The following is a 110,000-nucleotide window of genomic DNA, read 5'->3' as shown; positions in this document are numbered from 1 at the left end:
GTTTTTAATACGCTTTAAGACAAAGCATGTGTAAATTCATAAGTCGACAGCATTGCTGAGTATTTCCTCCTTAAATCTGCAGTGAACCAAAGACAGTCTCAAACACACGCTTTGAAATCGCTGGTGTTTCTGACGTCACAAACTACCTTGTAACCAATCAGATCAACGTGTGATCGTCAACCAGTGGATCTCTGAGCTGAGTGAGTGAGTGGAGGCGGGGCTCATTTGCATATTCATAGAACCGCGCATACTAAATGAGGCAAGGGTGTCGAGTTACACTCAAGATATTTTGAGGCATGAAGACATTTTTTTTCAAAGGAAAAACATTTAAAGATGTAATTTAGGTGATCAAAGATGAGTTTTAAGGGATAGAATGATTGACTAAAGCACAGAAGCAGCTCTGCAACTCCAAACCACTTGAGCTCGTGTCCCGAGTTTTAATATTTAGTTTTAGGGGTTTGTTCAACTCAGTCATGTGTGACGTCTTGCTTTCTTGTTCTGTCTAGTTTACAGGATCTGGAGTAGAAGTGCAATCTCTCCAATCAGACTAAAACACGGAGGCAAGGACAGTCATATGATGCGAGTCTAAACCCAGGCGATTCGAGACCACTAACGCACAATACGCTCGACTGTGTCTGAGTTTCTGCATTCTTCACATTCTGCGTGTTACTGGTGGCAGATCTGCGTCAGCGGGACCCGAAGGAACTCAGAGTCGTCCCGCAGAAGAATGTTAAACATTCCTCCAGCATCTTCATCCCTCATACACCCACACATCACACATCAGAGGACAGATAGGCCAGTCTAGCGTTCGCATGAGGTCTAGGCCTCAGTTTCACGTGCTATATATGTCGTATGTCCCTCAATAGTGTACTTTTTAAAGTTGAAAGTGAAGGAAATGTGCAAAGAATCCTCATGAAGCTCAAAAACAAGAGTTTTCATTTGTGTCTCATCATTTCCAATACTTTCATTTGTGTGATTTTATAGCTTAAGTTTAGGGATGCGCGATATTGGTATCGGCCGATATATGTTCGTTTATAATGTTATCGTTATCGGCCCTATTAGAAAATCTGGCCGATATATTAAAGTTGATAAATAATGTATTATTTCCTTCAGCTGAGACACATCAGATGTTCAACATGATGGTTTTAAATTGCTTGAAATATGATTGGAATCACTTCAAAAAAGGAAAATACAGTTCAGTGCAACATGTGCAGTGCAAGTCCGTCATATCGGCTACATGAAATTATAATGAGAATATTATAATTGTGTGTTTGTGTCATTACTTGTTTTTGTAATCAGGCTCTCAAAAATGATGTACAAATTTGGATTAAGGTTTATCGGCCAATATATCGGTTATCGTCTTTCAAATATAACAAATTATTGGTTATTGGTATCGGCCAAAATTTTCATATCGGTGCATCCCTACTTAAGTTACTTCACTATAATTCTAAAATGTGAAAAGCATGAAGAAAGTAGAATGAGTAATACGAGTGGTATTTAATAACCTATCATCATCATAAACAATCCAGAATCAAAGACTAAACAAGCCTGAAGTAAACCAGACCCATGTTGATTAGATGGAGTCACAAATCAGTGTTTACAGTGAATGATCCACTCATTTCCGTGACAACAGCTTCTGCTTGAGTTAGTCACGTGACTTTTTGACAGTCCATCGAACAACTTCAGACAGATATACTTCAATGAGAATATACATGTTGATACCCCCTGTACTGTGGCGGTACTTTGATTACTATATATTAAATGGCAGACGATTTCATCACATTCTTCCATTGTACATTTACATATCAAAAACAATATGATACGTGTTTGTTACTGTAAACACTGTACGAGCTCTTACAGACACAAACTCAATCACCTGAGATTACACTGATAAATTATTAACAGGAAGACAGAGACAGAGACACAGACACACAGTCTGTTCAGCACATGTCGCCTGTAAACACAGCAGGACTGTCACGTAGAGACATTGGAATTTATGGAGAATAAAGAGAAACATAGTAACATTCGAATTTTAGTAACATTCGAATTTTTTTGAAACATTGTAACATTGTAACGGCTGGGCCTGGGCGTGCACGCGCTTAAAGTGACACAAAGTAACAACTGACAGATGAATAATGAAGGCATTAACGAATAAAAACTAGAGGTTACAATTTTAACCAGCAGCTAAACCAGTACTTTCATTCACCCCGCGTGGAGTCGTTTATTTTTAGAGTTAAAGTGTTTTATTTTAGGCCTCTGAAGAGAGAAATAACCGCATCCTATTCAGATCTTCACTGTCCGATAAAAACTCACATCGTTAAAGTGAATGAGAGAGACTTTACCGAGAGTGATCTCACTGAGAGCTCCGGCGCATCGCTCGCTGCTTCGGCTGATACTTTAATCCCACAGAAAACAGGTAAAAGTGTTTAGATGAGCACGAGCGTGTCCTCTCCTCCTCCTCCCCACAGCGCGAGACTCCAGAGAGACTTCCCCGAGAGCCACGCGCTGGGTCCTAGAGCCCGCCGACTCCACATAACACCACTGCACTACAACATCACAACACTACACCACTGCACTACAACATTACACCACAACACTACACTACACTACACCACAGCATTACAATACTACACCACTGCACTACAACATCACACTACAACACAACACTACAACAATACACTACAACACTACACTACAACACTACACTACACTACACCACAACACTACAACACTACACCACAACACTACACTACAACACTACACTACAACACTACACTACACCACAACACTACAACACTGCACCTCAACACTACAACACTACACCACAACACTACAACATTACACTACAACACAACACTACAACAATACACTACAACACTACACTACAACACTACACTACACTACACCACAACACTACAACACTACACCACAACACTACAACACTACACTACAACACTACACTACACCACAACACTACACTACAACACTACACTACAACACATCATTACACCACAACACTACACTACACCACAACATTACAATACTACACCACTGCACTACAACATTACACCACAACACTACACTACACCACAACACTACAACGCTGCACCTCAGCACTACAACACTACACCACAACACTACAACATTACACTACAACACAACACTACAACAATACACTACAACACTACACTACACCACAACACCACAACACTGCACCTCAACACTACAACACTACAACACTACACCACAACACTACAACATTACACTACAACACAACACTACAACAATACACTACAACACTACACTACACCACAACACTACACTACAACACTACACTACAACACTACACTACACCACAACAACACTACACTGCAACACAAACAACACTACACTACACTACAACACAACATTACACTACACGACTACACTACACCACACCACAACACTACACCACAAAACTACACTACAACACTACACTACAACACAACATTACACTACAACACGACAACACTACACTGCAACACAAACAACACTACACTACACTACAACACTATACTACACTACTACACTACACTACACCACTACAACATTACACTACACTACAACACGACAACACTACACTGCAACACAAACAACACTACACTACACTACAACACTATACTACACTACTACACTACACTACAACACTACAACACAACATTACACTACAACACGACAACACTACACTGCAACACAAACAACACTACACTACACTACAACACTACACTACACTATACTACACTACTACACTACACTACAACACTACAACATTACACTACACTACAACACGACAACACTACACTGCAACACAAATAACACTACACTACTACACTACACCACTACACTACAACATTACAATACACACCACTACACTACACTACAACACTACAACACCTCAAAACTACAACACTACACCACTACACTACAACACGACAACACTATACTGCAACACAAACAACACTACACTACACTACACTACACTACAGCACTACACTACACCACTACACTACAACACTACACCACTACACTACAACACTACACTGCAACACTAACAACACTACACTGCAACACTACAACACTACACTACACCACAACACTACACCACTACAACACTACACTACACTGCAACACTACAACACTACACTACACTACACTACACCACAACACTACACCACTACAACACTACACTACACTACACTACACCACAACCCTACACCACTACAACACTAACAACACTACACTGCAACACTACACTACACTACTACACCACAACACTACACCACTACAACACTACACTACACTACACTACAACACCTTAAAACTACAACACTACAACACCACAACACTACACCATTACAACACCCACCACAACACTACACTACACCACTACACTACAACACCTCAAAACTACAACACTACAACAACACTAAACCACAAAACTACACCATTACAACACCCACCACAACACTACACTACACCACTACACTACAACACCTCAAAACTACAACACTACAACAACACTAAACCACAAAACTACACCACTACACCACACTACAACACTACACCACAACACTACAACAGCACAACACTACACTACAACACCTCAAAACTACAACACTACAGCACTACAACACTACACCACTACACTACAACACTACACTGCAACACTAACAACACTACACTGCAACACTACAACACTACACTACACTACACTACACCACAACACTACACCACTACAACACTACACTACACTGCAACACTACAACACTACACTACACTACACCACAACACTACACCACTACACCACACTACAACACTACACTACAACACTACAACACCTCAAAACTACAACACTACAACACTACACCACAACAACACTACACTACAACACCACACCACAACACTACACTACAACACCTCAAAACTACAACACTACACTACACTACTACACTACACCACAACACTACACTACAACACCTCAAAACTACAACACTACACTACACTACTACACCACACCACAACACTACACTACAACAACACCACAACAACACTACACTACAACACCTCAAAACTACAACACTACACTACACTACTACACTACACCACAACACTACAAAACTACAACACTACACCTCAACACTACAACACTACACTACAACACTACACCACCTCAAAACTACAACACTACAACACTACACCACTACACCACACTACAACACTACAACACCTCAAAACTACAACACTACACCACAACAACACTACACTACAACACCACAACACTACAACAACAACACCACAACAACACTACACTACAACACCTCAAAACTACAACACTACACCACCTCAAAACTACAACACTACACATCAACACTACAACACTACACTACAACACTACACCACCTCAAAACTACAACACTACACCTCAACACTACACTACAACACTACAACACCTCAAAACTACAACACTACACTACACCACAACACTACACTACAACACTACAACACCTCAAAACTACAACACTACACCTCAACACTACAACACTACACTACAACACTACACCACCTCAAAACTACAACACTACAACACTACACCACTACACCACACTACAACACTACACTACAACACCTCAAAACTACAACACTACACCACAACAACACTACACTACAACACCACAACACTACAACAACAACACCACAACAACACTACACTACAACACTACAACACCTCAAAACTACAACACTACACCTCACCACTACAACACTACACTACAACACTACACCACCTCAAAACTACAACACACTACACATCAACACTACAACACTACACTACAACACTACACCACCTCAAAACTACAACACTACACTTCAACACTACAACACTACACCACCTCAAAACTACAACACTACACCACAACACTACACTACAACACTACACCACCTCAAAACTACAACACTACACCTCAACACTACAACACTACACCACCTCAAAACTACAACACTACACCTCAACACTACAACACTACACCTCAACACTACAACACTACACAAAAAATGACATGTACATTTTTATTAGTGTTGGGCAACGATTAATCGCATCCAAAATAAAAGTTTTTGTTTACATAATATATGTGTGTGTACTGTGTATAATTATTTTGTTATATAAATACACACATGCAGGTATATATTTAAGAAAATTTGTTATTTATGTATAAAATATTTATATTTATGTATAATACAAATTATGCATATGGGTGTGTTTATATATACAAAATAATTATACACAGAACACACACATATATTATGTAAACACAAACTTTTATTTTGGATGCGATTAATCGCGATTAATCATTGCCAAGCACTAATTTTTATATTTAATAAATAAATAAAATACACGTTTATCAAGACATTATGAATAATATATTTATATATATTTTTTAATATATATTGATATGTGTAAGTATGTACAGTATATGTGTGTTGGCGTGTGTGTGTGTGTGTATATATATATATATGTGTGTGTGTGTGTGTGTGTGTGTGTGTGTGTGTGTGTGTGTGTGTGTGTGTGTGTGTGTGTGTGTGTGTGTGTGTGTGTGTGTGTTTATATATATTTTTCTTATAAAGTTATAGACAAACTATACTGTTTTTATTGAATTCCATTTTTTATTTTTAATATTGAAGTATTTTGTCTTCATAATTTCATAACGTTTTTTATTCATTACTTTATTGTAATACATTTTTAATGTTATTTGTTGTTATATTGTATATTTCTCATATAAGAATTATATATACATATATTATATTTTATTTCATAAATATATAAAATAGACATTTATCAAGACATTATGAATAATCTTTTATGAATAATAATTAATGTTTGTGTATGTATGTATAAATATATATATAGAGAGAGAGAGAGAGAGAGAGAGAGAGACAGAGAGAGAGAGAGAGAGAGAGAGAGAGAGAGAGACTTTTTTCTCATAGTAATTGACTAACTATAATGTGTTTTTAATTCCATTTTTTTTCTTACAGTATTTTTGTCTCAATAATGTCTTGATATTTCTTTTTCTTTTTATTCATTACTTTTCAACTTATTGTAATACATTCTTGTTGTTATTTATTTTTCTTGTCATTAGTTGTTTTTGTGAATAAAGCTTTCGCAATATTGAAAACACAATCATAGCAATAAAGTGTTTTAAATGTAATATTCTGTGTGTGTGTGTGTGTGTGTGTGTGTGTGTGTGTGTGTGTGTGTGTGTGTGTGTGTGTGTGTGTGTGTGTGTGTGTGTGTGTGTGTGTGTGTGTGTGTGTGTGTGTGTGTGTGTGTGTGTGTGTGTGTGTGTGTGTGAGACAGTGGACAGCAGAGGAATGTGATCTTTTGTCTGTCACAGAGGCTCGGGTCGGAATGCCATTGATGAGACGGACAGAAAGAAACGAGGAAAGTTTCTCTCTCTCTCTCTCTCTCTCTCTCTCTCTCTCTCTCTCTCTCTCTCTCTCTCTCTCTCTCTCTCTCTGTCCTGTGAGAAACTGTGACGCTCTCAGACGCTGGATCTCATGCTGCACAAACACTCATTGTCTCACCCGTAAACACTGCGTTCACAAACTACAGCAGCGCATGAATGAAACTCAGGGGCCCGACAGAAACAGCTTCTGTCTCCAGATAAACATCATGGGCCAGACAGTCAGAGCCGCTCCAGTCTCTGTGGACTCCGTTCTCAACTTGGTCTTAGGTTTTTTTTATATATAAAAATACTTTAAATTTTAAAATGTTTTTTTATTTTTATTAATATTTTATTTATATATTGTTTTAAGTTTAAATTAGAAAATATAATCCCAGATTTTCAACTTGGTTTTACTTTTTCTTTTCTTTTTTACATTTTTACATTATTCATTTATTAATATACTATTTTTAAGTTTAAAAGGGAAAAATAACAGATTTTCAACTTGGTCTCAGATGAATTATTTATATATTATTTATATATTGTTTTCGAGATTAAAAAAAAAAATCCCAGATTTTCAACTTGGTTTTACTTCTTTTTTCTTTTCTTTTTAAATTATTTATTTATTAATATATTATTTTTAAGTTTAAATGGGATTTTTAAATATTTCTTTTAATCTATTTTTAAATGAATTATTAATATATTATTTCCCAGTTTAAATGGGGGAAAATCACTTGATATTAGATTTTTCTTTAATTAAATTTTTTTTTTTTTTTATGATTTATTAATATGTAATTTAAATATTATTACCAAGTTTATTTCCAGCGCAAGTACAAAAGCTCTGATTAAACAAAATCATTTAGACACATCGTCCCGGAACAGAAATGTATTCAGAGGATATTTTATACAGAGGAATATAAATTTGGAATATTAATTCCAACATTTACTACGTTATTAAAATCAAATGTTGTATTTGTCAACATTAGTTAATGCACTGTGAACTAACGTGAACAAACAATGAACAGCTGGATTTTTATTAACTAACATTAACAAAGATCAATAAATACTGTAACAAATGTGTTGCTCATTGTTAGTTCATGTTGGTTAAAACATTAATGTTAACTAATGAACTTTATTGTAAAGTGTCACCAATATAGTTAATGCACAAACATAACATTAACAAAGAAAAATACATTCTTTAGCTAATGCATTAACCAATGTGACCTATTGTTACCAAAATATGTTTAATTAGATCAAACTATAGTCTCAGTGTGAGATCTACACATAACTAGAGGAAGAGAATAAAGAAAATAAGATTATAAAGTCACCTGTGATGTTTTTTGCCTCAATTTCTTTTATTGTGTTTGCTTATTTATTTAATAATTTTATGTATTATCTGTTTAAATGTCAATCAATACTGTGGCTCGTACAAACTCAGTTCTACTCATTGTTAATTTCAAATGTCAGTATAGGATTTATATTAATGGAATGAATGTTAATTGTTGTAACTTGCAAAATGTTAATAAAAATCAAATTAAAATAAAAACTCAATTGTTCTACTCATTTTAATTCAAGTCATTTCAATTAAATTATATTAAGTTGCTTAACGTAAATTTTTTTAGTAAACCCATTGCCTTAAAATTATGAAGTAAATAAACTTAATGCTTAATTGAAACAATTAAGTTATGTGAACTTGACAATTCCACATGATTAAGCATGAAGTTTATTTACTTAATAATTTTAAGGCAACGGGTTTACAAAAATGTTTAAGTAAGGGAACTGATCACTTTTTACAGTGTTGTTCATTTCAAATGTCAGTATAGCAAAATGTTGCAAAATATTTTTATTGTTCTGTCCACCCCCGACCCCCTTCATGAGATGGTCTGTAAACACCCCCCCCCCCCCCCCCCCCTTCAGAGGAGCTGGAGATGGACTGTAAAGCCCCCCCCCCCCCCCCCCCCTTCAGAGGAGCTGGAGATGGACTGTAAAGCCCCCCCCCCCCCCCCCCCCCTTCAGAGGAGCTGGAGATGGTCTGTAACCCCCCCCCTTCAGAGGAGCTGGAGATGGACTGTAAAGTGTCCGACAGCTGTTTGAGCAAAAGGTTGAACAGTTGCAGAGGCCAGAAGCTCAACAGCTGCAGATCTCAGTGTTCTGCAACTACACCTTCATATACCAGACCTACAAATAGCCCTGAACTATGTGTTCTTTTGCATCTATGTGTGAATGAGCAATTGCATTTGCATGTATTCTTTTAGCAGATGCTTTAAATTCAATTCATTTCATGCTGTGAAACAAAGGTTACAGGCTGGAGATGGACAGGAGAGTTTGTCGTCTTTTGCATTGTTCCAAACAAATACAACGTCGTTTTCCATTACAAATGATGTGATCAGCTGTAGTTAAACGAGCATTGAGAATGTCTCAGTGACATAAGCTAAACCTGATGATGATGAAGATGATGAAGATGGTGCTCTCCAAAGAACATCTTGAGCTTCAGTGGAAGAAAGAAGATCTGACCGTCTGAACAAAGAGGCGAGTGATTAATGACACTCGTTTACATTTCATTAGTCACAGAGATTTAAAGAATACAAAATAGGAGGCTTTATTCATTTATAAATAATTTTTTTAACTATTATTATATTATTTATATATTGTTTTTATACCAGATTTTCAACTTGGTCTTAGAATTTTTTTCAAAAATTTTTCACATTTTAATTTTTGTATTATTTATTAATAAATTATTTACATATTGTTTACAAAAAAAAAAAAAAAGATTTTCAACTTGGTCTTAGATTTTTAATAATACATTTTCATTTATTTTTTAAATTATTTATTAATATATTATTTGTACATTTTTCTGAGTTTAAATAGGGAAAAAAACTGATTTTCAACTTGGTCTAATAGATTTTTATTTTATTTTACATTTCATTTCTTGATAATTTCTTAATATATTATTAATATATTATTAATATATTATTTACCGGTTTAATCATTATTATTTTTTTTTAAATCCCAGAATTTCAACTTGGTTTAAAAAAAAAAAAAAATCATTTTACATTTATTTTTTTATGATTTATTAATATATTATTTCCAATTTGGAAAAAAATCCCATATTTTCAACTTGGTCTTAGACTTTTGGACCCCACTGTATATGCGTGACTTATTAGTGGAACAATATAACGTACTGATAGGAAAGCAGTGAGTTCAGAAAGCACTCTTGTCCTGTATTTACTGTAGTTTAGATGAAAGCTCAGAGTAACTTCAGGGAGACTCGAGGGCGAGTCGGTGCCAAGACATTCCAGCTCGGAGCAGGATTATCTTCGATTAGATCCCAGAAACTCTCTCTCAGCACACAACAAACCTGTGAGAGCAACAATGAGCAGCTTCTAATTATACACTTACATGTTGCAAATGTCTCTTATTCTCAGCTTGTGTTCTAACATAAGAAATCAGTTCTGAAAAAAAAAAAAAAAAATGCACCTGCTGTGAGTCATATTTAAAAGTTTGAAAAAAATATATATAATCTCAACATTAAATTTGAATTATATTAAAGTTGAAAATTTTGGATTTTTCCATTTAAACTTGGGAATAATATATAAGTAATATATTCATAAATAAAAAATGTAACAAAAAAAGTAAAAAAGCTAAGCCAAGTTGAAAATCTGGAATATGTTTTCATTTAAACTTTTTCATTTAAACTCGAAAACAATATATAAATAATATATTAATAATTCATAAAAAAATATTCAAACTTTTTTCTTAAATAAAACTTAAGAACAAGTAGAAAATCTGGGATTTTTTAATGTAAACTTGAAATCAATATATAAATAACATATTAATAAATAACTAAAAAATAATAACAAGTTGAACATTTCGTTTTTTGTTTTTTTACTTGACAACAATATATAAATAATACATTAATAAATAATTTTAAAAATAATTAAAAATTAACATTAATAATTCACACACACACACACACACACACACACACACACACACACACACACACACACACACACACACACACACACACACACACACACACACACACACACACACACACACACACATATATATGACGTGCCTTATGTCAAAAACATACACAAATGATCTTTTATAAATGTAGACTGAGTGGCACAGCTGTCTTTTAAGTGATCAATGCTACTTACTGCCCCAGTGTGAGTTTGTCCTGAAGTACAGTACACTGGTGTTATCGCGAGACTGGACCATTAACAACCTGCCTGACACACACACACACACACACACACGCGCGCGCAGCGCAGAGTGTTTCATGCGCACCAGAGAGACTCGAGGAATAGACCCAGAGACTCCAACATCTGGACTCACACCATGAGCGCGCGCGGGTCCTTCTGATGACGCGACAGTGAGTATACATATATGTTTATGAATGTTAATATGCATTCAGTGTGAAACATTGTATCTGCGCGCGCGCGTTTGATCCGCCAGTTCCGCTGCCGCGCTTCACATCGGACGCTCGGTGAGTGTTTAGTGAACGATCTGCGTATAAAGTGTGAATTAAACGATTAAAGAGGGAGAAAAGACGCGTAAAAGTTCCTCTGTCGTTTCTCTAATGCGCAACGCTCTTGTTCTAACGCTCGTTTTAAACAAAAGTGTCCCGTCATGAGCTTGTGCGTGCGTCAGAAACTTTAATATCAGCGCGACGCGTCTGTCTGTGGATATATCATGTTAATATCACAACGCGTTAAAGAGCGTAAAGTCAGAGAAGTTTGCGGTTTCTCAGATGAACATATGGCATAAAGACACAGCTGGAGATTTGAGGCTGATGTCAGAGCAGCTGACTCTACCAGATCACACACACACACACACACACACACACACACACACACGCGCTTTCTCTCGATCGTCTGCGTTCAGTCTTCTGCTGCTCTGAACTCTTCTGTTCTCTTACTGAATGGCGTGTTTTAGAGGTTGATCCGTGTTTTCCTGGTGTTTGGAGATGTGAGCTGCTGTTTGCGCATGTCTGGATGATTATTCTCATTCTCGGTTTGATGGAAAGCTCAACCTGAAGATCAACTGTGTGAGATCTGATATAGAAGAGGGTGAGCTGATGCTGTTTGTTGTAGTTTAACAACAGGTTGTGTTAGTTAGACTGTATTTGACAGCTGATATGCTGGAAGCACAACTTGCTTTTAATGTGTTCAGTGGGTTTTCTTTCACTGTTCGTCTGACATGCGTTTAAAACGCAGCTTGTGAATGTGAACACAACTTGTTTTAAACGCGGAATAATTCGACTTTTTATGTGTTGCATTTGAAGTGATTTTTTTGTAGCCTGAAAAGGGTTGGTTTGCTGCAGGTTGGCTCCACTTTTTGTTTGTCTCAACTTGTTTTTAATGCATCATGGCTGAATATTTCGAATTTTTATGTGTTGCATTAGAAGTGATTTTCTTTGTAGACTGTTCATCTGACATGCATTAAAAACAGCTTGTTTTTAATTCATTTTTAATGCATTATGGCATTACTTCTGTCTGGCATCAGTGGCGCGTGTGTGTGTGAGAGAGAGAGAGAGAGGAAGAGTGTGTGTTGCATTTGAAGTGATTTTCTGTGCTTCAGATAAAAAGTTTTTTGTAGACTGAAAATGTTTTGTTTGTTTCAACTTGTTTTTAATGCATTATGGCATTACTGTCTGTCATGAGTGTGTGTGTGTGTGCGGTCTGTGTGAGAGTGTGTGTGTGTGTGTGTGTGTGTGTGTGTGTTGCATTAGAAGTGGTTTGTTAAATCATCTGGCTCAACTAACTGGTCTCCAACTGATCCTTAGTGTGTGTGTGTGTCTGTGTCTGTGTGTGAGTGTGTGTGTGTGTGTGTGTGTGTGTGTGTGTGTGTGTGTGTGTGTGTGTGTGAGTGTGTCTGTGTCTGTGTGTGTGTGTGTGTGTGTGTGTGTGTGTGTGTGTGTGTGTGTGTGTGTGTGTGTGTGAGTGTGTCTGTGTCTGTGTCTGTGTGTGAGTGTGTGTTGCATTAGAAGTGATTTTCAGCGCTTGAGATAAAGTTTTCTGTCGACTGAAAATGCGTGTGTCCACTTTTGTTTGTCTCCAGCGGCCCGTCGTTAAGTCTGCACGTTATGAATGGCTGCCCAGCGTTTATTTAACATCCAGTTTTTCCTGTTTTCCGGCAGGTTCCCGGCATAAGAATGGAGTTCCCAGAGCATAGCCGGCAGTTGCTTGCGTGCCTGAGTCAGCAGAGACAGCAAGGGTTCCTCTGCGACTGCACCGTTCTGGTGGGACCGGCCCGGTTTAAAGCGCACAGGTCCGTTCTGGCCTCGTGCAGCATGTTCTTCCACCTCTTCTACCGGGATCAGCCGGAAAAATGGGACCTCGTGCACTTAAACAGCGACATCGTGACGGCGCCGGCTTTCGGTTTGCTTCTTGAGTTCATGTATGAAGGAAAGCTTGCGTTGGGAAATCTTCCCGTCGAGGACGTCCTAGCCGCCGCCAGCTATCTACACATGTACGACATCGTGAAGGTGTGTAAGGGAAAACTGAAGGATAAGGAGATGTGCGACGGGATCGGGCAGAAGGCGAACGGTCACCCGGATCTTGTAAGTGTCAATTATGTGTCAGCAGAGGCCGAGGTTTGTGTCCGAACAGCTGGAAAGACAAAAGCGGATGTCAGGAGTTCCCAAAGGTCGGATGACACGGACTGCGCGCTGGATTTGTCTTTCAAGCCTCTCCGAGACGACGCGTGTGTTTCGGGACAGCTGGCCCTCGACAGCCAGCAGCAGGACACCGAGACACTTGTTAAAGATGAACATGACTTGCTGTCAGAGCAGGAGGACGGTGATCCGGAGAGCCCGGAGAGCCAGCGCTTTGGGAATAATGCCAGGAGTTCAGTGGTGACAGGGTTCGCTGAACTCTTCCCGGGAAACAAGTCCGGTTTGCTCCCTGCGGACGACGAGCTGATGGACGAGGGATTGCGTGTGCGTTCGGAGCGCCAACTCGGAGACAGCGAAGGCGAAGATGAGGACGATCTCGCGTCTTCGGATATCTCCACGTCCAGCGGGATTCTTCTCCCGACGGGAGGCCAGCAAGTGTGTGTGTGTCCGTTGTGCAGTAAGGTTTTCCCGAGCCCACACGTGCTTCAGATGCACCTCAGCGCTCACTTCCGGGAGAAGGACGGCGTTCGCTCCAAACTCTCTCCCGACGGATCCGTTCCCACGTGCGGTCAGTGCGGGAAGACCTTCTCCTGCATGTACACACTCAAACGACACGAGCGCACACACTCCGGGGAGAAGCCGTACACATGCGGACAGTGTGGGAAGAGTTTCCAGTACTCGCACAACCTGAGTCGGCACGCCGTGGTTCACACTCGTGAGAAACCGCACGCGTGCAAGTGGTGTGAGAGACGCTTCACCCAGTCTGGAGATCTGTACCGGCACATACGCAAGTTCCACTGCGGACTCGTCAAAACACTGGCCATCGGATGAATGAAGCTCGCTTGTGAAGCAAGCTATGATAATAATATAATAATAATATAAAATCCGGTGTTTTGCAATCGGCAGAAATTTGTTTATTGACACAATTGTGTCTCCGGCAATCAACCATTTGATGCACTTGGGACTTTGACACTCACCATATATAAATACACATGCATATGCATGTGTGTGTGTGTGTGTGTGTGTGTGAACATGCAACGCACTGATAAAATGGTTATGCAGCTCTGTCCAGAAGATTTGATTTCATATCTGCTGTAATTTATCACACATTACTTGACCATTATTGAGTTTTGAAGATGTACTGTATGGTTGATTTCATTCATTTGTGCGTAATCACACACACACACACACACACACACACACACACACACGCACACACGCACGCACACTCACACACACACACACACACACATGCACACACGCACGCACACGCACTCCCTCCCTCCCACGCGCACTCATTCACACCCTTACACAAACACAAATAAACAAACAGACACACTCTCACACTCACACACACACACACTCACACACAAACACAAAAAACCAAACACACACACTCTCACTCACACACTCTCACTCACACACACACACACACATACGCACTCTCTCTCACACACACTCACTCTCAAACACACACGCACACGCGTACACACACTCTCTCTCACACACACTCACACACGTACGCACTCTCTCACACACACACGCGCGCGTACACTCTCTCACACACTCTCTCACACACACACACACACACACACACACACACACACACACACAATAACTGAAGTACAGGCAGATTTATTTCTATAAGCGGTTCGAGTTGTTCTGTCTCCTGAAGGGCTTCGTTACTGAAAGTTCTGCACTTGCCAACATTTAAAGAGACATTTCTTTGCCTTTTAAAGCTACTGTCGTCATATCTCTGATAACTGCACACATTCAGCTGTGTGTTCATAGAGAAGACGTGCACATCTGAACCGACCCTCATCAGATCCCAGTGTCTCGATGGCGGCCGGAGTTTATACTAATATCTGAAGAACATTGATTCTCTGTTTCACTAACATCTACTTTTCTTTGTTTTATATGTTATATCTCTCTCTATCTCTCTGCAAACAGACATATGATGTTGAACCACTGCTGACCGCCCGTGTTTTCCTGACTTTGAACGGTTCAACAGGACAGAATGTTTATAACAATAACTAGCACTAAAAAAAAAAAAATCCACGTTCTGCTGTCGGTCCTGATAAACTTGATTAGTTATTATTTATTAGTGTGTTTTTGGTTCAGGGTTTTTGCTCTAGACTTGACATTTAAAGCGTAGAAACGTGATTGTGCTGATATTTTGCTCTCTAAATATCGGGATAATCGATCATCGATCGGAACCTGACTCGTCATCGCAAACGAAGCTTATCGAATGAAGTCTGACTATCAAGCACTTCTGTGATAGACACAACACTCATATACTGTAGGCTGCTATTTCTAACTGTATATTTATTGTAAATATGTATTTTATTTATCACATTTGGCTTAGAGTGTAGAATGACTGAGCTCTCGGCAAGGACAGTCTTCCAGTTGTGGCCGAGATTAAAATCGCTGTCGTTTCTGTTGGTTCACAAGCACAAACATCCGCAAGTCCTGAAGACTAATATTAATAATCTACCTGAAAAACACACATTAATGAGGCCGTCCCGCGTATGAAGCACACCTGTGTCTCATTCTGTCGACGGACGCGCTTCATTTCTTCATCTCTTAGCATTTAACTGCACAAATCTATTTCTGTTTGTTTGTGTTTTCAGTTGTGCAAAAATAATATCATGTAAAATCAAGTTTGTGGGCAAGTAAAGCTGGTTATTTATAGTTGATTTGTGGATTTCAGTGAAAATCTTTTCTTTATTTGATGTATTTACATGATCACAACTATGTTTCTAATGTTCAAAGCAACATTCAGCCAATATATGGATGCAATAATGAACTGGTCATCACGGACCGGAAGAAGAGAGAAGGATTTCCGCATGACTTTACTGTCAGATATGCCGGCTGTATATGTACATTAAAACTGGATTATTGTCTTCTAAGGTTCAGACTGTGAAATTGTATAATCATAAGTAATATTTATTGGTTTGTTTCTTGTGCAAAATGTTACTGTATCTGAGAATTTTGACTTGTAAAATGAAAGATGATACTAAGTTGAGACTTTTTAATAGACTTTGTAGAAGTGCCATTAGATGTAATATAATTTTTTGATAAACAAAAAAACATATTTTATAGGAAACAAAAGCTTGATTGTAAGTCTTTTAGTGAATGTAGATGACAATCTGTTGGATTTGATTTTGCTTGGAATTCTTTGGTAATTTATTTTGATTCTTTGTTTGTTTGTGTGCGCTTGCTATTTTTCCCTTTTTTTCTTTCTTTCTTTCTTTCTTTTTTTCATTGTTTCTTTCTTTCTTTGTTTCTTCTTCAGACACATTTGACTTTTCTGCCCGTTTGTTTGTGCTGTGAAAATGTGACAATCTTTATCTAGATCCTTATTTAGATTAAGCGTAGATTAAACATCATTTTCTGTGGAATTATTGTGTTGGTCTTTTTTTTTTTTTTTTTGTAAATGATGCTCAAGCGATATTGAATTACTGAAGAACCAGGAGAACAATGATTAACCAATAAAAAAAGATTTTCTTTAAAAACACTTAAAAAAAGAGATGGAAAATTACTAAAATCTAGGAAATTTCTATAATTAATATAAATTCACAGCTTCTGCTCAGCTCAATTATTTCATTGCTTTTTTTAGTGTAATCTTTATAAAAAACATGTAAAAAATGTAAATAAAAAAATCCCAGGTCACTCTTAGAAAAAAATATTAAATGTTGTTTTATAGTAGTTCTTAAATGATTCTATAATACTTTCACTTTTAATGCTTTTCAAATTTTTTCTAGTGAAAAAAGTATGTTTATAAGCTGTTTAATAAAAATAAAAAAAGATGTATAAATCCATAAAGTGATGGGAGCTACTATGCTAATACAGTTAGCAATATTAGGTAGCTCTAATAATAGAGCTAATATAGTTATATAGCTAATATGAAGCGCCTGACGGAACCTTTAAGGTTCCATGTAGAACATGTTTAAAGTTCCATGGAGAACCTCTACTTGAAAAGTGTGGAAACCCATTGGTCACATGCATGGGAATCAGGGATGAATGAATGACCTCAAATATATTTCCAAGGAGTTTCACGTCAGTCGTCTGTCGGTGTGGATGTGTGTACAGAAAACACTGCGGCTTCTCCTGAATACCGATGATGTGGAAGGGGAGGGAATAACACACACACACACACACACACACACACACTACCAGATATGAAGCAGGTGCAGTGCAAAGTTAACCTGCAACTTTACTCAGTTTTTCCTGTTTGACTTCCTCGTTCAGCGTTTCCTAAACGAAAGAACGCCTCTTTCACTGGACGCTCATTTGCATTCCGAGCAAACAAACAATTCACGCAGGAGCAGGAAAAGAAATGCGTGGCTAATTCGGAATCTCAAAAGCCAATTCACTGGTCATTTTCTTAGCGAGTGAGACCCTAATTATTCTCCGAGCGCACATGTAAAGACATCCAGCTGCTCTGCGGTGTGATTCCCATGGCCTCCCCCATCGAGACCACACGCTCCGGGGGAACGACCCCCATCAAACCCCGGATCTTTTGTCTGTGGTTTGTAGTTCAGTGTGTCTATTGTCCGGTTCCAGCTCTCGAGTTCTGGCCTGAAGCTCAGCGAACCGCTGTATACCCGGTTAAAGGGAATGGCGTGTAAATAAGGGTGTGTGTGTGTGTGTGTGGCGGCGCGTCTGGAAATCTAGGATTTAAACTGGAGGCCTGGAGGATTGCGGTTTAATCTAGCCTACTAACATTTCACCTGGAGATCAGTCTTACCATTAGGAAAGCGGTGGTGGTTTCTGATGGGGTCGGACAGCAATGAAAAAACGACAGTAAATGGCAATAATAAAATATGTTGTCTTCTTTCTCGTTACCATTCTAACATGAACACAAATCAGGATAATCCCGTGCTCACTTTTTTTTCCATAAATGAGCTTCTGTAAAAAATCTTAACAACACCCAAGCAACAACTCAGCAACACCTCACCAATCAAGTCAGAACAACTATGAAATGCATTATTGTATTAACAAGCTAATAATGCTCACGAAACAAAGGCCCAACTAGCAAAACCTTAGCAAACACTCTAAACACCCTAGCAACCCCCAGCAACCACTCTAAACACCTTAGCAACCACCCAGCAATGACTTAACAATCACTCGGAACAGCTAGAAAAGGCATTCTTATATCAACAAGCTAATAATGCTCACAACACATGGGCAACCACCTAGCAACACCTTAGCAACCACTCAGAACACCCTAACAACCCCCAGCAACACCTTAGCAATCACTCAGAACAGCTATGAAATGCCTTCTTGTATCAACAGGCTAATAATGCTCACAACACATGAGCAACCACCTAGCAACACCTTAGCAACCTCTCAGAATACCTTAGTAACAACTTAGAACACCCTAGAAAAACCCCTCAACCACTCAGTACAGCATGAAAATGCATTCTTGATTCAACAAGCTAAAAATACCCACAAAACTTGAGCAACCACCTGGCAACACCTTTTCAGCCACTCAGAACTCCCTAGCAACCTCCTAACAACACCTTAGCAATCACTCAGAACAGCTATGAAATGCATTCTCGTATCAACAGGCTAATAATGAACACAACACAAGTTGCCACCTGGCAACACCTTAGCAACCACTCAGAACACCTTAGCAACCACTTAGAACACCATATAAACCCCCTAGCCTAGCAACACCCTAGCAATCACTCTGAACAGCTAAGAAATGCATTCTTGTATCAACAAGCTAATAATGCTCACAACACCTGGGCAACCACCTAGCAACACCTTAGCAACCACTCAGAACACCCTAGCAACCCCCAGCAACTCAAATCTGGCTAGAATATGTTTCCAGTCAAATTCTGAAAAACTCAATAAATATTTTATATTTTGCCGAATTGCAAATCCGATCTAGATGATATTAAATATCGGTTTACTTGTGAGTTTGTGTGGGGAAATATATAAAATGAATGAATGTTCTAAAAATAAAATATTTAGTATGTCACATCATTTTGCACATTGTTTTAATTTCTATTGATTATAAGGACATTTAATTTTCTGCCATAAATGATTGTGGTGTCCATTTAAAATCTGCATCCTTGAGCATGAAACAGCTGAAGGACTGGACCAGACAGCTAGCAAATGAGAAACAAGCACGCCATGACTAGTTGTACTCTTTGATGAGCGCGCTGTCGTCTCTTTGACTTAATTAGATGTGTGTTTTGCCCTCGCTTATCAAAAAGCTTCATGTAATTTCCATTTCACCACAGCTAGCACATTTGCATGTATTCCCCAGACGACAGGAAGTCTTTGTAGGAGAAGTGAAGTTGAAAACTTGGATGTCTTCACCTCGCAAGGCCAGCGGTGGGAGACCTTGACCTCTGAACGCACGGCCAGGGACATCTGGTGCCTGGCCATGTTTATTTATTTATTTACCTCATAACAAAAGACAGGTGGTCACACTTGAAAAGGAGCGATGCAGCCTCACACACACACACACACACACACACATGCACAGAAAACAGGAATTCGAGCAACGCTCTGTCAGAGACGAGACCTTTGTGTCTTATATAATTAACTTCAAGTCGATATATCCTCAATGTCACCTTATTAGCACTGTGAGGTCATACAGTGACGGTATGAGATGCTCATACTATGATACTTTGATAAATAGGCTACCATGGTATTGTATTCATGCACTAATGCATTTCCAAGGTATTTTACAAAATAGCACTATCAAAACATGATACAAAAATCATGATAATACCATACATATCAGTATGGTGCTTCTATGTGCTGAATGAGCCACTGTAAATAAAACAACTTATTAACCAATTAGAACACCCTAGCAACACCATAACAACCACTCAGAACAGCTATAAAACACGTTTATTATATTCATGCAACATTGTACATGTTATATTTCAAAGAACAGCATGTAGTCCATACTTAAAAATCATGTTAATACCAATGTACCAACCATTTATGTTGTGTCAAAAAGCTAAAAAGGCTCACAACACCTTAGCAACCACTCAGAACACCCTAGCAACACCCTAGCAACCACCTAGCAACCGCCCAGAACAGCTAGAAAACACATCTGATTATTAAATTCATGCACAATCATACAAAATATTTCAAAGAACAGTGTGTAGACCTAACATGGTACCATGCCTAAAAATGATGTTAATACCACTGTACCTTTTGGTACTTTTTTGTTTGTATATGTTGGGGGGGGGCGCAATGGATAAGACACATGCCTTTGGTGTGAGAGACCCGGGTTCGAATCCACTGTGAGACACCAATGTGTCCCTGAGCAAGACACTTAACCCCTAGTTGCTCCAGAGGCGTGCGACCTCTGACATATATAGCAATTGTAAGTCGCTTCGGATATAAGCGTCAGCTAAATGAATAAATGTAAATGTAAATGTATATCCTCCGTATCCAACAAAAACACCTTAACCCACAATCACACTGGCAACCACTCAGAACAGCTAGATAATACATTCTTGTATCAACAATCTAATAATGCTCACAACACATGAACAACCACCTAGCAACACCTTAGCAACTACTCCGAACACCTTAGGAATGAACCAGCCACGCCTTAACAACCACTCAGAACACCTTAGCAACCACCCAGCAATGACTTAAGAATCACTCAGAACAGCTGGAAAATGCATTCTTGCATCAACAAGCTAATAATGCTCACGACACATGAACAGAAACCTAGCAACACCTTAGCAACCACTCAGAACACCCAAGTAACCACTCAGAACACCATAACAACCACCCAGCAACACCTTAACAATCACTCAGAATGCATTCTTGTATCAAAAAGTTAATAATGCTCAGAACACATCACATGAAAAGCAACCTATCAACACCTTAGCAACCTCTCAGAACACCTTAGCAACCACCCAGCAATGACTTAACAATCATTCAGAACAGCTGGAAAATGCATTCTTGTATCAACAAGCTAATACTGCTCTGAACACATGAACAGCAACCTAGCAACACCTTAGCAACCACTCAGAGCACCCTACAATCCCTCAGAACACCTTAGCAACCATTCAGAACCGAAAGAAAACACATTCTTATATCAACCAGCACACTTTTTTTTTAGCAACTAACCAGAACACCTTTGAATCATAGTGGATAATTACACATGGCAAACTTTGACTATTAAGACTCGTGAAAATGGTAGAGTTTTCAAAACTTGCACCGTGGAAACTATTACAAAGTTTGTGTTCTCGAGCCACCAAACACCGTTGTCGTGCAAATGAACGGCCAGAACGCATTAAAGGTTTTCTGTTAGAACGGTGTCGTGTAAGCGGCCCCTAAGTTAATAACTAATGATCTTTGCAATGGAAGTGAATCAATCAAAAACGAACTTTATCTGGACAATAACTTTATTCTAGATCTGCTGTAAAGCCTGAAGCTACTGTAATTTCCTATTATCACTGTAAAGCTGCTTTGAAACAATCTATATTGTTAAAAGTGCAGTATAAATGAAGGTGACTTGACTAGAGCGTAAGACGATGGAGGAGCAGCCGAACACAGCTGTCACCCCTTCACCACACACACACACACACACACACACACACACACACACACACACACACACACACACACACACACACACACAGGCGTATTTATAGCGAGGCATCAGCGAGGCAGGCCTGTGTCTCACTGTCTCTCTGAGCACAGCTGTTCCCGGACTCAGAGCCACACGTCTGGACTTAAGCCGGTCCAGGAGTCAGCAGGGCCCGTCAGGCTTTCGGGTCCCTGGCATGTGGCGCAGAGAAAGAGGAGCCGCCTCGGAAGCCACGGCCCTGACCTTTTACAGTAAAACACTCCTGATGAAAGTCTGGACAGCTGCAGACAAAAGAACATGTAGAGGAACATCTGACTGCTCTCTCCACAGCAGGACCTCCATATCATGATCTGTGTTAGAAGATCATGCCATCATTTACTCACCTTCATGTCTAAATAAGTTCCGTAGAATTTACAGGCAAAAAATTACAGTATAATACTGTAAAGCAAATTACAGTTAATTGTTGTATGTGAAATACAGTAATTTGTAGTTTTTTTTACATTAAATTTGAAATAAGCTTGTAGTTTATTTTACAACAATATTTTGTAATTTCACTAAAGAAGGTTCAGTAAAACGCTCCCGATGAAAGTCTGGACACTTGCAGAGAAGGAACAGACAAAAGAACAAGTACTGTAGAAGTACTGTAGAATTTAAAGGAATTCACTGGCAAAAAAGTTGCCAATAAAGTCCTGTATAAATGTTGTTACTTGCTGTAAAATGTATTACAGTATAATACTGTAAAGCAATTTAGAGTTAATTGTTGTATGTGAAATATAGTAATTTGTAGTTTTACAGTAACTTTGAAATCAAGCTTGTAGTTTATTTTACAGCAATATTTAGTCATTTCAGTAAGTACAGTATTTACCTGGCAAAAAAATGTAAGGACACTGAAGCAGATGCTAGGAAGACTCTTCCATACAATTATGAAGTTTTCAAGCTTCAAAAAGGATGTAAAAGTATCATAAGAGCAGTCCATACAACTAGTAATCTGTATTTCAGGTCTTCTGATGTCAAGTTATACTTTCTGCAAGAAACAGACCCATGTTTGGATCATTATTCGGGGATCTGTCTTGTGTATTACAGACAGGTGTGTTTGATTTGGGTCAGTCACTGATAGAGAGACTTCATATACAGTATTAATTTGTATATATTAAATAGTTTTTGGAAAGAAATTCAGCAATGATGCATTAAATCGATCAAAAGTGACAGTAAAGACATTTATAATGTTACAAGATACCATTTCAAACAATTGCTGTTCTTTAGGATCTATTCAAAGAATCCTGAAAAATAAAATGACAAACATGAATCAGCAAAACTGTTTTCAACATTGATAATCAAAAGTTTGATCATCAAATCATCATATTAGAATGATTTGTTAATGATAATGTGACACTGAAGACTGGAGTAATGATGCTGAAAAATTTGATCACAGGAATAAATTACACTTTACTATATATTCACATTGAAAACAGCTGATTTAAAGTTGGTATCTCACAATATTACTATATTTTTAATCATATATATATATATATAAAAAGACTTGGTGAGAAGAGACTTTTCAAAATCTTTCTTAAACCAGATCACAAATGTCTCCAAGTTGCTTCAGCTCAAAATGACTATGAACAAAATGAAAGTATTCTTGAGGGTTCAGGGTCCGATTGAGCTTAAAGTTTCAAATTCTTTAAAGTTTCCAAAGGCAAATTAATTGTTACACTTTAAACAATGTTTAAAGATTCCAGTTTCATTCTGAAAGAAAAAGCATCACAATTAAAGCAGATTTAATGAAGTTGTGCTGGAGAATATTCAGAATCACTAGTGAATTATATTGAGCTGCTGCCCTCTAGTGACCGACACGTGACAGCACTACTAATGTTCATAATGATGCACTCATAATACATTTCACTGCATATCAGAAAACATTGTTTTGTTAAAAATAATTTAAACTCCACACAACAATTATGAAAGCATCAACACCAAGTATTTATTTCAATAAGTATGTACACAAGGGAAAGAGCAAGAAACAATGCAAGCATATATAAAATAGTAATCTCATTTACATTTAATTGATAATGCATTAAAAATAATCTCAGCATTCGTCCATCAGTTGAGCTTCTCCATCAGGAGGAACATCCACAGCAGAGGATCCGCTCATAGCGCTCGCTGTAACTGCGGAGAGAGAGAGAGAGAGAGAGAGACATCAGACCCGGATCATTCAGGACACCAGAATCAGGAGTGTGTTTCCCGTACAGCGCCGTACCTCGCCGCTTCACCACTGCAGGATATAGACCGGAGTCATGGAGTTTTAACCGTTAAATACTTTACATTGACTATATATTGACTGTAAGATGGCACAACTAAACGGTCTTAGTGTGATAACTACTTATCAATGCAACATGATCCAGAAGGGTGGGAACGAAGCACATGATCCAGAAGGGTGGGAACGAAGCACAAGAGAATTAACTGACAAATATACATAAAAGATTAAACCAAATTTAATTGGAAAATGGCATTTAACACTAATACTTTTTAATGGCCTTAATTGGTTTTATGCACAGCTGCACTATCCTGAACTTCAGCCAGCTCCTTTGTTTCCTGTCTGCCATTATTGGACAAACTGATTAATCCAGGTGTGTCTGATTGTTGTTGCTGTGACTACTGAGGTCAGGCACACCTGGATTAATCAGTTTGTCCAATAATGGCAGACAGGAAACAAAGGAGCTGGCTGAAGTTCAGGAAGTAGTGCAGCTGTGCATAAAACCAATTTTCTAAATTGATTTATCAAGTTTTACACTAAGACCCCGCGGACACCCTGTACTATAGTACATGGTTGAATACTCTAGTCACGACTGTTTCCTGAAACCGTACTGTCGCAAATTGGTCGTTCAACCACGTTGGTTAAAGTCCGCGTGAAGCTAGAGCAGTGTTCGTGAGCTGTGAGCGGCTGAAGCTAGAGCGGTGTTCCTGCGCTGTGAGCGGCTGAAGCTAGAGCAGTGTTCCTGCGCTGTGAGCGGCTGAAGCTAGAGCAGTGTTCGTGCGCTGTGAGCGGCTGAAGCTGGAGCAGTGTTCCTGCGCTGTGAGCGGCTGAAGCTAGAGCAGTGTTCCTGCGCTGTGAGCGGCTGAAGCTGGAGCGGTGTTCCTGCGCTGTGAGCGGCTGAAGCTAGAGCAGTGTTCCTGCGCTGTGAGCGGCTGAAGCTAGAGCAGTGTTCCCGCGCTGTGAGCGGCTGAAGCTAGAGCAGTGTTCCCGCGCTGTGAGCGGCTGAAGCTAGAGCAGTGTTCGTGCGCTGTGAGCGGCTGAAGCTAGAGCAGTGTTCCTGCGCTGTGAGCGGCTGAAGCTGGAGCGGTGTTCCTGCGCTGTGAGCGGCTGAAGCTGGAGCGGTGTTCCTGCGCTGTGAGCGGCTGAAGCTGGAGCGGTGTTCCTGCGCTGTGAGCGGCTGAAGCTAGAGCAGTGTTCCTGCGCTGAGAGCGGCTGAAGCTGGAGCGGTGTTCCTGCGCTGAGAGCGGCTGAAGCTAGAGCAGTGTTCCTGCGCTGAGAGCGGCTGAAGCTGGAGCAGTGTTCCTGCGCTGAGAGCGGCTGAAGCTGGAGCGGTGTTCCTGCGCTGTGAGCGGCTGAAGCTGGAGCGGTGTTCCTGCGCTGTGAGCGGCTGAAGCTGGAGCGGTGTTCCTGCGCTGTGAGCGGCTGAAGCTAGAGCGGTGTTCCTGCGCTGTGAGCGGCTGAAGCTAGAGCAGTGTTCCTGCGCTGTGAGCGGCTGAAGCTAGAGCAGTGTTCCTGCGCTGTGAGCGGCTGAAGCTAGAGCAGTGTTAGTGCGCTGTGAGCGGCTGAAGCTGGAGCGGTGTTCCTGCGCTGTGAGCGGCTGAAGCTAGAGCAGTGTTAGTGCGCTGTGAGCGGCTGAAGCTAGAGCAGTGTTCCTGCGCTGTGAGCGGCTGAAGCTAGAGCAGTGTTCCTGCGCTGTGAGCGGCTGAAGCTAGAGCAGTGTTCCTGCGCTGAGCGGCTGAAGCTAGAGCAGTGTTAGTGCGCTGTGAGCGGCTGAAGCTAGAGCAGTGTTCCCGCGCTGTGAGCGGCTGAAGCTAGAGCAGTGTTCCCGCGCTGAGAGCGGCTGAAGCTAGAGCAGTGTTCCCGCGCTGTGAGCGGCTGAAGCTAGAGCGGTGTTCCTGCGCTGAGAGCGGCTGAAGCTAGAGCGGTGTTCCTGCGCTGAGAGCGGCTGAAGCTAGAGCGGTGTTCGTGCGCTGTGAGCGGCTGAAGCTAGAGCGGTGTTCGTGCGCTGTGAGCGGCTGAAGCTAGAGCGGTGTTCGTGCGCCGTGAGCGGCTGAAGCTAGAGCGGTGTTCGTGCGCCGTGAGCGGCTGAAGCTAGAGCGGTGTTCCTGCGCCGTGAGCGGCTGAAGCTAGAGCGGTGTTCCTGCGCCGTGAGCGGCTGAAGCTAGAGCAGTGTTAGTGCGCTGTGAGCGGCTGAAGCTAGAGCAGTGTTAGTGCGCTGAGAGCGGCTGAAGCTAGAGCGGTGTTCGTGCGCTGAGAGCGGCTGAAGCTAGAGCGGTGTTCGTGCGCTGTGAGCGGCTGAAGCTAGAGCGGTGTTCCTGCGCCGTGAGCGGCTGAAGCTAGAGCAGTGTTCCTGCGCCGAGAGCGGCTGAAGCTAGAGCAGTGTTCCTGCGCCGAGAGCGGCTGAAGCTGGAGCGGTGTTCGTGCGCTGTGAGCGGCTGAAGCTGGAGCGGTGTTCGTGCGCTGTGAGCGGCTGAAGCTGGAGCAGTGTTCGCGCGCCGTGAGCGGCTGAAGCTAGAGCAGTGTTCCTGCGCCGTGAGCGGCTGAAGCTAGAGCAGTGTTCCTGCGCCGTGAGCGGCTGAAGCTAGAGCAGTGTTCCTGCGCCGTGAGCGGCTGAAGCTAGAGCAGTGTTCCTGCGCTGAGAGCGGCTGAAGCTGGAGCAGTGTTCCTGCGCTGTGAGCGGCTGAAGCTAGAGCAGTGTTCCTGCGCTGTGAGCGGCTGAAGCTAGAGCAGTGTTCGCGCGCTGTGAGCGGCTGAAGCTGGAGCAGTGTTCCTGCGCTGTGAGCGGCTGAAGCTGGAGCAGTGTTCCTGCGCTGTGAGCGGCTGAAGCTAGAGCAGTGTTCCCGCGCTGTGAGCGGCTGAAGCTAGAGCAGTGTTCCCGCGCTGTGAGCGGCTGAAGCTAGAGCAGTGTTAGTGCGCTGTGAGCGGCTGAAGCTAGAGCAGTGTTCCTGCGCCGTGAGCGGCTGAAGCTAGAGCAGTGTTAGTGCGCTGTGAGCGGCTGAAGCTAGAGCAGTGTTCCTGCGCTGAGAGCGGCTGAAGCTGGAGCAGTGTTCCTGCGCTGTGAGCGGCTGAAGCTGGAGCAGTGTTCCTGCGCTGTGAGCGGCTGAAGCTAGAGCAGTGTTCCTGCGCTGTGAGCGGCTGAAGCTAGAGCAGTGTTCCTGCGCTGTGAGCGGCTGAAGCTAGAGCAGTGTTCGCGCGCTGTGAGCGGCTGAAGCTGGAGCAGTGTTCCTGCGCTGTGAGCGGCTGAAGCTGGAGCAGTGTTCCTGCGCTGTGAGCGGCTGAAGCTAGAGCAGTGTTCCCGCGCTGTGAGCGGCTGAAGCTAGAGCAGTGTTCCCGCGCTGTGAGCGGCTGAAGCTAGAGCAGTGTTAGTGCGCTGTGAGCGGCTGAAGCTAGAGCAGTGTTCCTGCGCCGTGAGCGGCTGAAGCTAGAGCAGTGTTAGTGCGCTGTGAGCGGCTGAAGCTAGAGCAGTGTTAGTGCGCTGTGAGCGGCTGAAGCTAGAGCAGTGTTCCTGCGCCGTGAGCGGCTGAAGCTAGAGCAGTGTTAGTGCGCTGTGAGCGGCTGAAGCTAGAGCAGTGTTCCTGCGCCGTGAGCGGCTGAAGCTAGAGCAGTGTTCCCGCGCTGTGAGCGGCTGAAGCTAGAGCAGTGTTAGTGCGCTGTGAGCGGCTGAAGCTAGAGCAGTGTTCCTGCGCCGTGAGCGGCTGAAGCTAGAGCAGTGTTAGTGCGCTGTGAGCGGCTGAAGCTAGAGCAGTGTTCCTGCGCCGTGAGCGGCTGAAGCTGGAGCAGTGTTCCTGCGCTGTGAGCGGCTGAAGCTAGAGCAGTGTTCCCGCGCTGTGAGCGGCTGAAGCTAGAGCAGTGTTAGTGCGCTGTGAGCGGCTGAAGCTAGAGCAGTGTTCCTGCGCTGTGAGCGGCTGAAGCTAGAGCAGTGTTCCTGCGCTGTGAGCGGCTGAAGCTGGAGCAGTGTTCCCGCGCTGTGAGCGGCTGAAGCTAGAGCAGTGTTCCCGCGCTGTGAGCGGCTGAAGCTAGAGCAGTGTTCCTGCGCCGTGAGCGGCTGAAGCTAGAGCAGTGTTCCCGCGCTGTGAGCGGCTGAAGCTAGAGCAGTGTTCCTGCGCTGTGAGCGGCTGAAGCTAGAGCAGTGTTCCCGCGCTGTGAGCGGCTGAAGCTAGAGCAGTGTTCCTGCGCTGTGAGCGGCTGAAGCTAGAGCAGTGTTCCCGCGCTGTGAGCGGCTGAAGCTAGAGCAGTGTTCGCGCGCCGTGAGCGGCTGAAGCTGGAGCAGTGTTCCTGCGCTGTGAGCGGCTGAAGCTAGAGCAGTGTTCCTGCGCTGTGAGCGGCTGAAGCTAGAGCAGTGTTTGTGTGCTGTAACTCACTCAGTGACGGAGCACAAGGAGCAGGAGCGCTCGGAGCAGACGCTGCACTGCTGAACACACACGGGACACGCCGGACGCTCACACTGAGAACACGGCCTCCTCGAACCCGAGACCCGCTGACACACACAGCACGCTGACGGAGCCGCTGCACAACCTGAACACACACACACAACATCAGGTTAGCGGTGACGATAAGAGCACGACACTCACCAGTGATGAATACAGGCCTGGAACAAACCACAATCATTTAGACATGAGATTTTGTGAATGTATTATATTCTGAAGAATCTTTTCTTGCATGCATGTCCCACAGGAGTCTCACTTACACACACTGCATAAAAAAAAAGAAAAAAAAAAGGAAAAGACAACATTTGCTTCAAGTACACCAGGGATGGGCATTGACACAAATGTCACAATTTGATTCGATATTGATTAACTTGGGTCCTGTCAGGTACAGTACATGGCAAATTGTTATGAGATTTTAAATAAATGTTTGAATATACAAATAAGAAAAAAATGCAATACTTAAAACATGAAACTAAACCACCAGTAGGTGGCGGCAGGTGACCGTCTTAATCAGTGAGTCATTCATACAAAAGATTCGTTCAAAACGCTGAATCATTCAGTAATAAAAACATTTTCATTGGTGAAATAGAACAAAAAGAGTTCATATTGTTTGTGTCTAAAATGTAAGTAGGCTAACTTAATATTAACTGGGCTACTTGTTTATTGAACTATAAATTCAATGTAACATTTTCAATCGTGATAATATTCAGCAAAACATCTCCCTTAGTTGTGTCATGTTAAACTAAATCATATGTTATAAATAAAAAAACTACTTTAATGTTTACCTCAGTACATTTCTTCTGTGAGTTTCTACATGTGCTGTTACACTCATTTATTTTGATTTCTTCACGAACGCAAAGATCCTCAACGTGACTGTTTCCAGAAATACACAGGCGACCCATTATCAAGCGCGGTTTACATTGAATGTAATAAAAATCACAATCATTATTGCGTTTCCATGCTTCCCTGGTTATTTTTTTGTCACTGAAGTGAAGCTAGTTGTCCGGTCAGGCAAGCACAATTCTCTTTCCCCTTTAAAAAAAAAAAAAAAATCCTCTTGTTCTGAAAATTTAAGATATGAATATAAAGAGATATTTTTTATAACAATTAACCACTCACAAAAAAAGGGAGCCGTTTTTACCAATATAATCATGATCGCAATTTAATGAACACGTTATTTTTAACATTATTTCTGTGCCACAGCAGCGCACACATATTTCATTTGACTGGTAACAGCTCTATATAGAGTCTTATTCTAATTGTTTTTATTGATTACATCAAGACATTCAGTCAGTAAATGTGGATCTATCAGATGAACTTAAGCAGTGCTGGTCTGGTCTTTATACTGACAGGATTTACCTCATATTGGGACATCCGCAAAAGCTAATTTTGAGATCCTTACACCGTCTGACCAAAAGCACTACTTTTAAAAGGAAATAAATAAAAAGCCAAATTTGATATTGTGGCTTTATATGTGATCATATACTTCCATGTTTCATATTAACACTTTACCAAGATCAAGCTCAAATGGAGTTAGGAAGTGTTCATCCAGTGATTGTCATGTTTTTCAACATTAGAACGGCTTCATTCACGATAGAGGTGGGCGGAGCTATGAGGTTTGACTGACAGTTTGAGGATCCAATGGAACTATGAGGTTTAGTCACAAGCTCTAATAATTCTCATTGGTTAAATATTTGCAAAACCCACAGAGAGATGTAAAGAGTGACCAATAATAACGATTTGTGTTAAAAAGACGATATTTTTAAGTTGAATTAATTTATAAAGTAATAGTCTTGCATAGCTTTAGCATTAAAGTGAATAACGTCTCCTCATTGTAATGGGTCCGGCGTGGATGAGTGATTATAGGCACCGGCCCAGAATGCCTGCGCATAAACCCCGGCCCTGAACACGAGATCATCAGCCGATGACTTCAGTCTCACACAGAACCTCACCTGGACCAGCGTCTGCTTTCTTCAGTCTCCCGTCGAGCCCGATGAGGGTCTGTCCCCTGAGGAGCGTCTGAGGTCCCGGAACCGGCTCCGGATCCGAACGCTTCTCCTCCCCGTCCGCCTTCCAGATGCGACCCATCACGGCTTGGGTCCCGTTGAACAGCAGGCTTTTGGTCTTTTCTAATTAACAATACAAAGTTGATAGACAAATCAGGAAAACTTTCATAAAGATTAGGGACGCACAGATTGAAAGCCGATAACCGTCATACTGGCCAATAAATCTTAATCCAAATTCGTATATAATTTTAAGAGCCTGATTACAAAAACAAGTCTCACCATTAAAATCCACGTCCCAAACACACAATTATGATGTTCTCATTATAATGTTTGGTAGCCGATATGACAGACTTGTTGCATTTTACTGTATTTTCCTTTTTTGAAGTGATTTCAAATCATACTTCAAGCAATTCAAACCCATCATGTTGAACAGTGGCATCTGAAGCGTCTCAGCTGAAGGAAATACATTATTTATCAACTTTAATATATCGGCCACATTTTCTGATTGGGCCGATAACAGTAACATTAAATATGTACATATCAGCCCATACAAATTTGGTGGCCAATATATTGTGCATCCCTAATAAAGACACTTAAAGTTTAGCACCAATGTTGAATCATGACTCATTTGATATGGTTTAGCAATATTCATAAATAATATTTGACTATAAATCCTGTTGTTAGACCTTTAAGAATCTGATTACCTCACCAGCGATATATCATGTTTAAAAAGCAACTTTAATTACACGCAATTAAAGTATTAAAATCTGACCAATAATAAATCATCATTGTTTAAAAGGACATTAAACACCACCTGGTTATAATTATCATTATTAATTAGCATCAATCACTAACGTTACAAGTAATAGTTTTGATTATACCGCTTATAAAACATTCCAGTGACGTACATCGTTGACACTGTATTATGTTTCACTGTAATGCTGTTATAAGTGTGATACAGATGTTCATATCTCACCGTAAATCTCTTGTTTGTATTTGAGTCCAAAAACGCCAGAGTTATTGATCTCCTTCAGGCCGACATGAACTTTATACTGCGAGGAGAAGCTCTCGCTGAAGGGATAGGATCGCTTAGGCATTTTAAAAACGATAGGTTATAAAACACACCGATTAAAGAGGAGGAAAAGAAATAAACAAACTAAACAACAGAACTAACGTTAATCACCAGCGCGAGCGTGAAGGAAAACAACACGCGTTCGCGCTTTAAGGATTCTGGTTCTTCTTCTTCGCGCGCTTCAGTGGCGCACAGACGCGGGCACGCGCTTAGCGCCCCCTGCCGGGGTTTAATATGTTGTTGTCAGTGTGACCTCAATCGTTACTTTAGAGGGAGATTATATATAAAAAAAATATATACATTTTTTCAATAAAACAAATGATATATCATTTGTTTCGTTTACTTCTCATCTATACGTTTGTGCTGTGTTTTGGGGGATATTAAGTACTTTTTAACCTGTTTACGGCAAAATTCCTCAACTACACCATTAGCATACACATGAAATATTATATTCAAGAATCAACATCAGCTTGGCTTTAGGAGATGGAGAACTGAGGGATTTGACATGTTGTAAAAGCGACAGAGATGATGGTGTTTTTATCATTTCTCTAACAGAGTTCACTGTAAAGCAGGATCTATTGTGAAGATCATATTCATCCGCTGAGCCGAAGCACAACCACAACAATATTCTTCCGCTAAATGCAGCAGTTCGGCGTTTGACCTCTAGAGGGCGAAAGGTAAATAGAGCACACACACACACCGCTGATTATATGACTCACCCTTTCCCTTATTCCTTTAGTGTTTGTTGTCCCGATTGGGATCTTGACTGAAAACATTTCCACAGAGTTGTCCTGGGATTGTAAGGCACTACAGTTCGTCTGAGATCAGATCATCTTGGCATAGATGAGAAGAACAGTTTGTTTTCCACCCGATCTATTTCTGCCGCAGCTTATGTTCAGCCTAACCTAATTATATCTGACATCAGACAAAACGCTGGGAATGTTTCATACGCCAGAAGCCTATGAATAAATCTGCTAAATCAATTTGCCACATCTGTTTTAATGGAAAGATTTTTTTTTTTTTTAAAGAACTGCTTCATTTTATTCAGCATAAAATCAAATGACCCGCAATTTAATAAAGTAACACATATTAAACAGAGACTTCATATTTAATGGTATTACACACATAAACACACTCACAGACACGCGCACACACTCTCTCTCACACACACACTCACAGACACGCGCACACACACACACACACACACACACACACACACACACACACACACACACACACACACACACACACACACACACACACACACACACACACACGCACGCACACACACCCACACTCAGACACACACCATTCACACACAGCATACACACCATACACACACACACACACACACACACACACACACACACACACACACACACACACACACACACACACACACACACACACCATTCACACACAGCATACACACACACACACACACTTACACATAGCCTACCCACCCACGCACACTCACACACACTGACACTCACACACACTCAGTGCAGAAAATCAAATGCTTGGATCAATATACAACAAAAATGAGAAAAACAACAACAACAACAACAAAGCTCTTTGCACATTTTCAATTTATATGTCTCACATGGGAACTCAGGAAACAATACAGTGCAATTCTACAACACAACGAAATGCCACTTTGACAAACAGGGTCAATTTAATCCCCAAAAACTCAAAACTGCATTAGAGCCACTATCAAAGAAGGGTGTAAACGTGTGGTTATGACCAATAATCAGCCTGAGACCGACAGAAGATCATTATAATGCCAGGAACATATAAAACACCATCTTTCTGAATAAATGAATGAGTGTGCTGATCGTCTTCAGGAGAATCTTCACGTCTAGAACATCTGGATCATACATTCTCTGGACTTCCCGACACCAACCCACTTAACTGTGTTGAAGAGATTCAGACGTGAGTTCACAGAATGATGAGGTGATGAGGTTATACGGTGTGGGATTAATGACTTACTAGGAACACCGATGTGATTCTCCACGAAGCGGATGTAGTTCTGAGCTTTAGGAGGAAGATCGTTCCACTTCCGGGCCGCTGAAGTATCCGATTTCCATCCGGGAAAAGTCTCATATTCAACCTCCACCTTCTGCAGAACCTCCAAGTTAGCTAAAAGAGGACGAGAGAGAGAGAGAGAGAGAGAGAGCGAGAGCGAGCGAGAGAGACACACACACACACACACACACACACAAACCAATTTCTGAACCAGTTCAATTACACAAACCATCTGAACAGCCAATGGACTTTAATGGCTAAAAGTGGTAAAGTTACGGCTGAACTGTGACTAGTTTTAGTTTCTTACTTCCCAACAGCGCTCGTAACACATCTACGGGATATCTAGTTAATTTTACCTGGGAAATGTGGGATTCTTTTGCCGTTGATCTTATAAGCCACGCCCACTTTAATTTCATCCAAAACATCAAGGATGTCCAGTTTAGTCAGAGCGATGCTGAAGGAAGGCAGAAAACAAACATTCAATGAAGTTCTTTACATGACATTTTTTGTTGTTGCACATTTTATGCAAAATCCCTGTATTTATTTCTGGATCTCTCACTGGTCTACACAAGGTCAGGTGACACAAGGTCATGTGACAACAAAGTGTCATGCTACTGTTTCTTGTTACACCACAGACTGTAAAAAAAGATGGACGACGCCCCTTCACTCTCTTCCATTGGTGAAAAGTGAAGCCACCAAAATCCTAATATGGCGCTGACATCTTGCGCAGATTTGGGACCCGAATCTCTTACTCACACTCACACACACACACACACACACACACACACACACACACACACACACACACACACACACACACACACACACACACACTATCTCTCTCACACACACACACACACACACTATCTCTCTCACACACACACACACACACACACACACACACACACTCACACTATCTCTCTCACACACACACACACACACACACTCACACTCACACTATCTCTCTCACACACACACACCCGCAGAAACCATAGTACAGTTTACTGCAGAACTGAAAACATCTTTGGAAAAAATGTATTTGAAGTTTAATTTGATTGTTTAGTTTCCATTGCGTCCCATTAGACTTCATGGAGAGGGCAGGGGTATGAGCTATACTGGGACCAGCCACCGGGGTGCGATCGAGACTCTGGGTTTATGGGATATACTGGGACCAGCCACCGGGGGGCGATCGAGACTCTAGGTTTATGAGATATACTGGGACCAGCCACCGGGGGGCGATCGAGACTCTGGGTTTATGAGATATACTGGGACCAGCCACCGGGGGGCGATCGAGACTCTGGGTTTATGGGATATACTGGGACCAGCCACCGGGGGGCGATCGAGACTCTGGGTTTATGAGATATACTGGGACCAGCCACCGGGGGGCGATCGAGACTCTGGGTTTATGAGATATACTGGGACCAGCCACCGGGGGGCGATCGAGACTCTGGGTTTATGAGATATACTGGGACCAGCCACCGGGGGGCGATCGAGATGCTGGGTTTATGAGCTATACTGGGACCAGCCACCGGGGGGCGATCGAGACTCTGGGTTAATGAGCTATACTGGGACCAGCCACCGGGGGGCGATCGAGACTCTGGGTTTATGAGATATACTGGGACCAGCCACCGGGGGGCGATCGAGACTCTGGGTTTATGAGCTATACTGAGACCAGCCACCGGGGGGCGATCGAGACTCTGGGTTTATGAGATATACTGGGACCAGCCACCGGGGGGCGATCCAGATGCTGGGTTTATGAGCTATACTGGGACCAGCCACCGGGGTGCGATCAAGACTCTGGGTTTATGAGATATACTGGGACCAGCCACCGGGGGGAGATCGAGACGCTGGGTTTATGAGATATACTGGGAGCAGCCACCGGGGGGCGATCGAGATGCTTTGGCTTCACTTTTCAGCACTTTATGCGGCACCCTTGTGTTACACACTATATCACATAACATTAAAAATAGTATTCAGTATTAGTTCAGTATGTTACCGAACACACTCATACACAGACTGAGAGACTCACCCAGTGAATCCGTTGATCATATGAGCGTATTTGAGAATAACCAAGTCTAGCCAACCACAGCGTCTCTTTCTGCCTGTGGTCACGCCCACCTCGTGACCTCGGGTCTGCAGAAGCTCACCTATGGCCTGACACAAACACAGGTCAGAGGTCATGCAGAGGTCATCACTAATCAGATCTCAGGTGTTGCTGAAGTCAGATGTTAATACAGGAGAAACATTCGAGACAACGTTGATACTAAAAGTCACAATGAAATCAAAACAGACAATATATTTTTTATAGATTATTGCAGTATTAAATTCATGTTCCTCATTATCTTGAATCAGAATAACTTCCTCTTGCAGCATCTCTTCTCTTCTCTTCTCTGATGATGTGGGCGGGGCAACCTGTCACTCACATGAGATCAGCCAATAGCAAACCACAACCATCCAATCAATAGAGGGAATGCATTGACGTCACTGAGTGGCAGAAGGATCATGTGACACTGAAGACTGGCATAATGATGCTGAAAATACAGCTTTGATCACAGGAATAAATTACACTTTACTATATATTCACATAGAAAACTGATTATTTACATTATAATAATATTTCACTATTTTTACTGTATTTTTGATCAAATAAACGCAGCCTTGGTGAGCAGAAGAGACTCTTTCAGGAACATTTAAAACATCATAATTATTTTATACTTGTTTTTCAGTCCAGAGAGAGAGACTCGTTACGGTTATGAACATGTTCTCTCAGCTTTGGGAAATATGACCTCTGGACCTGAAAGACACACAAAGCCTGTGTGTGTGTTTGACTCTAAGCTTTAGTCCACATGTCCATATCAACACAGTGTTTATGAACTAATATTTTATTATCTCCGATCTGATTCTGGAAGCAGTTTTGGCTGATATCATCACCGATACCGGCATAATAATATTCTCACCACTGATATATATAGAGAACATCATTATACAGATCAGTGTATCTTACCAACAACAGTGTATTTTAAGTAGGCCTATAAAAATTATCATGAATTATCAACTCTTAATAGAGGGAATGCATCGACGTCGACCGAGTGACTGGATTTAACAGGAGAAACTGCGAAAACACCAGTAAAACAAACGATTATCAGTTTAAACTAAAGCTTGGACTCGATATAGTGTTCGTTACAGCTTACCAAAGATCCAGTGATCATGGATATTGACATGCAGTCAGTAATCGTGTTTCCAGACATTTATATGAGCCTGATTTCAACGTCTGGGAAATACATAAAGCAAATTTGCATGTGAACGCTTTATATAAATACAATATAGGTCTAAATCTGTGTGATCACTTATATCAAATGTTATATATATCATCATATCATCCAGCCCTAAAATTTGTGTAATTTTATGTCAGTGTTTATTTAAAAACGTCCAATTATGCAGAATATACGATGGTATATATTTAATTGATGAGTTGTCAATAAATAACAATACATTATATATGGTGTGATTTTACCACTAACTTCAGCATATTGACACCAAATAATAACTGCAAATCCAGCTTTCTCTGCCAGGATCCAGTTGTTTCTGTGAATCAACGATCCATTTGCTTCTCTGTTCTGTATGTTTCGGCAGTCTGTGAAAATACACCTCAGATTTCTTGTCAAATTTATACAGTCAATCTCAAAGCTCTTTCCTGTTTTAGATGCGTTTTGTGTGTTTTACGCAGCATTCACGCTGAAAACCAATCCTGCCACTCAGTGTGTGAGTTCTGCCACTCAGTGTTTCTGCCACTCAGTGTGTGAGTTCTGCCACTCAGTGTTTCTGCCACTCAGTGTGTGAGTTCTGCCACTCAGTGTTTTTGCCACTCAGTGTGAGTTCTGCCACTCAGTGTTTCTGCCACTCAGTGTGTGAGTTCTGCCACTCAGTGTTTCTGCCACTCAGTGTGTGAGTTCTGCCACTCAGTGTGTGAGTTCTGCCACTCAGTGTTTCTGCCACTCAGTGTGTGAGTTCTGCCACTCAGTGTGTGAGTTCTGCCACTCAGTGATCGACGGTGACGTCATGCGCATACACACTATGTAAGGGTTAATGCCCGACGAGGTGTCCATTGTCAGGACGGTTGCCTCCGCTGAAGTCCATTAATACCTGACAATGGACACCTGGAAGGGCATTAACCCGCTTATACCATGGTCACTTGCCAAATAACACATTTTTAAAACATTAGTTTATATTTTAATTAGTTTTACAATCGAAATCTAAAGTTTTTACAAACAATAACTTGGTTTCCCTGGTTACGCCTGACGGAGATATTTATAATCCGCTCAGCTCGTAGAAGCCTTTAGTTTACTGCCTGTTGCTATGGTTACTCACAGCTGATGTAGCCAGCGCATTTATTTATTCATTTCGAACGGTAAACAGTTTCACCAGAACTCCTTTACTAGGTGTCCTCTATCACTTTATAATGGACACCCTGCAGCCAATCAGAATCGAGTATTCACCCAATAATATTGTATCGTGAGTTCAGTATCGTGACGTATCAAATCGTGACATAAAGGTATCATTACACCCCTAGAAATTAATCAAATGTAAAACAACACTGCATAGTCTTCACTGTATAAATTAAATATAGATTAATCTAATAAATCTAATAAACAGCAGTGAGTGATTTTCTCTTTGTCTTTTGTTGTTTGATTATCATTAAAGGGATATTTCACCGCTGGAAAGATGTATTTGTATTTAAATTGGGTCATTTATGTAGAAGAAATGTGAAATTATTTTAGAAGTTGGAGCCTTCTAGACTGAGAAAAGCCAGAAGATTTATTTTTGGCTCATGTGGATGAAAGACAACAACTCCCAGAATGCACTTGCCTCGCTGCCCTACGAGGACACGCCCAAGCCACGCCTCCCGGTTACAGAGGGCAGTATCGTGAGAAATGATACAGCACAGCTAGGCTACTAGTCGACTCGAAACTGAAAAGACAGTGTTTTATGGTGAGATCCCCCTATGGGCGGGTTGAACACATGCGGGACGAGCTCCTCCTACTGGCTGGAGTCTCTCGCCTCTGGACAAAAGAGCCTCTGATGATGCTAAATGACGATTTTAACGTCATCTGAGGTTTTTTTCCAGACACACAATACAGAAATCTCTGGTCTCAGGGGGACATGAGGGAGGGAAGCACGGTCACTCGACAATACTACCGGGTTTCTACTGATACAAAGCTTAATGCTAATCAGTGAAGTATCCCTTTAATGACACAGACGGCGGCAGGTTTATTAGGCTGCTGTCACTTTAAGACCGAATGCACGGATCTAATATACTGATACACACGCAACTTATCTCCCAATTGTTTATGTTTACTTAAGACATAACCAATGTTGTTTAAGCGAATACTCACCAAGCCGGGCATTTTGACATATCGTGAGTCCGAAGCTCACGGACAAAATCAAGCCCCGCCCTACATTTGTTAACTATAATAACAAGTTTCCCGTTTCAGTCCGACTCTTACATTGAGTTGTTCTGTGGGAAAGGCTCCTATCCCGACTCTAGTGGTGTAGGCCTTTGATACTCCATACACATCTCCGATGTTTGCGGGCGGAATGCCGAGGCCGGTGCACACGCCACCCACGGTGCAGTTGGACGATGTCACGAATGGGTACGTTCCTGGAAGGAAGGCAAACAACTGTTTAAAGAGGACCTATTTTGCTTTTTTAGTGTGTAATGTTGCAGTTTGAGCATGAAAAAGCTCCAGTTGTTCTCTATATCAGTGTCAGTGTTTCTGAACTCCCTGAAACGCCTCCATTGTAGTCTTGAGTTTCTTCCGGGAACGAACACATCACAATATTCCTCATTTACATAATTCATATGCAGAATAAAGGGGCGGGGCCTGGTTGAGTTAGTTAGTAGTAGTTAGTAGTAGGGGACTAGTCTGCACTTTAATGACGCTTTAAGCTTGACGGCGACTAGTTGCTGATCATGGCCTATAGAGGGCGTAAAGGGATAAGAAATCTTTGAAGTCCACTTCTGATTATACCATCTGGATGCTCAAAATATATTGTGAAAATGCACGTTATACACAGCTTATTGTACACGTGATTGAATCGCCATTCTAAACGCACACACATTGCACACGCAGATCGCGCACATTGCGCAGAAATGTATTGTCAACACTGTTCTGAGACTAATCAATAAAATAGCTTAGAAACTGAAAAGCTATATCATATATTTCTTAGTAACTAAAATCCATAGCTTTAATAGGCTATAATTAGAGAGACGCTGCCAGGTAGAATTAGTTCACATGCAATTGTTCGCTCTCACACTAACGCAGTCATATGTTTTTCTACTTTATCTGTATCTGATTAAGAACGAGTTCAAATCTGTGAGAAATATAACGATCCAAAGACAAAAGAACAAGGCGACCCGCGTTCAGTCTCAGCTCGAAGTTCAGGCTTATTTGTTATTTGTTGACTCATTAATGACGTCATCAGCGACTTCACTTAAATCACATAAATGTCGACTTTAAAAAATCTGAAGTCGTTCAACCCCTAGTTAGTAGTGTGTTGAAACTGGCGGTTATGGTAAGGGGCGGGACATTTCCCAAAACACACTCGAAGCAATTGACCAATCACAACACACTGATCCAGCCGACCAATCAGAGCACAGTGTGCTTTTCAGAAGGAGGGGCTTCATAGAGACAGGAAGTAAACAGAGCGTTACTGACAGACTGGGAAGAGAGGAGCCGCAACAATGGAGAATATGAGGAAAATAATCAAACATTCAAGCAGGAAAACCTGTTCTGGTAGAGAATAAAATCATATTAAATGTGACATCTTCCCAAGTCCCAAACACAAAGCGGCGCATGTTCTTACCAAAGTCAATGTCAAGGAGAGCAGCGTTCGCCCCCTCCACCAGGATTTTCTTCGGGGGTCCGTGAATTGCATCATACATGAAATAGACCCCGTCTCTGACCAGAGGTCGGATCCTCTCGGCGAAGTCCTGCAAGAGAGAGAGAGCGGATCAGAGACGCCGGCGTAACACACACCGCGAGCGTCTCCGGTTTAACTGACCTTTAGCTTCTTCAGCTCGCTCTCGACGTCCACTTTAAGGGTGGGATACATGGACTGGTACTGCAGCACGAGGTTCTTCACCCTTCAGGAGAACAGAACAGCTCAGATGATCGCTGATCACTGATATCACCTGCATTAGAAAGATAATTTACCTCGTAGAGAACTCGCTGAAGTCTGCCATCAGGTCACAGATGCGAAGCCCGGTGCGAGATGCTTTACAGGCGTACGTGGGTCCGATGCCTTTCTTAGTCGTTCCTATGCTGTGAACAAACATAAACTCGGTTACAATCAGCAGAAACACTATAAAACAACAACAACTATTAAAAACGATGTTTTTAGAGGTCAGAATGTTGATCATCAACCTCAAACCAACTTTTTTGAGTTTTTTTGCATTTATTTATTGATGTTTGTTGCACTTAGTATAAGAAAGCTTCACTATAAATCCAATGTATTATCATTACTATTATTAATTCAATACATTTGGAATATTTGCAACCCTGTTACCAAACTACAGTACTGAATACGGTGTGAAACCCTGATTTGTGCGATTTCGTTTTCTTCAAAAAATTAACAATAACTAAAGAAATTAAGTTAATCTAGAAAGTAAATTTCGTTGTAACAAACTTTTATGTTGGCTTAACAAAGACCAAGAAGTTTAAAGTTTTATAAACTTACCTAGCATGTTTTATCATGACTTTAGCATGTCTTAGTATGTGTCTAGCATTATTTTACATTTATTAGCATATTTGTAGCATTTTATTTTGGCTTGACAAAGACTTGAAAGTTTTATAAACTTCCCCAGCATGTTTTAGCATGTCGTTAGCATGTCTTAGTATGTGTCTAGCATTATTTTACATTTATTAGCATATTTGTAGCATGTTGCTAGTACGTTCAACACATTGTAAACATTAATTAGCATGCTGCCATCTTGTTTTAGTACATAGCTAGCATTAATTAACATGTTAATTGGCATGCTAAATAATGCTAGTAATGTGATAAAAACATGTTAGCAATGTTCTAATTCATGCTAGCATGTGTTCAAACATCTTAGCAAAATTGTAAATCATGCTATCTATGTACTAAAACATGCTAGCAGCATGCTAATTCATGCAAGCAACGTTAAAAATGCCAGCAAAATGCTTAATCATGCTAACAACATGTTAAAACATGCTAGCAACATGATAAAATATGCTAACAACATGCCAATTCATGCTAGTGATAGATACTTGGTGGATGAAGCTTTACTCTCTATTAGAGTTATTGTATAAAAGTTTTGAAGCCCTCGATGAAAGTCTATGGGATTTAGGCCTAACGTAGTTTTGATTTTCTAGCCTAGTCAACAAAATAATAAAATGTACATGAAGTTATTAAAGCATATGTTTGATCAAGAAGCTGAGGTGAGACGGGCCAAAATCACCATTTTAAGGGAGGATTCGGACATTTGATTGATCTAAAATGACCTACTTTTGATACTAGGTTAATTTTATGATGGATAATAGTTTATTTTATATCACTACAAAAAAGTATATTTATGGAAAGTGCCTTGAACAGAATGGTTGTTGGTCCACCAGCGAGTTCAGCACCAAACCAGCACAAAACCATCAGCACAACTTACTTTTTTCCTTCCTGAGCTTGTCTCTGAACCTCCTGAAGTCCGTCCACGGCCTGATGAAAGTCAAATACTGACAGAAATACATGGAATCAGACGATCCTTTTCCATTATATGTATTTTCCACCATCACAGTATTCAATATATCTAAAAAAAACACTATTATTTATAGTTATAAATGATATTACCAATGTGAGCCCGATCTGAGATGACCAGTCTTTTTTCCCATCCTTTCAGCCCTTATCATGTAAGAAAAAAACTAATTATTCCTGTGTGTGAATAGAATAAAGCCATGAATAATGATTGGAACTGATCTAGTAAACATTGTGTAAGTCTGGTCTGTTAACAGGTTAACTTTCATTGTCTTGTAGCATGTTGTTAACATGAATTAGCATACATCGCTAGCATGTTTTTACACATTGCTAGTATTATTTAACATTTTGCTAGCATGAATTAGCATGTTGCTAACATGTTGTTACACATTGCTAGCATGAATTAACATGTTGCTAGCATGTTTTAGTAACGGGACACTTTTTTATTGCCATTTTTCCCTGATCACAGTTTTTAGCAATCATAATAAATTAGGTCATTCGAAAGATCAAACACTCAAAATTCAGCTTTGAAATTGGACATTGCATTTCCATGGAAACGGTACTTTAAAATCTTTTTGGTGATATCGACTTCAAATTTGGAACATAACTTGGTCAGACAAATAGCTTTGATTTTTTAGCAATTTTAAAGTCTATTTTTTTAATCAAATAAAAAATGTAGTACTGTCAAAGCGATTAATCGCAATTAATCGTATCTAACATAAAGTTTACAATATATGTGTGTATATTTACAGTAGTCAACATTTGAAGTGGATCAAAAAAGTTCAAGAACGGCGATTGTTCAAAATTCATGTATAACTTTTGATGAAAGGTTTTGATCCACTTCAAATGTTCACTATTGTATATACACACACACACACACACACACACACACACACACACACACACGCACAAACTTCTATAACTTGAAGCTGCTTTCACTTCTGCAATAATCTGTGTCTCTCTTTTCTTTACCTTTCTTCTCATTCTTGTCAATCTCTTCGAATAATCCTGGAAGATGAATGACCACGCCATTCCCTGCGGATGAACACACACCTTTACCTTTACAGAAACTACACAGCTTACACTTCATCATCTCTGAAGATATCAGATTCCATCTTATATGAGACCCTGGACCACAAAACCAGTCACAAAGGTCAGTTTTTTTCAATTGAGAGTTATGCATCATATAACGCTGAATAAATAATCTGTCCAGTGATGTATGGTCTGTTAGGATAGGACAATATTTGGCCGAGATACAACTATTGCAAATCTGGAATCTGAGACATTGAGAAAATCTCCTTTAAAGTTGTTAATTTATGTTCACGATTGTGCTGCATTCACTCACACAAATACATGTTTTATATATTTACGGTAGGAAATTTACAAAATATCTTCATGGAACATGATCTTTACTTAATATCCTAATGATTTTTGGCATAAAAGAAAAATCCATAATTTTGACCCATACAATGTGTTGTTGGCTATTGCCACAAATAAACCCGTGCGACTCGTGACTGGTTTTATGATCCAGGGTCACATATATGTCATGAGTAACACGATATTCTCGTTCTCACCGATGAATGATATACATTTGGTGCTGATTATTCCACTGGGGAGAAGATGGAAATCATATTCTTTCTCATCCACGACCACTGTGTGACCAGCGTTATTCCCTCCCTGTCAGGAAAACAGGAAAACCGTGCTGGGATTAAAGTCTGCTGTGAATCTTTTAACACATAAACTGAACACCAGCATCATCACACAGAGCGAAAGAAGTGATCAGAGTTATTCAGCTTTTACACAAGATGAGAGAAATATATAGAAGGTGCACGAAAAAAACATTCACAATTCTCTATTCCAATGTCGATACAACAGCTAAAACTACTAGCCTAGCCTAACTACGGTATAATACTAGCCTAACTACGGTATAATACTAGCCTAACTACGGTATAATACTAGCCTAACTACGGTATAATACTAGCCTAACTACGGTATAATACTAGCCTAACTACGGTATAATACTAGCCTAACTACGGTAACATTACTAAAGACAAGTAAACAGTCAGTAATAAAATAAGTACAAATAATCCAATTGCGAGCAAAAGCACATATAAATACAATATAACAAAAATACAAATTAAATACATTTATTTACAAAAATAAATAAATTTTATTTATTTTATTAAATGAAGTGCTTTTCAGGAAGATCTAATAGTAGTCTTCAGGTACAGACATTTAATAAAGTAAGCAAATGTAAAATAACACTGCTTCTACCATGGTCTGGGTGAATACTCGATTCTGATTGGCTGCAGGGTGTCCATTATAAAGTGCTAGAGGACACCTAGTAAAGGAGTTCTGGTGAAACTGTTTACCGTTCGAAATGAATAAATAAATGCGCTGTCTACATCAGCTGTGAGTAACCATAGCAACAGGCAGTAAACTGAAGGCTTCTACGAGCTGAGCGGACTATAAATATCTCCGGTCAGGCGTAACCAGGGAAACCAAGTTATTGTTCGTAAAAACTTTAGATTTCGATTGTAAAACTAATTAAAATATAAACGAATGTTTTAAAAATGTGTTATTTGGCAAGTGACCATGGTATAAGCGGGTTAATGCCCTTCCAGGTGTCCATTGTGTCAGGAATTAATGGACTTCAGCGCTGCGCGTCAGACGGTTCACGCCTCGTCGTGCATTAACCCTTACATAGTCTTCACTGTATAAATTAAACATCCTTATTAATTAATCCTTATTAAATGTAAAAACGTTATTCAGTCGAGAGCGGTGAGTGATCGTCTCTCTGTCGTTTGTCGTTTGATTAACATTAATCACAGACAGCTGGAGGAATATTAGGCTGCTGTCCCTTTAAGAGTGAATGCACTGATCTAATATACTGATACTGACACACATGCGTTTACTTTCTCAACTGTTTACGTTCACTTAAGACATAATCGACTGTGTTTACTAGGATACTCGTTATTTTTTACATACTATAGTGTGAATTTGTCCGCTCGCGTGCAAGAAGACGTGAAAGAGAGCTCAGTTTAGTGTTCGCGCGCTTCTGAGACGCGGCTCTCATGCTAATTTATCATTTTTATTTGCATTTATAAGCTATTATGGCTTTTCCCTGTATATACAGTAGTGGCAAAAGTGATGTCCAACCTATAGGAAAACTGACATATTTACCATATCAAATATTATTATAAATTTCATAAGGATTTTGTCAGCATATTGCATAGTTGTCAATAGTTTCATTTGTGATAATAATGCCAAATTGCCAACATCATTTTGTCTGTCATACAAAGAAATTATGATGAAAACAAGAGAGAAGCGACCAAATGTTAAGTTGTAGTCGATGTATGCCGTTTGTTTTTCTGCATATAGTCCAATAAAACCTGCTTTTGCCTTTTTTACCAAAATCATTTTGTCAGATAAATACCTTTACCAAGTTTAGAGTTTTTGTCTTCGCTCATATTTACAATATTTTAAAAATATTGAATATTTTCTCATATTTCGATGGCTTAATCGAACTTGTATCCTCATTAAAAACAACATCACTTTTAGCCATATTGTATTAAAGGGACTTTTTACCATAGGATTTTTACAGTTAAAAAAAAACTTTATGTTGTCTTCTGTCTTATGTTCATGTTAACATTTGGTCGCTTCTCTCTTGTCTTTGCACGAGTTCATCATAATGTGTTTGTATGACAGACATCATAATGTTGTCAGGTTGTCATGCACTGCATTATTATCTGTGGCAGTAAACAGAAACTCAACCTCATCAACAACTTAAAGGTTCTAGCTCCAGATTTACAATCGCGAGACCTGGAAATGCGACTCCAGGAGCTTCCAGACGGCCGGCTTGGCCTTTACTCAGACACACCGAGTCCAATGCCGAACACACACGCCTCGGGTCTGATCCTCTATCCGGAGTCGTGCCCTTCTCACATGTCCAGGAACGCCGGGAATGTGACCAGAGAGGAATTCTGGGACTGACATTCAGTGACTACAGACTCACAGCGGCATGAAAGAAAGACTGGACTGAACAGCCACAGATTGTTCAGAAAATACTTCATACTTTATAATGCAATGCAATGTGATTAATAATGATAATGGGTCTGAGATTCTGACACTTCCACTCATTCTCAGATTAGATTTACACTGATTAGGGTTTGTCAACAGTTTGTCTCTGATTATGCAGGAACATCCATGAACTCAAATCCATGATCCAAACTAAAGTCTTAACATTATCTAAGTAAAGACACAAACACAAACAAGATATATGCATCACATCTCATGTTTATGAAAATACAACTGAACTGAGTATAAAAATGTATAAGAAATATGTCTATTGAATATGTGTCATTTTGTCAGATAAATACCTTAACCAAGTTTAGAGTTTTTTATTTTGAACTGTAAAAATCCTACATTAAAAAGTCCCTTTAATACAATATGTCTAAAAGTGATGTTGTTTTATATATATATATAATTTATTTCTGTCCAATAAACATATTTCTTATTTGTATACAAGCTCAGTTCAGTTGTAGGCTATTTATATAAACTTGAGATATGACATATTCAGCATATATTATGATGATATATAAAAAGCACGACAGTTTGCTATAATTATATTCTATATGAATTAATAATATTCCTGATAACTATATTAATTAGTTTATTAGGCTACATATTAAAGTATTTTTAGCATCGTGGTACCTATTCAATGTGATATTGTTAATAACGACTTAAAATGTTATTAAAAACCATATTGATTATCTGTAATCAATTAAAATACATTTAGTAAAACCAATTTTATGTATAATTACATTAATAATCGTTCTATATTTCATACACACAAAGTTACCGATAAAGTTGTGATTTGTGACTGAGTTTGTGTAGTATTACCTGACACCTGCACACGATGTCGGACTCGGTGGCCAGTAGATCCACCACTTTGCCTTTGCCTTCATCTCCCCACTGCGCGCCCAGAACCACCGACACTCTGTTCCCCGAGTCGTTTCTCGGCCGTTTCAAGGCGCCCGTCGGCGGGTTCGAGTAGCTCTTGTGGTCGTTCCCGGACCAGCCCTGAGACATGATGACGAGTCCTGAGGAACCAGTGTAATGACAGCTGTCGTCCGCGCGCTCAGCCGCTCATAGACGAGGAGCTGTTCGAATCAGGGAGTCGACTCCGTTTCCCGACTCCTAATGTTGGAGTCGACTCCGATTCCCGACTTATGCACATTTTCCAAACTTTGCCTATTTATCAAAACTTTACACACAAATCCAAAAATTGCACACGCAAAATGCAAAATGCCAAAATGAAGCACTGCATTCAAAATATCACAAACATCTCAAAAGCAAACATTTGTCTTGCGTTGCAAACACCTTTGCCATATAATATTATATTTTGGATACATCATATACACACAGTTATTCAAAACCTAAAGCTTTTCTTTCTTGAGCTTCTATGAACATTTCTGTACAAGATTGAAAGTAATTGGCAGAGAGATGTTAACTAAAAAATTCACAGTAAACACGAAAGCAAGATTGAAACCAAACTTTATTTTTTTACTGTGAGCATTTGTGGTTGTGAATACAGTATTACACAGTTCGAACAACCTATAACTCGACCTTTGACCTTTTATAGGCCTATTCTAACGCCATGATTGGTTGGTGTTCAGTAAAGCAATGTGTATTTAGATATGATTTCAATTTAGGAAGCATTTTAAATTTCTTACTCCCACCATATCAAGTCCACTGTTGAGGAATTATGCGTTCAAACCTGCATTTACTGATTCTACTTTCACTTTAAGGGTCTGAAATGTTTTAAGGATTTTTATAAAGATTGGGTTTTTTGTTCTTTCACAGATTTAATAAGCGAGTTCAGCCTCCCACCTTCACATCTTTTTAGGTATTTTCCAATTAGGAACTGTGTAAAATTTTTATTTCCTAATTTTCCACAACTTCCTCCTGAGCAGACATGGGACAGTCTTTTATGACTGAATTTTTCACAAAGATCTTTAATTTCAAAAGTCTATGGTACTATCCGGTCCTACGATGATCATTTAACCACTAGGACGAAGGAGGCATGGGAGGAAGAGTTGGGTCTGGCCTTTGATGTTGACTGGTGGGACTCTGTTTTAAACGGTATTCACAAAGCCTCAATCTGTGCCCACTTGACCTTAAAGGGATAGTTCACTTTGAAATTAATTTTTGGTATGTTTTAGCTTACCTCAAGGGCATCCAAGATGTAGGTGTCTTTTTTTCCACAGTAGTTTCAATTTTTATATTTTTAGGTCAAACCGTTCTTGTCTGTCAGTCATATAATGCAGGTCGATGGTCACTGTCTCAAAACACATGCACAGAGTCCAAATTAAAACAATTCCCCGTCGTCCAAATTAAACAATTCCCCATCGTAAGTACACATTGATGGCCTAAGACACGAAACGAGCGGTTTGTGTGAGAAAACAAACAGTATTTATATTGTTTTTAGCTCTTATACACAGCCATGTCCGAGTGATCTGATCTGACGTGTGCGCAGACTGGTGCATAGATATATACACACTAGATGTCGCCTTGTCTACGGCAGTTCATTGGAACGAATGTCTTTAAGGCGACATCTAGTGTATATATCTATGCACCAGTCTGCGCACACGTCAGATCAGATCACTTCGACATGGCTGCGTATAAGAGGTAAAAACGATATAAATACTGTTCGTTTTCTCACACAAACCGCTCGTTTCGTGTCTTAGGCCATCAAGGTGTACTTAAGATGGGGAATTGTTTAATTTGGACGACGGGGAATTGTTTTAATTTGGACTCTGTGCATGTGTTTTGAGACAGTGACCATCGACCTGCATTATATGACTGACAGACAAGAACGGTTTGACCTAAAAATATCAAAATTGAAACTACTGCGGAAAAAAAGACACCTACATCTTGGATGCCCTTGAGGTAAGCTAAAACATACCAAAAATTTATTTCAAAGTGAACTATCCCTTTAATACAATATATAGTAGTGTTCAGATGTCACTATTCTAAAACCCGACTATCACAAATTTTCCCTAATACAATTGATGTCTGTGACAGATGCTCTGGTTCGCCCTGTAATCTTGCACATATGTTTTTCTTCTACCCAACTCTAGGAAATATCTGGCAAACTTATTTTGACACCATGTCTAAAGTGCTCCTCAAGACCACTGATATCTCTCCACACGTAGCCATCTTTGGTACTCCTCAAGACCACTGATATCTCTCCACACGTAGCCATCTTTGGTACTCCTCAAGACCACTGATATCTCTCCACACGTAGCCATCTTTGGTACTCCTCAAGACCACTGATATCTCTCCACACGTAGCCATCTTTGGTACTCCTCAAGACCACTGATATCTCTCCACACGTAGCCATCTTTGGTACTCCTCAAGAATACCACCGTTTCTCATCAGTGCAGTTAGAGGTCCTGGCTTTCACTTCCTTGATAGTGAGACGTCTTCTCCTTCTTAATTGGAAAGCAACAAATGCCCCGTCCAATACACTTTGGATCACTGATGTCATGTCCTTTCTAAAACTGGAAAAAATACGATACTCTAAACAAGGTAATCTCGCCAAATTTTATAAGTGTCCGATGTCCAAACATAAACTGTAAAATAATAATACGAACACACCTCAAGTCTTAAAAAAAAATACAGAACTAGTAGTCGATTCCTGTCCTGGAGTCGATTCCGACACTAGGGCTATTGAGAGTCGAGGAATCGACTCTTTTGGAGTCGACTCCCCAATATCACGACGCGGAATGGACGGGTTGAAGAGACAGAGCTCGATGCTTCAGATCCGGGCGGGACGAAACGGCTTGGAACATGTTAGGTAGTAATAATACTTCTCACATTCACTGCTGATGTTCAATTCAACATCTAGTAAAGTTTTCCTGCGTCATAACTCGGTGTAAACTGTCCAGAGCGCTGCAGAGAGTCGGCTCCCGTCATGTGACACACGTTACTTTCCTCACCGCTGCTTAGAATAAACCAATCGCATTCGATGATGATTACTGGACAGAGATCAGATGCTGCGTCCCAATTCGCAAACTATCCGTCCTAAATAGTATTGGAAATTAGAATTAATGTCCCAAATCGTAGTATGTTGAAATGAGTACCAAAGATGGTCAATTTTTTCCGGTTAGAATACGAAGTGCTGCTAACGGCTAGATGAGATTCGATTAGAACTACAAACACGAATAAAAAGTGTTAAAAACTACAAACATGGCGGATGTGCGAGTCCGGCAGATAGAGATTGCTAAAGCAGATTTTTTTGTATGGTTGGGAGTTCATAGATTTAATTATACAAATTAAATTATATAATTTTACAATGTAAGCATGCACATGTCTCTTATAAGATATTTAAAAGCAACCCAAAGAGGATTCGTGTATCTGACTCAGAGCCCGTCTGTAGACAGTCGACGTTATGAAGCCACTACAATGAACTATTGATGGGTTTCTTTTAAGTTTAGCTTGAGCATGTGATAGGAAATCAGCTGATAATGCTGGTTTCATGCAAGTAACCACATCATGAGCTGACAGATATCACTGAAATTGATATTTACATGATGAATATCTGTGTTTTGGTGTGCTTCATCACAACACGTCCAATGACGATCACATGTTAGGTGAGTGGGCGGGGACGTAGGCGGAGCTTCACTGCGATATGACGTTTCTGGGATACGATAAAACTTTTGTAAACTAATGTAAATTCTATCAGTAGTAATTCTGTAAACAGAAAGAGAAGAGTTGAGAGCACGCCATCTGACTTTCAATCGTTTTATGTGTTCTTAACTGCTGAGTTTTGATTGGCTGACATGTCTTTGGGGGCGGGGTTTGGAAGGCATGTGATCAAGGGTGAAATTACAAAAAAAATTTTTTAAATCTGAATGCATTTCAACAAATGTGAGCTTGAGTGTCAAATCAAAGAACAAGCCTCAAACACCGATTTTACATTTTATTTATAATTTAGATATTTTCTCCTTATACATGAAAATACATCCTGACATCAATATGAAAGTCACACTCAAAAAGATACCAAATAGTCCAGCTCAACCACTGCAAGCGTAAAATATAATCTTATCACTTCTGCGGAGATATATTAGCCTATTACAGAAATATTTTAGAATTGATATTATAAGAATGAACTAATACTTTATGCCAAACATATTCATAACATATAAAGGTTACATTCAGAGCAATATTTAGTAAACAGCAATTCATCTTAAAGGTTTCAGAAACACTGGGTTCATTTTTTTTTTTTTCCAAAATGATCTGGTGTGTAAACAACGTTTTTTTGGAAGTATCATAAATGCATCTTACAGTGAGCAAATATTTAAAATAGTTTGGTCAAATCTAAAGATTTAGCATTTAAAAACACTTCAGGCCTTTAAAGTACGCCACACGTATGTTCCCGGAGCCTGCCGATCCGACGGGAGAACGGGATCACGGCGGGAACACGCTCAACTCTTCCTTCTCCCTCTGGTTCTCCTTTTCCTGGAGCTTCCTGAAATGTGTGGAGGAAATAGAGAACAAGTTTAAACGTTGAGCGCCAACATTAGGCCAGAAATGCAGAGAAAATCAGCATTAAATTACAAGGTATCAGCAAAAGAAACTTTAATGGCACCAAGATCTCTTAAGAAAAGGATTGAGTGATTATGGTCTGTTTACTGAAGGGGTTAATACACAAATACAAATGGAAACAAAACATAAATTAGTTTGTTTTAGTTGTAACTAAAACTCCAAAAACAGTTTTCATATACATGTTTACTTGTGTGATATTCAGCAAAACACACTCCTATCCAGAAGACAATATTACATCTCGATTTTACACACTATTTGATGATCTTAGAGTCTTTATTCGGTCTTATTTCTAAACTATTTGCTCTGCTTATCCTTCCCACTTCACAGATTAAAACCCCAGTTTAGTCTCGATGGAAACCCTAAAACACGTCGGGTTAAAGGTCACAGGTCGTGACCGCAGCGGTCAGATAAACTGAGCAGAACGCTCTAAATCTTCACATTCTTCTGCTGTCAATCATTTACTGTTCGTCAATAAACAATCATTTCCCTGTGATTTACACTCTTAACACGGCTATATTTAACCAATTACATAAATATACACTGAGATAATTAAGAGATGCATCAAATTGATCAAAAGTGACATTTATAATGTTACAAAAAATTCTATTTAAAATAAATGCTGTTCTTTTAGACTTTCTATTTATCAAAGAATCCTGAAAAACAATGTATGACGGTTTCCACAAAAATACTGTTTTCAACATTGAAAATTATAAATGTTTCTTGAGCATCAAATCCTCATATTAGAGTGATTTGTGAAGGATCATGTGACACTGAAGACTGGAGTAATGATGCTGAAAATTCAGCTTTGATCACAGGAATAAATTACACTTTACTGTATATTCACATAGAAAACAGATGATTTACATTAGAATAATATTTCACTGTTTTTACTGTATTTTTGATCAAATAAACACAGCCTTGATGAGCAGAAGAGACTCTTTCAGGAACATTACATTTTACAAAATCCAAATTCTTGAAGGCTAGTGTAAATTATAATATATATAAATAAAGTGCTGCTGCAGTTCACTGAACGGCCACCGGTGGCACTACAAACAAGGGTTTCTGGATTCTACACACAGCCCCTTTAAGACAACAGAGAGATCTTTGTTAACACAAAGGAATGGATTCAGTTTTGAGACAAAAACTGATTTATACAAGACAAACAAATGATTCTGTCGAGGACAAACCAGAGAAAGTTTATTTGAGGGGCGAAAGACGAGCCCTGAGAACACCGAGACTGAGGCGGATCCCCACGAGACAGATGTTAATGACAGCTGGAGGACGGGTCAGTAGAGAGGTCTGGTTAGAGGTCGACTCGGCGGGTTCGAGCAGAAGTCCTGCTCAGGTCTCCTACCTTACTGCAACACACAAGCCTTTTTAGAGCGTCCATTGCCTCTGTTACCCTCGACTTCAGAGAGTCAAAGAGAAAGAGACACGCTGAAGAAATGATTGACATTCACGTCGAGGCTTTACAGCACTAATGCCAGATACACACATCTGACTATATAAAGCAAAACACACACATTCAGCCAGAACGAGCGCTAATGAAACGAGTTTCAGGAATTGTCATTGGTCGTCTTCTTTTAAAAGGACAATTCAAAAACATGTCCAGAAAATGTCAGTCGTTTCAACCGAAAATCAAAAGCGTTTTTAAAACAATGATTCAGTTTTTCCATTGTGACATTATGCATTGACAATTTAGGTGAGAGGATCTTAAATGTCCTAAAATGTATTAAAATATATATTTTTCGCTTTTTTTAAATGTGGTCTGTTTATTTTTTATCTATAATATATAATAAATGTAAAATTTATAATATAAAATGTATTATATACAATTAAAAAAAAGTGGAATTTTTTTTTACTAAATTCTACAAATATATAATACATTATAGTAAATATGAATAAACCAATTTTTTTATTAATATTTAAATGTATTTTTGAAATATTTCAATATAGTATGCTGATTGTAAATAACAAAAATATGCATAAAATATTAGATTTTTGAAAATTAATAGCCATTTTCTTTTGATCTTGGGCTGAAATGTGACCTGAACGTGTTTCCATGGCATTCAAACAATTAGTAAAATATCTGGGATTGTGAACGGCAGGAAAATTTCAGAATTTTCCAGAAATATCCCAGTAGCTTTACGTTAAACGTTAAAATATTATTAGTGCTGGGCAACGATTAATCACATACAAAATAAAAGTTTGTTTTTACATAATATATGTGTATGTACTGTGTATAATTATTTTGTATATATAAATACACACGCATATATTTAAGAAATATTTGCATAATATATATATATATATATATATAAATTCTTAAATATATGCGTGTGTATTTATATATACAAAATAATTATACACAGTACACACACATATATTATGTAAAAACAAACTTTTATTTTGTATGTGATTAATCGTTGCCCAGCACTAAATATTATAAATAGTAACTGTAAATATTTTATTCATAAAGTAAATATTTACGGTGTTTGCACACCAAATGTTTTAAAAACACATCGGACACTTGATCTTCAAGCAGCAGCGCTGAAACACACAAGCTTTATTACACACATTAATAGATTACCTTCATTACTGCTTTTTTTGTTTCTTTGGAAGAAATGTTTCTTATTTTCAGGATTCCGGTGGGCGGGGCCAACAGGAGGAGTGGGCGGGGCTTGTGGTGTCCCGTCTACATCATCATGCGTCTCGACACCGTTTCCTGACGACTCGTTACTCGGCTGAAGCGGGTCGCCCACACATGTGTCTTTATTCTCATCACATTCGCTGCTTGCTCTCGGGTCCGTATGAGCGTTAGTAGCGTTTAAAGGGTCAGTTGCATTTACTGGTGCAGAATCATCATCATCCTCATCATCATCCACACACCTGATGTTATTCGCATTATGGTTCAGATGTTGTGGATGTGTAAGGCTGGGTGAAGCGTCAGGCTGATGTACTGGGGTTTGTTCGTGAGCTGGTGTGTCCTCAGTTCTGGTGCTCAGTGGTGATTCAGGGACTGTGGAGCTGATGGCAGTGATTATCTCAGGTGACTGAAGCTCCTTCACGTCTGAAGGACGGCGCTCTGGTTCACCGTCACCCAGCGGAGAGGCTTCATCTCTGGGTTTAGTGCCGCAACTTTTGCCCGGATCTTCTGGAGTGGAGTCCAGGGTTTCGACCACAGACGATCCAGCTTCTTCTTCGACAGACCTTACACTTGCTGCTTCGGGAGGAGAAGAGATGGGTTTGTGGACTAGAGCATGGAGACGGCAGCATGAAGCACAGCAGCGTTTTGGCTCGGCTTACAAAAACATACAAAACTTTTTCTGCAGAGTACAACATAGTTCACATGCAGCGTACAGCTTGTGTTTGGGTAGTTGACATCAGTGTCCTGCGGTGGGACGCACTCAAAGCGTTTCCCCAACGAAAAAAAAAAAAAGGTAGGGCTGCATGATTTGGGGAAATAAAATACATCTAAATCAGGATTTTTATAAAAATTGTGATTTAAAATGCAATAATAAAAAAAAAGAAAAAAAATATAAAAAAAAAGAGTACCAGGCTTGCGGTGCTTGTTTGTGATTAGCAATATGACTCAAATAATAATAAATAAATGAAAATACAAAATAACTAATATTTGGCTGTAAAAATCAAGTACTTAAGAAAAAAACCGGAAGAATGATAATATAATGCTTATTTAACAGTACAAATGTAAAATTCCAATACAAATATTTGTCAATTTCTCCATTTTTTAACGCATTTTGACGGGAAAAAGGAAGGGTTTTAAAGGAGCCATATTGCGATTTTGTTTTATTTCGATTAATCATGCAGCCCTATAAAAAAAAAAAAAAAAAAGGAATAACCTAAAAGAAATGACATTAATACTTCTTTTTGATTTTGCTTTAAAATGTTTGTGATTATATATCAATATTACTGTAAAATAATAAATAATAAATATTACAATTGTAATATTTCACACACAAAAAACAAGACAACAAAAATTAATAAAAAAACTTATTTAAAAGTACAACTGAATTTCTTTACTTTCAAATGTTACACCGAACTTATTTTTGATGGAAAAACCGCAAGGTTATTAAGCACTTATTCATATTAGCAATTTCGTTCAAAAAAACCTGATTAAAATAACAATAATAATAAATAAATAAATAAATAAATAAAGACTTCATTTATATATAAGATTTAAATATAATATTTTCTTGAACATGCATGACCTAAACTTAATGTTGAAAAAACAAATGTCAACTACCCTTCTGCAGTTTACAGCTTGTATTTTACATTCCTTTACATGCATGTTTGTTAACAATGAAGCATTTAGTATCACTGGCATGTGATTGACAGCTGTAAACCACCAATCAGAAGCGAAGAAGAGAAGCAGCAAAGCTGATTGGCCGATTGACGTGAGGAATCGGGCTCGAATCCCAAAAGTCTAAACGTTCTGCTCACGCACCGACTCTATAAGTGACTGGACAAGCAAACACGCTTCTACTTTAAAGGGGTCACATGATGTTGTAATCATATGTCAGAAACTTGTATTAGTTTCAATTAAAACTTTTTGGACTGCGGTGAAAAGTTACAGTCTGTTCTCATCATTCAATAAACTCAGAAGATCGAGTCTTCCCCTTTAATCCACTCACTATAGACAGCAGCGCACAGGCCAGAAGAGGAACGAGCAGATGCGTTTGAGACTTTTGCATTGGAGCCGGTGGAGAGCCTGACGGGATCATGTTCTTACCGGACGGTCCCGTATCCCTATGCATTTCACTAGAAGGGGCACTTTCCGTTTCGCACCTGGTCTTTCTCAGATGGAAACCCTTTCGAATATCCGCCAGGAGATGATCGATGATGCAGCCGTCGTCCTGCGGCACAGGCCCTCTCCTGACTGCAGACAGAAACACGTTTGTTATGGTTGGGGGAACATATGGAAGCTCGTTTCCACCACAAAACAAAAACACGTAAAAAAGGACTTTGCTTTTTTTTTTTTAAAGCCCCGCCCCCTTTAGTTACTGTTGCTATGTCCGACAAGCCACGCCTCTCTCACACACACCATAGAGACAGAGCGCAACGCGTCATAATCTGAAGACCACGCCCACCAAGGGGGAAAACAAAGCAACTGTCTCCATTGACTTTGCATTGCGAGAGGCTGCCTCCTTGTCATTTCTTGCTTCTAAGAAAAGACAGAATAATGCCTAAAAGCTGCTGTGTGACAAGGTGTACAGCAAACAAGCTAAGAAACCCAGAAATAAGTTTTCATAAGCTGTCAACCCCAAAAAACGAGCGTTTGAGGACATAAAAGTGGATACAGGCTGGAACGAATGGGTAAATTGTGGGATCCTGACACTCAGTATGCACTAAAAATACACCACGTGTGCAGTAAGTTAAACATTTGGTCACTGGTGAGCCAAATATCCAAATGTCAGTTTTATATATTATATTTCTGTAAGATAAACTATCCTGTGTTGCCGATTACGGTCTCCTCCAGCGGACGTACGTTAGTTCTCAGAGTAATGAGAACTGCCTGTATCCACTTTTATGTCCTAAACACTCGTTTTTTGGGGTCGAGAGCTAATAAAAACTTATTTCTGGGTTTTTTAGCTTCTTTGCTGTACACCTTGTCACACAGCAGTTTTTAGGCATTTTTCTGTCTTTTGTTAGAAGCAAGGAATGACAAGGAGGAGGCAGCCTCTCGCAATGCAAAGTCAATGGAGACAGTTGCTTTGTTTTCCCCCTGGGTGTGGGCGTGGCCTAAATACGCTCTGTCTCTATGTTCTCACGCAGTGAAACACACATCGCGGAGCAGAGAGGACACTGACAACACACTGAGACAGGACACACCAGGGTACTTTTGATATAACAATGTCTAAACTTTGGTCATTTTTTAAAGAAATTTAAACAATAAATAGCGTTCTGTGTCTCTTTAATGTGTCGTGACAGATCGCTCAGTTAAAGCCGCTCGTGAACCGATCATCTCGATTCTAGTTTATTTATAGCATCGAATAAACATGAATGAACATCAGAAGGAATGTTGTTTTAACCGTGGAAAGACGTCAGTACACTCCGTTTCTCAAGTTCTAATCCAACGTTAATCTACTAACTCTCCTGACGGCTTTGCCGGACAAAAATGGCGGATTCGGCGGATGGTGGATTATGATTGGTCAGATCGCCTGTCAATCAAACTCCCTGTGAAGGGTCAATTCAGACGTTTTTTCTTAGAATTGCAAGTTTACATCTCGCAATCCCGACGTTTTTTTTCCCCCTCTTGGAATTCTGAGTTTATATCTCGCAATTCTTTTTGTTTCCATCACATAGTAAGTACATTTTTGTAAAAAAAAAAAAAAGGGTAATTTTTATATCTCAAACTTCCGACTATTTTCTCACAGTGGATTTTTTCTCTCTCTCAACTCTGAGAAAGTCACAAATAAATGACCTTTTTCTATTTTTTATTTCATGGTGGAAATATGTATCCACAAAAGCTTATTTATTAAAAGCTTTTTGGGGGGTTGCAAAGACTAGAAGTGAATGTATAACATCTGGTCCCATTACCGGTTCTTGAACACCTGTATTCTTCCACCGCTGTGACTGAACACCACACTGAGTCTACAGCGTCACAGCACAGTAAATGATGTCTGGTCTGAACGCCATGACATAATACAAACACAATAAATGGACATGCTTTGGTTAATTACATTAACGACTCACTTATCTTCCCATCTTCCCCTTTCTGTCTCTTGGAGTCGTCCTCCGCCAGCTGCTGCTTTCTTTTCTCGGCTTTGGCAGCTTGTTCTTTACGGATCTTGTTTTCCTACAGGAAGGAACAATTTAATTGGTGCTCAGGTAATTTCATGATGTCTGTGGCAGGAACAAGCCACTGAAGTCACAGACCTTTAAGGCTTTGAGGAAGAGTTGGCGGAAGGTCTTGAGGGTGCTGAAGAGTTCATCCAGTGAGAGCTGAACCACGTCTTCACAGAGATACTGAGCCAGGTCACCTTTCCTGCTGTCGATGTTGGTAAAGCGCTCCTCCAGAGCTTTACACGCCGCCAGGTTCCTCTACAGAGACATCAGGAAAGAGCATGGATGACAGACTCTGCACATTCATATAGTTAGAAACATTAGCAAGTTATGATTTGTTGAATAGATCACTTTATTTATTTTTTATATTAAAATAAAAAGCAGTATACAGTATTCACAATTTCATATTTTAATCTATTAAAGTCCCCCTGTGGTGAAAATCAAGTGTTTGTTAATGCTGTTTATGTGTGTATGTGGTGTTTTTAATATGCTTAAAGACAAAGCATGTGTAAATTCATAAGTCGACACCATTGCTGAGTATTTCCTCCTTAAAACTGCAGTGAACCAAAGACAGTCTCAAAAACACGCTTTGAAATCGCTGGTGTTTCTGACGTCACAAACATGTAGCCAATCCCGTCACTTGTGGGCGGGGCTTTTCTCCTTTGGGTTCTATGAATATGCAAATGAGCCCCGCCTCCACTCACTCAGCTCAGAGATCCACTGGTTGACGATCACACGTTGATCTGATTGGTTACAAGGTAGTTTGTGACGTCAGAAACACCAGCGATTTCCGAAAAGGAGAAAATACTCGGCAATGGTGTCAACTTATGAATTTACACATGGTTTGTCTTAAAGCATATTAAAAACACCACATACACATATAAACAACATTAAAAGCTGGATTTTCACCACAGGGGGACTTCAAATATGTCATTTTGATTACCAAAGATGAGTTTTAAGGGATAAAATTAACTGCAGTGGGACTGTTTTATATATACTATTTTATTTAATATATTACATAAACTGTAATATATTTAATATATTAAATTAAATAAGTAAGTGTTTCTACCTCAATAACCCCTAAAAACTGCTCCTTGATGTCCTCAACTGATGAAGACACCTTTTTTCCTGCATCTTTTAGTCTTTTTAGAAGATTATTTGTTTCTGCTTGAATCGACTCCAGATTTACGCTGAAAGAACAGACACACACACACACAAAGCAGCAGTTGAGACTGAAATGATGGCGCTGATCTCGTGACACACACACACTCGGAGAACAACGGTTGTGTTACCCGGCCGCTTTCTCACAGGCCTCGATGTCTTCTGGGAGGTTCAGCAGCTCTGGGTGGTTTAACTCGGCTTCCTGGAAATCACAAGACACAGAGATTCACCACAAAGCCCAGTGTGAGCGGAGCAGCAGTACAGGAAGCCATTTAACAGGAATAATTCACCTCAAAATAAGGATCATTTACTTTGCTCTCGTGTCATTCTGACCTCAAAAGAGTTCGTACTGCCAAGCTCAAACAAGGACACACACAAAGATCAAATCACACGGAATAAAAGATCTTGAGTCACAGGAACGGTTATGGTGATTTGTCTTTTTTGGAGCTTGACAGTACAAGCATCCGGTCTCTTACTACGGACATACAGGCTTTGAACAGAAACTCAAACATTATTTTTGGGTGAACCTACACTAAAATCACTAATATAAACCAATACCAAACTGAACATTATTACTGCACTTGTGACAATCAGTGTTATTGATATTACAGCTGTAAAGCTATTTAAAAAAATGTTTTTTATCCAATTACAAGATGTGGCGATTAATTAATCGCACATCAAATTTGGCTGAGAAATTACGCCCCAAAAGATCATTTAAAGTCAGTGTTAAACGAGAAAAGTATCAAATAGACATTACAAAAAGTAGTTTTAGAAAGAAATGTTTTATTTGATTTATCATAGAATTTATTACACATTAACTTTTAGGCTTCAACAGCCATGCGGTTGAGTATATAATGACAATTTTTATTTTTGGGTGAACTATAACTTTTATGGGTTTTTTAATATGATTTTTATTTTATTTATGAAATTATACTCTAAATATGAAACTAAAACTGCCAGTAGGTGGCAGCAAATATCTAAATGAGAAAGTCATTGAATCATTCATTCATTAGATTCGTTCAAACTCGTTCAAATTCGGTCTCTTTATGAATGAGTCATTGATTCACACGATTGATTCGCTCAAAACGAGGATTGATTCAGAAGCGAAACATCGCTGTGCGGCGTGTGCGCTGCTCTGGCTTTATAGGTAATTTTTTCTAGACAAAATTAAGCAAAAACAGTTGATATTGTGTCTAAAATAACACCATATTAAATGTATTGAACTGCTGTGTAAAATAAACATCACATTTGCACAGAAACAGCACTCGTGTCATACTCCGTAACTATAGGCTCTATCACATGATATAAATACCAGACTAATCTTTGCCCTGATATCTTGAATTTTAAGGTCATTCTAACTGTATTCTATAGGCTTCAACTAATTAATTAAATTAACGCATTAAATGGACAGACCTTATTTATATACATATCTGCTGTACCTCCAGGATGTGATGCAAGAGGGTGATGCGACTCTTGTTTGCTTTGGTTTCAGTGAGTTTCAACAGGGAACTAATCTTGAATCCCTCAGCGTTTCCTGTGTGACTTCCCTGGCAAAATGGAAAAAAATTATTCACAAAAATGAGGAACTAAGACACTAAATACAGAAAACAGGGAGTATCCAAGGTGATATGGGCATTACAGCCACAGACTCTGCTGCCCAGAGACACACAACATGTTTAAATTTCAATCAAAGGCTACAGATGCAGGCAATCACTGATGCAAGACCTTCAGATTTAATGTACACATATAATATTAATATAAACTGGGCAATAATAAATTCTATGAACATAAAACTCTTTAAAGTGCCCCATTATGCTATTTTTAATACTCCTAGTTTTGTTTTGGAGTCCCTACAACAGGTTCACATGCATCCAAGGTCAAAAAAACTTTAATTTTCATAATCTCCACTGCAGCATCAGCTTTTTTCTCTCAGTGTCTGAAACGCTTCCATCAAGGATTCAGTCTCTCTAAGCTCCGCCTCTCTCAGAGCTGCACTGCTCTGATTGGTCAGAAACCAAACGCTCATCATCATATCTGAATCTCAGCTCTTGATCACAGTGATACGAACAGTAACGATGGCGTGGGTTTTACCGTATCACTCTCAGAAAACAGTGTCTTCTCGACATGAACACAAACCAAACTCTTCCAGTCTCAGATAAACTACAGTGTTTGAGGGCGGGGCTAAGAGACGCTGTTCGGCCAATCAAGACCAGAGGCTGGCATTATGCTAATTAGTTTCAGGCAGTTCAGAATCGATTCTTTCTTTTATGAGACAATAACTCAATATGCAGAGCTTTTACATTCACAAACAGCGCTATTACACGGGTATATTCGAAGATATATTTGAAAGCACAGGAAGGGCACTTTAATGGCGTTTTTCTTACATAGTTGAGGAAGTTTCCAACATCAAGGATGAGCTTGCAGAAACTAGGCAGCAGTGAACTTTTCCTGAGACCTGCGGGACGACACACACTTCACATTTTAACCCTGTGTGCGCTTAGAAATACTGTAAACATTAAACAATGTGACAAACTTATTAACAAATGCATTTGATGATTGCAACATTTAGCATGAACATCTCATGTGTAAATATGATGCATGACGATCTCACTGAACGTTTCGGATCTCGAGATGTTAAACTGCACCTTGACTGTTGTTTGTCAAGTCACCACATTTATTTCTAAAGCGCTTTATACAATACAGATTGTGTCAAAGCAGCTTCACATTACCAATTATGAAACAAGTTCAATTCCGCGGTAAAGCAGCTTTACACAAGACAACACTCATTCAGATCAATTCAGTTTCTGCTCTGATCAAAAGATGCAATCAATCAATAATATTACTGAATATTAATAGTCTACAGCCTTAATTTACTTAACGGTCTGCTGCATGTTCTGCTCCTAAATATCTTCAGCAGACGACACACACACACACACACACTCACTTTCACAGGCCGCCTCCACCAGCTCGACCTTCGGCTTCAGGATTTCGAGCACCGACAGCGTCTCCTCACACAGTAACATGCATTCAATCCTCAGCTGGTAACTGTGACGGTTACATAAAGACAAACTCAAGTCTCAATTAGAAACTAAAGTCAGTCAGAATAAATGTTTTTATTTGCTTGACAAAACCTTGACTGAAAGTTTGAAAACTGTATACACTTCCTAGCATGTTTTAAACAATTTCAACACAGTTAGAAAAGAACTTCAGTTTGACGTGGTTGTGGCTTTAAAGCTCGGGTCGGAAATACTGTTTAAATTCAGTCACAGAAGAATAATAAATCCTATCTAAGCTTATTAATCAAGCCAACATAGTAATAACTGCCTCATGCATAATACTGGAAGTGTGAACTTGAAACACTTCAGCATGTGGTGATTTTCATGCATCTTTACCAGGGTACAGCCAGCAGTAAGAGGTAAAAGCGGTCCACATTAGCCAGTTTGTCTGGATCTCCTTGAAAGGATTTTAAGTTGTCAATCTGGAGAAGTAGAAGATATAAAGTTAAAAATGCAAAACACTTAACTAACCATGACCAGAGTGGACTGCATATGTAAATTATGCAAATGAAGCTCAGAAGGACAGTTCAGGGGGGTTGTATTGTTAATTGATCATTAGATATATTAAAGTGCCCCTATTATGATATTACCTTCATGTAGTGTGTAAAAAAATAATTCATGTTGTGTGTCTCAAAATAAGAAGCGTCTCTTAGCTCCGCCCTCAAACACTGTAGTTTATCTGAGACTGGAAGAGTTTGGTTCGTGTTCATGTCGAGAAGACGCTGTTTTCTGCTGACAAAGCAAGTCCAAAAACGGTAAAACCGACGCCATAGTTACTGTTCGTATCACTGTGTGTCAAGAGCTGAGATTCAGATATGATAATGAGCGTTTGGTTTCTGACCAATCAAAGCAGAGCAGCTCTGAGAGAGGCGGAGCTTAGAGAGACTGAATCCTTGATGGAAGCGTTTCAGACACTGAGAGAAAAGAGTTGATGGTGCAGTGGAGATTATGAGGACAATAAAGTGTTTTTGATCTTGGATGCATGTGAACCTAAGGGCCAGTTGCATAAACACAGCCATTACGTTAAGACTGTGTCTTAAGAACTAGTATGACCAACTAGCAGTTAGTTAGGGGTAATCAGTCTTACTGTTCTGTATCAGTGTACGTTTTTATGTAACTAACTTTAAAAAGTTATGAATAGTCTTGAAGAAAAAAAATTGGATGACTAACTTGTAGGGGTGGGCGATATGACCTAAAATTAATATCACGGTATTTTTCATCTTTTGAACGGTGACGGTATAATATCACGGTATAACTTTTTTTTGGTACATTTTGGGAGGAGTAGCCTGTCCTGTCTCTCTTTAGTATGTGAATAAAGTTAATATTTTTATAATATAATAAGTAAATGGTAGGTATCCTCAACAAGAGACATGGGAGAGTATTATGCATTCTCAACATTTATTTTGCAAAAAACCTAAAGATCTTACTTAACAGTGTACAACAAAACAAAAATTAGCAGTGTAATAACACAAGAACAGTGTAATAATGTGTACTTTTCTCAAAAACTAACTCTCTCTTCATCTGAACTCTGATGAAACTAGACATTCAAGTTCTTTGCCAGGAACACCAACCTGTCAACATTTTCTGGCTTCAGTGATGCCCTGGAGCTTGTTACAATATTGCCCCCTGTGCTGAATGCACGCTCAGAGGGTGAGCTTGTGGCTGGGATGCATAAGTATTTTTTTGCCAGACGGCTAATGCGCGGGAAGTGGGAACATTGGAGACGCCACCACTCCAGTGGATCAGAGTCACTGTCAGCCGTCACCATCAGCAGGTAGCCATCTAGCTCCATGTCAATGCCCTGCTGCTTTGGTGGTGCACTGCTACACTTTTTGAAGAAACTGCCCAGGCTGTGTTTGGGCTTTTTCAGTTGTACAGTGCTAGTTTCCCTCTCGCTTTGGTCCTCTGTGGAAGAGGCATCTGTGGCTGTCTTCTCCTCCAGTGCTTTGGTTTCTGTAGCTACTCTGCTCCTCACTTCCTCCAACTTTTCAGGTGACATGTAGGTGGTCTTGAACCGTGGGTCCAGGAATGTTGCCATGTTGAGCAGCTCATCAGTGGCAGGATCTTTGTATTTTTCATTCAAATAATCCAAGACCCTCTTCTTGATGTCCTCGCACAGTCCTGCTTTGTCTTCTTCTGGCTTCAAAATGTTTGTATTGAGTAGATGGAGGACTGGCTTAACATAGGAGACACTAACATACTCCTCTCCTGACAGGGCATCTGTAAAATCTTGCAGAGGCTTCAGTGCTTTGGTTATGGCCTCCAACACATCAATGTCTTGCCAGGTGGGTAGAAGGTGGCGTGACTTTTGGTCTGCCGCCAGGACTTGAGTGATGGCCTTCTCCTGCTCCAACACCCTTTCCATCATTTTGACACGGGACCCCCACCTTGTTGGGGATTCTGTGATCAGCTTGTGGGGGGGCAGGTTCAGCTCTCTCTGTGCACTGGTCAGGGCATTCTTCTTTTTCCAGCTGTAGGAGAATGTGCTGACCACTTTTTTGCACATACCTGTGGCCCGTGCAACTCCAGCATCATGTTGGACACTCCTCTCTGGGAAGTAAAAAGAACGGATAAAAATATTAGCATAAGTGGGAAAAGTAGATTATCATAGTTGAAAAACGTAATAAACCATTAACTGTAGAGCAGCATAAGTATTTATTGTATGGACACACTGAACATTAGGCTATTACAAATCTAATAGGCCATGTTGTATGTATGTTGGTCAATATTTTGCACATTCCTGCACAAATAGTACAGCTTTTTCATTTTAAATACATTTATATTGTACATATTTTTAATAATATTTTTCATATAATCTGATGATAATTGAATTTTATTTTTATGTTTTTTTTTTACTTTCTGATCCGGTCCCCAGAGGAATCACGGCTAAACAATACTAACAATGAAAAATACAATACTAATGTGGTGGCCTTAAATTTGTTTTTGTTTTCTTTTTTTAATACAAACAGAAAAGGACTTGACAAATTTTCTGAATATAAAATGTTAGGTTTAGAAAGTGTAACTTACCAATAGCGTTGTGCAGTCTGTGTCCAAAACATGCGAGTCTCGTCCATTTATTGATTTCCAGAGCGCGCACCATGTTTGCACCGCTGTCAGTCATCATGCACACCAAACGCGCTTCATCCAAGCCCCAGGCGGAAAGTGCATCCTTCAGTCCTAACGCAATTATTGCTCCGGTGTGGTCTTCGGGGAAGAAGGCGGTCTGTAGGCATCTGCTGCGCAACTTCCAGTCATCGTCAATGAAGTGGATGGTGAGGCTAATGTATGGCTCAGTAGTTCGGCTGGACCATAAATCAGTAGTGGCCGAGTAGGCTTCAAGGTGGCGAATTTCGTTCATGACTCTGTCCCGTACCTCCGTGTACAGCTCTGGCAGACACTTCTGGCTAAAAAATTTCCGACCAGGCAGCTCGTATCTTGAGTCCAGAGTGTGAACCACATGTCTGAAGCCATCTCTCTCTGTGGTTTGAATGGGCACCATGTCCTTTGCGATATATAGCGCAATTGCCCTGGTAATATCTTTCCATTTCTTACTACTCTTGTCGTAAGGTGTAGCAGCAGTAAACGATGCCTTCAGTGAAAGCTGTGTAGTCTTGGGACGCGCTCCGCTGGTGCTGCTGGTCCCACTTGCGCTCGTTTTGGCCCGGGTTGCCTCTTCATATTCACGGGCGTGCGTGTTTTTTAAATGATGAAACAGGTTGCTTGTGTTTCCACCTCTTGCTGTCACAACACGGCGGCAAACCTTGCATATTACTGAAGTTTGCTCCGTGTCGGATGATTTAAAACCGAACCAGTTCCAAATAACGGAGGTTCCTCCTCTTTTTGGAACGAGAGTTACCTCTACAGTGGCCTCGGCCTCTCCGTCTGGTTCTGACACTTCACTCATCTCTTTTCAAATAGTATATAGGCTACAGGCCCGACCTTTCTTCACGATGTTTCACCAGTCGTTTAATGGCCACTCCGCTTTTACCTACCACGTGCAAGGCTGATACGAATGTGTTTTACTTTTTTATTTACAACAAGATATATAGTATAAGGACAGGTATTCAGACCACAACTGAACGTTTGAAGAAAATGTAATGCCTTATTATTTAGAATTAGATATTATTGATGTAAATGCAGCCGTTCAAGGAACATAATTGATTTATTACGGTATTGACGGTATTAGAAAATCCATGTCGTGGCGCAATGTCACACCGGTGATGACTATGACACCGGTGTACCGCCCACCCCTACTAACTTGTAAGACTAGTCTTAGCGGTTCATGCAACTCGCACTGTTGTAGGAGACTAACACAAAACTAGGAGTCTTAAAAATAGCATAATATGGGCACTTTAAACATTTCCAGTGGACAAAAAGACAGAAAACATAGATTGTGAGCCTTGTTTTCATTCGCATCAAGGTCTATGAATGTGAAATACTTGTGAATTGTCATTTCGATTGTGCATTTTATTGGGAAGTACCTCGTGTTTCTCCGGAAGCAGTTTCACGAGTTGTTTCAAAGACTCAACGTCAAATTTGGAACAATCTCCTTTCTGCAGCATCGCCACAAACTCTTCATAAGAGCTGTTTGGGAGGGAATCAAATATCTTAAACGTCAAGCCACAATAATCTTAGAAACACACACCAATGATGAGTCAGAAACGTCCGATCTTACCACTTAAACTGCTTCAGAAATATATTCAGGTTCAGATTCTTCTTGGCGTCAATAAAGGAAATCTGAGAAACAGGAGAAAAAAAAAATCATGAATGTTTTTCATGACATTAAAATTGACCCCTTTTGTTTAGTTCATGTTTCATCAGTGATGATTCAATCTAAATCAGGGATTCACAAACTTGCTCATCAGCCGAAACCATTTGAGCTGTTTTTATATTTTGGTTTTACATTTGTAAGGTTTAATTATTAGCTCTTCATCAACTCATGAACTGGAGCAAGGCGGCATTTATTTGATCGAAAATAAAGTAAAAATTGTGAAATATTATTCCAATGTAAATCATCTGTTTTCTATGTGAATATATAGTAAAGTGTAATTTATTCCTGTGATCAAAGCTGAATTTTCAGCATCATTACTCCAGTCTTCAGTGTTACAAACATGATACACTAACATTAAAAACATTTAGGCAAAGAAAGAAAGTTAGAAATCCAATACTCTTCTTAATAAGGACACATTAAATCGATCAAAAGTGACAGTAAAGACATCTATAAATGTTACAAATAAATGCTGTTCTTTTGATCTTTCTATTCATCAAAGAATCCTGAAAAATAAAATGTATCAGTTGTGTTTTCACAAAAATCTGAACCGTTTTCAACATTGATAATCATAAATGTTTCTTTAACATCAAATCATCATATTAGAATGATTTCTGGAGGATCATGTGACACTGAAGACTGGAGTAATGATGCTGAAAATTCAGCTTTGATCACAGGAATAAATTACACTTTACTGTATATTCACAGAAAACAGATGATTTACAATAATATTTCACAATTTTTACTGTATTTTTGATCAAATAAACACAGCCCTGGTGAGCAGAAGAGACTCTCAAAAAATTTAAACAATTTGACTGCCAGTGAATGCATTTGTCAGGTGTTGTGACTTTTGAAATATTTCCCTCAGTTCCTGCATTCCCTGAAATAAACTCGTGACCTGCGCTCTACTATTGGGGCTTCAGCTGCGAGATGCATTTGTATTAAACGTCAAACCTCTTTTGGTTCTTTCTTGACAGGGCCGTCCGGGCTCTTGTCTTTGGGTTCAGCCACTGGCAGACAGAAGAGCTGCTCAATGCTGCTGTAGTTCGGCTCCAGGGGCGAGTCATTCGGGACGGACGCCCACATTGAAGGACCGTCTACTTTGAAGAACGAAAAACAAACATGCTCTCAGACATGTGCAAACTAGCTTCAGATGTCCCACGTACAGACACGTCAACTGCACTGCACACAAAAGCATGGCAAGAGCTGATCGAAAGCATCAGGTCCAGTCTGATTTAATGGTGCTATACAAGAGAAAATGAATCACTGGACTTTGCTGGAGGCATTTAAACCATCTATAAGCAAAAATATATACTCTCAAATAATCAGTACTTTTGGACAGACAGAAATTGTGAATAAACTAATGCTGTGAAACAATTAATTGCATCCAAAATAAAAGTTTGTGTTTACATAATATGTGTGTGTACTGTAATTATTTTGTGTATGTATGCATGTATTTTATATATAAATAACATTTTCCTTAATGATACATGCATGCGTGTGTATTTATATATACTAAATAATTATACACAGAACACAAATGCATTACATAAACACATGTTTCTGCTAATTTCTTCCGTGTTGACTACGGCCACATCAATCTCTATTATCATTAACTCGTAAACTAATTCTGCTCCTAAAACATCCCATTAAAAACCCATCAAATTGTGGTTAGTCACTTTACAGGTCTAATCTTGTCTAAATATGCTGTTATTGGCCAATATAAGCTGCAAACTAGATCTTTAAACTTAATACTGACAACCAAAAGTCTGGCTAGCTCATGCATTCCAGTCAAACCCAGACCTGTTGGCATGCTGGTGGAGTCTCACCTGTGAGCGCTCTGGAGGTGAGTTTCTGCCAGTTGAGTTTCTTCATCCTGAGGGAGGGATGAGGGCCGCTCTTCACCGGTGCGCTGTAGTATTGACCAACCGGGTTAAACGTCTTCGCCACGATCACGTCGCTCATACCAGGAGGAGGAGGTGGAGGAGGCGGCGCACCCATTCCTGGCAGAGGAGGAGGTGGTGGTGGACCTGCAGAACCCATTCCTGGAAGAGGAGGCGGTGGAGGAGGCGCACCCATGCCAGGTAAAGGTGGAGGAGGTGGAGGACCAGCAGAACCCATTCCTGGAAGAGGAGGCGGTGGAGGTGGAGGCATCTGTGATCCTGGTAAAGGAGGAGGTGGTGGTGGTGGAGGAGGAGGAGGAGTTGGAAGCATCCCAAGTCCTGGTAAAGGTGGAGGTGGTGGAGGTCCTGTTTTGTGAGGCACTGCTGAGAGTGGAGGAGGTGATGGTGGAGGAGTAGATAAGGTCTTTGTGGGGGTGCGCTGTGGTTCTTGGTTGTTGGTTGATCTGCAAGAACATTCCGGTTTCTCGTTCCTCGCCTCAGTCTGAACGGCTTGATTCTTTCTCTTGTAACCGTTAACCTCAGATGAACCTTTGGGCGCTTCCTTCGCGAAGACGAGACGCTGCAGAATCTTCTCACACGAATCCATCTCAGCTGAACGGAGAGAACAAGAAAACATCATCAGCACATCACTGGCCAATATCAAATCTCCAGACAAAACACGACAAAGACTTACAATAAATAAATGAATGAATACATAAATGAGGAAATTAAGTAAACAAGCAAGTAAATATGCAAGTAAATAAATCAACTAAATGTATATGTAAATATATAGTATCGAAAATATATAACGCAAGTATAGATATAATTATAGATGTTCAAATAAGTAAATCTATATGTAAAATAAGCACATGAACAAGTAAATAACCAAGCAAGTAAATTAATATGTAAACAAGTAAATCTACGAATAAATATAAGTAAATAAGCAAATAAACAAGTATATGTAAATAAGCAAGTAAATAAATTATCAAGTAAATGTAAATAAGTAAACAAATAAGCAAGTATTTAAATAATGAGTAAATAAAGTTAATAAGTAAATTAATATGTAGATAAGTAAATCTATAAGTAAATAAATAAGCAATTGAAGGAGTAAATAAACAAGTTAAAACAATTGGCAAGTAAACATAAGTAAAAAAATAAAGTGTATGCATATGTAAATAAATATATAAGTAAATAAATAAAATAAGCAAATAACTTAGAGTTTATGTAAATAGGCAAGTAAATTAATATGTAAATAAGTAAATCTATAAATAAGCAATAAAATAAGTGAATTATATTAAAAGTAAATAAATGAGCAAGTAAATATTAATTTAATGACTCTCTGTGGTCATTAAAAATCCCAGGATGTCTTTCGAAAGAGTAGGGGTGTAACCCCGGCATCCTGGCCAAATTTGCCCAGTGGCCTCTGTCCATCATGGCCTCCTAATCATCCCCATACTGATTGGCTTCATCACTGTCTCCTCTCCACCAGTAAGCTGGTGTGTGGTGGGCGTTCTGGCGCAATATGGCTGCCGTCGCATCATCCAGGTGGATGCTGCACATTGGTGGTGGTTGAGGAGATTCCCCCTTCTATGTAAAGCGCTTTGAGTGCTGAGAAAAGCGCTATATAAATGTAATGAATTATTATTATTATTATTATGTAAATAAATATATAATTAAAAATAAATAAAATAAGTAAATAAGCAAGTAAATAAACAAGTAAATGTATATGTAAGCAAGCAAGTTCCATTTAGTTTAAAAAGCTGTGGTAACGACAGCCCATGACATCATTACAGCTGAGATAAATGACATTTCTGATCAAACCTAGAGATATGCCTCATATAAAACTGTGTGAACAAGTCACAGGCCAAACTCAAAGAGTGTCAATCAACAGGTCAGAGTTTCCTGACAGAATCATCACGTCATGTGACACTCACAGCTCTGAGCGATCAGTGTGGCTCGGTTCGCCAGCGACTCCAGCGCCTGCCAGATATCCACTCGCTCGGGACCCAGAAGCAGCAGCGCTTGTATTATAGACAACAGCTGAAGCGATGACGGGAAACTGCTCACCTGCACACACACACACACACACGTTACTGATCCAGGTGTGGCTTCCAGAGAAACCAGTGAGAATCACCATAACACACAGTGCTCACCTTATTAAAGAGAGATGTGAAGACTTCTTGATGGTTGCTCATATCGATTCCTCCATAAAGCCTCAGGAGCTCGTCCTCATCCTCAGCCATGGCCTCTTCAAACGCCTCGCACTGGATGATCAAGTCTTCATCGTCCTCTTCTCTAAAACACACACACACACACCATGCTATAACATTTCCACATGAGTTTTATTTCATGTTTAATTTCCTGTTGCACATTTAAATGAACTCACCTGAGCTTTGTCAGAAGGTGAAGAAGTTGTAATCCTGGTGAACAAAAATAAATGTAGTATCCATAAATAATGCTCACAAACATCTAAAGCTCTGTGTTGGAAAGCTCAGGCCTGAGTTGTGTTAAAACACACACAAAAAAGGAGGCGGAGCTAATGTAATAAACAGGTGAACACAATTAAGGCTTGATCACTTCTGTTTGCTACTGCATACTATGCATACTATTTTTGCGGTATGCAATATGTATATCGTGCACAATAGGTAATATAATAAATGTAGCATACTACTATCCGAATTCATGGATATTACATGCCGTTTCACATGCTATTTTTAAATAAATAACAGGCAACATTCAGTGTACACTGTGCAGTGAGTAGTACGCTAGTATTCTATAATATTAGGGTTATAGGGCTGTGTTCTAAATAGCATTCTTCTATACTAATCATACTATTTTTTGCAGTATGCATTATGTATATCGTGCACAATAACTTGCACACCCAAAATGTGCAATATAATAAATGTAGCATACTACTGTCTGAATGCATGCATGCTGTTTCACATACTATATTTAAGAGATTTAGGCAGCATTCAGAGTACACTGTGCAGTGAGTATACTAGCATTCTATAATATTAGGGTTATAGGGTGGGTTCTAAATAGCATTCTTCTATACTAATCATATAGTTTTGCAGTATGCAATATCGTGCACAATAACTTGCACACCCAAAATGTGCAATATAATAAATGTAGCATACTACTGTCTGAATGCATGCATGCTGTTTCACATGCTGTTTTGAATAAATAACAGGCAGCATTCAGTACAATGCACTCAGTGCAATAAGTAGTATGCTATAATATTAGGATTATTGGGCTGTGTTATAAATAGCAATATTCTATACTACTCGTATTATATTTGCAGTATGCATTATGTATATCGTGCACAATAGGTCGCACACCAACACCTATTCAGTTGGTTGTAATGCTCAATATACAATAAGCAACAACAATTTTTACATGTTAAGTGATCCGACTGCAATTTAGATAAAAAAACTAACATTTATTTAACTCTAAATTAACATTAAATGAAATGTGACAGTGTAGCATACTACTGTCTGAATGCATGCATGCACATTACATGCAGTTCCACAAGCAATTTTTTTAATAAATATTCAGTACACTGTGCAGTAAGTAGTATGCTAGTATTCTGTAATATTAGGGTTACAGGGCTGTGTCTAAATAGCATTCTCCTATACTACTCATACTTGTTCTGTAGTAAACAGTTAATAAAAGCCTCACAGTCTATTTTAAACATTTGTAGGGAACTGTAGAGTTTATACTGAATAGTCTGTAGTATTTAGTGTAATGTACCGATAAACTCCTTGCGCATCTTGTCTCTTTGCCGCAGGTCGTCGTCGCTGAAGATCAGGGCGTTTATGACGCTCAGAAGGGTCACCATGTAGGGCACGTTATCAGTGGCTCGTAGTTCGTTTATAATCACACTGAATCGATACTGCTGCATCTTCACAGACTGTCAGGAAAAACACAATGCTGTCTCACATCACCGCTAATGACATGCACACTTTATTAAGAGATCTTAACTTTAAACCTCTGCTAAAGCTAACATCAGATGACCATGTCTCCTGGTGTTGAGATCAGTCCAGTCCTCTGAAGAGCGGATAATCCCGCAGCTCAAGGACAATAATAAATGATGCAACACGGTGCAAAGATATGTGCTTACTGAGAATATTTTTGTCTTGTTTTCCAGCACAAATATCTAAACATTCTTAAATTAAGATACATTTACTTGAGAAGCAAAATGACAAGATAAATTATTAAAAATATAGTGAGTTTGTGCTTAAAACAAGAACAAATGTCCTCCAATGCAGTCAGAAAAATATGCTTAATCCGAATAAAAAACTAAATTACTTTTTTTCTGATCCCATTGGCAGATATTTTTTCTGGTTTTAAGTTTAAACTCACTTCATTTTAATATTTTTTTCCAAAAACAAAACTAAATATCTCGTCATTTTGCTTCTCAAGTGAAAAAACCCAAAATAACAGTTTTCTGAGAATACAGAGAAGTAGTATTTTTGTCTTGTTTTCCAGCACAAATATCTAAACATTCTTAAATCAAGATACATTTTTACTGGAGGAGCAAAATAACTTGCAAATTTTTTTTTTTACCATCTTAAGAGTTCATGCGTCTTCCAATGGGGTCACAAAAATCAACAAGATTATGTTTCTGAGCCTGAAACGCTGGCAGATATATTTTTCTTGTTTTATACACGAAGACTTCAGAAAACAACACTTAAAATCTTCCGTCACTTTGCTTCTCAAGTAAATGTAAACAAGGCAGAAAAACTGAGTTTTTTGCTAATTCTGAAGTGTATTTAAAGTAACACTGTACTGTTTCCCACACACTGATATATGTGACCGTGGACCACAAAACCAGTCAGATGGGTCAATTTTTTTGAAATTGAGATTTATACATCATATGAAAGCTAAATAAATAATCTTTACATTGATGTGTGGTTTGTTAGGATAGGACAATATTTGGCCGAGACACAACTATTGTAAATCTGGAATCTGAGGCAAAAAAATCGAAACATTGAGAAAATCTCCTTTAAAGTTGTTCATTTATGATCTCGATTGTGCTGCATTCACTCATAGAAATAAATGTTTTATATATTTACGGTAGGAAATTTACAAAATATTCTCATGGAACATGATCTTTACTGAATATTCTCATGATTTTGGGCATAAAAGAAAAGTCAATAATGAATGTATTGTTGGCTATTGCCACAAATAAACCCGTGCGACTCGTGACTTGTATTTTGATCCAGGGTCACATATTAAGTAATGAAATCTCATCACAGAAGACACTTTTGAGCTGTAGGTCATCGTTCTCAGCCGACCCGAGACGCATGTCAACACCAGACACAACAAAAGACTCTTTCTGACCTGAGGGCCAGTTGCATAAACATAGCCATAATGCTAAGTACTAGCATAACCAACTAACTGTTAGTCAAGGGGCGACCAGTCTTACTTATTAGTATCAAATTAGACCAAACTACGTTTATATGTAACTGACTTAAAACTGAATGAATGAAGACTAACGTTTAAGACTAGTCTTAGCAGTTTCTGCATCCGGCCCCTGATATCAAGCCTCAGTCTCACAGAAGATCATAATCCAGAGATGAACTTGCCTTGTAATGGTCCAGAGCGTCTAAAGCGAGCCGGTGTCCCTCGGGGGAGAACATGCTGAGGGCCGCCAGCAGCTCGAACACCTGCTTCTTCACCATGGTGTTGGACGTGTCTAAAGCTGCAGGGAAGGGGAAAAGAGACACTGAGTTTGTAGCTTCCTCCACCATCATCTTCTCCACGTTTGGGAAGTGTTAGCTGCTTATTTTTGGGGGATGTAACGTGAACTTTGCACTTCTGATGGATAAAAAAAACAGCCGAAGCATGTGATGGGTGTGAACGTTGAGCAACGCAGATACTGCTGTGTAGGAATGCATGTTTTCTGAATTGATCTTGACTGGTGGAGAGTCGCTCCACAGATTTAAAGGGTTAGTCACCCAAAAATGAAAACTCTGTCAGTGATTACTCTCCCTCATGTTGTTCAACCCCGTAAGATATTCGTTCATCTTCGGAACTCAAATGAAGATATTTAGCGCTTCTGGGTTGCACGTCAGAACGGAGGCTCACTATTGGCCAGCATCACACACATGACCAGCGTCGGCCAATAGTGAGCCTCCGTTCTGATGTACAACCCAGAAGCGCTGCGCTGTTACACTACGTGAACTCACTCAGAGAAACACAGAAGAAAATGAAGAGTGGAATAAAGTCTTTATTTTTGTTTGTTTTTTGCGCACAGAAAGTATTCTCGCCGCTTGATAAACTTAAGGTTGAGTCACTGTAGTCACTTGGACTATTTTAACGATGTCTTTACTAAGTTTTCTGGGATGGCAGATTTGATTACCTAGAAGCCTATGGAGGAGTGAGACAGCTCTCAGATTTACTCAGAAATATCTTAATTTGTGTTGAAGATGAACGAAAGTCTGACGGGGTTGAACAACATTAGTTTTCATTTTTGGGTGAACTAACCCTTTAAATCCACAGCTCGACAGGTGGAGATGTTTAGCAGCTGTTGAATATGAGAAGAGTGAACATTCATGACATGAGGGTGAGTGAGAGAGTTCTGGGTGAATCAATCCTTTAATCTGTTCCTACATGTTCCTAACCCTCTATGGGACTAATTATGAAATCACAACTAGAAAAAAAAGAAATGACTTAATATTTTATATATATTTAGGACTAAAATCCCTTTCCAAAATGAGTTTTCTACATCTGACCTTTGACCTTTTTTTAGGCTGTCATCATTTATAACTGACTCGCACACATTCAAAAGCATTTTCACTCTCTGAAAAGTTGGTGTTTAAAAAACATTAAAAAGCTTTATTAACATTTTCATCTTGTGCTACTATAGAGACGGAGCGACATGTTTCATAATCTGAAAACCATGCCCACAATCCAAGCGTCTCCACTGACTTTGCATTGTGTGAAGCTCCCTCCTCGTCATCTCTGACTTTTTCTAAACCCAGAAATACGTTTTTATAAGCTGTCGACCCCAGAGAACGAGCGTTTAAGGAGACAAAAGTGGATACAGGCGATTGAGACAGAGTGCAATGTGTCATATTACTCTGAGAACTACATCCACTGGAGGGGAGATAGCTTAGCTTACAGAAATATAATATATAAATCTGACATTTGGATATTTGACTTACCAGTCACAAAATGTTTACTGCACATGTAGTGTATTTTTCAGTGCATACCGAGTGTACACGATTTACCCATTCCTCCAGCTGATGCTTCACGTCTCATCGCCTGTATCCACTTCTGTGTCCTTTAACACTCGTTTTTTTATTCGGATTTCACTTAATTCTAATCTTAATGATGGATAGATGTACTTTTATCATGGATAGATGCACTTTAATGATGATAGATGCACTTTTATGCCATATACACCTAGGATGGCTTCAGGGTGAGTAGGCTACATCATGGGCTAATTTTAATTTTTGGGTGAACTATCCCTTTAACTAAGGTAGTTAACTAATGTTAACTTGCCAGAATGCATGTATGGAGGGTTTCTAAGGTTTAGACAGTGAGAGTGGCTCTATATACCCTGAGACAGCTTGCGCACGTATCCCTCATTATCCACGATGAAGTGAATCCCAGCGGACGAGTTCATGACGGCCTTCACACAGCTGACACACGTGAGCTGCAGAAGAGCGTCTGCGATCCGAGAGCATCCGCGACCCGACAGCCGGTCCAGCGCCTCCAGAAGCAGGTCCAGGCCCGAGAGCTCCAGGAACTGACCCATCCAGGCCTGGTCACTCTTCTCCAGACGCTTCTTCAGGCCGGAGTAGTTGACCACGCTGGGAACCTGCAGGAGACGAATGCACAGCTCGGCCTCAGCGTTCTCCAGGTTCGCCTCCTGAGAGCCGTCCGAGTCCTGAGACGAGCCCAGTCGACCTCTCACAGCCATCCACTTCTTCTGCACGCCGTCAGACTTCACAGACATGATGAAGATGATGATGATAGAGGAAGGTGCTGAGAAGTCAAAAAGCAGAAAACAATTAGACAGACAATAACAAGAATACTTCCATCTAGATGCACACAGAAACTCAAAGCTCTTCATGACAGACCACCAAAATAAAAGATCAGCTCAACTATTATAAATGATGACGGAAATATTGTATAGTATAGCACAAAGTACATCTAAAAGTAATAATAATAATACAATTTATTAAAACATTACATTTATTTATTTACTATTATTATTAAATAAGGTGATGAGCAACAGAACTTGCATAATGTAGGCTATGTATTAAAGGGTGATTCTCCAACTACAGGCACTTTTGTGTCCTTGGCCTTTTTTTGTAAATAAATAAACAAATAAATGCACAAATAAATTGTCCTTTAAGTTAATGCTCCAACATCCCAGTAACCACCAAATCTTGCCCCTGTTTTCTTTTAAAAATGTTTTTGCAAGGCTGTTTATTAGCAGATTTTGCAGTTTTATGCTTGTCCCCAACCCAGACTGGCCCTCTTTGAATGTTAAACAATTATATTAATGGATCGATTTAAAAATATTTTTTAACATGTTTGTCTTAAGGACAAATAAAATAATATCATACCATTGAAATTCCATTTTTGGAATAAAATGTCTGTCTCCAGGTTTTCGGTCATTTCCGCCTCCCTCAACAAAATCCACTTTAATAGATCCACCTTAAATATTTTATTTACTTGGTAATCATGGAAATAATAGTGAAAAGGACGTATTAGTTGAAGATGAAACTTCAGGCACATGTGCTCTTCAGCACAAGAAAATAAATCAAGGTAACTCAAGCTTTTATACAGAGTATTTTTATTCAGCCTCATTTCCACCTTGGCTGTAGGTCAGTTGAATTATGTACAACAAATATGAAAATAATGTATTATGTTTATTACAAGTAAACAACAGAGTAGCTAAGCCTGACATGAGGGTGTGCTAATATTGCAGAAAAACTGCATTCCACCTCTGAGAAATTACAGGCGTAGCTTTGGACATGATATATGCCGTTTTTGTGCGCTATTTGCATGTTCTCATGACATATTTGTGCTTTTGGACTGAGAACTTTATATATCACCATTCCATTACACTCTATAATTATTTTTATTTATCTATATTTATATGAATGTTTTGAGCAGGTTCATATAATTTGCATATCATTTGTAATCATTATTTTTAAAACTATTAGGTATACTGTTCAACTCGTGCATGTTAAATAATAAAATACATGGTTAAAAATATTTTGGACTGGCAATTTAAGTAAAAATAAACAGTAACAATCGTTCCACCATAAACCGTCATTTCCACCACTTTCCAGTTTTTAAGAAAAAAAAATAAGAATAGCCAACGATGTGGATCTAAATGTATTTTAAATCAAGTAGTAATAGTTCATTACTTACAATATGTGAGTGACTTATAATAAACATAGACCTGAGCAAAAATGAAATGCTGTAGGCAAAAATCCCAACTCGTAGCAACTCGTGGCATTTAGCAACTTTAAATAAAAATGCATTAAGTTCATGAAGATTTTTTTATTTTTTATATCTTGGTTTTATGATATTCCTTATAATAAGAATTGATTAAAACATTAATAATAATAATAATAAATTAAAACATTACATTAATAATAATAATACAATTTATTAAAAGTTTTGGATCGGTATGATTTTTAATGTTTTTATAATAAGTCTCTTCTGCTCACCAAGGCTGTATTTATATGATAAAAAAAAACACACAAAAAAACAACAACAAAAAAACCCAGTAATATTGTTAAATAGTTAATTGGGGAATTCAGGCTCCGTTTCCACAGCGACCGGTTCAGGTGTTCTACTACAGGTGACAGTTCGCTGTCGAACCCAGAATCTCAAGGATCCATACAGGTTACAGAGGGCCAAATTCTTCAATGGAGCGTCTGATAATTTGAGGTGGGTGATTATTGAAATAAAATGTGGAAAAATAACATACTTTTTTTCATAGGCCGAAAAACATATGCCGCTCATCAATGTCAGTTCCAAATAGTGGACCAATCAGAAGAGCCCGGAGGCGGGGCAAGCGTTGCGAGACTTGTTTACAGTAGCCTGGCCCTTTAAGAGCGCGTCTCGAGACCCTCGCGTTCGGCGCCGCGCGGCGCTTTACAAAAGTAATTTAAACCGTTCCTGAGCGGCGCGTCTCGCGTTTTTAGACGCAAAGATGCGTTCTGTGTGAACGGCCCAGTTTAATACCTGAGAAAGACGAGAGTTAGCGGCTGCTTAAAAGATCCTTTGATGTCTTTTAATAAACATTGTGCTTCCGAGACGAGTCATTGAGACACTTTGAATCACAGTATTCATAAATACGTTGAAATAAATCTAATACATACAGATACTTAGATCAAATCACAATGAGTAACGTTAAATAAATAAATCAAGACTGAACTCAGGTAACGTTAAGTGTAGGCCTAACGTTACACGAATGGACTTCTCTGACAGAAGCATCTTAAAATTATTCATACAAATAATTTAAACAAAATTCGGGATATTGAAACATGTAAATTACAGTTTGATGTAAATTTAATGAATGTAACAAACCTTAGCAGTAAATAAGAGAGAAGAGTTAGCGGTTATATCCTCTGTGTTATCTGAGGATGAGCCGTCATATTTAACGGCTCTGATCTGAGGATGAGCGGCAATCGTCATGGTAACTCTACTCTACCAACCGCCACTCAGAGTCAGAGTTCAGGAAATGCAGCTGCAAACTCATTATAAAACATTAAAGTCATTTACATAAACGTTATATTACATGTAAACGGAAATAGTCATAATAGAAAAAAAAAAGAAAGGAATATATACAAATAATTTAATATTTATGTGACCCACTATATGTAGGGCGGTCACAACATTAATAAATCAATGTAGTGTTTTAATAAATTATTATTATTAATGTAATAGTTTAATAAATTATTATTATTATTATAAGGAATATCGTAAAACCAAGATATTTTTTCATCCATTTTAATGTACATAATATGCAAGATATTTCTTCATTTGTTTTCATTTATACAGTATGCAAGTTCTGTTATGCAGAATCTATTTTTTTGACAAAAAAGAAAATGCAATGTTTTGCTGTAAATTATTTGTTATATTTTCATGTGATTACAATGTAAGATATTGATTAAATGGTTAATGTTTTATGAATTCATTTCTTTAGACACCATTTTTGATGATAAATTTGTGTTGAAACAAAAAACACAGAATCCAGAAAAACTGAATTTGATAGAAAAAAAACAACAACAAAAAAACAGGATTGTTTATATTTATTCTCAAGGTCAAACAAACATGTGCAATGCATTTTCTTCCCCATTAAAGAAATTACTATTGTGATGATTTTACAAACAGCATAATCTATGCTTGAAAAGAGTCATTACTCCACATTTGGAGCTGGTCGAACATATAAAGCAGCTTCTAATAAGCATCAAGACACATGATAAATAAAGATGGCCCATTATTCCCTTTTACAAAGTCTTGATGTTGTTTTCAGGCTCTACTAGAACAGGTTTTCCTGCTTGAATGTTGATTATTTTCCTCATATTCTCCATTGTTGCGGCTCCTTTCTTCCCAGTCTGTCAGTAACGCTCTGTTTAGTTCCGTCTCTATGAAGCCCCTCCTTTTGAAAAGCACACTGTGCTCTAATTGGTCGGCTGGAGCAGTGTGTTGTGATTGGTCGAGCGCTTCGAGTGTGTTTGGGAAATGTCCCGCCCCTTACCATAACCACCAGTTTCAACCATAGACTGTAAAAAAATATGGACGTAGTGTCCGTGACGTCACCCGTAGGTTTCTGAAGAGCATTTTTGAAGCCTAAAGTGGGCGGAGTCGGCCGTCGCCATCTTGGCCTCGCGTCACCTTGCGTCACTCTCGGATAACAGAAAATGGGCAAAGAGGCGGGGCGTGGGTGAAGCTGGAGGAGCCTGGCTATCTGAAACCACGCTCGCGGCTCACCGCTCGACGTGATCGAGTTAGCTCAGGCTTGGGAGGTAATGCTATATGCTACTGAAAGTACCCTATGGAAAGTACCAAGTCTGCGACTGCACAGGGCCTCGCGCTAAAGTGACAGTTGATGATGTAAAGCCAATGAAAAGTTCCTGTTTTTGCCCTTCGAAATATTATTAAAAGACATGGCTACAAGTGAGACTGTGTATCGTGATTCTGTGCTATTCTGCTAGTTGAAAATGTATTATGCTGTAACTTAACTATTATTCTGAGAGAGTGTGTGTGACAGTGATTTATGTGGATAACAGTTACATGTCAGTCACTCTTTTTTTATAGTCTATGGTCCGTCAGCGCGGCATCGCTCGTCAAGTTCGTAGAGAGCTTATTCAGTCCATTTTAAATTCTGATTTTGGCCGCCTCTCAAATGGGTTAAACCATAGATATATTACCTATGAAGTTCAAGTAAATGCGCTAGAAAATCCGCGCTCATTCAAGGATGTGCATTTATAACACGGACGGAGAAAGCGCCGACACCAGCAGGATTTCATCTGACGGTACATAAGCATATTATAATCTATCTGTTCCGTGAGAGCAGAACAAACGAGCCTTTATATCTATAGACGTTTTTAAATCTGAAAACTCAAAAAATCAATGAAATTGTCAGACAACAATGTCCAATTTTCAAAACAACCCCCCAACCACCGCAGGTAGTTGGTCCATTACCACCGCAGTGGTAAAAAAACTGCCACGTCACAGCCCTATAACCCGAAAGTAAAACATATCATTTTATAATTAGCTTAATAGATCCATTGCCGCTAGCTGACGGATGTATTCCGTCAAAATGGCTGACATTATGACAAAATGGCTAGGGTTCACGTGACTGGGATATCCCTATAGAGAAGAACTGGAGCTTTTTCATGATCAAACAGCAGCATTACACACTAATGAACATAATATCTTTAAGAAATAATTCTCCACTTAAAACACTCATATTGAGCAAGACATCAAAACCAGGCTTAAGGACGCAGGAAGGTCTATCAGAAATGCCCATATTTAGAGGAAATTAAAGCAGGAAGGAAGAATAAAACTACGGCTCAACATATTCTTGAATCCAGAGCGATGGATGATCAGTTCAGACTCGCACAAATCAACAGAACATAAGCTCTCTTCACGCGGGTTTAGGCGAGTTTCCTTCTGATTCATGACCTGAGCTAGCCTGACCTGAGCTAGCCTGACTCAGAATATGAGTCTGATCTGCTCCACTGGGGTGTGATTATGAGGCGTGTTTCAACCGAACCAGGAAAGAAAATGCCTATGCACTCAATTGGATAGACCTACAACCAATCAGAGCAACTGGATAGACCTACAACCAATCAGAGCAACTGGATAGACCTACAACCAATCAGAGCAACGGAGTAAGTGACGTATGTTCTTCATTCATCTTTCCAATCGACAAATGCCTTGATCGCGGTTCTCTGTTCCTCTTTTAAAATGAATGCGCTGTCGATATCTTCTATAACAGACGCGATGTAACAGACGTAATCTACACATCTCAATTCTCCAGCGGCAGCCATCTTTGTTGTAAACGAATTCAACCCAAGTGCTCTTTGGTGACGTGGATGATTACGTTACTGTCCATCACCGTATAAAGCCCGCCCTGACCATCTGATCCAGGGTCCGAACAGCTCTGGTTCGAGCATAGTTGCTCCACAACGCTACCCTGGAAATCCAGAGTTCTCACGAGAGCACAAGTTTAATTTGCTCAGCGAGTTACTCTGGCGTCGAGGAATGATGCTCATTAAATATGCCCCTCGATCTGAGCTGCACCAATCACATCGGGTTATCTGATATAGGCGGAGCTAAACAGAAGACGACAGCGCTGTGACGTCGAAATCATTAGTAAACATTGCTAGATGGCTATGGATGAATACCAGTTGTTTGAAACGGCTTTGGCCGCTACAATGAACGAGTTAGACTTGCCTTTTTATCTAAAACAGGAACAGAAGACGCCGCTCGAATCGTTCCTTTGCAAGGAGGATGTTTTTGCTGTTTTGCCGACCGGATACGGCAAGAGTCTAATCTACCAGTTAGCTCCGCTGTTAGCTAAGCGATAACTTGTTGTGATTGGTCGTAGTGTTATCCAATTGCGTGCAGTGAGATTTGCAAATGCATGCTTGGTGCCGCCCCTCGAGCTGGACGAGTTTCATTAGTCAACGCCAGACCATTAATCTTTCAGATTTAGTTCTGGATTTCCAGGCTAACACAACGGATCAAGTCCAGACCAACCTCAAACGTTGTGGGCGGGGCTAACTTTGGCTGGTGTCCAGGCTGGATCTGAGCCGCACTGACTCACTATTTCTTCAGTAAGTGTTTTACAGTGTAATACTGAAGATTAAAATCTCTTCCTAATGTATAATTATGATGCCAGTTGAGGCATATCCAGTAAATATGTGCTGAAAGCATTGTAAGAACACACCAATAACCTCAACAGCACAGGAATCTCCCAGAATGACACTGAGATATTTCATTCATCTCGCAGACAGACGTCAGTGTGGACGCTCAGACCGTTATACAGTCATGTACACATGCCTAAGTTATGACAACATGTGTTTTACATTGCTTTAACTCATCAAAATAAGTTATGAAATTTCAACCTTTTTATACGTTTATTTAAATTTTAATACCAAAGAAAGTCTCAAAAACACGCTTTGAAATCGCTGGTGTTTCTGACGTCACAAACTACCTTGTAACCAATCAGATCAACGTGTGATCGTCAACCAGTGGATCTCTGAGCTGAGTGAGTGAGTGGAGGCGGGGCTCTTTATCTGTGACAAATAAAACACATTTAATTTGAGCAACTTTATGTAGAAAACAGATGATTTAAATTCTAATAATATTTCACTGTTTTACTGTATTTTTGATCAAATAAACACAGCAGAAGAGACTTTTTCATAAACACATTGGTTGATTGCTATTACAAACAACTTAATTTTCCAAATCAGCAGCTCAACAGAGAAAAGCAAGAGTATTTCAGAATGACTTCTTAACATAAACACGTGTTTGTTACAGGATGAAGTGTATTGTCCACCCAGCCGTATCTAAACTGCTGATCCAACACGATCTTTACTTCAGACTCCATATCTGATTATCTCACACAATCCAGCGCTGGAATCCGTCCCGCCAGGGGATCGACTGCGGACAAAAGAGCGTTTATGCCACAACCCAGCCAAACAACAGGGCCGGACCATCTTTGGCACTGGATTCACTTTTCCTTTTTCTAGCCCAGTTTGTTTTGGCCGAGGGAAAGTACGACTTCTAGCTTCAAAGCTTCAAAGCTGTGTAGATTTAGAAGTGTTTTGGCTTGGGAACATTCCAGACATTCCCATTAAGTGGATTTAAAGTGAACGTTAAGAATGAACACGAAGAAATGTTACACAATGTTACCTTGAGTACAAGAGACTCCTAAAGTTTTTGATTTCTTCATATTGTGTGCTGGTTAGTTCACAGCAGTGACAGAAATCATCTTTTCCAATGAGTTTAAAGGGGTGGTTGATTATGATTTCACTTTTCTAACTTTAGTTAGTGTGTAATGTTGCTGTTTGAGCATAAACAACATCTGCAAAGTTACAACGCTCAAAGTTCAAAGCAAAGGGAGATATTTGCTTTTAAAGAAATCACTTTTTAAGGACTACAACAAACGGCTGGTAGAGACTACACCACATTCCTCCCGGGTTAGTGACATCACTTACCCTAAAATTTACATAAACCCCGCCCCCTGAACATGATTTATATTATCATGACAGAATATGCTAATCAGTGACTAGAAGATAACTACACATCAGCTTCATAAATTCATCAACTAACCATTCAGAAATGTCCTGTTGCTTCTACATGTTGTCACTTCTTCTTGAGTCTCTCCATCATTGTCTGACTCCGGTTTGAACATCAAAGGCTAAAAGTTTTTGGAATTTTCAGTGCATGTCTGTGTGAGTGCAAGCTGTAGTAGCTCCGCCCCCTGTGCCGTGAGGAGCAGCTCATTTGCATTTAAAGGGACAGACACAAAAACGGTGTGTTTTTGCTCACCCTCAGAAAGTGACAACTTTAACATGCTATATAAAAATACCTGTGGGGTATTTTGAGATGAAACTTCACACACACACACACACTCTGACATCAGAGACTTATTTTACATCTTGTGAAAAGCACATTATACCGCCCTTTTATTTTTTACCTTTTATGAGCATTTTTACCTTTATAAAGCCATTTTGTCTAACCCAATTACATTTATGCTTCATCTTTTTGTGTCAAATTCTTACATTTAATCAATAAATTCAATTAGAATAATAAGACACTATCAAACACAGAAGCTGCATCTGAAGTTTAGATGCATTTACACACTGTTTAATGAAGCTCAGAGAGACATCAATGTGTTTAACCTGCCGTTACACATGCAGAAATAAAAAAATAACAAAACGTTGAAAATTGATATTCGAAAGGATTTAAAATATGAAAAGACACTATAAATGTGAAATTAAGTCATTGTTAATGAGCGAGTCATTAAACCGGTTCATTTAAACGGCTGATTCTTAATGAGTGAGTCATTGAATCATTCCTTCAACCGATTCGTTCATTCAGTGATGAAACACCAGTGTGTGTCACTCAGAAACGCAAAACAGTCCTGTGGTTTTGTTTGAAAACATTTTCGTTGGCGAAATAGAGCAAAAACAGCCAATACTGTCTAAAATGTAAGTCTTAATATATAACTACTTAATATTAACTTCTTAGTTATTGAACTGTTGTATTAAATCAATATATCATTTGTAAGCATGATGATATTTGGAGAAAAAACAGCACTCTTCAAACTGTGTTATATTGATTAACTATATTAAATGATATAATATAAAAGACACACAGAGGAGTGTTTGCCCCTTATCTTGGATATTGACATCATTATACATGGATGCATTTTAATAGAGTAAATCGTGCAGTAAATCACGCACTGTACTCAGAATGCGTGCGCTATCTAGGTGTGTTTCGGTGAGAGACATAATATCAGATCACACATCTCTAAAAACCACAACCACGATATTATTGTATTCGTGGACGAAATATCTCTCCCTCACACCTCTATCCGGGCCTCATCCTCACAGCTGCAGGAGCGATAGAAATCACACACAATCTGATGAAATGACAATCATTCATACTGTTGTGTAAGAGCCCTCACACCGGCTGAGATAAACCACAGAACACTCCCTTTCTGTGGGCGAATCTGTGTGTGTGTGTGTGTGTGTGTGTGTGTGTGTGTGTGTGTGTGTGTGTGTGTGTGTGTGTGTGTGTGTGTGTGTGTGTGTGTGTGTGTGTGTGTGTGTGTGTGTGTGTGTGTGTGTGTGTGTGACTGGAATGTGCTTCATGTAGACGCTCTACGGGCCTGAAGACCTCAGCCCTCCGGTCACACACTTCCAGTCAGGAAGGAAAGACTTCACATGAAGGGAAACTCACATAACAATGAGAAACACGTCTTCTGCTGAACAAATGCCTCAAAATCAGAAAATCCACCCAACATTAAACAAATGAAATTAAGTAATTATGCGTTACTGAAGCATATTTTTCAGGAGGATTAATACACTTATTTTCATGATATTTTCCTTTGATAATCATTTTTAAACCTTACAAATCCCATTGCATTGCTATTTTTTTGTGGATGGAAGGGTCAAGAAAATAACGCCACAAAAAACACATTTTCCTTTAATATTCATTTTAACTTTAAAAAAACCATTTGAATATTTTTTAAGCTCAAAAATACCTTTTTTTCTTTTTTTTACAGAATTGCGTGTTATAAAGTTAGAATTCTTAGTTACAAACTCACAATTGTTGTCTTTTCATCCTCAAAATTAGACTTATGAACTTTAGCAACAACATTTAAAATTGCAATTCTGAAAAAGTCAGAATTGTGAGAAAAAAGTCAGAACTGTGAGATAAAAACCCAACATTTTAACTTTAAAAACCAAATTGCATTGTTAATAGGGATGGAACTGTCAAGGAAAGTAATGCTACAAAAACACATTTTCCTAATCATTTTAACTTTTAAAACCCAATTGCACTGCCATTTTTTGGGAGTGGATTGTCAAGAAAATAATGCAACAAAAAACCTTTTCTTCTTTTCAAAAACCCCTGTATTGTTTGATTCTGGACGTGTTTTCATGAGCTTCTGCAGGTAGAGAGCACCAACAGTCTGAAGGGTATTTCTCTGGAGAAGTGCAGATACTAAAGCGTCGTCTTCTCTGTGCTGACCTTGATAAAGCCAGAGGTCAGAGAGTCTCATGGGCGATGATAACCTACATATGAACAACACAATCACGTGTGTTTGACACAAACTTGCGAATATTGTGTGTGAAAAGTATTAATTTCCAGATGATGTGAAGCGAGTTACACAATCGTGGAAAACCAGAGAGCCAGATAAGTCCAGAAGAAGTCATTTCTCCGGAACCGATCACGCTTTCTCCTTTCCTGAGTGTCGCTTGCATGACACAATCTAATGGGAGCAACAGCAGCAGTTTCCTGTCAGACGCGAACGAGCCGTTAATAAGCACACTTACATAAAACACCACGGATCGTGCCAGAACGATAACAGCCTGCGGAGAGTTTGGGTTCTGATGACTGGATGGTTTATTCAACCTCAATAAACTAAACAAGCCACCCTCTCACTTTATCATTACTCATCAACAGGAGAGAATTAGACATCAATCAGAGCAATACAAACAACACATCGCCTCATAAACTCATATATGCACATAAGCCCATATTTGCCTTGAAATCAATAGTTACTGTAAAAAATTATCGTGATTTAAAGACCGTAAAAATGCGACAGTGAAAAACTGTTAATTGGTTAACAGAACGTTACCGTACTATATACGGTGAATAACTGTGATCTAACCGTACATTTAATGTTTACAGTTTTTGGAAGTGACAAAAGCACAAGTCATTGTATAATTTACTGTGAATTTTTTTTTAAATTCCCACAATTCCCTGCGTGACACTTCACATTTGATGTTTTTTGTTGTTGAAATTACTGTTTTATTCATAGTTTTCTCTAATCAGTTATGCATATTAGGATTTTATGTTACATTTAATGTTGTTAAATTAATGTTTACTGCATTTTTTTAATGTCATGTGTGGCTATGATGGTGTTTAGTGTTTGTGTGAATGACACTGTGCAGCTTTTAACTGTCTTATGATGAGCGTTGATTGATCATGTGACTCTCATCTGCACTGTGATTGGTGGTTGTCAGTGTATTACAATGGTACAAAACAGATATTAGTACTTCAATAGGTCGGTAAATTAACATTATATCAGATAGTGTAATACTTTTTTTTACTGTAAATTTAAGTTAAGTCTGTAAAACCTAAAATGTTGCTACTGTATTTTTTACGGCCGTTTTTTTACCGTAAATTTAACAGATTTTACGGTCAGAACTACAACAAATGACCAGCTACTGACAAAACACTACAATTACTGCTTAAAAATAAAGGTTCTTTATTAGCATGTATGATTCAATGAAGAACCTTTAACAATGTTCCCATTGCACAAAAATGTAAATGTTCTTCACACTAAGAAAAAAAATGGATCTTTTATTGCATTGATGAAAAAAAAAAAAAATCCCCATTTGGAATCTTTTTTGTTTAAGATTGTAGATTAAAGACTTGATTCCATGATGAAACAGGGTTATTATCCAGAGCAAATACATCTGATTCAGCTTCACTTCAGCACAACATCTGCTTCACATTAAGACTCAGGGGTGGGCGGATCCATCCTGAAATACTGATGCTTTCAAGACTGATGTTGTATCGAAATATCAATTCAAAGGTATTGACGTCCAAATATTGACGTCAGAAAGATTTGTTAAAGGAAATTAATACTTTTATTCATCAAGGACACATTAAATTGATCAAAAGTGACAGAAAAGACATTTATAATGTTATAATATATCAAATAAATGCTGTACTTTTGCACTTTCTATTCATCAAAGAATCCTGAAAAATAAAATGTATCTTTTTCTACAAAAATATAAAACTGTTTTCAACACAAATAATAATCATGTTTCTTGAGCATCAAATCATCGTATTAGAATGATTTGTGAAGGATCATGTGACACTGAAGACTGGAGTAATGATGCTGAAAATCCAGCTTTGATCACAGGAATAAATTGCACTTTACTATATATTCACAGAAAAAACATCTGTTTTACATTTTAATAATATTTCATTTTTTTTACTGTATTTTTGATAAAATAAATGCAGCCTTGGTGAGCAGAAGAGACTCTTTCAAAAACACAAAAAATCGTATCGACCTCAAACTTTTAAACAATAGTGTACATTTGTCATGTTAGGCTAGTTTTGATAATTAAATAAAAACTAAAATAAATTAAAAAAAGTTCAAGTGGATTGTGTTTTGTTCTGAGATTGTTGTTTAAAAAAAAGTGCAAAAGTTTTACCAAAATAAAAAAATATTTTAGATTTTGAATAATTGCGTCAACGAATCACAAAATCTTTTATGGTCATGAAAATGAATTCAGATACCATATTAATATTAATGCATTCACTTCAAAAATCATGCTACTGCTTTCCCCTTCAGGAAAGTACATGCAAGTTAAAGTCCATGCTTTTAAAAGTAAAAAGTATCGGTATCGGTATCAATATCGGCGATGCTGTTCCTGTATTTACATGGTAATCGAATCGATACCAAATTTGACAGTAGGCTATCGCAAACCCCTAATTAAGACTTTTCTCAAGTCCAACAGGATGAAGTGAGAGGAGTCAGGCTCTTCAGAAGCTTCTCCTACACACATCTCTCTCTCCCACACACTGATGCATCACACCCACACAGTCCAGTCAGTCCAGACTGGGACAACAACACTCAAGGCTTCAGATGACTGCCACGATGGCAATTCTAGGGAAATCATCTTTACAGAGCAGATGCAGTAACTTTTCTTCGATGAAAGCAAGCTGTTACCCCTCTGAGTGATACAAGCGACACACACAAACACGATCATGACACATGATTTCAGCGGTTTGGCTTCATTTTAACGCAACTGATCTGACTGTGTCCGTGCTCTGATGTTCAGTATATCAACACAAGCCATCGACAGTGAGTCTTCATCTCCTAAACATGGCGATTCCTCCTCCACAGCGCCATATGCATGATGCATAACCACAGATTTAGGACACTACTAAAGTAATACCGCACATTATTTAAACGAATTCTCAACTCTGATGTGTGTTTGCATGGTGAAAAGCAATCATAAAGACATGAAATATTGACTTGTCCTACCTGATTCAGTGAATGTCCTTTATGGTGTGATGCAGAGGAGCACTGATGTGAGGAGGAGACACATGCGCGTGTTTCTCCGGAGAGTTTGAAACATTCCGGGTGGATGAGACTGTTGAACTGACTCACTCACTCACTCTTGCTTGTGTGCTGCTGCTGACACATGTGCTGACCACGCCCCCCGAGACCAACGGGGCGTGGCTTAACTCGCGCCTACTCCAATCAAAACAAACCGGCTGTGTGCGGAATGGAATACTGGAGTACAGCATACTATAGACTACACACTACACAGTGGAGTACTGCACACTATAGACTACACACTACACAGTGGAGTACTGCACACTATAGACTACACACTGCACAGTGGAGTACTGCATACTATAGACTACATACTGCACAGTGGAGTACTGCACACTATAGACTATACACTGCACAGTGAAGTACTGCATACTATAGACTACACACTGCACAGTGGAGTAATGCATACTATAGACTACACACTGCACAGTGGAGTACTGCATACTATAGACTACACACTGCACTGCACACTATAGACTACACACTGCATAGTGGAGTACTGCACACTATAGACTACACACTGCACAGTGGAGTACTGCATACTATAGACTACACACTACACTGCACACTATAGACTACACACTGCACAGTGGAGTACTGCATACTATAGACTACACACTACACTGCACACTATAGACTACACACTGCATAGTGGAGTACTGCACACTATAGACTACACACTGCACAGTGGAGTACTGCATACTATAGACTACACACTACACAGTGGAGTACTGCACACTATAGACTACACACTGCACAGCGGAGTACTGCATACTATAGACTACACACTGCACAGTGGAGTACTGCACACTATAGACTACACACTACACAGTGGAGTACTGCACACTATAGACTACACACTGCACAGTGGAGTACTGCACACTATAGACTACACACTGCACTGTGGAGTACTGCACACTATAGACTACACACTGCACAGTGGAGCACTGCATACTATAGACTGCACACTGCACAGTGGAGTACTGCACACAATAGACTACACACTGCACAGTGGAGTACTGCACACTATAGAGTACACACTGCACAGACAGTGGAGTACTGCACACTATAGACTACACACTGCACAGTGGAGTACTGCACACTATAGACTACACACTACACTGCACACTATAGACTACACACTGCACAGTGGAGTACTGCACACTATAGACTACACACTGCACAGTGGAGTACTGCACACTATAGACTACACACTACACTGCACACTATAGACTACACACTACACTGCACAGTGGAGTACTGCACACTATAGACTACACACTGCACAGTGGAGTACTGTATACTATAGACTACACACTGCACAGTGGAGTACTGCATACTATAGACTACACACTACACAGTGGAGTACTGCACACTATAGACTACACACTGCACAGTGGAGTACTGCACACTATAGACTACACACTGCACAGTGGCGTACTGTATACTATAGACTACACACTGCACAGGGGAGTACTGCATACTATAGACTACACACTGCACAGTGGAGTACTGCATACTATAGACTGCACACTGCACAGTGGAGTACTGCATACTATAGACTACACACTGCACAGTGGAGTACTGTATACTATAGACTACACACTGCACAGGGGAGTACTGCATACTATAGACTACACACTGCACAGTGGAGTACTGCACACTATAGACTACACACTGCACAGTGGAGTACTGCACACTATAGACTGCACACTGCACAGTGGAGTACTGCACACTATAGACTACACACTGCACAGTGGAGTACTGCACACTATAGACTACACACTGCACAGTGGAGAACTGCATACTATAGACCACACACTGCACAGTGGAGTACTGCACACTATAGACTACACACTGCACAGTGGAGTACTGCATACTATAGACTATACACTGCACAGTGGAGTACTGCATACTATAGACTACACACTGCACAGTGGAGTACTGCACACTATAGACTACACACTGCACACTGCACAGTGGAGTACTGCACACTATAGATTACACACTGCACAGTGGAGTACTGCACACTATAGACTACACACTGCACAGTGGAGTACTGCATACTATAGACTACACACTGCACAGTGGAGTACTGCACACTATAGACTACACACTGCACAGTGTATCAGTGCGCTGAGGAAGCTTGAATATTCAGCTGAATAAAAGATAAAAAGCTTTTTAGCTCACAATTCTGACTTTTTCTTTCTCTTTCTCAGAATTGCGTGTTATAAAGCTAGAATCGTTAGATAGAAACTCACAATTGTTGTCTTTTTTCCCCTCAAAATTGGACTTTAGAACTTTAGAATTTGCGAGATATAAATTCGCAATTGTAAGAAAGAAAGTCAGAATGGGGAGATATAAACTCGCAATTGCATAAAAAGTCAGAATTGTGAGAAACTCGCAATTGCAAAAAAAAAGTCTGTGTTTTTTCCTCAGTATTGGACTTTATTTAAACCATCATAATTAAAAATAATGAGATTTTTAATTTTGAAAAAAAAAAAAAAAAAAAAATTATCTTTTTTTTCTTATTCTGTGGGGGAAACAAGCTTCCCAAGTATACTGACCACAATTGAAGTAGTATGCAACAGTAGACCTTTCAAACAACAGTATAATATTAATATGTATCCACTATTTTTATCTCCTCTACTTGTATTCTAAAACTCTAAAGTTTGATTGAATTAAATGTTATTAAAAAATTTGTTACGTATATTTAAATATATTACATTAAAATTGTAATAAAATTACACGCATTTGTTATGAACCGCTCCGAGACACGAAGGTGAAGATCCAAATGCAGTTTATTTACAGGGTAGTCGTACAGGCAGGGTCATCAACAGCGAACAGATCAAAGGAGGAAACACATAGAATATCCAAATAACAGGCAGAGGTCAGGGCAGGCAGCAATAATCAGAGTCCAATAAACAATCCGAGTCAGGCCAGGCAGAGAAACGATCAGGAAACGGTGAAACAGTCCAAGGTCAGCAAAACAAGAATCAAACACGGGTAAATAACGCTCAGAAATGTAGTAACAGTAAAACAAGACTTCGCAGTGAGGGTGAGAATGTGTGAGACATATAGTCCATAGAATGAGGATCAGGTGTGACTGTAATCAGGAACAGTGCAGGTGAATAATGCAGTGCAGGTGTATGAAGTAATCAGTCCAGGTAGATGCAGGATGGGAAATGTAGTCTGTGAGTGAATATGATAGTCTTATGTGGAGTGCCCTCTGGTGGCTCTCAAGGGCACTCCAGCTGGTGACCGTTACATAGCCCCCCCTTTAAGGAGCGGATTCCAGACGCTCCTAAAACTGTCCAGGAGGGAGGTGGAGCGGAGGCGGACCTGGGGCGGGATGGAGGGCCAGGCCCGTGCAGCGGAAGAGGACCTGAAGACTCCGGCAGGGCGGAAGGCCAGGGCGGATCAGGCGACCAGGGCGGAGCAGGCTGTGCAGGCGACCCTTCAGGCGGCCAGGGGGGAGACCATGGCTCAGGAACAGGAACAGACACAGGCTCAGGGACAGGAACCGACACAGGCTCAGGAACAGACACCGGCTCAGCGGCGGCCATCTTGTCCTGAGACACTGGCTCGGCGGTGGCCATCTTGTCCGAAGACACAGGCGTGGTTTCGGCCATCCTGTCCGAAGACACTGGCTCGGCGGTGGCCATCTTGTCCGAAGACACAGGCGTGGTTTCGGCCATCCTGTCCGAAGACACAGGCGTGGAGTCGGCCATCCTGTCCGAAGACACAGGCGTGGTTTCGGCCATCCTGTCCAAAGACACAGGCGTGGAGTCGGCCATCCTGTCCAAAGACACAGGCGTGGAGTCGGCCATCCTGTCCAAAGACACAGGCGTGGAGTCGGCCATCCTGTCCAAAGACACAGGCGTGGAGTCGGCCATCTTGTCCAAAGACACAGGCGTGGAGTCGGCCATCTTGTCCAAAGACACAGGCGTGGAGTCGGCCATCTTGTCCAAAGACACAGGCGTGGAGTCGGCCATCTTGTCCAAAGACACAGGCGTGGAGTCGGCCATCTTGTCCAAAGACACAGGCGTGGAGTCGGCCATCTTGTCCAAAGACACAGGCGTGGAGTCGGCCATCTTGTCCAAAGACACAGGCGTGGAGTCGGCCATCTTGTCCAAAGACACAGGCGCAGAAAGAGGAAGAGGAACAGATTCAGGCTCAGTATCAGGATCAGATTCAGGCTCAGGAACAGATTCAGTCTCGGCGGGACGAGACTCTTGACGGGCGGACGTGACGTGAAGCTCAGTCTCTGGATCGGCTGACGTGACATGAAGCTCAGTCTCTGGATCGGCAGAAGTGACGTGAAGCTCAGTCTCTGGATCGGCAGAAGTGACGTGAACAGTCTCTGGATCAGGATCAACGCGCTCTGAGCTTGACGGGACCAGCGGCGGCAAGGGCTTTGAGCTGGGCAGGACCAGCGGCGAAGAAGGCTGAGCGCTGGGCAGGACCAGCGGTGAAGAGGACTCTGAGCTGGCTAGGACCAGCGGCGAAGACGACTCTGAACTGGATGGAACCAGCGGTGAAGGCTCGGTGCTGGACGGAACCAGCGGCGAAGGCTCAGTGCTGGACGGGACCAGCGGTGAAGACTTTGTGCTGGCGGGCATGACACTTGCTGTCACAGACGCAGCGGGCATGACGCATACTGCTTTGGTCTCAGCAGATTTGGCGTGAAGTGCGGGCTCGGCTGGACTGGCGTGAAGTGCAGGCTCTGGCTCTGGCTCGGCAGGACTGACGTGAAGCTCTGGCTCGGCAGGACTGACGTGAAGCTCTGGCTCTGGCTCTGGCTCGGCGGGAAGATACTCAGGCAGGACAGTCTCGGCGAAACAAGATTTAGGCAGGATAGTCTTGGCGGGACGAGACTCATGCACGATGGCCCTGATGGCAACACGTGCTGACCTCAGCGGGGAATCGGCCACACTGGATACCAGTCCTGGACGGTAATAGACAGATCCGGTGACCAGCTTGATGGTTGGCATGATAAGCTTCTCAGGCAGGACAGATGGGACATTAACTGATTCAGGCTCGGGGGGTACTGTGAGCTTGCAGGGCTCTTCATCAGCCAAGCCCACAGTAAATGCCGAACTGCTTAAGGAAAGGGCCAGGTGGATATACCCTTCTAGGGTCCAGCCGGTATTGTCATCCGGCATCATCTGAGCAATCTCCTCATCCAGTCCACTCCAAAACAGGTCCATGAGTTGGGTGTCATCAAGCCCGAAAATCCCTCACATACCTCTCGATAGGTTGACCATCCTGATACATGGAAGATAACCATCTTATTAGAGCTCCATTACTGACAGCTGCTGGATCCATATTTTGGCGAAGTCTTCTGTTATGAACCGCTCCGAGACACGAAGGTGAAGATCCAAATGCAGTTTATTTACAGGGTAGTCGTACAGGCAGGGTCATCAACAGCGAACAGATCAAAGGAGGAAACACAGAGAATATCCAAATAACAAGCAGAGGTCAGGGCAGGCAGCAATAATCAGAGTCCAATAAACAATCCAAGTCAGGCCAGGCAGAGAAACGATCAGGAAACGGTGAAACAGTCCAAGGTCAGCAAAACAAGAATCACACACGGGTAAATAACGCTCAGAAATGTAGTAACAGTTAAAAAAAAAAAAAAAAAAAAAAAGACTTCGCAGTGAGGGTGAGAATGTGTGAGACATAAATAGTCCATAGAATGAGGATCAGGTGTGACTGTAATCAGGAACAGTGCAGGTGAATAATGCAGTGCAGGTGTAAGTAATCAGTCCAGGTAGATGCAGGATGGGAAATGTAGTCTGTGAATGAATATGATAGTCTTATGTGGAGTGCCCTCTGGTGGCTCTCAAGGGCACTCCAGCTGGTGACCGTTACAATATGTATCAACTTCTTTAATTATTTTTGTTATATATATAAATATATTATATACGATTATATGAAGTAAAAATTATATTTATAAACTTCTTAATTAACAAAATGATGAATATATTACATTAAAAATGATATATATATATAATGAAAAATATAATATATAAATATAATAAATTGTTTTGTTTTGAGGTGAATTGTATATAATAAGGCCAAGATATGTCATACATATAATTTTATTAGTAAATATATATTAGTATATATATATACTGTATATAAATATAATCAACTTTGTATTTATTAAATGTATATATAAATATATTACATAAAAATATATGAATATGTAAATAAAATATATAAATAAAACATAAAATAAAAAATATATATAATGCCAAATATAATAATATATAAATATAATAAAATGTAAATATTAAAAACAGTTCTTCTTCTTCTGGTTTTGAGGTGAATGATCTGAAGAACATGCTCCTTTATAATGATTTCTTACGCAACGATCCAGATTCTGCACTGAGTGCCTGTGCTAGTGTTATCAGATGCTGAAATATTTGAGAGATTCTCTGTGAACTCATGCATATCTAAGAGTTTCAGTGTGTCTGGTGTAAGAGTTTCTGTGTTTCTCCAGATAAACACACAAAAGCTGATGGAACACAAGCTAGACTGTAGTGTCAGATGACACATGCAACGTATATTTGTACAGTGCAGTGTTGGGAAAGTTCACTTTCTACATGAACTAGTTCAAAGTTCAGTTAACACATTTTTACATGAACTAGTTCAGTTCATAGTTCAAACTTCAAAATTTTGAACTAAAGTTCACAGTTCCAAAAAATGAACTAGTTCAGTTCTTTTTTTCCATATGTTGCTGCGAGCTATTATTTTTCAAAATGATTGCCACAGCCCATATAAAACCACAGACAGCAATTATGTTATCAGTTTTAACACTGAAACTATGCGTCAGATTTCATCTTCATATCCAATTTTAAAATCCTTATCCAACCAGGGTTTACAGCATTGAGGGTAGGGTTGCCAACTAAACAAATGCGGGACAATCGTGCATGGTTCTTTACAGGAAAATGAGGGACACTCAAAATATTTGTAGGCTATATGCTAGGCCAACATAACACAGTAGGCCTATATGTCATTTCAGGTTCGTATGCGTTTAAAAGGTTTTCAGACAACACATTTGTTTTGATTAAAGTCATATTCACCTGTATGGCATTGTCTGTTCACCCCTGATTTAACTCAGTTGCACTGTCGGGAATAACTTTGTATTTGTTTTAAAATGCTTCTACTGTCACTAGACCTTTTGATACTGTGCCTGAAACTGCTATGTGCTTCTTATTTATTATGCATTATAAGTACATTTTATATTAAATATAAGCATTTATTACGTATAAATATTTAACAAACAATGTCCAATGAGATTCTCCCGCACTCGTTCATCCCGCGCTGAAGGGGGCGCTGCGCTCCTCTCGCAGGCACACACCGGCAGACTGACAGGCACACAGAAGAAGTCTTTAAACTAACGCTGAGGAGCTCAAGGATATTATTTTTACGCGTTTATTATTTTATTTAGTGAAATTAAATCATGACGTCAACAAAGGAGCTTTTAGAGATGGATCTTTACGCTTTATTGGGGATTGAATCGACAGCAACAGAGAAACAGGTGCGATAGTCTGAGGGCTGCATTCATTAGCATCGCTGCACACATCAATACATAATACATAACTCAGATATTAATTATGATGAATGAAAATATATACAATAACAATCAAACAACAGTATAACAGTATCGTCTCTGTCACAGGTTGGGCTTATAGAGGGAATGTTTGGTGTCCAGAATGCAGAATGTATGAGTACATGATGAAACTGAAGTGTTTACATGTCAAATTACTCACGGATTATTCATTTATTTAGTTTAGGTAATGTTCAATATTTTATATTTCTTCTAGGTCATGTTTAGTATTTTATTTTTCGCCTACAACAAGTTTATAATGACATACTTTTGAGCATTTTATATAATCATTTTGAAAATAGTTTTAGACATAATATAGAATCATATCGCCTGTTTTGATGATTGATTTCAGCAAGAAAACACAGATATTGAAGGCAGGACAGAAGTTTTGATGTTTAATATTGTCCAAAGTGAAGCTGTTTTGAGTTATTGCTGTTTTCGAGGACCGAGTGAGTGTGAGTGTGTGTGTGTGTGTGTGTGTGTGTGCTGGTGATCGGCAGGTGGCGCTGCAGTCCAGCAAACGAGGACCAGTCGATCTGTGTGTGGAGAATATCATGAAGAAATGTCCTCCTTATGACCGACAGAAACTAGATTTTGTAGTTAAAAACGAAGCATATTCTAGGCCTTATTCTAGATATTATATATATATTTATTTATATGTGTAAACTTATTTATTTTTTTGTTATGTATATGTAAATATATTAAATACAAAATTATATACATATAAACTTCTTATTTAAATGTTTTATGTATATATAAATATATTACATAAAATTATATATTACATAAAATTATATATATATACTTATTTAATTTATTATGTTATAAGTATATTACATTAAAAATTATATATATATATATATAAACGTATTTACATTTTTTGTTATGTATATATACATATATTGCATAAATTATATTAAATAAAATTATATGTATATATAAACTTATTATTTAAAATGTTTATGTAAATATAAATCTATTACATTGAAAATGATATATATATATAATTTTTTATCATTTTACAAAAAAAAAAAAAAAAATATATATATATGATATATAGGCTAAATATAATAAATTGTTTGGTTTTGAGGTAAATTATGACGTGTCTTGGCCTTATTATACATATTTATTATTTTATTAGTAAAATGATACATTTTTATTATAATTTTTTATAATACATATATATCACATACAAATGTACATGAATATGTAAAGAATATATAAATAACATAAAATAAAAATATGTAAGGCCAAATATAATAATATATCAATATAATAAAATGTAAATATATATAAAAAAGTTATTCTTCTTTTGGTTTTGAGGTGAATGATGAGATGAGCATCTGAAGAACATGCTCCTTTATAATGACTTTTCACGCAACGATCCAGATTCTGCATTGAGAGCTTGTGGTTCAGTGGTTCATGTTCAGATGTTCAGATGTTCAGTGGTTCAGATGTTCAGTGGTTCTGTGGTTCAGATGTTCAGTGGTTCAGATGTTCAGTGGTTCTGTGGTTCAGATGTTCTGTGGTTCAGATGTTCAGTGGTTCAGATGTTCAGTGGTTCAGATGTTCAGTGGTTCAGATGTTCAGTGGTTCAGTGGTTCTGTGGTTCAGATGTTCAGTGGTTCTGTGGTTCAGATGTTCAGTGGTTCTGTGGTTCAGTGGTTCTGTGGTTCAGATGTTCTGTGGTTCTGTGGTTCAGATGTTCAGTGGTTCTGTGGTTCAGATGTTCAGTGGTTCTGTGGTTCAGATGTTCAGATGTTCAGTGGTTCAGTGGTTCAGATGTTCAGTGGTTCAGATGTTCAGTGGTTCAGATGTTCAGTGGTTCAGATGTTCATATGTTCATATGTTCAGATGTTCATATGTTCAGTTGTTCAGATGTTCAGATGTTCAGATGTTCAGATGTTCAGTGGTTCAGTGGTTCAGATGTTCAGTGGTTCAGATGTTCAGTGGTTCAGTGGTTCAGATGTTCAGTGGTTCAGATGTTCAGTGGTTCAGATGTTCAGTGGTTCAGTGGTTCAGTGGTTCAGATGTTCAGATGTTCAGATGTTCAGTGGTTCAGTGGTTCAGATGTTCAGTGGTTCAGATGTTCAGTGGTTCAGATGTTCAGTGGTTCAGTGGTTTAGATGTTCAGTGGTTCAGATGTTCAGTGGTTCAGTGGTTCATATGTTCAGTGGTTCAGATGTTCAGTGGTTCTGTGGTTCAGATGTTCAGATGTTCAGATGTTCAGATGTTCAGTGGTTCAGATGTTCAGTGGTTCAGATGTTCAGATGTTCAGTGGTTCAGTGGTTCAGATGTTCAGATGTTCAGATGTTCAGATGTTCAGTGGTTCAGATGTTCAGTGGTTCAGTGGTTCAGATGTTCAGTGGTTCAGTGGTTCATATGTTCAGTTGTTCAGTTGTTCAGTTGTTCAGATGTTCAGTGGTTCAGATGTTCAGTGGTTCTGTGGTTCAGATGTTCAGATGTTCAGATGTTCAGTGGTTCAGATGTTCAGATGTTCAGATGTTCAGTGGTTCAGGTGGTTCAGATGTTCAGATGTTCAGTGGTTCAGATGTTCAGATGTTCAGTGGTTCAGTGGTTCATATGTTCAGTGGTTCAGTGGTTCAGATGTTCAGTGGTTCAGATGTTCAGTGGTTCAGTGGTTCATATGTTCAGTGGTTCAGATGTTCAGTGGTTCTGTGGTTCAGATGTTCAGATGTTCAGATGTTCAGTGGTTCAGATGTTCAGTGGTTCATATGTTCAGATGTTCAGTGGTTCAGATGTTCAGTGGTTCAGTGGTTCAGTGGTTCAGATGTTCAGATGTTCAGATGTTCAGATGTTCAATGGTTCAGTGGTTCTGTGGTTCTGTGGTTCAGATGTTCTGTGGTTCAGATGTTCAGTGGTTCAGATGTTCAGTGGTTCAGATGTTCAGATGTTCAGTGGTTCAGTGGTTCAGTGGTTCAGATGTTCAATGGTTCAGTGGTTCAGTGGTTCAGATGTTCAGAGGTTCAGTGGTTCAGAGGTTCAGAGGTTCAGTGGTTCAGATGTTCAGATGTTCAGATGTTCAGTGGTTCAGTGGTTCAGTTGTTCAGATGTTCAGATGTTCAGTGGTTCAGAGGTTCAGTGGTTCAGATGTTCAGATGTTCAGAGGTTCAGATGTTCAGATGTTCAGAGGTTCAGTGGTTCAGATGTTCAGATGTTCAGATGTTCAGTGGTTCAGATGTTCAGATGTTCAGATGTTCAGTGGTTCAGTGGTTCAGATGTTCAGTGGTTCAGATGTTCAGTGGTTCAGTGGTTCAGATGTTCAGTGGTTCAGATGTTCAGTTGTTCAGTGGTTCAGTGGTTCATATGTTCAGTGGTTCAGATGTTCAGTGGTTCTGTGGTTCAGATGTTCAGATGTTCAGATGTTCAGTGGTTCAGATGTTCAGTGGTTCAGATGTTCAGTGGTTCAGATGTTCAGATGTTCAGTGGTTCAGTGGTTCAGATGTTCAGATGTTCAGATGTTCAGATGTTCAGATGTTCAGTGGTTCAGATGTTCAGTGGTTCAGTGGTTCAGATGTTCAGATGTTCAGTGGTTCAGTGGTTCATATGTTCAGTTGTTCAGTTGTTCAGATGTTCAGTGGTTCAGATGTTCAGTGGTTCAGATGTTCAGATGTTCAGATGTTCAGTGGTTCAGATGTTCAGTTGTTCAGTTGTTCAGATGTTCAGTGGTTCAGATGTTCAGTGGTTCAGATGTTCAGATGTTCAGATGTTCAGTGGTTCAGATGTTCAGATGTTCAGTGGTTCAGGTGGTTCAGATGTTCAGATGTTCAGTGGTTCAGATGTTCAGATGTTCAGTGGTTCAGTGGTTCATATGTTCAGTGGTTCAGTGGTTCAGATGTTCAGTGGTTCAGATGTTCAGTTGTTCAGTGGTTCAGTGGTTCATATGTTCAGTGGTTCAGATGTTCAGTGGTTCTGTGGTTCAGATGTTCAGATGTTCAGATGTTCAGATGTTCAGTGGTTCAGATGTTCAGTGGTTCATATGTTCAGATGTTCAGTGGTTCAGATGTTCAGTGGTTCAGTGGTTCAGATGTTCAGATGTTCAGATGTTCAGATGTTCAATGGTTCAGTGGTTCTGTGGTTCTGTGGTTCAGATGTTCTGTGGTTCAGATGTTCAGTGGTTCAGATGTTCAGTGGTTCAGATGTTCAGTGGTTCAGTGGTTCAGTGGTTCAGATGTTCAATGGTTCAGTGGTTCAGTGGTTCAGTGGTTCAGTGGTTCAGATGTTCAGAGGTTCAGTGGTTCAGAGGTTCAGAGGTTCAGTGGTTCAGATGTTCAGATGTTCAGTGGTTCAGTGGTTCAGTGGTTCAGTTGTTCAGATGTTCAGATGTTCAGTGGTTCAGTGGTTCAGATGTTCAGTGGTTCAGATGTTCAGAGGTTCAGATGTTCAGATGTTCAGAGGTTCAGTGGTTCAGATGTTCAGAGGTTCAGTGGTTCAGATGTTCAGATGTTCAGATGTTCAGATGTTCAGAGGTTCAGAGGTTCAGTGGTTCAGATGTTCAGAGGTTCAGAGGTTCAGAGGTTCAGTGGTTCAGAGGTTCAGAGGTTCAGTGGTTCAGTGGTTCAGATGTTCAGATGTTCAGTGGTTCAGATGTTCAGATGTTCAGATGCTCAGTGGTTCAGTGGTTCAGATGTTCAGATGTTCAGATGTTCAGATGTTCAGATGTTCAGTGGTTTAGTGGTTCAGATGTTCAGTGGTTCAGTTGTTCAGATGTTCAGTGGTTCAGTGGTTCAGTGGTTTAGTGGTTCAGATGTTCAGATGTTCAGATGTTCAGTGGTTTAGTGGTTCAGATGTTCAGATGTTCAGATGTTCAGATGTTCAGATGTTCAGTTGTTCAGATGTTCAGTGGTTCAGTGGTTCAGATGTTCAGTGGTTCAGATGTTCAGAGGTTCAGATGTTCAGATGTTCAGATGTTCAGAGGTTCAGTGGTTCAGATGTTCAGAGGTTCAGTGGTTCAGATGTTCAGATGTTCAGATGTTCAGATGTTCAGAGGTTCAGAGGTTCAGTGGTTCAGAGGTTCAGAGGTTCAGTGGTTCAGATGTTCAGATGTTCAGAGGTTCAGTGGTTCAGTTGTTCAGATGTTCAGAGGTTCAGTGGTTCAGTGGTTCAGTGGTTTAGATGTTCAGGGGCCTCATTTATAAACGTTGCGTACGCACAAAAGAAGGCGTAATCCGCTCTCTACGCAATAATTGGTATTTATAAAAAGCAAACTTGACGGGAAAATGTGCGGTCCTTCACGCAAACTCCGACCCAGGCGTACGCACAAAAACGGGTGAAATGAGAAATGGCGACACCGTCGGCTAGGGCTGGGCGATAAATCGATTTTATCGATTAATTCGAATGTGCAGTTTACGTCGATTTTTTTTTGAATGAAAATCGGTTTTCTATTTAACATTCGCAGACGCTCCACTCTGGGCTCCCGTACGTAGCTCCGAACGGGCTCAGCTCCTTCCCCGCGCGTTTGGCACAGTAGAGATACACAAACAACACGGCAAGACCGCGGCAGCACAAACACACCCGCCAAAAAACAGCCTACAGTCTTACAAACTGAATCCGCAGAGCTGCCAACTCTCACGAATTCACCGTGAGACTCACGCAATCGTCACTTTGTAAACGCTCTCACGCCACACATCCATTTTCTCACGCAGAGAAAAGTCGCGAAGCAAAGAGGACACTGACACCGACAGAGAAGGTACTATTGCTATGAAACAAATTCTCAGCTCTCAGATTCTGTCGATTTAATTACGAAATTCAAACAATAAACACCGTTTTGGCGCTTGACAGATCGCTGACAGAGTTCAAGCGGCACGTGAACCGATCATCTGTTACTCTTTACTACTAGTTAATAGTAGGCTAAATAAACACGAATGATCAATTGAAAGATACAGTTCAACTTACCGAAATGAAATAAAATCGATCGATCTGTGTTTTTCAACTGCGGAAAGAGGTCTATAATAACATCTAGAGGACAATACATCACGTAAAGTTACTTTTACCTCTGGAAAGCCATTTAATGACCATAGCACATTAGTTGGACTTTAAAATAATTGCTGTAGAGAGGAGTATTTTGCTAAATATGATAACTATATTACATATTTATTATATTTTTACCTATATCATTAAAATATTATAATGTTGAACTTGTTATTATAAAAAAACGCATAATATTTAATTTGAGATTTTATTTTTAACCTTTAAAGGTGCAGTGTGTGATTTTTAGCGGCATCTAGTGGTGATCTTTGCGAATTGCAAACAGCTATTCATTGATGCCCGCTCCCTGTCTTTTCAAACTCGAATGAGAAGCTACGGTGGCCGACTCTGCTGCTGCGTCTTTTTCTGCTGTTTGTCAATCGAGTTAGTGACGAAATGCGCTCTGTAGCGCTGTTTGTTCGCTGTCGGCTACGGTAGAAACATGACGTCACAATATGTCGACCTTCATTGAAAGGGGTGGCCGTGGTTATGTAGATATAAATGACTCATTCTAAGTTAATACAAACATAACGGTTCATTAAGTAAGGTCTTTATACACCACTGAAAACATAGTTATGGATCTTATATTGCATTTCTGCCATTAGATCCTCAGAAAAAACACACATTGCACCTTTAATAATAATACCAGCTGACAGGGCTTTAAATTAACATGTATCTACTGTACCTAGTATTTATCCAAAGGAATCGATATTGAATCAAGATCAGAATCAAATCACAAGAATTGAATTGAAATTGTGAAAGCAATAATAAAAACAGTAGCATACCAGTCATTGTACCATGTAAACATTGTGTTGCCACTAAACTTAATAAAATTCTGTTTAGTTACCAAATGTTTTGACAATCACAATACACTTTATTGTGATGTAATTTTTTTTTTCACGTTCCCCACCAATCCCAATCCACCCATTTCATGTTATGTTACGTTTTGTTATGTTACATTTTCACTGTTTACCAAGGCAGGGCCTGCCATCTTGTCTTTTTGGCTTGTTTTTTCTGATTGCACTTTAACCCCAAGGGGAAAATCCAACTCAAATCCCAGAAGGGAAAATAAAAATAAAGTTAAAAATAGTTTTGAACAATTTCTTTGTCTTCTGCAGATTGATTTTAAGTAGGGGAAGAAAAAAAATCGCTTTAAATCGTAAATCGGATTTTTTGTGAAAAAATCTGTGATTTTTTTTTTTTAGGCCATATCGCCCAGCCCTACCGTCGGCAGAGGGAAGAAACACGTGAAAGTGTGTGAAACTGTAGACCGTTGTGTAAAAGAAATGGCAATACTGCCTCTCATAAATAACATGAAGACTTCACAAAGCAAGTCTTACAATTAACAGCCTACACGAACACCCGTTTGATCGATCTGCAGTGTAAAACAAACAAAATCAAACGAAGATTATAACAGAAATGCAAATGAACACATATTTGCAAAAAGAAAAGTGAAATATGTCCTGCAATAATATTGGCATGTTATGCAATTCATCCTCATAACACATCTGTAGCCTGTCAGATGCAATCAAATGGATGGTAATAAAATGCCATGATGCCATCACAATGCATAATGACGTAATGAAAGTTACGTTTCTTGGTTTTCCTCTCTGTGTTTGCCATGATTTCGCAATCGATGAATATTAACTTGTGGGCGTTTCACAGACTTTTTATGGGCAACTATGGGCGTGACATGAAGCCGCAAAAGTTGCTCTACATTTAGAATTGATTGTGATTTATTAAGGGAAAACTGCGTAGGATGTGCGTGCGCACGGTTTTATAAATCCTAATATTTCTGTGCGTACGCACGTCCTATGTTTCATCCGTACGCCACTTCTGACGCAAATCCTACGCAAAGTTTTATAAATGAGGCCCCAGATGTTCAGAGGTTCAGTGGTTCAGATGTTCAGATGTTCAGATGTTCAGATGTTCAGATGTTCAGATGTTCAGATGTTCAGTGGTTTAGTGGTTCAGTTGTTAATATGTTCAAAGGTTCAGATGTTCAGATGTTCAGATGTTCAGATGTTCAGATGTTCAGATGTTCAGTGGTTCTGTGGTTCATATGTTCAGTGGTTCAGTGGTTCAGTGGTTCGGTGGTTCAGTGGTTCAGATGTTCAGATGTTCAGATGTTCAGATGTTCAGATGTTCAGTGGTTCAGTTGTTCAGATGTTAATTGGTTTAGTGGTTCAGATGTTCAGTGGTTCAGATGTTCAGATGTTCAGATGTTCAGTGGTTTAGTGGTTCAGAGGTTCAGAGGTTCAGTGGTTTAGTGGATCAGATGTTCAGAGGTTCAGAGGTTCAGAGGTTCAGTGGTTCAGAGGTTCAGAGGTTCAGAGGTTCAGTGGTTCAGTGGTTCAGTTGTTCAGTGGTTCAGATGTTCAGTGGTTCAGAGGTTCAGAGGTTCAGAGGTTCTGTGGTTCTGTGGTTCTGTGGTTCAGTGGTTCTGTGGTTCAGTGGTTTAGTGGTTTAGTGGTTTAGTGGTTCAGAGGTTCAGAGGTTCAGAGGTTCAGAGGTTCTGTGGTTCTGTGGTTCTGTGGTTCAGTGGTTCTGTGGTTCAGTGGTTTAGTGGTTTAGTGGTTCAGTGATTCTGTGGTTTAGTGGTTTAGTGGTTTAGTGGTTCAGTGATTCTGTGGTTTAGTGGTTCAGTGGTTCAGATGTTCAGATGTTCAGATGTTCAGAGGTTTAGTGGTTCTGTGGTTTAGTGGTTCAGTGGTTCAGATGTTCAGTGGTTCAGTGGTTTAGTGGATCAGATGTTCAGAGGTTCAGAGGTTCAGAGGTTCTGAGGTTCTGTGGTTCAGTGGTTCTGTGGTTCTGTGGTTTAGTGGTTTAGTGGTTTAGTGGTTCAGTGATTCTGTGGTTTAGTGGTTCAGTGATTCTGTGGTTCAGTGGTTCAGATGTTCAGATGTTCAGAGGTTTAGTGGTTTAGTGGTTCTGTGGTTCTGTGGTTCAGATGTTCAGATGTTCAGTGGTTTAGTGGTTTAGTGGATCAGAGGTTCAGATGTTCAGAGGTTCAGAGGTTCTGTGGTTCAGAGGTTCAGAGGTTCAGAGGTTCAGAGGTTCAGTGGTTCAGTGGTTCAGATGTTCAGATGTTCAGTGGTTCAGTGGTTCAGATGTTCAGTGGTTCAGATGTTCAGTGGTTCAGTGGTTCAGTGGTTCAGATGTTCAGTGGTTCAGTGGTTCAGTGATTCTGTGGTTTAGTGGTTTAGTAGTTCAGTGATTCTGTGGTTTAGTGGTTCAGATGTTCAGAGGTTTAGTGGTTCAGATGTTCAGAGGTTTAGTGGTTCAGATGTTCAGATGTTCAGATGTTCAGATGTTCAGATGTTCAGTGGTTTAGTGGTTCAGAGGTTCAGTGGTTTAGTGGATCAGAGGTTTCGGTTTAGTGGTTTAGTGGTTTAGTGGTTCAGTGATTCTGTGGTTTAGTGGTTCAGTGGTTCAGATGTTCAGATGTTCAGATGTTCATAGGTTTAGTGGTTCTGTGGTTCTGTGGTTCAGATGTTCAGATGTTTAGTGGTTCAAAGGTTCAGAGGTTCAGTGGTTTAGTGGATCAGATGTTCAGAGGTTCAGTGGTTCAGAGGTTCAGAGGTTCTGTGGTTCAGTGGTTCTGTGGTTCAGTGGTTCAGATGTTCAGATGTTCAGATGTTCAGATGTTCAGATGTTCAGATGTTCAGTGGTTCAGATGTTCAGTGGTTCAGATGTTCAGTGGTTCAGAGGTTCAGATGTTCAGTGGTTCAGATGTTCTGTGGTTCAGATGTTCAAATGTTCAGATGTTCAGATGTTCAGATGTTCAGATGTTCAGTGGTTCAGATGTTCAGAGGTTCAGTGGTTCAGATGTTCAGATGTTCAGAGGTTCAGATGTTCAGTGGTTCAGTGGTTCAGAGGTTCAGAGGTTCAGAGGTTCAGTGATTCAGAGGTTCAGATGTTCAGAGGTTCAGATGTTCAGTGGTTCAGAGGTTCAGATGTTCAGAGGTTCAGAGGTTCAGATGTTCAGAGGTTCAGAGGTTCAGATGTTCAGAGGTTCAGTGGTTCAGAGGTTCAGAGGTTCAGAGGTTCAGATGTTCAGAGGTTCAGAGGTTCAGTGGTTCAGAGGTTCAGAGGTTCAGAGGTTCAGTGGTTCAGAGGTTCAGAGGTTCAGTGGTTCAGAGGTTCAGATGTTCAGATGTTCAGAGGTTCAGAGGTTCAGAGGTTCAGATGTTCAGTGGTTCAGAGGTTCAGAGGTTCAGAGGTTCAGATGTTCAGAGGTTCAGAGGTTCAGAGGTTCAGATGTTCAGAGGTTCAGAGGTTCAGTGGTTCAGAGGTTCAGAGGTTCAGTGGTTCAGAGGTTCAGATGTTCAGAGGTTCAGAGGTTCAGAGGTTCAGATGTTCAGAGGTTCAGTGGTTCAGAGGTTCAGAGGTTCAGATGTTCAGAGGTTCAGTGGTTCAGATGTTCAGTGGTTCAGAGGTTCAGAGGTTCAGATGTTCAGTGGTTCAGAGGTTCAGAGGTTCAGATGTTCAGTGGTTCAGAGGTTCAGAGGTTCAGAGGTT

The 110,000-nt window shown here is 39.7% G+C and overlaps 7 protein-coding genes across 12 annotated transcripts in view; 2 read left to right on the top strand and 5 right to left on the bottom strand.

Moving 5' to 3' along the window:
• Positions 1-2,477, bottom strand: part of akt1 (v-akt murine thymoma viral oncogene homolog 1) — a 56,244-nt gene extending 53,767 nt beyond the window's left edge. Inside the window, exon 1 of the mRNA XM_082143822.1 lies at positions 2,343-2,477. The gene's annotated coding sequence lies outside the window, so the exon portion shown is untranslated. The remainder of the gene's footprint in view (positions 1-2,342) is intronic.
• A 9,237-nt stretch (positions 2,478-11,714) lies between these two features.
• Positions 11,715-17,501, top strand: zbtb42 (zinc finger and BTB domain containing 42). 2 transcript variants are annotated; one of them, XM_082143841.1, is made up of 2 exons: positions 11,715-11,856; positions 13,624-17,501. In XM_082143841.1, the coding sequence occupies exon 2, from the start codon at positions 13,639-13,641 to the stop codon at positions 14,929-14,931; it is 1,293 nt and encodes a 430-aa protein (XP_081999967.1). In that variant the 5' UTR covers positions 11,715-11,856; positions 13,624-13,638; the 3' UTR covers positions 14,932-17,501. The 2 variants fall into 2 exon arrangements, with proteins under 2 accessions (XP_081999967.1, XP_081999968.1); XM_082143842.1 differs by lacking the exon at positions 11,715-11,856 and adding an exon at positions 11,884-12,553.
• Positions 17,502-24,634: 7,133 nt separating this feature from the next.
• Positions 24,635-32,630, bottom strand: siva1 (SIVA1, apoptosis-inducing factor). The gene is made up of 4 exons (XM_082143923.1): positions 32,342-32,630; positions 31,312-31,488; positions 29,294-29,447; positions 24,635-24,844 (listed from the first exon to the last, which is right to left on the bottom strand). The coding sequence occupies exons 1-4, from the start codon at positions 32,460-32,462 to the stop codon at positions 24,796-24,798; spliced, it is 501 nt and encodes a 166-aa protein (XP_082000049.1). The 5' UTR covers positions 32,463-32,630; the 3' UTR covers positions 24,635-24,795.
• A 1,630-nt stretch (positions 32,631-34,260) lies between these two features.
• Positions 34,261-48,358, bottom strand: adss1 (adenylosuccinate synthase 1). Its single transcript, XM_082143825.1, has 13 exons — positions 48,128-48,358; positions 44,800-44,902; positions 44,198-44,260; positions 43,322-43,372; positions 43,140-43,206; positions 41,677-41,784; positions 41,525-41,606; positions 41,327-41,453; positions 39,967-40,121; positions 36,492-36,616; positions 34,819-34,916; positions 34,427-34,576; positions 34,261-34,348 (listed from the first exon to the last, which is right to left on the bottom strand). The coding sequence occupies exons 1-13, from the start codon at positions 48,314-48,316 to the stop codon at positions 34,296-34,298; spliced, it is 1,371 nt and encodes a 456-aa protein (XP_081999951.1). The 5' UTR covers positions 48,317-48,358; the 3' UTR covers positions 34,261-34,295.
• Positions 48,359-52,198: 3,840 nt separating this feature from the next.
• On the bottom strand, positions 52,199-78,475 carry LOC309479587 (inverted formin-2; the record flags this gene model as incomplete). Of its 5 annotated transcripts, none has more annotated exons than XM_082143727.1 (22): positions 52,199-52,760; positions 54,192-54,245; positions 55,428-56,090; positions 57,588-57,734; positions 59,552-59,654; positions 59,735-59,899; positions 60,711-60,831; positions 60,934-61,004; positions 62,242-62,349; positions 63,187-63,257; positions 63,747-63,847; positions 64,195-64,280; positions 68,340-68,442; positions 68,534-68,595; positions 69,581-69,726; positions 70,456-71,121; positions 72,444-72,576; positions 72,663-72,804; positions 72,896-72,929; positions 74,260-74,419; positions 76,098-76,213; positions 78,076-78,475. In XM_082143727.1, 21 exons carry the CDS (start codon positions 78,473-78,475, stop codon positions 54,193-54,195), a joined length of 3,651 nt encoding a protein of 1,216 aa, XP_081999853.1. In that variant the 3' UTR covers positions 52,199-52,760; position 54,192. The 5 variants fall into 5 exon arrangements, with proteins under 5 accessions (XP_081999853.1, XP_081999856.1, XP_081999857.1 ...); XM_082143730.1 differs by having other exon boundaries at positions 55,428-56,060; XM_082143731.1 differs by having other exon boundaries at positions 55,428-56,057.
• On the bottom strand, positions 64,287-67,721 carry LOC309479634 (E3 SUMO-protein ligase ZBED1-like). Its single transcript, XM_082143813.1, has 2 exons — positions 66,886-67,721; positions 64,287-66,408 (listed from the first exon to the last, which is right to left on the bottom strand). Exons 1-2 carry the CDS (start codon positions 67,355-67,357, stop codon positions 65,396-65,398), a joined length of 1,485 nt encoding a protein of 494 aa, XP_081999939.1. The 5' UTR covers positions 67,358-67,721; the 3' UTR covers positions 64,287-65,395.
• A 20,773-nt stretch (positions 78,476-99,248) lies between the features above and the next one.
• The window catches only part of dnajc17 (DnaJ (Hsp40) homolog, subfamily C, member 17), a 72,247-nt gene continuing 61,495 nt past the window's right edge, over positions 99,249-110,000 (top strand). Inside the window, exon 1 of the mRNA XM_082143875.1 lies at positions 99,249-99,422. Coding sequence (XP_082000001.1) covers positions 99,345-99,422 — 78 coding nt within the window. The 5' untranslated portion in view covers positions 99,249-99,344. The remainder of the gene's footprint in view (positions 99,423-110,000) is intronic.

Source organism: Leuciscus leuciscus (assembly GCF_965113295.1).
Source record: "Leuciscus leuciscus genome assembly, chromosome: 17".
Taxonomy (NCBI): Eukaryota; Metazoa; Chordata; class Actinopteri; order Cypriniformes; family Leuciscidae; genus Leuciscus; species Leuciscus leuciscus.
Note: the sequence above shows the minus strand (reverse complement) of the source record. Positions and strands in the feature narration are given on the sequence as shown.

Excerpts from the sequence above, each read along its gene's own strand:
- zbtb42 (XM_082143841.1), top strand. The coding sequence starts at position 13,639 with ATGGAGTTCCCAGAGCATAGCCGGCAGTTGCTTGCGTGCCTGAGTCAG.
- siva1 (XM_082143923.1), bottom strand. The coding sequence starts at position 32,462 with ATGCCTAAGCGATCCTATCCCTTCAGCGAGAGCTTCTCCTCGCAGTAT. Across the intron at positions 29,448-31,311 it reads GAAAGCAGACGCTGGTCCAG|GTTGTGCAGCGGCTCCGTCA; the intron begins GTGAGGTTCTGT and ends GTGTGTGTTCAG. Across the intron at positions 24,845-29,293 it reads TCCTTGTGCTCCGTCACTGA|TTACAGCGAGCGCTATGAGC; the intron begins GTGAGTTACAGC and ends CTCTCTCCGCAG.
- adss1 (XM_082143825.1), bottom strand. The coding sequence starts at position 48,316 with ATGTCTCAGGGCTGGTCCGGGAACGACCACAAGAGCTACTCGAACCCG. Across the intron at positions 41,785-43,139 it reads CAAGCTCAGGAAGGAAAAAA|CATAGGAACGACTAAGAAAG; the intron begins GTAAGTTGTGCT and ends GTTTGTTCACAG. Across the intron at positions 34,917-36,491 it reads ATGATCAACGGATTCACTGG|CATCGCTCTGACTAAACTGG; the intron begins GTGAGTCTCTCA and ends GCCTTCCTTCAG.
- LOC309479634 (XM_082143813.1), bottom strand. The coding sequence starts at position 67,357 with ATGGTGCCCATTCAAACCACAGAGAGAGATGGCTTCAGACATGTGGTT. Across the intron at positions 66,409-66,885 it reads CAGACTGCACAACGCTATTG|AGAGGAGTGTCCAACATGAT; the intron begins GTAAGTTACACT and ends TTTACTTCCCAG.